Below are 134,948 nucleotides of genomic sequence, written 5' to 3'. Positions count from 1 at the left end.
AACCGAAAAATTAACAACAACAAAAAAACAAATGACCTCAAAAAAATGAATCTTCCAACTTGACCATGTGGTACAATTTCTTGAGTAAAACTTTTCCCTCGTTATTATTTTAGTTTTTTTGTTGCTTTGGGATTTAAATGGAAATAGATAGAGTTCGGGTGTGTGTCTGTGTGTTTTTTCTTCACATTCTGCTATTCAATTTTGATTGGGATAAATAATCTGTGTGGAACATATTTTATTGATATCTCTACTGATTTATATCATCCAGTGTCTTCTGTGTGACCGAATGTCGTGTAGTGTGTCCAGAGTAGCAAAGAGCGATGCGAATATTGAAAGAGAGCGAAAAGAGCACGTATTTATCTCTCTTTCTCTGTGTATTTATTATGGTGAGATATTTTCGCAGTTTTATTTATGATCAAAAATTTCCTTTTCGTTCAGTAGTGTGATTGTGTATTGAATTTGTGGCCCGGTGCTTCTATCGTATCAGAATAGTGGAAAAACCGTGACACGACTGTGCGTCCCCGAGAACAATAAATATTTTTGCAATAAATTTTTTAATCTTGTCCATTTGATCGGCAAATAGTGTTTTTTACGACATTTTTGCGCGCCTTTTGTATCATCGCCAAACATCGTCGCACTGTATTCTAAGTAAATGGGAATGTCATGCTGTCGTACAAATTTCGGTAGTGTTTTGACTTTATTTACTTTATTTTTGTCGGTTTTTTATGCGTTTTTTTGCACATATTTCTTTGTAACGTTGTTTGTGTGTCGAACTTCCGCAGTGTTTTTTTTTTCTCTTTGAGGGGGACTTTCGACGACAATAAAAAAAAACCTAAAAGACACAACGTTATATCTCTACGTATTGGCTGCAATAAATTCAAAACGATACAATACACTAATCACTTCAAATTGCGGAACTAATATATTTTTCTGGTCATTTTGCAGGCAGGATAGACGGCGATAGCCATTATTTAGATAAAAAAAAAGAGGAAAAAGAATCAATGGCTTTCAAAATCAATGAAGTAGAGCGCCATTTAAACATTTAACCTCATTTTCGAGTTAAGCCGAAATTCCATCAATTTCTTGGCCAACATCTTCGTTTGAGACATACAATGTAAACATATTGAAAAAAAATGTACGGTCATTGGGTTGGTCATTTTAACTTTCTTTGATGAATATATAATGTTTTTTTACTTCTTTAGTTTACGCGTTGAATGAGGGAAGGAAATCCGATTAAAAATTCCATTTCTCGCATGATATGAAATGGAAAGGACGAATAAAATGATGAAAGAAAGAAAAAAAATCATCGCAAATCTTTTTCAATGTCTGTTGCATTAATAAAATGCACGTCGAGCAATATATAGATTGAAATGTTTTATGTGCACTTTCTTCGTCACACAGATGTCCGCGTACACAGCAGCATCACCTATTTAAACCACTCTCGGGCGGTGGTTGTGTGATAGTATGTGCATAATATACGCACACTGTTTTGTGCATATGGTGATATCGCATATTATTTATTTTATGAGGTGCCGTTTTCATACAACATTTTTACGCATGAACATGAACCAATGGCCATTAGATACAAATCGTTATGTGCACACGTTTTATCTGTCGATCGTAGCGGGCCGATGATATTTTTTTTGTTCATCGCCTTTTTTATCAATTTCGGTGCTGTGTGTTTTTTTATTATTATCTTTCATGTCTTGACCGGCCGTTTGTTTTCCTTTCAAGCGTGCATATGATATGTATTAAACACTAAATTTTTTTGTTCGCATATTGGGTAACATATTCCTTTTATGTTTATAATATGTAAAACAAAAATTTTCTTCTTGTGGCTCTCCTTTTGTTTGCGGTCAATTCAATGCAACCGAAAACGATAAACCAAAACGAGAAATGAAAATGCGTGCACATGTAATTGCGTCATATATACACGATTTGTGTAACACAAACACAGTCACAAATAGGCCAATAATATCATAGGAAAACAAGATTAGAATAATATTGAGTCCATAAATGACGAATCAAAATTATCCGCACATAATTTAAATCAATTTACTACGAAAACGAATAAAAAAAAACCAACTCAGATGTCGTAAATTATCGACTTGTTGACGTGATTTATTCGATAAAGGCGATTTTATAGTGCGTCGAGCCACATAGAATGTTAGTTTTAAACAAAAAAAATGCGTTAAAATAATCAAAACAAAGAGTACGCTGGAATTAGATAAGAAAGTTGTATAAATGGACATTCAGAAATCGATATGCATGACATACAATGAAAACAATTGCTTTCCCTTTTCCCGTTTGAATCATTGATCGACAATGTGCGACGGCTCGCAATGAAAGAGAGCAGCAGCAACAACAACAAAAAAAAAATCACATATACACACAACGGCAATTGATTCGAGATAGTATAGTCGAGAGAAAGGAATTCGCTTACATATGCAACGTTAGCGGTTTACGGGTTTTTAGTCTGATTTGTCTGCTATTGATTTGTCCGACATGAAAATTTTCTGGTGGTGTTTTGTCTGTACGTTGTGCGGGTGAATTTCTATAAGTTTGTGTGTACGCTTGCTTGCCGTTCTTCTTCTTCTTCTTTTTTTTTAACATCGTCGATAATGCAAAGATCAGCAGCTAAATGAGAGAGTGCTGAAGAATACACTTTTATTCATAGCCATTTAACTTGGTCGCTTTTCTCTATACGCTTTTAGCAATGCGAAAACTGTTACACATCACACCCGATGAAAGTTCAAGGTTTTCGGTAAAAATTATGCCATCAACGCAAAATACGTAAAAGAGAACAAGACGAGAGAGAAGCGAAAGAAAAAAATCGAAATTATGGCAATAGAAATGCACCTAAGTTGTTCTAGTTTTCAATCGTTGCATCGACTAAAAGTAAAAGTTTGATGATTACTGCGTTAATTTGAAGGTTTTTTTTGTTCATGTTTTGTAATTTGTTTTCTCTTTATCTGTTCAAGTGAAGCAGGAAGTCGAATTCAATCAGAGATTTTTGTCACATTCATCAATAAAGTACCTTCGAAAAGAGCCAAACAAACCTCGAATAAAATAGATTCTCTTCTGCTTTTATTAGCACAAATATGTTTAGTTGAAATTGAGAAATAGACGAGAAAAAACAATAAATTGATGCTGAGAATGAGAGACAACAATAACAAAAAACGTAACATTTACATCATTTGAATTTACGACAGCGCGATGTGTGTTCGATTATACACAATTGGCTGGAGGCGTGGCAAACAACCTTTGCTTGCACTTGAGAGTTCGACGACAGGTACGCCGTTCCGATACATATTCTACATACACACATATACATCGCCGCCAATATACCCCATACACATTCGAATATTGGTGTGTCCAATGAAAACATATATCCGAATGAATTTGTGGAAGCGTATAGCTCTCTCCATTGTATTCGTGTGGAAGTGGAAATATCATTGAATATGTTTTTTTACGGTGAGCTTGCCTCTGTGCTGCTGCTGCTGCTTCTTGTGCAATGTTTACACAATTTTAAGTGATTCTGCGCGGTTGTTCACATATTTATGCTCCGGAATCCACGGACAATTTTTGGTCTCATTGTGTTTTTGTTCCCTTCAATTTTTGGCCCAGCTTTTGCTGAAAAAATGAACATTTAAACAACTAGAGAAAATATGAAAATATGGATATGATCGGATCTAATAACATGCTTGTTTATTTTTCGTCTCTAATTAAAAGTTTCATTGCACAAAATTTTCTATATATCTAATTCACATGCTTTTCTCATATATGCTTGCTTGTCTCGTTATGTGAACATTTAGTTTTCGGAATCAGACACTAGAATATCACATATCAATGTTGATACAATGAAAAATAGATAATTTTTTTAACTTCACATGTGAATTTAACAAACAAATCCAGTAATTCGATGTGATTTACATTTTTTTCTTTTTTAGCCAATGGTTTAAGGTAAATCTAGATAAATTCCTTTCGAAAATCTTTTTTTTTTATGTTCGTCGACATGGGAAGCGGCAGTACTTTTCCATTTATGACGTTTTTGAAATGAAAAAAAAAAAAACTTTAGTGTCTTAAGCTTTAATTCAGAGGTTTGGTTGAAATGAAAATAATGGTCTCGAAAAAAAAGCCAAGTGCGTTTGTTACGAATTGTTTATTCATGAATTCAAGGTAAAACGTGTTGGTTCTCAGTACATTTTACGCACAACAGAAAGATATTATGTTCGGTCTTTGTACGCAAAAAAAAAACATGAATGTTTGGTTCAACTTTCATGACGATTTCGCCGTCAAGTAGGCGATTTCCGGTCTTTTACTCGCTGAATAAGCATTTAACATAAACATTTCCAGTTAAGAATACGAAGAAAACAAAAACAGAATCGCTGAAATCGAGAAGTGTGTAAAAATGGTTTAACACTCGTATATCAGTAATATAATAAACATTATTTTCTTTATTTCCATCCAGGAAAAGGAGGGTTTTTTTGGCGGTTTTATAATTTCAAAATTTGCTTTTGGTAACAAGCAATTATTGGTTAACACAACCGTGCCCGTCAAACATTTTCATACGTTTAGCATGCTTCTTTAGGTGTTATGACGTTGTTGCTCTTCAATTTCTAAACTTTCCCGCATCAAATCCGTTATTATTCTTCGAATTTTTTAAAAAATGAAAAAAATGAATGCTCCCAAATTAAAAATTAAGTTGAAGAGCCAAAATTAATACCACATTTGGATTTTACCGATTTTCAATTCTTGATATTTTTGTGTTTGTTTACAGACGAATCGGTTGGCAACGCGTGCTGTGCGCACTTTATCTAATTACACGGGTATCAAAATGAAGCACGGAAATGATTAGTTCCGCGTGAGGAGTGCGTGTGGCTTCAAATCAATGCGTTGTCTATTTAAACGAGTATTCACAATGCAAAAATGTTGGGCTCTGCCAATTTGATTTATTATTCGAACCGTGCTTCAGTTTTCATGCATGAACTGCCTCCACCACTGTATTATATTCAAATAAATGTAACCCCTTTTTCATGCTTAAAAACTCCATTGCATTACCAGCATTACGTTACGCAGTGGCGCATCACATGCTTGCTGAATATTTCGATCTAGTTTCTTTTTTTTTCAATTTTTTTTTGACGAAAAAATGAAGCATGAAAATCTATAATAAATTCAAAATGCGCCATGCTAAAGTTCAAAAGAGCGAATCCGAAGCGGACGCAAAATAAAACTTATGAAACAATATCAGTGCACCTTTTGTTGTTGCTCTTTCGATTGACAAAGTTTTCGTTCACACACAGAATCAGATTTATGGGAAAAATTTTCTCGCCTTTAATTCGTCGCTTACTGAGTCCCGTTTCACATTTCTATCGAATCAAGTGTCGGTACGACAAACTTATTTTCAAACTTTAAATCGAAGTATATACAATGCTATAATATAAATTAGTTGTGTGTAGTTTATTTGGAAGAACGTGGGAGACAGTGCAAATTGAAAAGCAGTTGACGCAGAGGTCCCCTTCGAAAATACGAATTCATAAGCCAAAATGATTTATTAACGATTGCTACCACAATTATTCCACTGTTTTTATAACAATTTTCTTTCGTTAGTCGAACCACGTTGAAAAGATGCATGGCTGAAGATGTTTGGTGGGTCTCTTTTCTTGAAGATGGTTTAACTTTTGGACAATTAATCGCTTGATTTGAAAACAGATTTTCTCGTATAATATGTGATTGTCGAAAAGATGTTTTGCACAAAGATTTGTAAACCTAATACCGATTTGCAGATATGAGAATGTATCAATCAAATTACAGAAAATATATGTGGTGCGAAAAAAAAAAATCGAAAGGATTTTTCTCTCCCTCGAAAATTTATTAAGTTGCACATAGAATCTATTGGCAATAAACCAGGTGGTTGATATCATGGAAAAATCGCATTTCATAAAGTCACGTACCAGGACAGCAAACCTTCGCCGATGAGAGAATTGTGATTACACTTATTATTATTATCGCTGGTGAATCTTCATCGCACCCTCATTTTCACTGACGTACACTGAGCAGCACAAAGCGTAGTGCCTGTAAATAACGAACAAAGTGAAAAGCGAAAAAATAGAAGAAAAAACCCAACGAACGAAAGAAGAAAGCAGGAGATGACAAAAAATTACATTTGATGATGATAATACTAAAATGTGAAAATAAAGTAAATATTTCGTTCACGGCCGTTTCTCATCGCAAACAGTAGCAAAAGAGACAGAGGCGAGAAACAAAAAAAAATAAACGATGCACGAAGGAGCGAATCGTGCATGTGTGAGACATGGTAGCGATTCCAACACTTGAAGACACCAAAAAATGTGTGAATCTGTCTCATTGTCTCCTGTTTTTTTATGTGGATTGTTGTCAGTTGGTGATGGCACTAAAGCGATAAAGACATTTAACTCATCACTATAACGAGTTCCAATTTATTGGATTACATCAATGACACGCACACACACACACACATACACGCACGTTGTCATTTCCAATATCAATTCGATAGTGCATTATGGAAATCTAGTTGGGTTCAATTCGGCTTGTTTTTTTGTCATGTTCCAATCTACTTTTTCTCTCTGCGTATTTTCTTTTATTTACCTACGAGAGTTGCATAACAACATAAAAAGTAGAGAGTAGCCCAAACAATAGATTGATGGACTCGATGACACTAATAAAATTGCCGAATGCTGGACAAATCAACGAGATCCAAACCCAATGCGGCATTAAGGAAGATAGAAAAAAAAAACGAAGAGCTAGGGAAAAAAATTTATGTCAATTCCCAATCAATATAAATAAGGTATCGGTGGATTTCACAATAAAACTAAACGGACGAATCGAAACAGGGGGTTCTATTGACATTGACACGTTATTTCAGCGTTGCTAATAATAATAAGCTAGATTTTATAAATAACATGTTGTAGTATGAATTGTTCGGGGCTAATTTGATGAAAATCATAGTGAAAATGTGTGTAAATTGGTCGATGCACAACAAACACACTAACTCAATCAATTTGAGCTTCGTGTTCAATCAAAATAAAGATCTCGACTTTGTGGCCAAAGTGAGAAAAAAATTCTATTAATTATGCAGGCAAAAAAGACTGAAAACCAAATTCATTCATGCAAATGCATTGACGGTCTAAATCGTAGAGAAAAATGTAATAAAACCAAGTACGTGATTCAAGTATGCGGTTAAAAATTTACTAAGCACTCGAAATATCCTCTTGTGGTTCCGTTAATCGATGTATGTGTGCTGAGCGACAAGCAGTAAGACATCCAAAACAAATGGTATGCATCACTTTTTCCGAACGAATGAATGGCTCTGTATAGGCGAGAAAGAGAATTGAAAGTTGAGAGAAAACAATAGAGGCAGCGAAGAAGCGTGCAAGAGTGATAAAGTGTAAGAGAGAAAGAACGTGTGCAAAAAAAGTCAATAGAGACGCATAGAGATAAGAGATTAGACGGCGCAAGAGACAGCGGGTTACAAAACAGATAAAATGACAATTTTCTATAGAATAACTTGGCATTGTTGACGCAATTCAGTCTCAAGCATTTTATTTTAATATGCATTTTGTATTTGAACAATGGCCTAAAATCGTTGTACATAAAATCATGCAAAACCTGAATTGAACAATCCCAACTCGTATTTACTTTGCACAACATTACAATGTAAATAAGTTCATCATAATTTTGGATTATCCGTAAGAATCAAGTCTCATTCAAATGAATTTATTGTTTATTTGCTCATTTGATTTGAATTCAGCATACAATGTTTGCCGTACATTAACAATGAACATACTACCGATATGTTCAACACACGAATGAACGTCCGCATCGGGCCACACTGAGTTTCGTATACGGAACGACCGATTCATTCACTTCATATGTCAACTGTCAAAACGGAGCGCATGTCATATAATTACACAACTTAATATTGAAGTTACCAATGCGTATTTTCTCGCATTGAAAAACATACGAATAACTATTTGTGCAAAATAGTTTAGTTTTCCCTTTTAAATTTTATAAAATTGTTTCATTCGTGGTAAGCATTTTTCATCAAGTGTGCTGTGCAACCAATGTGAAATCATATGATTTGTTGAATATTAAAAAGCAATGTTATCTAGTTGAAAAAGCATGCATGAATGTACCAAAGTGAAGAATCGAGATTTTGCGAATGAAAAAAATATATGATAGAATCTATAAAAAGTTACATGTCGTCATTTGACATTGATGCGAATGCATCTAGAACATTTTCGAAATTTTTATTTATTGATCTGTTTGTTCTTTTAATTCGTTTCGTTTTGCAGTTAGATTTAGTTTGGTTCCTTGTAACCTATACGTACACATACACACACATTCACAGAACGATGGAAGAATACGCACGTGAACCTTGTCCGTATCGTATTGTCGATGATTGTGGTGGTGCATTTGCTATGGGCTGTATTGGCGGTGGTGTATTTCAAGCGATAAAAGGTTTTCGAAATGCTCCATCTGGATTCAGCAGAAGAATGGTTAGTTACATCTATATATAAATAAAATGAATGAATAAATTGTGACCAAAATAGAGTGCTAACAAATGTATACTATATGTTATGTAGCTTGGCAGTTTGCTTGCAGTAAAACATCGATCGCCGATTATTGCTGGAAATTTTGCGGTGTGGGGTGGTATGTTCAGTACAATAGATTGCACATTAGTTCATTTCCGAAAAAAAGAAGACCCATGGAATTCGATAATCAGCGGTGCTGCTACAGGAGGCATACTGGCTGCACGAAACGGTACGTAAATCTTCTTATAAGAATATTTTCGTAGTGGAATTTTGCTCTGATTTTAATTTATTCGCATGTGCAGGTGTACCGGCAATGGCAGGCAGTGCACTTATCGGAGGTGTTCTATTAGCTTTAATCGAAGGTGTTGGCATTTTGTTTACACGATTGTCGGCCGACCAATTCAGAAATCCATTACCACCAACAGAAGATCCATCCGTTTTGGGTGATGCTACCCAAAACAATAACAACAGTAATTCAGCTGGTTCATTTTTCGGGCTCGGTCAGTCAACACAATATCAATAATAAATTTCACAAAGTTTTTAGACATCATAAACAAATTGTATTGTTGTTCAAACAAATCAACAATTGTACATTTACTTTAATAAATCAGAAAGAAAAAACCGTTAGAAAATTGTTGCAAACAGACAAAAAAAAGTAAACATGAATGTGTCAGTGTTTTATTTCTTGCGTAGAAAATTTATCAGATAAGTGAATAACCGTTGTGGCAAACTTCCAACGAAATTTCAAATGATGACTTGGCTAATTACCATTTTTATCACTCTATTCACTGAGCGAACATAGACAAAAGTGTACTAAAGATTCTATTGAAATCGAGAGTGAATTGCAATCACCCAATGTGCTTGATGATTCACTGATGTGGACGATCTAGTGAAAGAGATACACCAAACCAACGAAAAAGAACTAAAAGAAATATTCGAACTTTGTTTATTAATTCATTATCCAAATTAGTGGTTCCCAACTCAGTCAGGAGTCGAGGTTTTTATTTTATAAATGATAAAGTTTCTGTTGCAATTCTGATGCTTGTGAACAGTGTTAATAAATCAAAATATATGTCAAACATATTCTAACGCTCTAAAAGTCACTGATGTCAAAATGACAATATGATTTATTGCAATTTTAGGTCGTTGTTTTAAAAAAATAATTTGGTACCGCTTGTTTTTGCCGAAAAGTCGTCGATATCTCCTCTTTTAGTTGTTTCTTAAGCATCCTCGACAGCCCGTGTGGAAAAAAGTGACTGGCTGAATGAATAGCTGCAATCAACTGAGAATGATTTTTTTTAACTAAAACAGTCTACCCAGTCGTCTATTTTTCTGATTTTAAACAGTCGACTAATTTGGAACATTAGAGAGCAATAATCAACTGTGATTGAAGTTAATTTGAGTTATATTTTTCTCTTCTGCAATCGATTTACAAATCAAGCAAATCAACTTTCTGATTTCAATTTCAGTTGGCTTAAGTCAAAAACATCCCAAATTAGTTAATTGACTAGTCAGTCAGTAATTTTGCACACGGGAGTGTATATATTAATCTAAATATCGATACATTTAACTGTTCTGCCTTCATTTGAATAAGTTTGATTTTCTTTCCAATCCAAAATCTTGTTTTCTCGTTTTCCGCACAAAACGTTAAATTTTTGAAGTTCTTCGCGGACTACCAGTTGGGAATCACTGATCTAAATGAAGTCTCAATCTCTTCAAATATCGCGATTGCATCCAAAAATGATTCAATAGGCGCTTAACTTTTACTAAAACTTTTCTCATTTATGACTTGCAGATTGATAATATTTCCAGTCGACCAATTTCAAAGTTGAAGAACTTGATGAAGTAACGAACAGCACTTAGAATATTGCATTTATGAAAATTAAGTACGTTTGTATAAAAATGTTATAAGTATTCGATTGGGGCCGCTTGCTTACAATAAAAGAACGTTCCTAATATTAAGCTTTACTCCACAAACTTTGTTTATTTAATTATCAAATTCAAGCAACATTCATTGCGGTATCATAATTCAATGCGTACAAAGTTTTGGCAAAAGTTTTCATCTCATTTGTGACTGGCAAATTTATTAATCTTTCAAGTCGACTGATTACAACGCTGAAGAGTTAAATATATGTAAACTACTTGGATTATATATCGCATTTCAAAATCAACGAATTTTTTCTTTGCATGAAAAATGATAATGGCGTTTAGAAAATAGAAATGAATAAATTGATATTAAAAAAGGGTGTATCAAATAAACCGTGATGCTTTTTTTCTCTCTGAGCATTACCGGTCTATCTGAAAACCTATTAGAAATTGCAAGCAGGCAAGACTGTCCTCAGCCGCTTCCACGAATGGTCGGTATCTCGTGCCGTTGTTTTGAATTACGTAATTATTTAAAAGGGTACGTATATGAGATGATGTTTCATGGAGTGCAAAAAATAAAATAAAAGGATTTGTCGCAATGTTTTTGTATTGTTTTTTTTTTTTCAACTCAATATCACTTTGCATGCAACCCAATACAGAATCTTATCTAGCCATTGGTCATGTTAAATGGATCGGAATGCAAAAATGTGCACATCATCACAAAAAAAAAGAGAACGAGTTAATCTCAAAAATTGATATTTCAAACGTGTTTCAGTTTGTTTATTTTTATTTATTTTTTTTTTTGTCTTTTGATGTTATGTGTGAACAGCCTCTGGAGTCCATTCTAATGGGATGGCCAACAATAGTGTACAGCGAAGAATATTGTTTAGCAAATGACTTATGCAATGAGATATTATGTGCAATCGATGACTATCGTGTTCGGTACAATGTTTGTTACTCATTTTTTTTTAGATGAAATTACGGCAGATGTGCAATATGGCTTTTTGTGATTTCAGCAGAAATGGAAACTATTTTGCTGCTTTTGACTCCGAAGTCTACGACCGAGCGTACATAGTGTATGGAATATGTAAAACATTCGAAAGGTAAATCAAAAGCATGCGAAACAAGAAAAAGAAATCATATTGTAATATTATAAATCGTGCCAAACACAGCACATTTTCAGAGAGTTTGCATGGATTCAAGTTTCGATATGGATTGAATTCATTTTAACACCTTGCTTTTCGATTGAATGCGATTGAAATTTCACTATTGCTTCGCTCATGTTACATTAAAAATGAACTCTTTTTTTTTCAAATCTATTTTCAATGTGAATGAATGAATACATTTCTTTTTCGATGTTTGATTTTTTCGAAAATTATTTTTCAGTTTTCGAAAAACAAAAAACAAAATTGGTTTATTTTCTCAAAACATTGTGTGACAATCTGTAGTTCGGTGGTAAGTTTGTTTGAGGGGTTTTTATGCAATAACAATGAATTGTCGTAAATCATCGAACATGCAACCGATTTGTTCTTGTTTCACCCTCTTTTTGTACGACGAATCGGTCCCTAGTTGACTGCGGAAATTGAGTCACCCTCAAATTTGTACGCAGTAAATCGCACACTGATAACCGTTGTTCATAGCGATGCACTCACTTGTATGGGGTATGATTGCTCCGATTCTGCCTGTGTATTTTAAAGTTTACAACTTTCGAAATCAAGTCGACATCCAGTAGATTATATCTGATTTGATTTGAATCTTTGGGAATCCATTCACATAACATCACGTACGTTGTCAGTTTCATCGCATATTAAACTGTTCTATTATTGTCCTGTTGATAGTTTAAGCACTTAATGATACATCTCATTGAATATCATATTACAAAAACTCAAATTGGGGATAAGAGATATCATAAATAATTTTTTAAAGCATTCACAATTGATGCAGTAACAGTAGATGTTTGCCATTTTATTTTTCGTACATCAAACGCCTTCAAATTTATGAGCAATTTGGAGAGTTTTTACACTGACGGGTGCTTGTTAAAATCCGAACTTTAGAGTGTGTCCATTTTCCGTACAAGAACTATTCACACATGACCTAACATAATACGCTAAGAAACAAACACGTGCCAATTTAACTCGCCTGCTTTTTTGTAGATGTTTTTTTTTTTTTTTTGAAAAATGGATGTTTGATTGTCACATATATGATCGCGACACCAAAGATGTCTATACATTTAATCGTACACGTTCTATGTTTCTCTGCATGAATGGCATGTCGCTGACACATTTTTCACCTCCCATTTCAAATTAGAGTTGCCGTTTTTTTCTCTCTGGTGTTACGTTTTTTCTAAAACAAAGGCAATCATTGTGTCAAGCATATGCTTGATTGCATGACATAAACTGTGTTAAGAAGGAAATGAATCGCACAATTACATTTTTCAAACCATGACGAATTTTTCTAGTGGAATTGGTTTCGATGCCATACAATCGACCAAAGAAAACTTTGATGTTTTGGCGTAGACGTAAAATTAAGATGTCCATATAATAATGGTAGTCGCAATTCGAGACCATTATATTGAAATAAAGAATGGAAATCGAGGCGACTGTGTGGTGATAACAAAAACTGGTCGAATGAAATCAATGCGTACGGGACGGGGGGCAAACGCCATAAAATTACACGCATCGCATCATGACTTTTATCAAATAATATAGACTTTCTTTTATTTTCTCAATTTGACCACCAAATTCGATTTCATTTGCCTTTGAAACGGTTACAAATTTTCTTCGATCCAGTGCTTTCTGGTTCGTTTGTGTGTCATTTAAATGTTTTTTTTTTCTTCTTTCGTTTGTTCGATGGTGGTTCTCTTGAGCGATTCCCATTTATTTGATTTGATTTGGTGGTGGACGGCATCGTCAACGTTGATGATAATGACATTATTGTACGTTCGATTTCCGTGCATAAAAATAGATTTCATTGTTCGCCATCGAGGGATGAATCTGAATCTGTCTTTCGGCCAAACTATGTTGGCGTCTCGTGTGAGAGGTAAAATAAGTAAATAACCATAAAATATCCCTAGTGAATTCGAATTTTTTCCTCTTTACTTTCTCTTTCTCTCTATTTAAAAAAAATAGAGACGACATAAATTGTCGTCGTAGTCAATACGATTTAATGCAGTGGCATTTCTCAATAGTATGCATCGAGCGTGCGGTTCACAGTGTATGTATGCACAAATCGAGTCGATTAAGATGCGAATGATGTGATAAAGCGAACATTTGTTGGCTTGAGAAAAGGAAGGAAAAATTAGTATAATAGATGTATCACGTTACGTTTTATTATTATTGTATTATACTAGAGTAAACGATCCTGGAGTAAATTCGTATGTAGTGAGATATACCGTGTGCATCACAATGCCTCTGGCATAAACACATTGCTTGCCTCGTGCGTACCAATGTGAATACCGATAAATTATGATGTGTCGCGCACACTCATTAACAAAACGGTAATGTGACAGTATCGATATCGTCACAACACACCAAGAAAATTACACGTGCCAAGTGAATGAATTGCATTCGTTCATAGACCATTTTCATTCATTGGCCATACCACACTGGCCGATCTCATTACAATTAATTGTAATCGCTATTATGTTTATTTATTATTCGAATGAATAAAGAAAAATTTATGGATATCCATTACGGTTTTATCACGCGGGTATAAATATTTTTGCAAAATTCATTCCATAGAGAGGTGTCGAATATGACCATCTTCGTCAAAGATCACAAAGTCGTTTAACTTGAAAGTGAACAAAAAAAAAACATATTTCCTTTGAAAATTCTTTGGCTGGTTTTGTATCAAGTTTATCATGGTGGTGGAGAGCTCGAAGAAGCGAGAAAAGTAATCCAATAAACACATCGCATTATCTGACCACACAGACCGACATCTTTTTGTTTGAATAACATCAGTACAAATTCGTAATGCAAACTGTCGGGATTACACGCCACACAGTACTTGATGCCGAACACAAAGTATATAAAATCAACGTGCTGATATTCACGGTTGACCACATTACAGAGATAGGGATAGATACAGTATGTGCCCACATCAACGATGGTCCGACTTGTTAACTTTGTTCACACATTTTATTTATTATGCAGATTAGATCCGTTTTATGCTATTTGAAGTTTACGATGCTCCCTTTTTTTATCTTCACTCATATGGTTTTGTAACATCGTTTGAATAGATATCGGATTTCGAAAATGTACACGTTCTAGAGAATATTGCGGTCAGTAATTCACTTTGTATGCATTGAACAATCTGGAATATTTTGCAACAAATGATATGCTGTCTTTCAAAACAAAGAACATTTCAAGTACAAATGCAAAGGAAATTAGAACATGAAATTCACAGCAGTTACTATAGATATTTCAAAAGAAAAATCTTCTCTCGCAAATAATATCCCAATACCCTTTTAATAGCTCTCATACGAAAATGTTTGAAAGAAGTATGTAACAGCGATTAAAAAATACATTTTTATTTCTTTGTTTCGTTTATCGTTCATTTTTACGAATGAAAGTCATGACTGAAAGACTTTTGTTTACTGATTGAATTTCGCATTTTTTTTTTTTGGGAAGGCCAATTCAAAGGCGAAACATTCAAATTTATAGAAGAATGCGAAAAAATGCCATAGAAAAATGTAACTTGAAATAAAAATGATTATATTATTAAAACGAAATATGGGCGCATGCCATTTGAACGGCGACACCAACAACATTTCCCATAAATTTTCAAATTAAATGCCTGTCAAAAATGAATTTTAATTTGGATTGCGTCTGAAAATACTGATTTACGTTCGTACAAAGCAGCCAAACGTCTTATGAACCCGTACGCGAGCCTTCCCATTACAAAGTAATATCATAAGCTTGGCAATCGACGAGCACCAACGAAAAAAAAAATCTCTCTCGCTAAAATCATAACATTATTATTAAGTACAAAATAATCACTTTGGAATTTTGGGTGAAATAAAAAGAGGGAAGTGTTTTCTGGTGTTGGTTGGTGTTTTATTTATGCAAAGGCGAATTTCATCGCTTAGAAAAGAAGCTTGGAAGAAAGTCGTAGAATCGCGGTGTCATCTACTTAACACATAAATAATTTATGCAACAAATCGTTTAAATTAAGTATGAAATGGAAAATAAAGGTTTTTATCTTTAAGTTACACTGTACTCCAACAACCAATTTAATTAATACCACGCGGATTTGCGGTGGAATACAGGCTCATTTAATTCTTAAATTCACGGACGGTAAAATGTCCAGAAAATTGTAAGCATCAATGAATGTTTCAAATCACCGTAGATTGCTGTGTGTTTTCTTAGATTTTAGATTAGAATGAGAATATAGCAGTCATTACTGATGGCATTCTTGACTTTAAATGAATGAACATTTGATTCAGGTTGCAAAAATTGTGCTCATTGTATCAACTTACCATCAAGCGGAGCCAAATGAATTCCAGATTAAGCCTTTGTTTTTACTATTCATTCATTAATCTATGATGGGAAAACATGTTCAGTGGGGTTTGTGCGCGTTTGCAAATATTTTTCAACTTCATCTCTTCTCCGCTCCCTTCGCAGCAAAATGCTGCCGAAAAGTTTTATTTACTCAATTATGATGGCAAGTAATTGTTGCCTAATTGTTGCTGAACTCAACAAATAAATCGAAAGTAAAACATCTGATTGTACAAAAGTCCATGTTTATTTCCACAACAAAACCATTTAATTACAATCTAACATAAATATTAGCAATCATTATTTTATTTTCCTGTACGAATTTTTGTTTATAAACTTTATTATCGCAATTCAGTGAGGTGGCTTTGCTGTTTACCAATTATCCCTCAACAAGCTTATAGAGAGAGAGAAAGATGAGGGGAGAGAGAACGAGATATTCTCAGAGGTAAACAATTTTCACACGGTGCACACTGCACACTGTTTTAAGATTTAATAAACAGTTCAAGAAGAAGGATTTAAGTAAATGTTTGAAAAACGTAACAACAATGTTTTTTGTGAAGATTGCCTATTCACCCGAAAAAGGTCAGCAGATTTAAATAAATGGCTGCATTTAATTTGTAAAATAGATATGTCACTTGACTTATGCGATAAGGTGGAATGTCGTCAAATTGAATTAAATATCACACACCTTATTCACCGTTGGCCAAAGAAGTTTGTCTAATTTATTTTAAATGCGAATTTATGGTGACTTTTGATCTTATAAGAAACCTGAATGAGATACTAAGTGTTCAAATGTCAACCCTTTCCGTAGCAAAACTGTTGATGCATGTAAACGTTTTAATATGTTGGTTACTTGACGCGCTTAATCCAGACCGTTAGTTGTGCATTAACGACTCACTTATTTCCCACAAGAAGCGACGAAGTAACAAGAAAACAATGTGACAAAAGTCGATGTCATACTTGTAGAGATAGAAACTATGTTTTAGTTTCTGGTTTCCACTAGATGCTATTCGTCTGCTTGCGTTCAATATTGGGTAGTTTGTTTCGATTTCGTTGATCGCATCCAATTTGTTTTGTTGAACATTATTTTTGTGAAATAAATTGTAACCGATAAAAAGCAACAACGGTAACATCTCAATCTGCAGCGAATAATACAAATTGTTTGGCAATACGTTGTTGTTTCTATTTCTTCTTCTGCAACGAGCCACTTTTCTTCCTGTCGATTCTAATTTTTTTTTTCGTCTTCTGTATGTTCGTGCTTCAGATTGAACGAATATACTGAGAGCAGATTGTTCGGCCATATACGCGCGCATATCGCCCGAAACGAAGATTTAATAGAGTCACAATGTATGGGATCCGCCTTTATTCAGTTTACTCCTATTTATGTTGAACAATTTTACTATGCCATTCGTAAAAGTAATAAAAAAAATCTACCCTTATCCAGTAGCAATGGTAATGCTGGCTGGCGCTTACACTGCTGTGGTGTGGCGCATATCAATGTATATCTCTCTATTCGATATTGTTCAATCCTATCGATAATCAAACCAATTCACGTCGATATTCCATTGAAATTGCATTCATCGCATCTTGTTGTCTCAACGAATATTACCACTGCTCTATCTCCATAAGGCGCATCATTTCATCGTGTAACCAATTTGTTCGAAATTCGTGTAACTATTAAAATGAAGCATCGAAAACAGTGCGCTCCTTCTTCCATGTGTGCCGCACCGTTCAATGCACAAACAATAAATTCTTAAGAATTTATTCAGCGCAATCGGAAATGCCGAAATGTTAAAACGATCGATATAACAAAATAATCTAAAGCCAGAGGACACACACACACACGAGAGAAAAAAATCGATTCCACCATTTTTATACATTGATTCATTCTGATTTTCGATGAGCATAAAACTGGTGAACATGTTCAAAACAATAGAAAGGTTTATGGCCGTTGAAAAACGGGAAGAGTGAACAATAAAAGTACACACGATATTGTAATCGATAAAAACGACGAATAAATGTAGACAAAACTTTTTTGTTCGCTCTTAATTTTTATGTGTGTCGCGTCACAACGATACTGATAAAATAACACGCCACATAATTGGCGTGTTTAATTCCCAGTGAACGAAACTATAAAACTCACATTTTCGGCAGCTTGTTTATTTAACGCAATTCGATCGAATATTGATAAATGTTCTGCTTAAGTTTTGTTTTTATCAGTTTTCGATTCGGTTGGGACATCGTAAATCTGTGTCTCTGCATTCTCTAAACAGAGACAAGGGAGTTTCGATATCCGTTGACAAAATAAAAAGACTTCATTAAACACATGCAAAATATCGATGTGATTCGCATTCAAGCGCAAAACAAATACATCACACACACGGCGAATATATGATGCTTCGATTGCTCTGTAATTGAATCAAAACCTATGAACAAATGAGATCAATATCCCTGAATTGGGAAAATCATCCGAATCATGTTGAGCAGAAGTAAAAAAAAAATCAAATGCACAGCAACAATCATCAGCCACCATTGATGTGAGTTTCATTGCAAAAATTGTGATGGGTGCGTATATTGTTGTGAAACCACATGCATTTCGATTTTATTTACAAATTCACTTCAAATCACCGACATCGAATTGCTCAACTCGCATTTAATGAACCGCCACCACAGTCAGCAAACCAGCATCACATCACGAACTTCAAATACCAAAACGAAATTATATATAAAGGGCAACAATCACTTTAGAACCATTTAACCATCAATTCAATCCTATTTATTTTCACGTGTTTACCATTTGATGCTGCCAACATCGTTTATAACATGTGAAAAACGCTTTTGAATTGGGAAGCATTACCTATTTATTTTCATTCTTTTATGAAGCAAGTCATTTAGGCTTGAATGAATTCGCGCGCGATGTACTTTCATATTTTGCAGAGATGGTCCGCGGTACAATTCCTAGCTATTCTAGAAACAAACACAAAAATTGCAAAAAAAAACCAAACACACAAATTTTATTTCATTTTTCACAATGCACAGAAATCTTTAATTTATTTTCGTGTAATTATTGTCATACATGTAATTTAATCAAAAAAATTGTTCGGCTTAACTTTTGCTTGGTACGACTTTCTGAAAACAATTAGAAGCAAGATTCATTACGAACCTTTCATTTTTAATAAAAAAATTAAACTTACTTCTTCGTAGATGACTTGCATGAAAGTGCGGCATCTTGAACAATGAAAATAATATGGATGTCCAAATCGAGTTGTTATGATTCTTTGCTTGCAATTGGGACACTGGTGGACTCGATTCAATCCCCAGCAAACCTTGGATTTTTTTTCTTCTGGATGTTCCATGATTTCTCGTAAAATTTTAGTTGAAAGATTATCAGATCTTGATGAATTTTGTGACGTATAGTCAAATGTTCGTTTTGATGCAAAGTCTTTCGAAGTTGAAGAATGACTGAACAAATTGGAAATTGACATCAATTGTCAATGGTGGAAAATCATACTTATCGCATAATCAGCAAGACGTTTGTTTATTGCAGAGGAACCTCTTTATTAAATTATTTTAAAATTGGAACAGATGGTGATAAAGTCTTGCACACGTGCAAGTTACAATTTATATCTTGAAACAACATCAAATTTGTATATCTACAATTGTTTTCATTTTGCATACATTTTAATTGACAAAAATAAATATTCTTGAAGAAAAAACCCTGCAAAACGTTTGAATGAAATGTAATGATTTTTGCCAATATTTTGCGTTTAATCAACTTTGTGTTTTGTATCGTTTCGGAATGATGTATATTCTTGTATTTTTTCTTTAAATGTTTTATTGCGCTGAACTTCACATTTTGACGATAAAATTGATATGGGTGGTTTCCGCCAATTTTATTTTCGATTTTATGCACATTTTTTTTAGAAGTGACCTTGGAATTCTCCTGTGACCCCTCCTTTTCAGACCATTACTGTAAATTAAATTGAAATTTTATTTAACACTCTCAGCAAAAACAGATGAGAAAATCAAAAGTAATCAGAGCAAAATCGCATCGAATTTGTATTGATAGTTTGAGTTTTGAAGTGAAAATCCAAAAAAATTACAAATTATGGCATTTGCCAAAAAAATATCAGAGAGAAATGAAATCCGACAAGCATTTGCATTTTAATCCGATTACTTTAGATTTTTCTCTATCTATAAGAGTAGATAAATGATTTTGAATAAAAATTGTGCTTACACGTGAAACATTGATTTTCATTAACTTGTTGCAATATGCGCAGTGCACTCTTGCAATAAGATCATCTTGTTGCAGTATATTCACCATAATCACAATCTAAGCAACTATAGAGCACACAGTAATAGCAGTCTGGTTCTACCATGATTTCTTGTACAGTCGATCAGCGTAACTGGTGTTGATCAATCAAATAAATTTTGATGTTTTTTGATGGTATGAACTTTACTTTAAAGAGTGATGAAATATATAATGAACGTTCATATTTATAACATAGATAAAATGTGAATTTTCAATTTATTGGTGCATTTTGTATCATCAGCATTGTTTATTGCCAAGAAAATTTATATAAATCATGTGTATAAACAATGGTTGATGAAGCAATTGTAATACGCAAAATTAAATGATAAATTCATCGCGAAAGAACGCTGGACAATATTTCAATGAAGTATAATCACCCTTTTGAATTTTGGCTTGTGAAATACTTATATATTTTACATACATAGGCTCTGAATACTTTAAGTTTGTCTAAGCGCACATAATATGAATAAATAAAACTTCTTTCTTTTTCCAAATGCACAGAATTATTTAATTTAAGATCTTAGCTTTAGTTTTCTGGTACATTTTATTTGATGCAATTTATGCTCTAACAAATGGTAAAATAAAATCAATTCCATTCCATTAGGTATGGGGCTGTTGTTCTATAATAATGTTTCTGCAATTAAAATTGAATGTATATTTTACTTGATTGTTAATTTTTTGCAATTTTTAAAATTCTTATGTTACCTCTGAGGAATGGATTTTCATAATATTACCGCATTCGTTACAATATTCTCTGTCAACCAAATCATCTTGGTCATCACCGGGTACGAAAATTTTACATTCCAAACACCAATATTGTGTGGAGTAATAGTAGTCTTGTCCCATGATTGCTCGCAAGGCACTGTCGACAGCCAGATCATATCACTTTGCCGGTAGTCATTAAGTAGTGATGACAAATGTAAATGGAATAGAGAGGTTTAAAATGTATATTTCCGCTTTTTTAATGCGTATGACATTGTTTACCGTCCAGAAAATCCAATTAAAATATTTTGAAAAATGAATACGATAATAAAACGAAGCAATACCTCAAACAATTTACAAAATACAATCAGTCTTTGTAAACATTGCTAAATTGTAGTCGGTGATTGACAAAATCAAATGATAAACATTTCAAAGTAGAAATTCTTTAAAAAATATATAGAAAAATGCTGTGAAATCAAAATAGTGATTATTTCGAATGGAAATAATATATTTGGACCTCTAATTTTGCTGAATATAATGGCATCGATTAAATTTTGTTTATAAGAATCAAAGATTTACATAAATATTAATGTTCAATATGAAAAAAATAACGAAAAACAGGCACAAACTATTCAATGTTTATATTGAATTCAATACGATTAAAATATTTGATACATTGTAATGTGTTCGCCCAACTCTGTAACTTGCTTCGTTTGCATCAATCATATATGAATGCATTACATAGACATGTTCAGACAGTAAACTGGATCTGAATATGTTAAAAAATGAGACACTATGACAAATGTAAAATGCATGAACGATGCAGATGATTACAAAACAATTGAATGTTAAAGATTGTCACCGATATAATTTACAATGTTGTCTTGCATACTGAAATGTAAGTGCGTTGATGCTGATTTTGTAAATGTGTGAAATGAATAGCAGGTACGCTTCTCTTTCATGTTGCACGACACAAAATGCGAGGGTGATAAGACGGTTGCTGTCGGCGAAAATAAACGTTTGAATTGAAATCGAAGCGCATCACTGGCACTACGTCACAGTAAATACATTGAATACTTGATACAAATTCACCCTGACGAACGCACCATGAATAACAATAAACATTATAATAGACACGTTTATAAATTTGCATCGCCCCTCTTGCCATTGAATTAAATAACAGTCATCGGCAATTGGTTTTCCCCATTCATGAAATCTGTATGCGGTTTTTTGGCTTAATTCAATGACGATTATATTCATTCAAATAATGTGCTAACAAAATGCCACAATCAAAAATGAACCAGAAGTCAATTTCTGGTTTAACTTTAATGGACTTTTAATTTGTTGGAGAGTTAATTTAAATGATTTATTTAACTGGAAACGGAACACGAAAGTGATGGGCCAAACGTTTCATCAAATGATTATTTTCGTTTTGTTATTGGAACTCGGTTCACAAGGCTGGAGCTTCTTGTTTTAAAATTGAACGAACAAATGTGTATGTGTTTAACAAAGAGATTCCGTTCAGAATATCAACCGCTCAGAAGGATAAGACACGAATAGATGTTTTTCAAGAGCATCTCCGCTCATGCTCGAACATTTTTTCACACAGAACCAAACTGTTGTCTATTTTATCAAAAGTGTTGATCGAGAGTTCTTTTACGGTTATAAAATGAAGCATCATTTACCGGCTTCTAGGGTGTGTATGTGTGCCTTTTTTGCTTAAATCGATTGCATAGTGAAAATGTGTTTCATATATTATAAATGAATCTGCTCTATCTCATTCCATGTGAAAATCAGAATTTTTTTTAATTAACTGAATTCATTTTAAAATACTTTTAATCAGAAACCGTACATTTTCATTCATTATTTATTTTAATTGGTGTTCTTTTTGCTGTTGTGTTGTGATGAATAACAAAAAAGAATGTTTCCGAGCAAATATTTGGCATAATCATCGGTCTGATGCATCTCCATAAACAATTGAAAACTAAACAAATATGCTTTTGACTCATTTGCATAACATGCTACCGTTACAATGTACACGCGCACTACGGCACATCAAATTGAGGATATACACACAATTTCCGCATGGGAAAAACGGTACTTTATTTCGAAAATATTAAAATTACAAACTAATTTGCATTTTAATTTGTTGTAAACATGAGCCAAAAATCGCATATTTTGTGGAAGCGACCTGTTTAAACAAAATCAAGCGTGATGGTCATCATCGTGTTTCGGACACTAGCTTATCTTATTTGATACAAAAGATATTTATACATAAACCGATTTTAGCAAATGGCTTAAAACTATTTTACTACTAAAATCACGTTTTATGAATATGCTTCAGTTTCTCATTCAAAAATCTTCAAGACTATATGGAAAGTTGTTAATAAAAATATATATTCGATGCTTCATATATTTAGTTTATTTTCGAGATGGCGCCTTTTATCTCAAAATGAACATGTTCCTGTTCAGAGAGTTCACAAACAACTTGCCCTATTGCAACAATAGATAACCTACTGTCTGTTTGAATAATATTACAATAACATTTCATTTTTTTTTTCTCTTTTACAAGCACAGTTTTCTTTCTTCTATTATTTTCTTGGTTAGTTTAAATCCGATGTGCTATCAAAATATTAAATCTGGATTAAACCCTCTTGTGACTGAAACAATATTTTTGCCATTTGTGGAAAAACTATTTTTCAGATATCGATGTGAAGTGCGGAGAACACAATAATTCAGTTATGTTCTAGTTAAAGAAATGATTTTTTTTTGCTGTATAAATGTTGCCTCAACTACAGTATCGTATAGCACAGTGAAAAATAGTAACACTAGATCAATTTCTAGTTCATGTTCTTTGGAACATTGATTAAGTAGCAATACAGACGACAAAAGTGAGATGTAACCACTTTATCATTCGTGGCACGTAAAGTCTGCTTCAACGCTGTCTATTCGGTACTTCAATGATTTCTCTGTACTTGCCCTTTGGCTTTTCACTTTTTCACCATCTACTGCATGAAATGTTAAACCACATTCGAAATGATTCGTGTAATTTGTGCTGGTGGAAAATTGTGACGCCTTAGTTTACAATTGAGTAGCTGAGAATGAAAATGTTTTACGGAATCTGACCTTCTGCCATCGCTCATTTGAAAATTTTAGCTGGCGTAAACAGGTGACCATTTCCATTCTCAGCCATACAATTTATGACACTAAAGTAACTATGCACATTGAGTTGCGAGAGTAATAATCAGTAGATAGATTGTACAAATAGTCAGACAAGTATTCGAAAACGTTAATTTGATATATTATGAGAAACAGTCATAATTTGATTTAGAAGATGATGGTGATTCAAAGACAACTTTTTGATGATTCAATCGCACAAAAAATTGCATCTTCATTTGGAAGAAGTGGAAATTAAAACGTACACTATTTTGACAAACAAAAATTAAAAGTAAAGGAGTTTTCATTGCAAATGGTTTATTTTCATAAATTTTCTCAAAATTCCATTCGAAACGGAAAAACGTGAAAAAAAACACTTATGATTAAACTTGCTGCCACGAACCACTTTAATTTAATGTTGTCTTCCTTCTTCATGTTGGTTTATGTTGTTGGAGCGTCTTCTTCCTAATATAATTGAAGTAATATTCAAAATAGTATTAATATAATTGGACATTACAAAATAAGTATTATTTTTATAATATTTATTGTTTTTTTTTTTATTTGAATTTTTATAATGAAGAATGATCGGCATGAATAAAATAATTTTATTAAAATTAAATAACTCACCAACACTAGTTCACGTTCCATTTCATTTCCACATAATTGGCATTCCATCTTATTCAAATTGTATACCAATGTGTGAACGTTTCTACAATGTTTACATTTGAATTTTATCATAAAGTTCATTTTGAAGTGATATGTGAACCGAACGCTGATAAAATTTGAATTTTAATTTTTCAAACGAAGTCTATAGAGTATAGACTGATATAGATGTCACTTCTTTAAATTTGCCGATAATCCAATATTCAAAAAGTGAATGAATACAATGAGTAACGAGTTGTTAGTTTTTGTTCTGGAGCCTTAACTTCATGATAAATGTAACATTTATTGACGAAAAATATTTTGTATACAATGAAGTGATTATTGAATTAAAACGAAACAGTTTCGACAAACACTGCACATTTGCGAGATAACAAATTGTTATTAACAATCAAATATATTTTTTACAAAATTGTACAGAGAAAAGCAAACAAAAATTAATCAAAACATTTATACATAAATAATGACTTTCACAAATCAGAGTCATCAAATATCAAATTTTGACATGAGCAATATCTTTCCAGGATCATTATTCCTTGAAAAAATATGGTTTGAAATAGCCATCAATGGCTAAAGTAAATGATTCATTGTGATGAAAAATCTCAATATATGTATTTATTTTGTAAAACTGATTTTTTTGCCGTTAAAATTATAAAAATGACGTTTTTAATCATATCTATCACAGTATTAAGATAAAGAATTATTATTAATTATTAAGAGAAAGAGATTATTGTAATTATTGTGGTGCTAAAGAATTCTTTTCAGAAAGTGTAATTTAATTGACAATAAAAAGATTCATTATTAAACAATGATGGACAATCTCATCAAAATCGTTCTAGTTAAACATTTTTGTGAAATATCACTGTAATAATCAAGTGATTACCCACAATGAAAATTATTAAGATAATTTCCTTAAACAACATTGTATAATGTGTATCTCACACAATCAAACGCATGATGCGTTACGCATCCTCAATTTTAAAAAATAAAATCGTTCTAAATTTATTTTCTTCGTATGTTTTAACAACAAATATAATAACAAATAAACAATTTATCTACGATAAAAAAGCATTTTCATATATATAAAAAAAGGTTGTATAAAATGACAAGAAAACTTGTCCATTCAATGCAAAAATATAAAAAACGAAACATTTGCAACGTAAAATGAATTGTTTAGTTGCTATTCGTCAATTCGGTATGTTTCAGCGATATTGCTTTTTAAATATATCATATCTATATGTACAATTTTATAGTTTTGGTTTGGTTTTCGACTGTGGACAAATGTGATTGTCGGGTAAATTCACATTATGCCAAATAGCAAAGTTTTGCAACGATTTTAATTCGAGTCTGTGCAGATTTTTCGCTGTTTCTCGACATTCGTCACATGTTTTATCTGCATATTGTTCCAAATTATGTTCCGTAGCTTCTAAATTGGGATTCTTTGGATAGAAATCGTCACCAGGATAGCAATGAATGATACCGTCTTTTGTGTGATAGTGCATTGGAAATATTAACGTTGTGGGCGCATTCATGCCTCGTTCCTTGGCAAACGGTATAACTTTATCAATGTCCGGTTCGTTGTTCAAACGAGACGATTCATACATTTGAGGCGGTGGCAACCAATTTTCACCAGATTTATTGCTGTCGAGAAGTTCCTTTGGTGTTAACCACTGCAATTGAACATAATACATTTGATTAAATAAATACAAACACATATTTTTTTTAAAAGGCAGTAATTTACCAACGATCGCTGCACCTCGTCATTTGTCACTTGAATATTGGGTTGATCAGTAACACCGACCACGTAGAAAACCGTTTCAAATCTACAAGAACAAAATTTTTGCATTAAGGATACACAGAAAACCAAAAATGAAAAACCAAAAATGAAAGTTCAAAAAATTAAAAAAAATGGAAAAAATACGGGAGAACAAAATTGGACAGGCCTATTCAGCACAGAATTATAGATTAAGAATGCTGACTTTTAGTTTCTTTCTCGTATTTTATATTGCAAAATACAATAATGGGCCATTATTAATGGCCTATTGTCATCTGTGTTTTTTTTACAATTACCGTTTCTGTCTTTTAAACGTTGGTGTCAACCAGCATGACCATTCGTGTAAGCTCCATAAATCAGGCACTACATTTAATTCTTCACACAATCTCATAAAATTTGACGCATCTTTGTATACCTGAGATATACACAAAAATATAAATTTTATTAATAATTAATAATCAAAGCCTTATTTTGTTGAATGACACCGAAATCTACCTGTTTTTGCCAAAAATCAACATCAAAATTATTTTTTAAATTCGAAAATAAATTCGAATCTTTCAGTTGCTCCTTATTTTTACAAAGTAGTACACCAAGCTCTTCAAATGTCTCGCGAATGGCGGTGATTCGTAATGATATATCGCTATAAAATGATTTAAACCATAAACAGATAATTTAAAAACAAGTATTTGTAAATTGTATAACTTACCGACTGATTGTATTGCCGCCATCATGATTAAAAATGAACGACCGATTTGAGCATGTTTTGATAATTGACTTGAATTTTGAATCGTCAATTCCGAATTTACGATAGAATTTCAGCCAGTCTTCAACTTGGTCAGAGTTTTCGGTAACACCGCCTGTTGAAATGACAATAACATTAAAAACATTTTCAAAAAATATCACGTCATCAAGCCTGACAACACATTTAATTACCTGGAAAGGTGAATGCGCCCGGATACGATGCCTTTGATGGTCGTTCTAATACAAGCACCTTCATCGAAATCAATTAAAATCAATTTATATTTATTATTTCGACATTTATGTGCGTATTTCGGTATAAATTACATACTTTATAATTGAAATTATTTATTTTAGCAGCCTCTGCATTTTTACCCAATATAATCAAACTCGATGAATGTTTCCAGAGTTGTTTCAATGACTGTGACATTCTTCAAACGAGACGGCGCTAAATTTATTCAATGAAAATCGTATTATCACAACACTTTTTGATTTGGAATGAGGAATTGCAGTCATAACTGGACATATACTAGCTTTGTATATACTTTGATCCGTGCTGTTTTGACAGATAGATAAGCATTCATTTCAGTTTGACACAAGTTGTGAATTGGAACCGTTGTAAGGTTTTTCCATAAATGGTTCGTGCTATTTTGGTCTCTTTGTATTTTCAATAGATTTATTTGCTTCATTTCAAAATTACAAGCGCGAAAATCAATTTTCAATTTTCAATGTAAAAATTTTAAATAAATTAACAAAATCGAATGATTATCATTGTAACAAGTGAGGGCCTGACAACAGTCGAATTGAGCGCGTTCAATGGAAACATAAAGCTTATTGGAATGTCGTGAATGACAGCCGAAAACGAATTCAGGCGGTTTTTTCATTTCGCACAAAAGTCATAACAAAAAAAACTTCGTGGTTCGGCTATTGCCGATGAAGTTTTTATCTATCACATTGAGCAGAACGGAACGTAAAGTGAAACAAATCGCATAAGCACAGTTCAAAAACGCCAGTCACCCAATGCAGACGTCTTTTTTCGTCGAACCAACATTCAATCGGCTGCCCTCAAATTAACTAGCAAATATTGAAAATTTGGTGTTTTTGATTCAAATTACTTCGAAACTTACGAAAAGTTTAATTTAAATTATAGTTGATCATTGGTCATAAACAATTAAATAAATTTGTTTTTTCAAAAAGTTTGTTAAACATTTGATTCAGTTAAAAATACGGTTGATTTTTTGTTTGATTTGTATCAGCCAGCGGTCTGGTTGTCGTCGTTAGTTCGAACGTTTTTTCCTCTCTAAATTATACATTTAAGTGGAAATTGAAATTCTAATAGCGAATATTTTTTTATACATATATACAAGTGAACGCACAATAACGACTAACTAAGCAGAGACAATGGCAGCGGCTACCAGTGTAGTGGTATTAGATCGTGGCAATAATACAACCTGTACTGTAAATTTGCACGGTAAGTAAAAAAAAACACGATTTTTTTCGTATATTTGCATAAATACACACATTCACTGCGATTCGTATTCAAATTCATTTGTTGGCGCGTCTGACAACTTCCGATCTATGGGCACATCGAACATAGTTCGAGAGTTGTATTTGCTGCGGTCGTTTCTTTGCTTCTTTGCTGCTCGAAATTCTACTCAAATTCATTTTTCGCCATACAAAGTAATTTTTATTATTTAAATTCAAATAAATAACACCGCATAAAATAGTCACGCGCGCAAGTAATACATGATGTATAGTAAGTGTCTGTCTGTCTGTCTTTACCATTTATACACATTGGCACCCAGTCGTTGTGTGCTTGCACAATATATATCGCAAAATTGCACTAATAATAATCGATGTGTGCATTAAATGAAAGGAAAATCCAAATAAACATATTTACTGCACATAGGACCTATGCTGAAAAACTTTATGTGGAGACATAGAGATGGAGAGAGAGAGACGTCGAGAAAGAGAGACATTTGTCGATTTCAATTTCGCAAAATACAATGTTTTCTATTTGCACTACATTTTCATTTCAATAAGCATTTACTTTAATGACACAACCAGTGCGATAGATAAACATGACAAAATATAACATACGTATATATAGAAATGATTGAAGCTTGTGGCAACGAGCAAAAAAAAGTTGTATACGATATTATATGCAAACGCAATTGATGTATGATACGCTGGCTGTGGATACATGTACTCGCGCCGACAGTACCAAAAAAAATGTGTGTATTTTTTGGCGTATTTCTGTTGACGGGCGCACAAGTGGAGTTGTTGCGTTCTCTCTATTTGGTGGCAACCACAGCGGCAGCAACACCAACAACAGCAGCAGCAACAACGATGACTATGTATGCGATTCTTGTTCATATTTAAATTGTACTCGTCAACTGTAATGACACTGCCGGTTTTTTTTCACGATTAGATTTATCTATGTGCAAAAAAGCGGTTGTCGACGACAACGATAAATGCGAACTCATACATTGTATTTTTGCGAATGGTGAAGGTTTTTGACTGGCATATTATATAGTGTGTGTTTTTTTCTCATTTTTTTTGGTTCGTTTCGCATAGACACATACTAACAATTCTTTGGTGCTCGATTATGAAGATTTTTCGACTAATAATATTTAAGATATTGTTGCGTTCGATTTTATTCGTTTGTTCAGTGCTTCTTTTTGTCTGCCTCTTTGGTTCCCGCTTCCACTTAAGCCAATGGTTAGCGGTAACCTTAATGAAACTCCGGTCAATGTCAAACAAATTATCAACTAACAAGAACCGCAACAACAAAAATGAAACAAAGCTGAACAACAACAACAAAAAATCGCAATCACCAACCATCGGAATGATTAAATTGATATTTTGGTGTTCTATCATCCGAATATATGCGTCAATTCATGCCATTTCAATAACTCAACGATGGCTGCTATTGGATTGAAAAACTTAAATTACATGTTGAATAATAGCACTTGCACATTAATCTCCAAACCTGTTCAGAATTGGTAATTCAAGCAAAAAAAATAATAATATTCTCATTGTTTGTTATCAATTCAAATTGTGTGCTTATTCGACTATCGTAAAATTCACTTGTTTATACGCGCAAGAGATTTTAAGCGACACATTATATTCAATGCGTATGTTTTTTGTTTTGGTTTCATCAAGTGATCTTTTTATTTGGGTCATATTGATACGCTCAATTGTTTGTTTATTGAACCGCAATAAAAGGCAAACTTTTCGCTATCAAATCGACGTACACATCTTTGCTATGAACAATGTTAACCCTTATGCTCTATTATCGAATCATCCAGAGTGATTTATAGCCAATTATTGGACAAATCATCACATGAACATTGAACAATGCCAACAAATCGAATGATAAGTAACGATTCCCTAACAAATTCCCAACAAAATGATCAAATTTTTAACAACCACCGTCAAATGCATTTTGAGTGATAAATATTCAAATGATCAAATGATGAAAAAAAAACAGCTAAAACTGGTTGGAATTAATCGCAAAAAAAATTATATTTCGTATCTATCTTTCACAATTCCTTTTTGATATTCACTGGTATTTATCCCATGGTGATGAGTCGGTCATCTCTATTGGCAAAAAAGACATTGAATAATTAGTGTATTCAGAAATTAGCATGGAAAGGAAAGCATTATTAGATAGATTAAATATTAAATTGATACTCATTTATTATACCGACCATTCCTTTTACACAGCCAGTGTACTGCCTCATTAAAATCGTTAAAATATATTCAACGTTATTTTTAGAATAAAGTGTCTACTTTAATCATTCATTATCGATCCGAGAAATAGTTGAAATTTTCTATTGAAGCTCGGATTTATAATCGGGTTATTATCATTGATTTCAATATGTTTCCAATGAAAGAATTATTCATTTGTTATCATTCCATTTTTTTTTTGCTTTTGGTTTCTTATCGCCATTGGACCCTTACGGTTCATGATAATTTTTCTCATGGATTGGACATGGAATATAATGAAATTGCTTTCTAATCCGATTTCTATACATATTCATATACTACAACAAAATGTTAATGACTTTATTGAGAATAACGAAAGAAAAAAACCACACAGAGATACTAAGATCCACCGCCTCTGTCGATTTGCCATCGAGGGGTCAAGAAAAAAAAATGGATTTTAAATCGATAAGTCGCCAGCAAAATACTGTTGCTTCATTTTTTTCGTGCAGACGAAATCAGTTTTTTGTGACATTTTGCTCTTTGACAAAACGATTTACGCATGTACAAACCGACGGACCATTTGAACTGATTTATCAGTTCGATTGATATGCGCCAGTATAGACTAATGAGTAGAAGATTGTTTTGTTTTTGAGTCGAAGAGGACAAAAGCGGACAAAAGTTCCAACTATATTTGTGATTAACAAAAAAGACAAATGTTTAGAATAACAAACAAAAAGAATGTAGAAAATGATGGAAAATAATAACTTTTAAAAACAAATTTATTCTAATTACAGGAGCCACGGTTGTTTCATGGCGTGTCAATAACCAAGAACAATTATTCGTGAGGTAAGTACTGTGTGATGGAAAAAAGTGTATATGTACAAAAACAATAATCATTTGAAGGTGGTCTTCAAACCAACAAAGCATACACAACCACACAAGCGTTTGTCAGGTCAATCACTCATTTAGTTCGTCTGTATAATGTTTCGAAAAAGAGACATTTTCTGGTAGCACACACCAAACGAGCACAAAATCATCTAAATGGGAAAGAGAAGTTAAAAGCATGTCAGAATATCGAAAATTGAATTGATGACCACATTTGCCCATGATTTTTCCCGCATGCAGAATAATATACAATATTGAAATTCCGTTCCATTACTTTGTTGCTTTAGCTGTGTCATATAATATTATATGATGCTATTTCAAGTTAAGTGCGCGCGCGAAATGTGTATATGTTTTTTCGTTGCTCTCTTCAAGTTGGCTACCACTTTTTCTTTCGATATATTTTTATCATTGTTTCATCATCAGTACAAGCAGTAGCAGTTTAGTTTTCTTATTGGAATTCTGGTTTCTTGTGCTATAGCCATTTGTACTCATGTGTTTGCTACGTTTGCCCGTTGGTTTTTTTTTTTCTTTCTTCGTTCACTTCTTCTCTCTACGTCGTTTGTTTGGTTCACTCTCTTCGTCTGTGTATAAATATCGTTCACTTGTGTTTCTCGTCTCATTTTCATCGTGCCACTTCTTCTCCGCTGGCCGTTTTGATGAACCACTTTTTCAACGTGAACCATTTTCCATGGATAAAAACTTGGCGCTACTTGAATGAAGATGTGTGTGCAAGCGTTTTTGTGCATGTGCTTTGCACACGATAACTTTGTATAATACGGCAATAGCATTTTCTTCGTTTTGTCGACGACTGTGTAGAAGTGTAAGGCAAAAGAAGCATCACCAAATACAACAACGACAACGGCGATGCTTCGGCAAAGGAAACTTTTTACCATTCAATTGTTGTTCGTACAACGTCGATTCAGAAAAACACTCTTTCGCCTGCTCTCTCTCTCTCTCTTTCTCACCCGCTCGCTCGCTGTATAATTACGGTTTTAGTATTGGTGTAGACGGGCAAGAAATGCGCTTTATTATATATTCGATTTGTATATTTCAAGATGAGAATATACATTTTATACGTACAATGTGTACAAATGTACATCTATCAATATCTCGGCTACGAATTGCTTCAACATTTTTTTTTCATTTCGCTTTTCTTTTTTCGTTGTTTTTCTTACAAAATCATTAAGCACGTATCGAAAAACTCATCCAATGCAGATAGCCAGTTGTATCGCTGTCATTTGCTGCTGACTGTTGTTGGTGAGTTCCCTTTTTTCACTCTATCGCCAACGAAATTAAAGGAAATGACTTTATTTTTCGTATCAATCTAAATCGAACGATTCGATGGATGTCGTGTGATTTTCCGAACATTTTCCATAACGAATTTTGCTCCCGAACAGCATACAGGGTGTCTCATATAAAAGGGTCGGCCAGGGTGGGAATTTCGCAAAAATCTTTAGTTGATCGATGAGTATGTTGGAGATGAAAAATAGAACATTTCTATCTGACCAGAATTTTGAATTTTTTCTGTTTTTTGAGGGGGAATTTTTTCCAAATCGATCAAAAATAAGTTCGAATATCTATCTATGGTTGCAATGTGTTCTATGGATCTCTCTCTCTATCTCTCTACGAGATGAACAATTTCAAACGATTTGAAGATCAATCGGAATGCAGGGAGAAGTGGTAGCGGTCATGAGCATTAATCCTTTTCTTCTTTTTTTTTCAAAATTGCGAGACGGAAACAAATTTTGTTGGTTGTTTTGTTCTATCGTGTTTTTCAAGTCCATTTCTACAAGATAAAACAGTTTTTAGACCATATCATTTCAATTCATTTTAGCATACAGGATCCCATAGAAAAATTCAAAGAAACTGTGTCAAAAATTGATTGTATCTCAAAACTTACGTCAGATTCTGTTTTCTCGTGCCAGAAAATGCCCCATCACACATTTCAAACTTTGATTTACGTCTCTAGAAGAATTACACTCCGGGAAAAAAAATTGATGAGCGAAAAAAGGTTTCAAAAAAAAGCGAGGGTTTCTAAAAAAAAATTTTTTGGGACGGGTCCCTATAGGAACCTTTGTCATTATCTATGTTCAATTTTCATATTTCGGGAAATATATTTCGGGAAATCGTGCGGCTACCGATTCGATAATTGTTTTCGATACTAATTTTCGCCTCAATTTTAATAACGCTTCAAATGTTCATTCCTTTTTACCACATTTTGTAGACGTTTTTTTTTTCACAAGGAGTATTTTCGCTGTAAATTACCCAAATAGAATGAAAAAGAAGCATATGGAAAGATTCTGTACAAGCGCTTTTCGTCACTTTTTTCACGGAATGCCGCACGAAGTGCAGGTAGCAACAATGACTCAAAATTGATTTTGATGACAAAGAAGAAAAAAACGATTGAATTATAATTGTTGAAGAATGTTCAGACGAGTGATGATAAATATGTAATGCAACCGGTCTCCAAATACACACATATACATGCATACATTCGAACGGTGTTGATTTTTAGCGTGAATAGCAATTCAAAGAGTTCCTTTCTAATGATTTTTTTTTCTCGCTTTGTTTCGTTCTCAATCAGTTATGTATATATAACTGGCATCCACATTGCCACAGTGTTGCTATACTTTTCGTCAAATTATCGAAATTGCTGACATTTTTCTTGCGCTTGATTTTGAAATGGAACATATTTGGCTGTGTGTGTATGTTTTTTTTTTTTGTTCACTTTGCAATTCAATATAAATTCCATCGGCACGATGCTATGCCGGTGTCGCGCGAGATTTTTCTTTTCAACCATTCCTTCTTGCCCATTCTTTGCCACCGAAATTGTAAGAAGTAAAAAAGTTTTCGTTTTTTAATTTAAAATTAACGAATCGACATATTTTTGTTTTGACTTCTCTTAGCAAACCGAAAACCAGAAGACAAAAAAATACCACGTGAAGTCAAACTTTTTTCTTGTTTTCTTCATATTTTTCTGCACGCATCTTTAATATTCCAGAAGAAAAAAAACAAAACAGCACACTGACCGTCTATGGAAAATTGGTTAATTTGCGATTTTGTTTTGACTGTTGATTTCAACGAATCTTCAGTTTATGTTTCCAACTGAAAATTTTGCGGTACAGCTTCCAAAAAAACGGCGTACAATTCTCTCGCAAAGTCAAAATTGTACAATTATAAACTTTGTTTTCTTTATAAAAAACCGCAAAAGGAAAACTGAGAGCAAATGTGAATATCAAAAGTCTTGCTCAAGTGAGGAAGAAATAGCGCGAAACGGAGACAAAAAAGGTAGAGAAAAAACCGAAACAACCAAAAACTTTCGACTGCATAAAAGATAAGGAGATCACATTTTATTATTATTTTTCGAATGAGTTTTTCGAATAGCGCAAAGAAAGAGTGAGAAGAGAATAGGTGGAAGGAGTAGCGTATTATTCAGCATTCTGTTGCTGCATGCATTAAAACATTCAACGAACATAGTACATTATTTTCATTCTGTCTCTGCATCCAGCATAGAAAAGTGATTCATTGTAGAGTTTTTTTTGTTGTGTGTATATTTAAAACGTCCACCAGCGTTTTCTTTTAGCGCACCCAATGTACGTTTCTTTTTAAACAGAAACTTTAATAAATTACATTTTTTTTTCTCCGTTAATTTTTTTGTTCGAGGATTTTTTTTTAATTTCTGTGTATGTGACCAAGTATATAACAACATCAGTTCTTGTTCAATAACTCTGTGCACTCAATGTATACCTATTTCCATAGTAACTCTCTTTCTCTTTTTCACTCTTGCTAAACGCACAGATTCGATGGAGAGAGAATATTTTTTTTACTGTGCTTCAAAAAGCCACCCATAAAAAGCAAATTTACTCTTTTGATGGAGAACGAAAAAAAATGCAGAAAAAAGTATTAAATTTGGTTTGTTCGTCTTTTTAATGATTTGTGTGCTTTCATCGCGGATATAGATATTTTTTTATTTTCATTTGTACAATTTTAGAACGCAATGCGCCACACAATGAGTGTAGCAATACCACATCACTTTTCATATTGCGTATCAAATGAACGAAGAAAAACTATGCTTATAATATTATATAACATGGAAAAGAAACACAAAACTCGGAAGCAATTTTGATGGACAGACAAATGTTGATCATATCGTCCGACGGTGTATCGAATTGGTGGCATATCAAGAAAGTTCTAAATATGATATTCCAAGTTGATAATAAAGAAAATGACTGGATATAACAGAGAACAAAACTTACACAGTGACCTCGTATCATATGCTCAAATCATTTTGGTCTCAATTCGGTTGTTGAGATATTTGAACACATGAAAGTATGAGCATTCAAATTGATTTCAGACAACTAATTTATCCAAATCCATTTTATACATTGAATCGGTTTCAGTGTTGCCTTTCTATTGATCGTACGCAGCATCATTAATGTCGTAGTTTTTTCTATCTCTTCTTTCCACTTTAATTGAAATAAATGAGAACTTTTTTTTTTCTACGGACACAATTTCGGCGTTTTTTTCGGTGCTCAGTTTTCGTTTCGTTTTGTACAAATATTCCACCGCAAAGCAAACAACAGATTATTCAAAATTCGGTATAATTTTTGCAGTTGAATTGAAATCCATTTCGTTGGATCTCATTTCTCGAGCAGGGCTTTATTTCAATATTCACGCATTGAAACATATGTGAGTAGCGCATGACAGGTTCATTCTTCGATGATAAAAAAGCAGATCATTTGCAGAATATAGAAAAAAAGATAGAGCGAGAAATGAAATTAAATACGCATCAATGCAATGGGAAAATAATTAATCATTCGAATCTAAACGATTTACTACCACCATCATCAAACATCATTCAATCTCAAGGCATAATTACTATTCCAATAAATTATCATTCAAATCCATTCTAATCGCTTGTTTTCAGTAAACGTGGCGAATTTCTTGTTAATTTATAAATCACAAAATGTTATTCCAAAATTGCCAATCGAATTCTAAATGTTGAATTATGAAGAAAGAAGAGTTAAGAGATGATAGCGATAATCGAGTCTTCGATTTAAACGTGTTTAAACGTCTCAATAATAAAAAAAATGATGTTGTTGTGATTGAAATGTGAAAAAGACAAAATAAACAAACAATTTTAAGAATCGTCGATCAAACTTGGGCTAATTTTCCATCCACTTGATGTGTTTTCCACTTGTTTTTATGAATAAGCCGGTACAGCATCGGTGCTTATGTCATTATTTATCCGAAGAGCGGCATGCACGTAATGGATTTTGTGTTTATGCTATCGTGTACTTATTCGCATAGAAAAGAATCGAAATGGCAATAAAGACAACGACCACAGTGGCAACAACAGCAACAGCAGCGACGATGTCGGCATCACTATAGAGTCCATATGATATGTCGCGATTGTGCTACATGCACATTACATAAAATACGAAAACAAAAACGATATTCCGCAGTCCTTCTCTCTTTCGCTCACTCTCTCTGTGTGTGATGTGTTGCAAATCATTTCGTTTTCGCTTCGTTCAAAACCCATTCGCTTTATCGATCTATGACAACAGTACAACAAACTCTAAACCATGCACAACACACGACTGAATCATGTACATAAAGAGCGAATGCAATTTTCTGTTGTTGTTCATTCCATTATGTACAACGACATATCAACCGAACATGTTTTACAGTGCAAAACGCGCGCGTTTCACTTGGCTCGCGTCGATTTCTGGAGTTTGCGCTAGTATTTTGTGTATTTTTGGTTTTGATGAATGGAAACCACGTGCATAAAAACTATTTGCAATCGGTTGCGTTTGTATGTATTACATAGATACCAAACACACACATACGAATAAAAATGGCTGTCGGCCATCAGCCTAGTTTTTCATCATTCATTACGATTGCATATGAAAGAAACTAAACCATTAATATTGCTACCGAACGCCAATGTATACCATCGCGTATTTTGTATAATATAACATATAGATAAATGGTAGCACCGTTGCCGTTGGACGCATTTGCCATTATACAAGACGTACGTAGACAATGAAAATGTGCCGGCGGCAAAACTTCGAGAAGGAAACAAATACATACAATAAACAACAACAAATAACATATATATGTATATACGACAACGAAATGAACGATAGAACCGAACGAACGATGCACAACGAAATGAGTTGATAGTTTTTATTTCGGTCTTCATTTCATTTGTATATGTTTTGCGTTAGATTTCGCCCGAGAGTCACTTGTGTCTCTTTGTGGAAAAACGCGCTTTTTCTCCCATTCTCTCACTTTTTCGATTCGCAATTTATATTCTATTCCGTATATTCCATGGATGCTGACAACGATTTCGTTCGATTCGTACTTTTTCTTTATTCGAATTTTCAGCGTTCGTTTCACGTGTGCTTTTTTTATCGCGTTCCATTTGAAAACTATGCTCTGTTTTTATATTATAAAGAATTTTTTTTGTTTAATTTTTTTTTGCTCGCTAGCGCTTTTCAAGCTTTACATTCTCGTTGGGTGACTCTGTTATGCTCCGCTTTCAATGTAAATATCCAATGCTTACAAAGTTTGTGTTGAACTTCTTTCTTTCTCTCTCTCTCTCTCTTTTTCTCACTGCCAAATGTTAAACCATCATTGTTGCCGTGCATTGATTTTTTTGTGTGCGCTTCCTTTCTTTGGTCGACGGCATGCTACGACAACAAATTTCTATATTCTGTATGTAGTATGTTCAAATTTTTTTTGTCTTTGGCCAAAAATATCGTGTATTTATTCATTGTGTGTGCGTGTTGTACGATTTTTTCTTCTTCTCTTGTCGTCCAACTGCACGTTTTATACAAGTATGTGATCGCTTAAGTCTTGTGTTTACAATCGCAAAAAACGGATGATTTCTATATTCCATTCTATTGAATGCACTTACTCCATATTCCTGTATTGTGCGAAATTCTCGACAAATAAATATATGTGGCATACACAATGCTGCCTTTTCATATTGAATCAAATGCAAACGTACTTTTGACACGGAACATTAAGCGATGGTTACAAAAAAAAACTTTTATTCATGCTATGTTTTGATGTCGCTTTTTTCGTTGGCTCTCTCTATCTCTCGCTCGCTCGTTCTCTTGCTTGGTGCACGTATGTTTTGTGCCCGGCATTGCAAATGGCTTATTATACGTTCTTCAGACAAAGACCATAACAAACTAAGAATGTTTTGTTTACTCCCCATTCCACTGCCATTTTTAATATCCAGACCTTTTTTTCGCGTCTCGTTGCAACAACTGCAGCACACAACTTTTTTCCTAACTTGTTCATAATCAAATTTCTTTCATCCTCGTTCTTCTCTGTTTCTGTCTCTGTTGCACCAAACTTTTCCTTCTCAAAAATACTTTTCTCATCTGTGTATTTTGTTAAATAATTTTTCATCGTGAAACAAGAAATGATTCTCTTAAGCATATCGAGTTCAATGAAATTGATGATTCTTTTTTTGGCATTTTTACAATTTCTTTGTGTCTGGTCAGTTACATCGATTTTTTTTTGTTCCAACTCCAATTATTCACTCTAAACATCAATTTTCTATTTTAACATCAATTTTTGTTTGTCTCTTTTGCAGCAAATTAGCTGTTTTTGATGGTAAAAAAGCAATTCGTGGCGGGATTCCGTTTGTTTTTCGTAAGTACAATTCGATTATTCTTTTTGCCTTGAATAAACAATGTCGAGTTATTCAAATATTATTTCGTTAATGTCTATAGCACAATTTGGACCGAGCAGTTTTGGGCCACAACATGGATTTGCACGCATCTCTCGATGGACGTTGGAACGAGCACCCGAAAGACTTCACAATGGTGATATTGAAGCGCTTTTTTCACTCATGGACAGCGAATTCACAAGGTCAATGTGGAATTTTCCGTAAGTAATACTATTACGTTTGAAAAATGATTTAAAGATTTAACACCCTTTTTCGTTTCACAGATTTAGAATAACTTATCGATTAATTTTGCGTGAAAAAGAATTACATTTCCACATTGGTGTGTTCAATCCAAGCAAAGATGTTACATTTTCGTTCAATTTGTTATTGCACACATATTTGAAAGTGCCAGATGTTCGTCGATGCCAAATTACCGGTTTGCATGGATGCACATTCATTGATAAGGTACAAACAATAAATGATAGGATGATGAGAGTAAAAAGGGCAATAAGTGAGGTTAGAACGATACGCAAATTTGAACCTTATTGTTGAACCAAATTCGAGTAACATTCTAACCTTACTTGCCACATTTTTACTCTGAGCCTTCAAATATCTAACTACTTCTATACAAATATCAATTCATCAAAAATTGTCGTAATTTTTAGACTCGTGATGGTCCAATTTATCAAGAAGGCAGAGATGTTGTCACAGTCAATGAATGGACTGATCGAATTTATCAGCACACACCGCAAGAGCATATTATCACAAATGTTGTATCAGGCAGAAAAATGAAGTTGCAGAAATACAATTTCCCCGACACAGGTACACACATACAATCGGCCATCCAATTTTAATGATTTAAAATCGGTCTGATCATATTGATTTTTTTTCTTCGTTTTTTTACAGTTGTGTGGAATCCATGGTCGGATCAGGCACGTGAAATCGGTGATTTGGGTGATGATGAATATCCAAATATGCTTTGTGTTGAAGCTGGTCATGTATCGACTCCAGTAATTCTATTACCAGGTACATTTATCGAAAATTAAATGCAACAACGTTCAAATAAATTTTATTTTTTATATCGATCTATTTTCAATATCGTTTCAGGCACTGCTTTTGAAGCGAGTCAAATTCTTCAGGTATATATATTATCCGTAATCTGTCTGGCGTTTTGTTGCCCACCCCAATTGTTAATGAAACCATTGAAAGTACGGCTTTACGGTTTCATACATATGCGGGTGTTTTTTCTTATCATCTCTTTTGTTCATCAAAAATTATACATTTTCTTTTCGTTGTTTTGTACCTGAATATGTTTTGTTTTGTTCTTTTTTTTCTGTTTGTGTGTATTTTTATGTTGATTATTTGTTTCTGTTGATTATCAATAAAAAAAAGCTGGCAAATTTAATCAAACACAAAAAAACCAAACACAGGTAATGTGAGTAGAAGCTATTGGGACGGCATCATCGGCGCGGAAACGTAATAAAAAGAATAAAAAACTTCTATCAGCGTTAGCCGTGGCGGCGGCTGCTGCAGCAGCAGCTGGCGTGTCATCCCAATCATCAACACAACCATCGCAATCAAATTCAACGGCGTCCAGCCAAAACATTGAACAAAGCACAATGGCATCAACGGTAAATGCATCGACAAGCGGTTCGTCGGGAGCAACACCAAATTCACCACCTCCACCACCACTATCGCTATGGCAAATGCCAAACATTTTTTGGAACAATTTCCCAAAAAAGAATACCAACTGTGTCGATCCATGTCAACAGCAATCATCAACCAATCGAATGTAAATGATGCCACACATTTATATACACACACACGTACACATACCGCGCACACGCTCAAACTACAAATTACAACTATTCCATTAGAAATTATGATGCATTTCCAATTCTAATTAAAAACGAAACTATAAATTGAAGTCAAAATTTTGTGGCTTCCGTTCTATTGAAGTGTTAGTTGTGGATTCATTCCAATAGAGTTAATCACAATCTGATCGATTCAGATTCATTATTTTGGTGCTTATTAAAAAAAAAACATGTAATAATTTGAGAATCGGTGATTGACTTGATTAAATATGTAAATATTATGTCTCTTGAGATGAATGTCTAATGCACAAATACTGGCTACATTTTATATTTCTTATTATTATTATTAGTTTTTATCTCGTCGAAGATATCAAACAAATACACTTTATAATTGTATACGAAATATATAATTGTAAAATAGATACAGAAACAGATAGATGTAAACGTAATGAATAAATAATTTCAATTTAATAGTTATATTTAGTTGATTTTCATAGAAATACTTGATTAGATGATTATTTTATGTAAAGAAAACCAACAACAACAACAATTGAATGCAATGGATTCCATAATTTATGTCCCTTGGTTGTGATATATAAACTATTTAAACATTTTCTTTGTCATTTAACGTATGTGGCTGATGCGATTCAACATGATAGCCCGCATTTGTTTGAATTTTGTGTTCTGGAATTAACGGTGCCGATATTAGATTGAAAACAATTTTCATTCGAATTTTTACACCTTTTGCATTACACCTTCAACGGAATCGCGATTGTTTATCGTAAACATTCATAAAAAAATAAAATAATATGATACCTTTAGATAATACGAGGAGTCAACTATGATATAATAGCATGTAAAAAAAAGAGTATAATCTAATTCTACTTGGAATATGGATATATTTGCCACATTCTCAAAATATCTCTTGTATACGAATTAATTGTAATTGTAATTATCATCAACGGATCGAAAATAAACACTTATATACATACTATTATAATGTTTACCAATTGTTTCTTTAAACTTTACAAGAGAAAGAACTTATAGACTTTATATGAAATCTACACACACGGCATATATTCAGTCGATGAAATACAAATGATAATGTAAAATTGATATTGTCAATAAACTTTATTCCCAATTAGACAACTTTATTGACTGAAGATTTTCTCTTAAATTATTTATTTACAAAAAAAAAAAACGATTCGAATTATACACGCAAAAATGTAAGTCTTATTAATTTGTGGTTAATTTTTTAAAAATTAAAAATTTGAATCATATTTTGAAGTTAAGTAAAACGGCAGCATATCGTCGTCAAAACATAAAGACTATAAATCCAAATACAAACTATGCTTAATTGTTGCAAAGGTTCTGCATGTGCATTCATTGGGGTCAAATCTGGGCCGGTTTCATGTGGTATTGTTTTTAAATCTGGACAGAGATGTGATTTATCATGGCTACGTCCACTTTTGGCCTGACACAATATGTCTCTTTTGCACTCAGTATCACATTCGGGTCGAAATGGTGATTGTTTCCAATAATTTCTGTAGGCACAAATAAACAAAATAATCGATTCATTGTTTAAAACTACGGACATTAAGAGTGAGACGAAGGATGACAAAATTCGTGTGTTGAACACTTTTATTAATGAACAAGCGAATAGAGGGGATTTCAATACCTGAAGTACAAATCAAATAAGTCATCATCATTTTCCATTCGTTTGATAAGACCATCCCAATCGATCGGTCGTAGCCCTTTCATCGAATATGCATGTTTTGCTGAATAAGATTTTCGCCAAATTGGATTATTGAGAATATTGGCCTCTTCTAAATCCAAAATCCACGTTTCATGGTCGACAACCATTCGAGTTGTATCATTGTGATCACCATCAATATAATAAATTCGATAACCGGGATTCAGATCCCAGTAACTAGTCAGCGATGGACCGACGTATGCAATATTTGTTGCACGACCTGTGTGCAAATTTTATTTGAAAAAAGAAAAAAAAATATTAATTAAAGGCCGGAAAATTAGAAATTATGGGTAAAATAAAGAACGACGATTACTTAAGTTTTTTGGGTCATAAAATACTTCAAACTCGTCAAAATGTGTGTGTCCAAAAAATTGAGCAGCAACAGTATTCTCGAATCGTGCTATAATGTCATAATAATTGTGAGACCATATTCTCAAGCAGTCTTGATTGCCTGGTGGAATGTGCCCGATTATATGCACTTTCTCATTGGCATTTTCGGCCGATTGCAGTTCATTTATGAGCCATTCTAATTCTTCGGACGGATCTTTTGACTCCGTGAGCAGCCAAAAGTTCAAATTGGAACAAACATTCATATTTAACGAGATTATTCGAAGACCATGTCGTACTAATGTTGAATAAAACGCTCCTTTTCGCAACGTTCGTGAGGTATTTATTGATAACCAACGACTCCACAGTGTATCGATATCGTTATAAAATAAAGATATCGAACTATCTTGATTTGATGTTGGAAAACTGAAAAACTAACGATTAAAAATTCAATAATTATTGAAAAAATGCAGTCGCTTACAAATTGGCTGGTGCTCGTTCATGATTGCCGATTGCTGGGAAAACTTTTATTCCTGGCAGTTTTTCGGATACCAATATGATAGTTTCTTCGATGACATTCATTAATTCTACGTTTGTTTGAATCCACACGTCATGTGGCACGACATCTCCCGTCCAAATTACGTAATCAATATCCTGTAAGTAATATTAGAGTATTGACATTTGCGAGATCATGGTTCATTTCTATAAATAGGTTTACCTTATGTGTTTCCATAATGTGATTCAAAAAATGTTCGATAGTTCGTGTTGGTAAATCACATCTATAATCGCCCCATTTCCCTGCGGCGGAATAAGTTGAATTTGCTTGGCCGTCGGTTTCACGGCAACACAACGGCTCATTGCAGGCTGCATTAGAACCTTCTAAATACAGTGGATCCATATGTGTGTCGGAGATATGCAAAACTTTTAGTTTTGGTGCATTTTCTTTTGGCAATGGAATTTCCCTAACTTTTGGCTTTGGCAATGTTTTAAGTGAAACATTCCATGTATGTCTCTCATTTACAACACTTTCTTCACACATATCATCCAGAATAAAATAGCACACTTCAGATGAGGTCATATTCACTATTTTAGCCAGCCGTATAATCTCTTGGCCGAATAAACGGATGCCTAATTCACAAACATTCGGCGTTTGAATTTTTAAAGTGATGCATAATTTAATTCCAATTGTTAAAATTCGCTCATCACTCTCGCCGGCCTTTAAATAACGATTAAGCAATGCCACACCTGAAATATGTATGGATTCAATATTAGTTTATTTGATAAAATTACTCGGCTCTGCTTTTACCCCATTTGCAACTTTCACAGTAGTTACTCAATATGTCCGACGTATTGGACATCAAATCAACGTCATCTGATCCACCCAGCAAATATAGACCGTTAGTAACAGAAATGTTACTTCCTTTCAAAACAAATATTATAACAACTATTTTTAGCAGACACTTCATTATATTTTCAAATATTTATTATTTATGTTCACAGAGTTTGTTACTTCTATTCGGATGAAACTGATTTAATTTTTGTATTTGAAAATCTTCGTTTAAATATCGCTTCCGATTCGGGAAATTGCCACGATAATTACAGTGATTGTCCTTGTGATTAAATTTAATCGACACAAATCACGTATGAATAATTATTTTCAACTTAATTCAATATGACGAACAACGAATAGTGATGTTCAAAAAATTTCCATTCGCAAATGTAATATTGTGAAAAATTTCCAGTCTTAAAAGTTGTTGTTTTTATTGAAACCATGATCGATATGATACGCTTTGTGTAAACATGCACATCCTATTTTTAATTTCATCAATTATTTTCTGTAATACAAACAAATAGTACTATAAATAGAATATACCTCAAATAATCAATTTATATAAATGTTTAGTTAATTTTTATTTATCAGATTTATTTAATTTTTGTTTATTTCCGTTTTGTTTAAAAATTCTAACCAAGGAATTTGGATCGATCATACGGAGAACCTCAATTATCATCGAATGCGCCATTTAAAAGTCAATCACTAAATTATGCAACATTAATAAAATAACGAACAACTCAGCAAACTTTTAACTTAAAAATACAAAAAACTCTTTAGAAACAACAAAGTTCTTTTTTATCAGTAAAAATTTGTAAAATGATGAAAAAAAGAAAAAAATTATATATGATAAAACATTATATTGAAAAAAGCATTCCAACCAAATGCGAGCTCAAACTAAATAAAATGTCTTACGTCCGTAAGATGAACTTTTCCGCACTGTGATCCACGACATGCATTTATTATATATCGTTTGATGTAAAATTTAATTCACGAGAAAATTAAAAAAACGGTGACCGATTAAACTTTTACAACAAATGTGTGGCTCCAAACTAAATTCATTTTAAACTTATTTAGTATTATGTGGACGTCAAATAATTTCCATTAAAATTGTGCAGGATAGAAACCACCTGAAAAAAATATTAATAATACTTATGGGTATCTTAGTAAAAAAAAGAAGATTCAACGAATTCGTTTATTAAAAATTTCTTTATTATTCATCTTCAACTTGGCATAGCATAACAAATTGAATGAAACTCTTATTTTCATTAAATTCAGTTTTGGAAATGGAAAGACAAATTATAAATCTTATGGGTTTGTCTCTCAGATTAGCTATGAATTAGTATACTCCATATTGGTCACAAATTATTACAATAAACTGTTTTAAACTTTTCCGTTTTAAATCACACTTTATCGATTATATTAATATGCGCCTTAAACGAATGCTATAGATTTTTCTTTTCTTTCCTTTTTACTTAAACTTATTAACTAAAATGATCAGTATTAGAGAACAAGAAAAATAAATGATGTAAGCTCTCAATTCCAATGTGAGAATGTTGAAACTGCTTCATACATAAAGTAAACTATTTGATTGCAAATTGAATGAAAAGAATGTCTCTTGAACATTTAATCGATTTTGACTGCTCCGTAAATTTTACGAATGAAACTATATGCGGCAAAGAATCCAATTGATCCAGTTAGCAGCCAGAATGTGAGAACCATCAAACCTATAAAAGTAACATCAGAATTGATTAGAATTGAGTGAAAGTGAATAAACAAATCAATTTAATTACCCGTATAGCCCAAATAGAGTAGAGTCGGTATGAATTCTGTAATCGATAACTTTGTGAAGAAGTAAAATATGCTATACACAAAAATATAGACAGCTGATCCACCGGACACCATGAATGATCGCCACCACCACCGATAATCCTGCAATAAAAACACACGTTAGATAAGTAAAGTTCATATTTGTTCAGTGAAAACCAGTAATATAATACATATACATCAGGAGGAGGAACGGTGGGGAGGAAAGTGAGAAAGAGGAGAGCGCTAAAGAGGGAAAGTATTTTTTGGTGAAAAAAACTATCTTTTTTCATAAAAATTTCTTTTTTGGATAAAAACATGTTTCTCTTTTCTTAAAGAGGTGATCCTCTACAGCGATCTCTTCCTCCTCACCATTCCTACTTCTCAGAGGAACAATCCATGATGTTTTCAGACATCTTGAATCGAATACAATCTCTGGTAAAAACGTACCTCTCCACATAGCTGGAAATACGTCATAACGATAGAAATTTGGCCACAGCTCACTACCAAAATGCAAAACACCAAGAAAAGGAATCCAAACAGATAGTAGAATTGATTTTGCCAAATGGCGGTGAATACAAAGAACAATTCAATGAATACGGCTCCAAATGGTAAAATTCCAGCCATCATCACACTGAAATCAAATGAAATAACACGAACATTTGGAAAAACACTTCTAAACCATGCATTTGCGTAGTTCATTGACAACTTACCAAAGCGGTAGACTCATGTACCATTGTTGTGTCGGCACTTGCCGTGGAATCATATTTGTTCGAACTGGATGTTGATACGGATGTTTACGATAGCCAAAATAGTAGCCCAAATACACTAATGGCACCGAAATTCCGAACCATAAACACAACAACGAAATCATTGTACTAAATGGAACGGCGCCGCTTGAATGCTTGTCCCAAATGAAAAAGTTCAAGAAAAAGCACGTTCCGAATACAATTCCTGGATATAGTGTTGCTGTTAAAAATGCTCCCCGCTTCCATTCACGGCCCTTCATTATGAAAATCATTTCAAGATTAGTTTCTTTACTTCTGAGCACCTTATTTTCTGTTTCAATGTTACCTTCATTGTTTTATACAAACGAGCAGAAAAGTAACCAGCGATTAAGCCCATAATTACGTACAAAAAGATGCCCGATGTCATCAAAGCGCCGCGTGATGCTGGTGACAACATGCCCAACATAGCAACAACTGAACATACAAGAAAGACATGATTTTTTTCGTATCATTTGATAGAGAGATCAAGTAACAAAATACTCACAGATCGTAATCAGTGCCATGAAAAATATTTGAATACCACTTCCAACAACGGCGGCAAACAATCTCGGATGTTTGGGTGGTCGAAATACATCGCCATGAACTAATTTCCAACCGGTTTCTTCCAATGTGTCTTCGTAATTGTCATCAGTATTATACCGTGCGATGTCTCGACGCAATGTTCTGATCATAATCATCGTTAGAATTCCAGACAAGAAAAATACCACGACCAACGAATTGATGATGCTAAACCAGTGAATTTGTACATCGCTCATGGCCAAATATGTATCCCAACGTGATGCCCAGCTCACAGCTGACTCCTTCCATTCCACCGAATATGTGAAATATAGTTGATTGTTTGCATCCGGAACCACCTAAATTATATTCAATTCATGAATGTACTTTCTCGCATCATTTGTTACTTGAATTCTTACAATTTGTGGCTTTGATGTGTCTGGAAAATTGCATGTATCGCCTTCGAATTTAATATCACTCACTGAAACCGACATTGGCTCCACCTCGAATCCAACTACTCGATACTTATCTCTGTGAACATAACGGAAATCGTAAAATTTTTATGATATGTTCTGGAATATAAATTTAGATAAGAGCTTACTTTGTGTGCATGTGATAGGACAATATGAATTTCAAATGATTGTTTATGTATGTGTTGTCCTTTACAACTTGACCAAGACGATAGCCGTGTTCGAATTGTAGTTCTTTTGTTTCCGGATTAAACACTCGCGTCGCAACTGGCAAATTATCAACCAATCTTAAGAAAATCAATCGAAAAAAACATATTTGTTATAGTTCATCTGTGACATGTATCTCCGACACCAAATTTAAACAACTTACAAATGCACATAGTATTCATGATGGATGCGTTCGGACACTTTGCTCGATTGTTCATTGTTCCAATTCAATGGTTGATCTTTTCGATTGCAGAGTAATTTACAATTTATATTTTCGGCCATTCGTACTTCATACGGTGTGTTTACAATTCGATCGCCACGCAATACTTCACCCAAATTCTCCGATTTGTAAATAATCGTACCATTTTTCGGTAAGCAAAAATGTAACGAGTAATATTCATATGGCAGCTGTGTTCGTGTGCTGGTCATTTTAACTGCTTTCACCATAATCGGTTGACCCTTGACAAATTCAACCGGAGCAACGCCCGGAACATAAAATGTAAGCACCTTATTTACATTTTGACAAATGCAAAACAACGACAATAGGATTAACTGGAATAAAAATGAGAAAATTTAGCACAAAATTCACCGTTTCATTTAATATTGACACATCAATATGCACAATCTGTGCAAATACACATCATTAATTGGCTACGTAAATGCTTAAGATTCGTTTGTCTTTCATATACTCACCTTAAACTGCATGATTTATTTGTTCTTATGCACTACAATCTAATTTTCAACTATATGTTACAATCAGATTTTAAGAACGCTTCTTAAACCTTGAAAAATTATACATTTATTGCGGATGTTGATTCATTTTTGCGCTCGAAATGTACATCTATACCCTTTTTTTGTCTACGACGACGAACAAGATTTCTTCGTATATTGTTTTACGTTGACGTTTCTACTGATACTGTGATTCAACAGAAAATAGACAGATGTTTCATGGTATTGAATGTATGCGTGACATATTGTCAATGTGCTAGTTCATGAATCTCTCACCGAATGCGATTCAAATAAATGGCGGCGCATTCAAAATTTCGTTTAGTCGATTCTGTATTAAATAACCTCATTACAAAAATAAAAGGCAAGTAGGTTATTCCATTGAATCTATCAACTGTTTATTTAAGAAAATTATTCTAATAACAATTAAATCAAATTTTAATCTGCTGCATGTATTTGACAGTTCAGAGCAAATACGAACATTCGGTATAACTTCGACGAGATTTTTTTTTCAAAAATGACTGTATATACAACTGGTATAATAATAAAAACTGGATCGATTCTTTTTAATAATTAAACTGATTTAGCCGCGGGCATTTAACCCGTGTGTGCCCTTCCTGTTTGCAATTTCCACATTTACGTTTCCGTGCTGTAAAAATTGAAATTGTTTAAGCATACTAAGTATTGAGAACAGCTGTAAAACCTTGAAAGTCGTACCTTGAGCTTGGCCTTGACCAGTTCCACCTTGATTTCGTGTAACATTGCTGGTTGACGTGCTTGCGCCTCCAGAACCAAATCGTTGTCCTGCGAATGATGTGTTTTGTGGTGATGCATCTGCCCATTCGAAAAAGTTACAGGCCGGTTGCTTTGGGCATTTGTAAAACTGTCGACCTTTATTCGGACCATCTTTTTTCACTGTCAATCTGTGGAATAAAATCATTAATTTTTAATCGAAACGTTGAAAACTCCTTTTTTCAGCTGCTGTTCACAGTATCTGGTTAACATCGATTGGCGCCGTCTTGGCCATTAGTTTATTTCCAGTCCGGTGAATGACTACCGTGAGCAGCAGTTACTGGGTAATCTAATCTTAAAGATTTGAAGACACCTTGAGCTCTCACAAAAATAATACTTACGATATTGCCGGTTGATTGCATCCTGAGCACTTAACATTTCCTGGACTTCTGAATGTCTGATTTTGTTGTGGATTAGGCAACGGCGGTCTATTGCTTGGCGGTTGATTATTTTGTGGTTGTGCATAAGTACTTGGGTTTGTTGGTGTTGTTCGATTTATTTGACTTCGATTTGCTGGATTTGGTTCTCCTCGAAGACTTGACGGATTTATATCTAATATAACACGTAAACTGCTGTCGCATAAAATACAACTTTTATACGATCGATCGTTGTCATCAATGAGTGATGGATTGAGCATGGCCAACATATTATTACTCTTAAATTTTATCACAATTTGTTTGTTGCCATTTCTGCATTTGTTGCATTCATTGTTTTCGATTTTAATTTCCTTAATCACATCGGCCAGCCATATGACATGAGTACATTCCGGTTTGCCCATACAAGTGAAGAAAAATCCATTGTTGTCTTTCTTTGCTCTCAAGCACATGTAGTACTTATTACATTTTGGACACTTGAAAATTGGCTCAATGGTTGGCACCGACATATTTGCAGCTGGTGCTGCTTGAGGCACTGCTTGTAATCTTTGATTTTAAAACATTCAGATAAAACATCGTTTTAATCTTCTTTTGTTTCTTTCGAATTTCTTACCTGTTTGCTAGTGAAGCATCAATCGCTTCTATTCTGTCTGTTATTACGCGATATGCTTCTTTGTATTTCTCAATTTGTTCTCGCAGCACTTCGTCTGGTCTACGGTGACCGGTACAAATACTTTTCAAATCTCTTTCAAGTCCTGCTCTTAATTCAGGATAAGCCAGTGGCAATTCAACTGAGTCATATCCTTCAACCAAACCCATTCCGAGAGTACCCGGTACCAAGTAACCATTTTCAATTTCTCCAATATAACCTGTGGAAAAAGAATCAAATTGGTGACGAATCAGTAATTGAGGCTATTGCAGTCCATTGTGCAACATTGCCAAATCATTTCAAAGAATTACCTCTTGTTTTAATGGTATTAATGTGTTCAGCGTGTGTGGCATCTGTTCCAATTCCGTTTTTGTCCATAAGCGCAATCAAGTCAGCTTCAGTAAGTAGGTTCGGTGGCGATGTGGAACCTTCCGGCATCGATAGTTCGGTCGGTTCGAATGTGTTGCCCACCTGATAGTTATGAATCTCTTTCGAATTCCACTTTTCATAAATATACACATCCAAATAGTTTCTCTCATGAATGCAGAGACCAGTTGCTGTAAACTATAAAGCAAAACCGCACTTAGTAATCAAATTATGACTGATGTATTTGTGCTTCAATTAACCTGTTCGTTTGCAATGACTGCTTTTACTGTCGTTTCAGAACCAGTTGCATCTCTACTCACACAGGCCAAAAAATGACGGCAAATTAATTCGTATACGCGTTTCTCATTGCCCTGCAAATCTAAAGTTGGATGATTATAAAGAAAAAATCTTCATAAAACATGTCAAACTACATGCCTGTCGCCAATTTCAGTGGATGAATCGGTGGATGCGCTTGATCCGATTTTTTGCCATTTCGAGGATTTGGACTCCAATCAATTACTCTCTGTGCAAAATTGCCCCAATCTGGATGATTTAAATGATTATTTACCAGTTTTCTGTAATGTAAAATGTCATTTGGTGAAGTTTTTGAATCTCCAAAAAATCACAATGTACTTACTTAAGATCAATGTCACCGGAAAACATATTCGTTTCAGTTCTTGGATAGCTGATGATACCATTACTGTATAGCTTTTCAGCTATTGTCATCGTTTCCTTGGCGCTCAGTTTTAGTTTTCGGGATCCAAGCTTTTCCAATTCAATTGTATCCATCGCTTGAGGTCGCCATTTATTTTTCGGTTTTTGTGTTACTTCCACCACTTTGGCGGTGGGTCCACTTTGACATATCATCAAAAATGCTTCACAACTGTTTTTATCAAATAATCGATGTCGATCCCAGTTGTATTCCACTGTTAAGTCGTTCAATGTGTGCGTTACTGAAAACAAAAATCAATTTAGATTAGAATTCAGTAAGCAATTAGAAAAAGATGGACTGTGGCAGTGAAAAAAGCGTCGAATATTTTAAAATGAATATCATCTCATACATTTTAGCTTCCAAAATGATCGCGGTATGAATTTTTCGATGTCGTTGAAGCGGCGTGCCACAAATCCCAATGTTGGTATTTGACAGCTGCCGTATGAAACGAGCCTTTTTTCAATTATAGCTGGAAAAACGCGTTGATATCGTAAAGTTTGAAACCGTGTAAATGCCGCTCCAATTCTCAAGTCAAGCTCTGTTCGAACGTCGACAGCTTGACTTTGTCGAATATCAGGCTCGCACACATTGTTCAATGCACGATATATAGCGGCCGATGTGATCTCCGAAAATCGAGCCCGAAACACTTTGATATTTGGTTTGACTGCTCTGCATGTGTCAATGATTTCAAAACCAATATTTTCTCCTTCTCGATCGCAATCCGTCCACACAATCAAGCCGTGACAACTTCGAATCTACAAATAAATTTTTTATTTGAATGAAATGATCAATTTAGTAATAGATCTTAATCTTACCTCACGTTCTAACGTCTTTTGGATTTTTACATAATTTTCTGGACACAATTTGACGACGGGGGCATCAAACAAGCTGATCGGATCACATGATTGCCATTGTTTGTATACATCGATGAAATCGTATGATAGTAAATGACCAGATACGGATGTCATCACCATGTCTGTCTGGGCTCCCTTGAAATTCACTTGAAATGAATAGAGTTTGTTGAATGGCGATAAACCTTCTGTGCGTCTTGAATTGCCATTTGACAGAAGTGCAGCAATCGACTTTGCCGCATCATTTTTCTCAGCAACATTCAAATATTTCATTATTGCTCCCGATGTTTTACAATAATTTCGCACATTCACAAATGATTTGTCACATTTCACACTTAATTGATTATAACGAACGATGATATTCCAGCGTAACATAGAAATAATATGCGATCAACAGATTGTTTGTAAACACATATTTATAGTGACGTTGAAATTTTGAGGTTATGTGCACCAAACCAACTGTCAAATTCCTTGCCGCTATTGTGAATTACCCAAGTAGCACTACAAAAAGGAAAATTACAAAGTAAAAGACCGCCAGTCACAAGAATGCAAAAATATACTATTTATGAAAACTAGATCTATATAAATCGGATTTATTTTATCAAAATCGATACATTGAACTGGATTAAATTACCTCTGTTCCAACGAAAACCATAACAAATTTAAAAAAAAAGCGGAAACAAAGTTGAACGATCTGCAAATGATTATTTGTTTTCTCTCTTGACCACACAAATAGAATTTCATGAATGAGCATGACTCTGTGGTTGTTTACGTTGTCTAGCTAAATCTTGTCCAGCTAAACAAAAAAAACTGAATTGGAAACAGAAACAATGTCTGTTTTCAAAGGGAAAACTAGCTTTTTGATAAATAAAGTGAGAAAGAAAAAAAACTGTGTGGAAATATTATTCATGTTTGAAGGATTTCTAAAATATGCGAATTTCCTCTTCCGAATAACAAATATGTTTGACTTTGTTTGTTTGTTTGTTATTTTTTAAAAGTTAATTTCTTTGCATCACACCATTTTATCAAACCGTTCGCTTGAAATATTTTGTATGCTGCATGTTTTTGCTGCACCTCAATAATTCAATCATGATTTCCGCGCGCACAAACTGCTAGATGCGATTGATGTTTGCGTCAATCACAATCTAAACAGTGAAAACAAAAATTCAAAATGAAACCGAACATGTAAATTAAGGTGGCCCACAAAAGAATAAGTATTTAATTTTCAACATTCCAGGCTGCTTTTATTATGTTCGGGGCTTAAAAACACGATATGGATCTTTACTTTGTTCAATTGGAAAACCCAGGCGCTACAAACCCATTCGGTAAATTCCTCGACGGGCCATTTTGGAAGCACAATCGCTTCGTCGACACTCTCTTTTAAAACGTTTAGTTCATTTATGTTCATTGAAGCGACAGGATGGCAGTTCTCAAGTTAGGTAATTGCTATTGAATTTATTTGAGTTATTTTAATTGAGTGTTGACAGAGTTATAGATCTATCGAAATCGAGCCACATTTTATCAATCGAAAAGTGTTTTATTTTGTTGATTTATTGCATGTGTGTAACGGCATTTATCTGTTATTTTTCAACTCCCAATAAAAACTTTTACTTCGGTCAAGTCGTTCATTAAGTCCAACTGTAATTTGAACTTGAACGAAAATTTTTGCAATATTTGCTTAACAATACAGACATTTGACTTTGTTGTGAGTGTGTGTGCGGTCTATTGTTCCAGTACATGACTAATAAATCAAGTGCCAATTAGATTTATATGATCAAAAGCAATATAATTGTGCAGCAATATCAGTGGCGCTTGTTTTTGCCTGATAGTAAAAGTTTACGTGTTTCGTTTAGCTGCGGCGCTCGAGACGTTTTAGGCTCGGTTTGAAATGAAAATCGTTCAATTTACAATGTATCACTTTCAGGCCTCGCATACATTTGTTGATTATACTGTGTTAAGAAATGAAAATTGATATTGACCAAGCACTGAACACAGGCACTGAATTATTTAATCGAGAAAACATGTGAAAAAACCGCGAAACAATTGAGCAATTGTCAAAATATTTGGCACTTGAGCAATACAATTTTTTCCGAAAAGTCCGAAACATCACGAAGTAGAATACCGGAGTTCACTGACTCTTCTCTCTTTCTCTGTCGTTCATACATTTTCTTCATTTCATACATAACAATTCTGCTACTATGTGCATAACATTGTACAAGTGACAAATAACACTTTGGAATCGCTTATAAATTCAATCGCAACATTTAAAACAAATGCATCCCGTTTAGATGCTACAGTACGGATAAAGTACGATTCAATGAATGTTTATTGACGAACATTAGTTTGGAAAAAAAAATGGCGAACGCTTCCACATATATATTGAAACAGCCACACGAGGGGTCATTATCAATTTCATAGTATAAAATAGCGTCTCAGAGATGATTGCATTAATTGATATTTTTATGTTTACAAAAAAAAATGTTAAGCCGACTCAGGGCTTTGTAATTGCAATGCAATGCAAGCAAAAAATATTTTTTGTCATTCACTCAATTAAACCATAAAAAAAATGAGAATAAATGGTGAATTAGCAAACAAACTCAAACAACAAAAAAACACACAAAGGCAAAGTCGGATTTTTTCCAACACTCACAATTCTAACGAACAAAATAATATATTCGCTTGATTTTGATGAAAAGTCTATCGAATTTGATTTCTTACAAACACAAAATTACTTATAACATTTACTTTTCGTAAATAAAAAACACTTTTCACACAATATGAAAAACGTTTTAACCAAAGAAAAAATAAAATAAACGAAGCTATACGACGTTTTTCGACTGTGAATTTCTCTCTATCTGGCGATTTGTTGATTCGTTTCGTCGATATTATTCGTACACAGTCTCAAGAAATTGAACGCACACAAGCATACCAATGGTACCATACAGCTCGCACATGATACATGTATATATTTTCGTACAGAAAATGAATGTTATTAGCGGCCAATTGCTTTATGGCGGAATTTGAAACAAGGGTTAAGAATGAATGTACAATTTTTCCAAATATTTGGTTGAGATATGTCAACAGAAAGCCAACAAACACAGATATACATGTACATCATCGAAAATATTCAATCGAATAGTACTGGATACAAATTAAAAACTTTATTTGGTAACGCCAAAGACAAGTTTGAAAATTTGGATAAGTCTGTCATATATTCGGTTTTATGTTCGGATTGTGAAGAAAATTACACGGATCAATGTAACAGAGCGGTTTGTATTAGATACGGTGAACATTATAAACCTATACAATTTCGTGAAATTGGCAAATCAACAGCAGCCGATCATTTTATTAATAATGGACATAAATTAGCGGGTTTTAGACTCCTAAAACACGTACAAAACCAAAGATATTTGAATGCCACCGAAAACTTTAACATTTATAAGATAAGTGCAAACAGTATGAATATTCAAAATACACAGGTTCAATCAACTCTATTCGAACTAACAGCTGACTTGAAAACAGCTGATATTTTTTAAATGAAATCCTATTGCATGTATGACATCAAATATAAAATCACATGAAATATCCATGGCGAGCTATAATTGTAAAAGCGAGTATTTTCTTTATTTTTGCATTTTCAAACTTAGTAGACAATTGACATTGTTTTTTCAAAAAGTAAATCAGTTTCATTGTTAGCCTGTTACTCATCACGGTTGCTCGAAAACGTTTGCGTAATGCAAATAATTTCTAATAAAGCATAAATTTATTTACATCAGAATAAGTAGAAGATATACTTTCGTTTCATTTAATTATTTTTTTAAGAGTTAATTTCTTTGCACCACACCATCTTATTATTGCATTGCAATGAATCGAATTTGAACGAGATGATTAAATCATCACACACCTTGTAATTTTTTTATTTTTTAGTATTTATCATTGAAATAATAATGGTCCTTGGAGAATGTTAGTCTCCAGAAAGCATGGAATTCCGAATAATAATGGATAACTTTGAACAAGTTAATACTAAACTTGACGCAGTGCTGAAAAACCAAATAATTTTGAGCACCACTATAAAAGAGATGAAAAAACCCTAGAATTCATTCGAGCAAATATAAGGAACACCTTAATAAGCGTAAATATTTATTTATTTATTTAAATTTGATTTTATTAAAATAATTTTTTTTAGGTTATTGCCAGAACGAAGCAGCTCAGGCAAATTGTGGATCAGAAAGAAGGTAAACAGATCAAAGTAGAGTATTGATAGGATTATTTGATTGCTCTAAGGCTTTTTTGTTGAATTTCTCCAGAATTTAACAGTATTAATTAAATAATTTTTCGTTTGTATAGGACCTGCCCACCACGCTGAGCATTACGAATCACAACCTCACTTCGCTCCCCCAAACTATGCACCACAACAGCAATATCCACCTCAAGCAAGCTATAGCCAACAATTACGTCAGCCCTTCGACCAGTGACACCTGCTTATTCATTATAGTTTTCAAAGCCACCCCCCCCTCCCCTTCTGTCTGCCCAGCTATGATTGAGTCTTTTTCATTTCTTATCTTATAGCCAGCGCCAATGGAAATAAATCAGCTTTCTTGAAAAAAATTAAAATATTTGTGAAAAATAAAAATTACGTACGTAAAGTACATATTTTTTCTCATGCAAACGTTCATTTTTTATTTCTTTACCAGTACCAGTCTAGGATTAGAGAAAAAAAAATCAAATTTCACACACCACTTCAAAATGAACTTTATGGTATTGTTGAATTGTCCACACCAATCAATTTGAAATACAATGGAAATTGAGCAAGTAGTGGCGACTTATTTAATTTTGTTCATGCCGATCATTTGTATCACACATGATAAAAAATGACGGCAAATTAATTCACATGCGCGAGCCCGAAACACTTTGATATTTGGCTTGACCGCTCTGCATGTGTCAATGATTTCAAAACCAATATTTTCTCCTTCTCGATCGCAATCCATCCACACAATCAAGCCGTGACAACTTCGAATCTACAATTACATTTTTTTATTTGATTGATTTGTCACATTTCACACTAAATTGATTAAAACGAACGATGATATTCCAGCGTAACATCGAATAATATGAATGAAAACCAAATGAGTTTATTTTTTTTAAATAATATATATGTCTTTCTGTATTTCGTCTAAATGTTTTGCAATATAGCAAGATTAAATACAATTTGCCAAACAAACCACTGCTTCGATTAAGTTGTTTTTTTATTATTCTGTTTTTTTTTTATTATTTTATTTATTTAGAAAAATAGCTTCAAATAAAATGCAGGAATTTATCATAAAATATTACGACCTGAAGCAATTCGAGTACTTTAAGCTCTAATGTATTTTTTATTAATTTTTTTTAGTTCATTCGAAACATACACTGACTATAATTTCATGTTTTTCTTTGTTATAAAAAGTGTTTCGATTTTTTTTAAAAGAACGAATACTTACACTCTCATATTCGTTTTTTAAGAATTGATTATGTTATGTACTTTTAATTGACAGCAAATTTTAGAAATAGTTTCTTGTTGTTGTATTTTTTTGGTCAATCCATCCATTGGATTATATTTTCAATCAGTCAGATTGGTTATAAAGATTTGATTAATTTATACTAAATTTTTAACATTACATTGATATCACAAAGAGTCGAAAATTGAATTTAACAAAAATTAAACTTTCTTACTTGAATGCATTTCGTGACAACTCTGCGTCTCATCATCAGCATCACGACTGAAACGCTGGTGATGAGACGCAGAGTTGTCTCGAAATACATTCAAGTAAGAAAGTTTAATTTTTATTAAATTCAATTTTCGACTCTTTGTGATATCAATTTAATGTTAAAAATTTAGTATAAATTAATGTTACTGGATATCACGCCGTTCAACTAAAAACATTTTATTTAATAAAGATTTGATGTTGTACTCATTCCATTGTGTGGTCCCATTCGCATTTCATCAATAATTTCATTCTAAAAATCGGTTACCAATTTAAGTATTTTTAGTTTTGGATCTTTTTGTATAGAAAATTAGCACTATTGTTTAATTCGGTTCCTCTCTATTTTTTTTGCAAATACATTAATTTGAAACTTTTGTGGATTTTCAATCTAAAAAGTCTTAAAAAAATATCAGAGGGAGGAACAAGCCTAGTACCAGCTTATTTTCAGAATGGATTAGGCATTGACATTGTACTGAGATATTTTAAACCAGCTGAAATATCTTACTTGGTTAAGTTCAGCTGCTATTCGCATGAGACTGAGCGAAATGAAAGAGAGTAATATGTGGTTTATTCTAGCCCCCTCTAATTCCCAAATCTATAAAATTCAAATTACTTGAATATTTTCCGATTAAATCTCGATTTAGAACTCCCCTTTCATTTCGTTCAGTCTCTTCCGAATATCAGAAAAGCTCACTCCAAAAGAGACTTCAACAAGCCCACTTCATCTATTACTAGTACTCTCCGAAATTGCGTGTGAAATTTATTGTAACATTTGTAAAATGGTTTCATTTTTTCAAATGTGTTTTAGCAATTCTGGCTTTGTTGCTCAACTCGAATTATAGTATTTACAAAATTAACATTTATTGTATTTATATTTTAATTAATTTCACAGCCATATTTGATAATAAATGTTTTCTTTATCATCCGCGCCCACAAAACGTCTTGACTAATTCATTGTTATTATTGTTATCTTACACAATATTATGTCTTTTAAATCATGGCCCAAATACAAAAATGTTCATTTTTCTCACAAAATAAGTTCGTATTTGTAAATATATATATATAGATTTGTTTATAAAGTCTGTGTTGTTTTATGCTCTTGTTATTTTTCTTTTTGATTCCCTAATTAGTATTCTATTTAATTTGTATTTCAAATCATTGGGACTGTATTGATTTAAAAATTGTTTAACTATTTCGTTGAAACTGCATTTTGTAAAGGCCACATAATTCATTGGTTTGCACCTCCTTCAGTTAGAACAAGTCAAATTCGTGCAGTTTTAGGGCACCTGCATAATACACTCACGGATACAATGGTATCAAATGTTTTCGACTAATTTTGCCAGAATTGTAGTTAAATATTTTTACTGAAAATTTTCTTTCTTTTTCACAATGTAATAATACTTTTTTTTTTCACAACAAATAACATTTCAAAACAAAAAAAAATTCACAATTTTTAACTACAGATTTATACACGATTAAACTTTTAAATGTTGCGTCGTTGGGAGATATGCATTTTGGCAAGTTTTGGATTACATCTTCTATCTCTCTCTATCTCTTGCTCTCTCTTTTTATCTCTATTCGGATGAAAATGTGTCTCGTTGATGTGCTGCATTTCAAAATTTCCAATACTTTTGACTTTAGTTTGGGAAATGAGCGTTGTTCTGTGATATGTAACCAGATTACTGTTACTTATCCAATTGTTGAGATAATCTGTTGCTTCGGAGTATGCTCAACGGCTCTGAAAACGGTTGAAGTTGTGTTAAGTTTCATTTCACAAGGACAGTGATCACAATGAAAATCTTACCTGTATATAGACGATGCTGATGTTGAGCGTGACCATGTCACCAACAAGTCAGAGTTTACTTGTGTGTCTGTTCGACTTTGTAATACTTCTCGGTCAATGTCATCGGGCCAGAACATTGTACGTGTGACTTGTACCAAAAAACTGTGAAAAAATTTATAGAAAATTAAGTCTCGTGGTTTTTCTTTTCAATTCCATGAAATGCCATTAAAATCGTTTCTTACTTGGGAAGCACACCAATTACGACAGTCAAGAAAATTATAAGCCAATGAACTGGCGACTTCAAGCACATAAATATCACATAATACGTTGATGGTATGCCTAAACAAGTGACGCACAGCGAATTGTATGTCATCGCAAACGCATAATATGAAGCTAAACTGACAACTATCGATGCCACATGAAGTATTGTCTATAAAAATGATGAAATTAGATTAGATCGAAATTTTTATTATTATTTTTTTTTTTTAATTATCCTTACCCATGATCGAATTCCAATGGCACAGTGAACTAACATTGTGTACAAACACGATGTGGTCATTGTCGTTCCAAACTCCCAAATATCAACATCGGAACCAGCGTATGCTCCTTCGGCCACAAAGAAAATGACTAAACTTTGATACACCGCATCCAACATGACAAGCCAAAAAGATATTGGTTTATACGCTAGACCTAAGCGACTCTGTAATTTTTTGCTTCATTAGTATTTTACAATTATTTTGTTTCACCATTTACTTACATATTTGTACAGATATGGTTTTGAAAAGAGTAAATCTTCTGGTATTGTTTTATCATACACCCCAATCACAAGTGGTGGTAATGCCGTAAAGACTAGGTTAAACAACATCAAATACATTTGATCGATCATCACTTGTGCCGAAAAACCACAGTACATTTGATACCAAAATGCAAGAAAAACGAACGCCTATTTTGAATTAAAAAAAAAAACATAAAAATGTACTTTTTATGATGGTCACAGACTACTTGTGTCTTGATGGAATGACACTGCTGGAAACCATTCCGATTCGTATGCAACATTGCTCGCCCATTGATTTTGAATATATAACATACTCTCTGACAAAGAGTTTGAACTTTGAAGAGGAGTTGTTCGGTCGTGACCTTAACTTTTTGTTGAAATCAATGGTAGAGTGAGGCCGCATGTAAATTGAAAAAGCAGTCTCCTGCAGCGTTGTTACAACAAGGAAAACAATTCTCTAATGTAAATACAGCGATGTTGAACCCTGAACCTACCGCATTTTTGTAGAAGAAATACAAAATCATACGAGCCAAACGATCATATGACCAAAATCCGTGTATGAGTAAAAGTTTCTCCAAAAATTTAAATCTTGACATTGTAAAATCGGATGCCATGACAGCTTGCATGCCCTCGTGTCCCGAAATGCCAACGCCTACGTCAGCCATTTGAATCATTGAGACATCGTTTGCTCCATCTCCAATTGCCAATGTACTAATGTTCATCTCTTCCTTCACCACTTTCACAAGGTACGCTTTTTGCAGTGGAGTCGAACGGCAACACAATACGCAGGCACAATGTTGACACAACGTAAGAAATGGTCTAGTTAAATTCGATCTGTTGTTTTGAAAAATTAAATTAAAACGAATGAGTTTTGTTTCAATTACCATAAAAAATACAGTGATTTACCTTGGATCCAACAAATAGGTTAATGTCTTGCCATCGACGACAAGAGCCCGTTGTCTATTTGCCGGCCTTGAACTGGAGCTAATTTCTTGTTTTCCTATTTCATTTAAATAAAATCGAATGGAATTCTCGGCCGAATCTCTTGATCTTGCCATCAGCCTGAAATAGAAATTTCGTCAATAATTAAAACTAGAGCAAAACTAAAGCAACTCAATCAGAATGGTGTTTGATTAAAGAATCGAGTAATTTTCAACTTTTTGTATCTGGGCGTTGTTTGAATTGCAAATTTTTTTCTTTTTAAAATAGAAACAAAAATGACCCCAAAACATATGTTATGCCTTGTAATTACCTCAATAATTCCATGTTTGGTTGGAAAAGTTTTGCTGAATAAGCAATGTTAATGGCTGTTTCAGGTTTGTCACCGGTCAATACCCAAATCGCAATACCTGAATGCAAACATTATTATTCGAGAGTTTTTATTATGGTTTTTATCTTCTATTGAATTCAAAGTGCTTACCAGCTTTGCGAAGTGAGATAATTGTTTCTGGTACACCATCTTGCAATCGGTCCTCTATGCCAGTCGCACCAAGCAGTGTGAGATTTTTCTCAAGTAATAAAAATGATTCACGAATTCGTTTTTCACGATTGTGTTCCATGGATAGTTCAATTTCCTTGTGCTTTGCCGCCCATTCGGCAAATTCTTGTGTCTTCAAATGCCGCTTTGCCATTACTAAAACCCGAAGACCTTGTTTTGCATATAAATCCAAATGCTGTTGAGTTTTCTCTCTTAATTCGGCTTCGAATTGATCACTTTTGATGGGTGCCAGAGCTGGCATGACTGATGTATCGGCACCTTTTGTATATAGTATTATATCTTGTGTTCCCGTTTGTCGTACGACCACCGACATCGATTTTCGATTCGAATCAAATGGCAGTATTTTAAGTACTTCGAACTCAATTTGACCACGACCGACCGCATTCACCAATATATGACTTGGTGTACGACTTATCAAACACATGTCATAACTAAAAGCCGCATTCACTAGCGCCAATTCATCGGGACTTTCAGCTTTATAGAAAAAATGAAACAAGCAAATATTAAATCAATTTATTTGATTTGGAAAAGAAAAAAATGTCGAATAAAATCTACCTTCATAGATTGGGCGTCCATCTGAGATCGAAATTTCTGGTGTTGTTGCCGGTTTTCTAAGAAATAAATTACTATTCATATTAATATACATTATTAATTATATCAAAATTGTCACATTGTCAAAGTTTTAAGTGAAGCCACAACTTGTTTAGCTATCAAATGGCATAAATTAATGTCGACGGTGACACATAAAAATGGCATTCGTTCTACTTACCGCTTAGCAATCTTGTTATTCAAAATAGATGAGATTATTGATTTCGCTTTGGATCCACGCAAAAAATCATTGTTGCTCGCTTTGAATTTCATCGGTGGACTATCTGAAGTGGGCGTTGATTCGGTTGAACTATTTATCGGTGACAAAGATGGCACATGATTTTGTTTTACGCTCAGTGAATTCGGTGGTGACGTTAACGTACGAGATTCGGGTGAATTGATGGTTTTATCGTGCATTATTCTAAGGTTATATTGATCTGATGGTAAAAAGTGATAAACATTGGATTTTTTTCGTCCCATAACAGCTCTGTCAAAAAATTCGAAAAAACTTTAAAAAATACCTTTTGCAATTCCGTTGCTTCCATTATTTTGTCCTGATTTGGATTTACTTTTTGGCGTTTCAATCATACCTAAGGGAGATTCACAAAACGAAAATACAATTAATTTAAAATAATCAACAAATAACCGAAAAAGAATCAATAAGATATTTTTCAATCATACCACTTGCGTTCATATTATCGTGATGTGGCACAGCACTCACAATGACCGTATTACAAATGGATAAAACTAGGAAAAATTCTTGAATTCGTTGTGCTTGTTTTGTGTACGTATCACTAAAATATGCAGCAACCATGTCTTCTGTTAATTGTGGATTGATCATAATTGGTGGTGCTGGTGCGCCTGGTTTCATATAGGCTTTCTCCAATTCGGATGGTGTGTGATTATAATCGGCACCATTAACCGTGCATTTCCGAAAGAGCATTTTATTTTCGGTGAGCGTGCCCGTTTTATCCGAAAATATATGTTTTACTTGTCCCAATTCCTCTGTAATATTCATTGCCCGACATTCGGTGCGTTTATTTGTTTGAATATCATACAAATCCGAATTATTGTGTATGTGATAGACTTGTAGAATTTTGCACAGTTCAATGGTAACATATAATGACAAGGGGATCATAATTTGCAAAATGATGACATAAGTCCAAAATGTGAAGAACGCTTCACCGTTAGCATTCACTTCAAACGGCAAAAATAGAATGGATTTTCCAACGAACGGCGCTAACCATACTCGACAACCAATGGCACCAATAATACACATAACCAACAGAATTACAACGCACCTACGAAAAGAAATCAAATGAATAAAATTCGTATCCTCATCAAACGCTGCTGGCGCATTTTTGACACAAGCAATCACACATACCAAATCACATCGTAATTCATTTGTTGCTCCAGCTGAGATCGCTTGTAACGTGGCCCACTGTTATTCAGCATTGCTTTTGTTTCATGGCCCGCATACACAACGATTCCTTCGACAAAATCCGTATTCTGTAAAGTAAGGAATTAGTTGATTAGAAATGGATGTATGTGTGGAGGCGTCAAGATGTTATCAATATCAAGATTTAAATGCCATCTTACTTTAAGTCTACTCTCTCGTAACAGTAAATTTTCAGTGGATACTGGAACACGTTCACCAGTTGGATGTATCAATGCGCCATTAAATTTGAAAATTTTCGTTGTTGGCAAATCGACTTCAACACGACTAGTGAATTTACTCGGTGTAAATAATTGTTGTTTATCGATAAAACCACGCACAACTTCACGTAGTTTCAAATTTGTTTCACCATCCAAATCACAGGTATCTATGTAGCATACACCATGCGGATTGCTCGTTCGCAGCAATAGGATATCGGCAGGAACTGTTTCATTATTTGATAAATGCACGATGTCACCCACGCTTACATTTCGCCACATCACCTTTTTATACCGTTCGAACGCTCTGCAAAAGAATATATAAGCAAAGGCAATTTAGATATAACAAAATATGCTTAAAATCGAAAGTTAATATTCTAATTTGACCAAATCATGCAAACAAATTAAACCATAATATCCGTCAATCGATTTGAAATTGTTTTGTTGGTCTATCTATAAAATGCGGCACGTGTTTCTATCTTACAGACGAAAAGTCTCGATTAGATTTTAATCAGAGCATGTTCAACTGAAATCGCATTGACCGCATTGCATGGTAATTTTATTGTATGTACACAATATGAAGCACAGAAATTGCATACTTTACGATAATTACGGGATCGAACGCCAATAATTTTGTCCAATTGTTTAACTGTAATTTAGACGAAATGATTCGTGTGCGCTTTTAAACTCCTTTCTGCGTACAAAAAGGAATTCCTTACGAATATTCGATTGAACAAAAAACATCATGTTGCATGATTAAGGTTACGTTCAATGAAAGAATTGTTTACATCGTTGGGCGTCGAATGCATTCATAAAAAATGTAAATCAAGAACTTTTCTACAATTCTCAAGAATAGAGCCATCAACTTGAAGTAATACGAAAAGTGTTGGACTGCTGGTACAACAAACCACAAACGATTGTTTAAAATACAAACCACATTTTGAACTTCAGAATTTTAGTTCAACAGAGACACAATAATGTAAGAGATATCCATGTGTTAACCAATTTTTTAATATGTGAATCGGTTGGTAATCGGCACGAAACAAAATTTCATATGCTGAATATTAAGTGGTCTCATTTCAGTTTAAAACGACATTTTACCGCTTTCATATGATCCATCATTTCATTTATATATATATTTTTAAACGCAATATTCAAATTCATGAACCGGTAAATCAACGAACAACAGGAATTTTTGTAATGAGTTCAACGCTGAGTTCAACATTGTCTCGTTAGTTTTTAAAACAGCTGTTCATTGTATGTTCAACGATAATGTATTTAAAGATACGAGGACAATTTCACGCAAAGCATTTTACACGCAATCAATGTATCGTTTACAGCAATAGAATTTGCTTTAGAGGCGGCGATTGACTGGAAAATATTCCATTTCAAAATTAAATCAAAAAAGAAAATTTGTCTGATAAAAGAAGAGAAAAATTGTGAGAAAATCGTCTCAAACTGACTAAAAGTCATTAAATATCCAGAAGATAAGAACTCTATCTCAAACCGTATGGTTTTATGTGTGAAATGTTGTTGTACATTTTCATTAAATATTTTCGTAAACTTAAACGAAGCTATTGATTTTGTGTAAATTCAAAATAACCAAACATTTTGAGAATGTTAAATATTTTAAGCATTAATTACTCCGTCCGTCGCCTGATAGTATGTTATTATTTTGAAATTCTCATGCAAAGTTTTGTCGTTTGAAAATTGAAAGGCAATAATCTTGAGCTGCCTTGGTGTGCATAAATTATCATAATTCCGTAGTTAAAGCCGTACAACCAGCAACAAGGAATGCGTTGATATAATGTATTAAAATTTATTGAAATGCAAACACTTCAGGGGTGTACACCAATGAACTTAGTGGCCTGAATAAACTGCCAATATTTCTTGAAGGAAAAATGAAAGACTTAATATATTAAGTCACAAAATGAAACGTCTTTGGTGTGAAAAAGTTTACCATCTGTTTGCCACAATTAAAACGGACAATTTTCATTTTATTACATTTCTTTCTCTCTCTCCCTCTCTCTCTCTCTGTCTGTCGTTTAAATGAGTTTTGTTCATCGTTACTTGAACTAACAATATAACAAGCAATTGGAATATTTCATTAGAATCATAAAATTGCTTATATCACATACAGAAAATTTATCATGTTAACGACAAACCATACGAATATATTAACGGGTTGCGTCAAGAGAATTATAATCTTTTTTTCACCCATTTTGTGCGGTTTCTTCTTATTTATAATCAGTAACATTCTGTGTTATTTTTTTATGTTTCTTTCATAAAAATGAAACGCAGTAGTTACGCTGTTATTGCATAAGCATATTTTGAACCGGATTTAGGTATATAACATTTCATTTAGAACAAAATCATCAATAATAAATAAAAAACAATTTATGAAACGTGATCGATTTTTTTGAAATGCTTCAAAAATGCACGTTGTTATGCATTTTTAACCATACAAAAAAAAGTCCTGTAATTTACGGGACGTAGTGTTTGCATTTTTTATTCGATGGCCGGAAAAAAATTGATTTCATTCAGACCATTCTAGACCAATCATTTGAAATGTCTATGAGAAAACATTGTAACGAGAGATGTATAACGGAATTTCTAATTACCATTCTGGCGAAGAATAAAAATACACACAGACGGCAATTTACTCTAATTAAAACCGCAATGGGAAACACAATCGCGAAGAAAATCAATTTCGTTTGTCCTCTCAATATTGTATCAAATGGAATACGTTTGAGTGACACCATTGTGTCATTCATCTTTGATGTGGTGTTGTCACTGCGTAAACAATTTACTAGTCGATCGTTTGATATCTAGGTATGGTTGTGAAAATGATGGAAATATTGTCCAAATTAACACACGTCATATGTGTATTTGTTACTTGTCAGGCCTATTTCCACTTTAATAAATTGATATATGTCTTGTTGAACATATGCTTTTCATTCGTTTCACTCTCTCTATCTCTATGTCTCTGTATGTTTCATGGTCTATGTGGTCATTTGTTTCACGTAGATTTTTCGTTTTTTCGTTAATTGATAACGAATTGAAGGAATTCAGATCGTAAAATATTCATAGGACAAACACGGACGATGCGATGAAATTGTTGGTGCAATATAGTGCCATAACTCATTTTGCTATTTTGTTTTGCCTCTATTTTCCAAAATACGTTTTTTTTTCTATTGAAGAGAAACTGATTGCAATGCTTGTTGTTGAATTATTTATTCATGCCTCTGTGACATCACACATATGCTACCTACAAAATACATAAATGTATGTGTGTGAAACTGTACATGGGTGATTTGAGATTGTTGATACAACTATATCGTTGTAACCTTGACCATTTTAATATAAATGGATAAACAACAATATCCGCATATTACTACGGTGTGTGTACATGGACAGAATGTACCAATTGAAATCACCAATGGTTGCACTCGTCACACATTGACCACAAATAATTGAAATTTTCTTTTCGCTCGACTTGCCAAGCCACGGGTCATTACGTGCCATGATAATGACTTCGTAACAGAAGAATAAAATGCACATAGCCGTTCGGTGACTTGAATGATAGATGCGATAGAGAGGCAAGTTCAATAATTCTCAGTGGCTGTAAAGTCAATGTTAAAAACCTTTAACTGACACCGATAAACGTTTAGAAATTCTGTAAAAGAGCTATTTTATCGCATACCGCGGCTGTATTTAAGTAAAGTTGCCATTATCTTCAATGGGAACGTGATTCTTAAGTAAAAACAACATTTTACCGATAGGAAGAAGCATTTATTTGTTAAGATGATTCAACGTTAGAAATGTTGTCATCTCTCCCGTACCAGACAAGATTTATATGCAGAATTAATTAAAGTGCTGCTACTTTGACAAATTCCACATATATGGTATTATGCATGGTCTAACATTAAAAGCAAAGAAAAATAAATTAAGATTCACGCACCATTTCTAATTGGATTGTCTTAAAAGACTTTCGGTTCGTGGGAGTCATGCAAATATGTACAAGAGCGATATTCATGTTAAATGGAATCATTTGGTGAGATTATTATCCAAAAATAGAGTCAATTTAAAGCTAGACAATTTTATGCAAAACCAAATTTGATGAGGGTGCGACCGCGGTTTAAATTGATCAAATGTTGCCGTACTTCCAATTTAAACAATGGGAAATTGAATAAACCATTTAATTATTCGACATACAAAAATGTTATGGCTTTTTGCAGAGGTCAATTAAACGCATCTATTCCCAAAAATTCAATTTCATTTGCACCCACACACCTAATATCCAAGTAAATCGCTCATTTATCACGAAATTTGTGAAACAAACAGAAAAAAAACCACTTGAACCCAATTTCGATGTGATATATCTACGAAAAAAAAAGAAATCATTTATTCGATACAATAAAACAACAAAATTGGTGGTGGTTTCGTTTTATTAAACCATGCACGGCACACCAAATGAATGGCGTTATCGTGATTGACTATGTTAATTACCCTTGGCAAAAACCTTTATGAATTTCAGTGTAAAGTGTCAACAAAATAGAATCGTGTAATAATGCTCAAAGTCATGAATATCGTGCAGTTCGTCGCTCTTTATGTTGTATTGTTTTAATACTCTAATAGCAGAGTGTAGGTTTTTTTTCGTTTATTTTTCGCTCTCTTGACGATTGACACAAATTCGCACACAAAGTCATCGTATCTGAGTCATGTTTCATCATACACAATTCAATCGGTTGTTATTTGGATCACATGCAGATATAAATTGTTTCGATTCATGCGATACAAATAAATAAGCCCAACAAATGCAAATCGAACGCTCCTTACAAATGAGGGAAAATCAAGCATGGAGAGAGAGAGAGAATGAAAAGTGAAATTTCAGCGCTTGTGATATCATCGGGGGTGTATAGAAAATGAAAGCGTATGATAACAAGGAAATGTTCAATTCAAGTAGGTTCACACAACGCAATTCAAATGTAATCAAGCAATCGAAAATTGAGTTTTTGGCTTTTCGAAAAAAAGGTCGATAGAATCATAATTTTTTTTTCTCTCAGCAATTGATCGCATGCATTGTTGATATTGGACTTTGACCATGAACTAAAACTTCTAGCAAATTCTATTGGTTCGACCATTAATTTGTGACCATATGTGTGATTGCAAAGCACGCATTCGAATGGGCGCATTTTGTGGTATGCCAATAACAATTGATTTGTCGTTTTCTTTCCTTCTCCCGTGTGTTCCACGCTTTCATGCAATGTCAGATTGAAATCAAAAATCGAAATCACAAACATTTCATTTTGTTCAGCTGTGCCGTCAGAGTTGAGGTAGAGAGGAAAGACACGAACAAAAAAACAGCGACCTTAATAAATATTTTAGTGTTGAGCCCGCAACACTGGTTAAAGAAATAGTCAGAGAGAAAACAAACTGGCGAAAAAAAATTGGATTGTTCATGGATTACATACTCCCACCATATATATATGTTTATAACATGTGTTCGCACGCTAGCCGTAACGTAAACAAACTCAAAACGCCGTTAATTCGATATCCAACGACTCAGAATGTAATATAAAAACAAATGATTGGGCGTATTTCAAGTTTTGTTCCATTCGCCACTCTATCCTGCTCCGTCCTGATGAGGTATTTAATTTCTGTTTCTGACCATCATAAAATCAAGTCTAGCTACCGATTTTCAATGAAATTTAGTTAAATAAAACCTTTCGACAAGTCTCATCAGAATCTAATCGGCCGGTTGCGATAAGAGAAGAAAGCTCGGAATGATCGAAAACATTATCAGCGTACGTCACTTTTGACAAACATTTATCATGCTATTCTTGGAATCATTTTTAACGAGAAATGAAATTCCTTTTTATCGCAAATATTCTATAAATGGAGTGCTATGACAATAACAAAAAATCCATAATATTTTACGATTGCAAATAAATGACCGCATTTTTCCAAGACATTTTCTATTCTTGATTCATTCTTATCACGTCAAGCGATTCGTGATGATTTTCAAATATTGAGGACATTTACAAGGAATTTTTTTTACTCACGTAATTACGGAAAAACCACAATGAAATGATATAGATATATAAAAGAAAAATTCGCTTGACAATCGTTTCATTGCGTTTCATGGTAACTTAATATACATTTTGGGCATATATCTTTGATTTGGATTGGAATTTCGTTATTCATAAAATGGCCGCTTTATCATTCGGTCAAATCAATTTGTTCTGTCTCTCACACACATTGGTTTAGAAATTGTATGGAGTTAAATGGCCAATTCCGATATGCTGAATTGCTTCTAATAAGCTTCATTGTACAACAAATTAATCGATTATTTATTTGCATTCATTTTCGTTCTGTGAACGTTGTTGTGTATCTAGTTAATGTACTATTTTCTTCTTTATTGAATGCTACATTGTAAAAACAAACGAATGGCTAATAAATTTTAGATAGCCTTACATTTTCTCGTAGCAGTGTCTCATGCTTTATCAAGCCAAAGAGTCATTTAACTATGCAGTAAACATTTTATATTTGCACTTGATTCCGCAACAACTACGCGTGTTGCGAAAGAGACTGAACGCAAAAGACCGAATGAGATACAGAGAAAGAAGGATAAATAGATAGACACGAGAGGCCATGAATTGATGGATTCGCAATTGAAACTAGAAATATGAATTGAAATTGTAGCAACAATTGATGAAATAAACCGTCGTATGATTTGAATTGGCACCGATTCTTGTGACTTGCTTACGCACTACTGAAACGAAAAATAAATGTGTCTTTCATTTAAAAAGTGCCAATATGTCACTAGCTAACTGAAGGTCGAATCGGTTTGCGGACATAACGAAACTAAATAAATCGATACAATACACTCTGTGTTCGGATCGGTATCGTATCGAAAATAGACTGTTTCCGTCTTTCAGCATATTTCATTTGCAATTGTTATATTTATGTTATTCGAAAACGTTTAAATGACGTCGAAAACGAACGAAAAAAATGCCAATAATCGTTGAACATATAATAATAAGACCAAATTAATGCCAACTACAATTGATAATGGCACTAAATTTCGCGTCACATATTTAGAATGTTCGAAATGTCGTTAGACAACAATCGTTTGCCAACAATCACGTGTTTTTCGCAAAAAACAAATTGGTTGCCAGAAAGTTGCGACCATTAATAGATTGATTATACATTTTTGTACTGTTCAGAAACAATGTTGTGTCCATCGTAGTACGAATGTCATCCAAGCCCGAACGAATTATACTTCATTGTGTTCAGTGAAGAAAATATAGTTTACTGCTAATTGAAAATGCAGTAATTTTTCGTCTTTTCTCCCCATTCAGTTCCGTTCACTTGAAATATTTTGTATGATGCATGTTTTTGCTGCACCTCAATAATTCAGTCATGATTTCCTCGCGCACAAATTGCTCGGTGCGATTGATGTTTGCGTCAATCAAAATCTAAACAGTGAAGAACAAAAATTCAAAATGAAACCGCACACACAGACCCAATTTCCGAACATGTAAATTCACTTAAACGTATCATAAGCGTGGAGCACACAGTCTGCACATTATAAATGCATTTCTACAAATCATTAATTTTGTCCGTCTGCATCCGTTTCAGATAATCAGTTCGAAATCATTCAATGAAACCGTTTTTTTTTTTCATTTTCTTCATGGTAATTTAGCAACGAAGGTAGATTTCCGCCACATTAGTACTATATCGATGGCGAACAAGTCAAAACCTACCGCAAACATTCAAATGAAACGACACAAAGAGAAAGACTAAAGAAAACGTTACGGTTAACTTATTGAAAGTTTGCTTGCACCATAAATTGACACACAAATTCAACACGATTTTACGTCATTCGACCAATCAATACTCGGGTTTGAATGGATTTTTGTTTTCTTTGTTCATGTCAGATTTGCACAAAGTATAAATACGTTGCGGCACGCTTATTTCTTTCTCTCTTAATGTGAGTCAAAAAACATCGGATGACTAAGTGCAAATAACATTTAAAAAAAGTATACGTGTTAATAACCATGCAAAAGAAGTAAAAATGATGAAAAACTTTCAAATATTTGGCACTTTGTTTTTATCACATCAACATATGGTGTGACTTGCATGTGCTTCAAGTTAAGTCAATAACTAAGAACATCTGCACCCACAGAGAGAGACTCACAAACACATATATTAACAAATACATCATTACTTTATTTCTTTGATTCAATTTCGCATGAAGTTTCAACACTTTCGCATGGGGTCACAGCCGGAAATCTTTTTGTGGGTTAATAAAAAGAAAAAATCCCATTTATGACAATTTAGATTACGTTAATTTTTATTTTCTGGAATATTGTATTGCGATTGTTGCGTTTGAAACTAGCACAATAGTACAGTTTGTATGGCATATCACACTTTAGTGAGTCATTTGTACGGATCAAACTGGCCATGACGCATTAAATGCAATTCCAAGTGAAATTATTACAAAGCACACGAAAAATAGCCGAACGATAACATTTCGCACCGCATTGTTAATAATTGTTGGCTTACTCTATTTTCCTCTCTCTCTCTCTCTCTCTCTCTCTCTCTCTCTCTCTCTCTCTCTCTCTCTCTCTAGTTCTCTTCCCTTCACTCTCATCACTCTTTGTCGCGCAAAAGAGAAATAATTTGAATTTTAAAATTATGAATGGGTAACATGTTGCACGCGAATACCTTAGGATAACGTAAATATTCAAATTATTATCCAACTTCATCGTGAACACACAATAATAGATGTGTTCGGTGCTAAAGTGCATTAATGCCTTAAAATAAACATTAAGATATAAAAAAAACCCGTTAAAACTACATCATGGTTTACAAATGTGGCTGAAATTTAATGGTAAATAATTATGCTAGTGTTTCGACCATTAACGCCACAAAGCATTTCGGTGATGTGTGTAGAAACTGTATAAAGTTAATCTAAAACAGTTGCGATTAAGCGATCAAAGCGAAGACGAATGAAAAAAAATATATAGTTCAACGGTTTTAATTGTGAATTTGGTTGTGTGTAGTTTGCGGTTCTTTTTAATGATCAACGTTTGTATGCGTCATATTCACTTTTGAATTTTTGTATATTTAAACAATTTCTGTCATTTTTTGTTGTGCCAACATCAAGCTGAATAATCTGATGTGATTGTGGCAATGATTGTTGGTTTGATTTTTATTCTTTGTTTTTGGCATAAAAATTGATGAGTTTTGCGCTGCATGATGTAATTACCGAAGAATATTTTAGCATGTGGTATCTAATTAGTGTGAACTACCTCGGAAAATAAGACGTCAAAAAATTAATAAAATCTCATTTAAAGCGCTACTTGAAATAGAAATATTACATACTATTTCGCTGATAAAGTGGCATTGTGTTGAAAGACAATTTATCAAATGTGTATTGTTAAAAATTCAACAGAGTCATCCCATTGTTTTCCCTTGTATTTAACACACATATACAATTGTCGGCCACACTGAAACTGAACAACTGTTGGGGAAGTTGAATATACTTTTTCCAAGGTGCTTTACGATTATTTTTCACAAAATATTTTGATAAAAAAAAACATTTTTGATCAAAAACAAATGTACAGAGGAAATTGCATTGCCGCGACCAAGTTTAATCTAAACGCCGAAAACAATTTAAAACTCAAAACATCAAAGTTTATGATCCTTGCAAGCGGATGTGATCAATTCAAAATGAGAAACCCAAACACAAACATTAAAATGATTTACATTGAAAATTGTGCTTGAACTCGATTTTGAATTACAACATTGGATGCTGCTTCAAATTGACTACAAAATACCACACACAGCACACAGTTTTAAATCATTTCTTGTATTTCTTTATTTGGCGTTCATAGCAGTACAATGGAAAAGATCACGTTCGATTCGAAATAAATGTGTGAATACGCACACACTACCGCTATCGATCAAGCGTACGCGGAATTCGCCTCTTTTTTTCGTGCAAAATAACCATCTCACATTCGCTTGAATTTGCTGATGTGTATATATCGATCGGTAGAAGACGGAGGGAAAAAAACAATATTACGGTATTGCGAGAGCCGATGAAACGAAGTTCAACGTAACAAAAGACCGTCTATATCGCCGAAGCGCCGCCGGTTTCTACACAAAACCATCGTTTTGTGAGCGATTTTTTTCATGCTACTTTTTGCTCTGTTTGTACATAACGATCGAGAGAAGAAAGGAACTGAAGGGAAAAAAACTGGAAAACCTTCAGTTTTAAAATGAATATACTACCGTCACTGCATGGAGAATAGGTATTGGTAAATGTAATTGAATTCTTCACAATTTTCATTCCTAATGAAATTAAAAGTTTGCGGTGAATTTGCGTCTCTCTCTCGGCAAACATACGTAATCAATTTGAATTTAGCACAAAAACAAAACAATTCACACAGACACAAACTAATTGACAATGTCTTCGACATCAACTGATTCGCTTTAAACATAAACGAAAAAAAAAACAAATTTTTCAATTTATTGCAAACGATTTGTGTTTTAAGGTTAGCAAATTTAGCTTCGGTTTGCACATTTTTGTTCAAAACACAAATACATTACACAAAATTTACTGATGTGTTGGTGAATTAAATGGAATTATTGAAATTGTACACATTTATCCAGAATTAGTTTGGCGTAATTGTTATTTCTCCAGTAGCGACAATAAAAAAATCAAATTTTTTTAAATAACTTAATTGCAACAGTATCTTTCGATAAATATCGATTTGGCCTTTGAAACAAAACGATATTCATATCAAATCAATCGACGCATCGTATGTGTAGTACATTGTGCTGTATGTCTTAAAGCAGAAAACAAATATGCCAATCAATTCTCGTCTTGAAAATATATTATTTAATTTTTTATGATGCTATTTCATATATAGTTGGTTGGACTTCGGTCAAAAACTCGTTTCCCATACACATAAACATTATCATTGAATGTTGCGCTATTGAGCATGTATTAATGGACTTGAGAGAAGAACCACTTAACAAATCTGTGGTAAAGTTGCCACAGCACGACAAATGCGATCGATTATTATTTCTTTTGACTGAATCTGAGTTGACTTGATACTGAAAACATGTATCGAGACTATATGACCCGTTTTCATTGCTTATGATAAATCACGCGATTGCATGACTTCATAAGCAGTTTGTAGCCCACCCTCCACGTATGTAGATACAAATTCGTTGTTCACTTTACATCATTTAGGCGGCATTCTCTCTTTAATAATAACAAGAAATGATTATGTCATAAAAGGCTTACATTAGCCAAATTATAACATGAGCTGCTATACACAGAAAGAGAAACTGTAATTGTTGATTGAAATATGGAAACAAACTTGAACTTGTTCTACTTAAATTGTGTCTCTTGGTCGTTCATTGTCGGTTTTTCGGAATATGGTTTTTGTTGGAGTGTTTTTCTATGACACTTGATTTGCTCAAAAAGTGTTCCGGATGAATTGCTTCCTATTTTATTTAATAATATATTTCAGTTAAAATGGGAAGAAAATGAACATTTAAATAGAAACGGTACCGAAGGGATCAATATTTGTTTAAAATCAAGGAAATGCTTAAGTGCACAGTTTACCTTCGATTTCGGATAAATGGTGCAGAAGGTAGTTTACACCATTTATTGATATATGCTACACAACGATAGCCTTTGTCGTTGTTGCGTGCACACTTATAAGTATTCCACATCCATTTCTCTTTTATTCATGGAGCATGTGAAAAAATATGCATATGCTTAATTCGTGCTGCGGTCGTTTATTTTATTTAATCACGTGGCCATTTATTTTATTTAATCATGACTATTGCATATTTAAAAAATAAACTGGTAGCACGACAATTGTGCAAATCAAATGAGGTGATATCATATTGCGGTTTATATTCGTGGCGAGCATGCAATGGATCGTCACCGCCTTATTCATTTTCATCCGACCATTCGACTCTCTGCTCCACTAAAAGAAATGCCTCAATTGTCAATGTAGGTCAGCACCGCTAAACATTTCACTTCATTCAATTTTTTATGCCGAATCAGTGTCAGACTTTATCGAAAGGATTACTTCCATACACGGAATGTCACTAATTTCGATAAAATACAGCAAAAATGTAAACATTCCAATTAAAACATCATTTTGTTCAAAATGTTCAAAATAGAAACGGTTAAAACCTCATTAATATCTTACTTTCGTCGAATGGTATTGTGTTCAATAAGTCCAAAGTGCTTTCATCATTATTCGATTATATGACTCACTTTATTGAGTACTCTAAACTTTATCGATTTCCATTCATAAGTGAATCAGATATTAAAATCAAGTCGTGTTATCTTATCTAAACGTATTTATATGATTTCGTCGAAAGTCTACACAATCGTATCAATATTGCAAAATCACAGTAAATAAAGTGTTTAACATGATTGAAGTATTGATAATTATTCATGGATTTCTATTCCGTACGGTATTCCTCGGTGTTCAAGACGTGAATTTCCTTTGATTCTGATCACAAATAGAAAGTGATTATTTTAAGTTTATATTTAATGCATTGAATTAACTGTCAATGCATGATTGGATTACTTAATTCATTATTTATGGAAAAATGACTTTAATTATGGCTGGAATGAAAACCATGCATGATTACAAATCAGATATCTCCATTAAATAAATTAGCGACAATTTTGTTTTTCTCCAAAATTGTTCACAACTGTCTGCTATTGACCGTGTATGAGAGTTGAGAGGACATATGCATGAATTTGAATGGCAAATGGGGGGAAAGAATATATAACAAGGATCAATCAACAAATGTAAATTTTGGTGTGTATGCCGATATTTTACCAACAACAAAAAAATGTATCGTAAGTTAATCGAAAGATATGTCGACGGGTTATTTTATTCTATTGTTCAGAATGTTCACATTGAAAAGGCCACAAAAATAACGTGACTTTTCAACGTGTGTATGAGAAAGGTTAGTAAAGTTTGTTTGTTTTTTTTTGTCTGAAACAAAAACATGAGACATCCATTTAATTAAATATATTAACGATCGTGTGAAATGAGATGGTATTTTATTTTGATATATCGGACTTCTACCTTTGTTAAAAAATAAAAAAAAATCCACATCGGTTGTTTTTTACCACATAAAATATGTTCTTATCTCGATTCGTAAGCAATTTCTGAGTAAATTGAGTTGATTTGTAGGACTTTCGACGAAATAAAAACCACGTTGAATGTGACACCGATATAAGGTTCTTAACTTTTAGGGCGCGTGCATGCGAATTCATTTTATTTATTGTCATTTTTATTTTCGTACATTTCTCTTTTGCTCTGATTTTTCACGAAATTGAATCATATTAATATCGATGTTGTGCGACTACCTTGAATTGGTTTGATTTTTTCAAGGACATACACGATCTTATCTGTATATGCGGCATTTGTGTTACTCAATTTCATGTGTATGGGTGCACACTTTCATTGTCTGTCATTCAGTGTATTTGTCACATACGCTCACTTTTTTCCAGCTGTTTTTTCCTTCTCGAACGGCTTTCGGCTAGCTTGACTAATTTCATATTAATAAACGACATGGAGACTCACAAACTGAAAATGAGCATATGTCACCTAAGTGGATTTGTCATTTTTCTATAGGCAGTATGGTGCACCTGGAAGTAAAATTTCTTTGGCTAATAAAGAAATTACATTTCCATTTACTAAATGGGAAATTTTTATTACAAATTTCCTGTAAATTTACCTCATTCTGTGGCGACGTTTAAAGTGGGTTATATACCGTATTTTGCGTTTTATTTTTCTCAATTTTTGTTCGTTATTTTTATGGCATTTCCGAGCTCATTCAATGAAAATTACGCACAAGCAATAAAAACGCGGCGAATAACCTGCCACGTAAATAGACAAACAAAATGTTTCACGAAAAATCACCGACGATGTTCCAAAGTTGAATAAAAAACAAAACAAAAATAATGACATGATGACAATAAATGGATCTTTAAATGACAAAAGGCCTATTATTTTCAACATTTCAAATGAATAAACTTCGTGAGAAGTGTTTCAGGGAATTTTTGTTGTGTCTGTTGTTGTCTTGTTAAGATTTGTGTCAGCCAGTGTCGACGTAATAATTTTCGACATTTCATGTGATCATATAATGCCAACTTGTTTCAATGGCATTGCATTGCGACACAATTGTAATTCATATATTCTAGAATATATTCATGTGAATTTGTACGATATATATGACCGTTGCCATTTTTTTTCATTTCATCATAGAACACAAATTCTTTCTAATGGAAACCAATTCAGTAGCATTAGCATTCAAAATGTGAAATATAAGTAATATTTCTGTATTATTTATTGGTTGACGTAAGCATTCGAGTGTATTTGAAGTGTTTTGAAATCAATTTGAAGAAATTAAATGTATGGTTGTAGAGGCGTTCATGGATTTTACACAAGTTAAGAGGCCATATATCGAATTTCTCCCCCTTTCGTTTGTTTTGTTTTGAAGCGTGGGATATATAGTCGCCGTGATTAAATTAGATGTATGCATAAACTGCAAAATAAATTACGATTTGTGATGATGGTGATAGGAAGATTAAAGTCAAGTAATCTAATTCGTAGGTGTTTAATGCATCAATTAGTATCTTCTTCGTTTCTTGGAATTTATAAATATCGATAAGGTTACATGCTTTAATTATCTAACTAAATATAGATATTCTAATTTTCCATAGTTACGATTAACAATGAATGCGAGCTAGCGGATGTCCAAATATAGAAAAAAAAACTTCTTTCACTTACCCATTGTAAACACGGCACGTTGAATTATTAATTCGTTTATCAGATGCACGTCGTCGTCGGTCTTCGAATAAGTCTTTGATCGCCGTTACGCCAAGCACAAATAAAACCGGTATCAATGAAATTTCTTTGCCAAATGCGTCAATGAACCAATTCAAAACAACAATAAATATAAAATACAAATTTGCAACACGATGAAATTGTTCTAAAAGATTTTTCGGCAAAAACGACAACAGAGTATATTTGGTGGTTCTTATTTTATTTTGAACATATCGTCCATTTGGATGATCACGTTTCGGTGTTTTACTTGGCACAGTGTGATTTGGTACAACAATTCGGTAGCCACGATCGTCAAATTTACTATTTCGTCGACCGAGAAAGTATCGCTTCCAAAATGGTGGTATTTCCGATTGACGTAATGTATATATCGATTCACTTCTGGATGCTTGCCGTGAATGGCTCATCGAATGGGCTGATGTGGCCGCTAAATCACGATGCGGTTGCTCTTCTTTGTGTGTTGGTGGTAGAATAAAATCGGTTTTTGAACCGGCTCGATTGTGGCCGGAACGTGGTGTTGGTACGGGCGCTTCATCGGATATTTGACCATGTGATAGAGCTCGTTGATGGCCTTTCATTGCTGATTTTAACGGACGTCCAGCTGAACCGGCATTCGAACTGGCCGAACCACCATGGCTGATTGATCTTGCATGACCACGATTCATCATCATCATATCATTCATTCGGCCAACCGATGGATTTGCAGAATTCGATGGTACCGCCATGCCACCCAATAATTTATACGTTCGTTCCGGTTGCAGTTGTTCATCTTGCGATTGTACGGGAAGCGTCATCTTTTGACAGCTCTCACCAAATGTTTCGTACGATATTCATTAAAATCTTACGAACAAATATTGTCGAATAAACTTCGTGTGTGTTGGAGAAATTCTTTGCTTTTCAAAAGAATTCTCGACAACTTTTCTATTGATTCGTTCAATCAAATTAAATCATATGTATGGATGTGGTGTTGCGTGTGAATCGTCATCAACTGACCGACTACGATGTCAGAACGATTCACACGGATTTTTATGTATTGGCTTGATTTCGGATGAATCCAATATTATCAATGAAGTAAATGAAACGAACACATTGCATTAGCAAGTCAAACGAACATTATCAATTTTCATTTTTTTTCCCTGTTTTTATGAATCACTATTTAACCGTTTTGTTTTCTTTAGAATTTTTTGTGTCTTCTTCTCATTTCATATTTAAATCACTCGGATCACTGAAAGAGCATCCTTATCGTTCGTCGTTTTTAAACTTTTTCCTTTGAAATTTATCACTTTTAGAATAACGAGTCTCTTTTTTGTCGAATTAACTATGAATCACGGATAATTTATTTGCCATGATTCAATTTTCCACTAATTTTGTTTGTTTCTTCCAATTTGGGCCTGATTCTGCGAATAGAAAAAAAAAAACGAAAGAAATAGTAAATTAATGTTTTTTTGACAATATTTTGATGGGTTCTTCGAATGAAAAAAATCACTACAATCTTATTTCCGCTTTTGATTCAACAAGATTATTTTTACTATGCATGATCGAGCAGGCGATGCTATTCGTTGTAATTGAAACGTCAACATTTATTAGAAATAAACCGTGAAATCAATACACACGCGTTTTTTTAAAAAGCAAAAATGCGACAGGGAAAAAAACACGACAAAATGATCTCAAATGAAGTGTTTAATATATCGTACATCTCACATCAGAAGTTATGTAATCATTTATTGGAATGAAACCATCTTTTAATAGACAAACAGTGTTTAATCATGTGAATCAAGCAATAAGATTGGATAAACACCCATTTCATTTGGCGATTGTTTAATAATGATGACTTTGAAATTGAAATAGATGATTTTCAAGTGTTTCGCATCATAATTTATTCTTTATACTTTTTGTTTAGCAAGATTTTTCCTCCTTTTGGAATGTTTTTGTTTTTTTTTACATTTGTCCAGCTGTGGCGAATTACATGTGATTGACGTCAATTATCCGTGGACACCTAATCTCTGTGATTAAATGCATTTGGATTGAATTTAATCGCTTTAGTATCAAATCACTTTACAAATCAGATATTCAGTCATTTTGACAGCATCACGAGCGGTGAAATGTTTTCTATAACAAAAGAAAACTCATTTCATCGCTTGATTTACTGATACGTGTCCGAGTTGAAATTGAATACCCTCCGATCTGTACTGGGAAATGATTCAACTGAAGCCGTTTAAAATCCACATATTTCCCTTTTCGATTCAAAGAAGATTGTGTAATGCAACAGAAATAAAACATGAAACACACATGAGAATGAGTCTAGAAAGTAACAACAGATTTCTTGTTTTGGTCACATCTAACTCGTTGTTTAGCTGTAAATATTCTCTTTTTATTCATATGTGACCAGAAAGTATACCATGAAAACTTGAAATGATGCGTTTCAAATATCACAACGGTTTCGTAACACCAAAGAAATCTTATAGTGGAGCGTGCAATAATATCGATATTTATAAATCGATTTCTTGGAAGTTGAATAATTTTTTTGCTCTCCGGTTTTTTTTTGTTCTTCACGCCAGCTCACGACTTGAGGTGTTAGATGAGTTAGCTTGATTCAATTACTTGACTGTTTTTAAAGTATGTGCAATAATTTATTGTTCGTAGAAAGTTGACATTCCAGCTCACCTCAAAAAAAAAATTGAAATGAAATTTATGGCATGGAAGTGGAAAAGTAAACGTCTTCTACAAAAACTTGAAATAAGTTTTGTTGGAAATGAAAGCATTGAAAATCCACTGAATTAGATACAAAAAAACACACTTAATAAATTAGTGTAATATTTTTGGTTGCAACTTTTTCAATCGGTTGCTATTTATAAGAAGCAAATGCCAAAAGGTCGTATAAACAAACAAACAAAGAAACGATTTATCGTCAAATCGACGGAATGATGAATAAATTTCGGTCGAAAAGACCGTCATCTACAGCATTACTTGGACGAATGGTCATAAAACGGTGCGGTTAGATGGAGAAACCGGGACAGAATGACATATTAAAATGGCAACGTGAGGCGAGCGATATTTGGTGTCTTGTTTGTGATATTTGTGTATGCGTTTAATTCGACGAAAGGCTTGCTATGACGCGATGACGTTGATTTCATTTTTGAAAGCTTCTAAGCGACAATCACGCAAAAAAAATTAAACTCGAAATCTAAACAAACGTGCCAACAATTTTTTTTTGTTGGATCGTTCACACTTTCATTTCGTTTGTTCTGCGCAATGGCAAAAATATTTTTTCAATAAGCGAATCGAGCAAATTGTGTGATCAACAACTGACACCGATTAATATTAGAATATTCAAATGATATGAAATTCATACTGTCAATGATATATGTACATTGTACACATTAGATATCGCCATTGAAGTAATGATGATGTAAAGCTGGCTGGCTGTTGTTATCACTATCATGTGAGGCAAATCTTTTGCGCTCGGAAGATAAAACTTTGATTAAAATATTCAACAGATATGGGGAATTCAAGCAACGAATACAAAACGTGTCACATTGTGCTCATCAGTGGATGTTTTTAAATGTATTTAAGCGATTTTCATTGTCGCACAGTCGAATGTGTGTGTGTCTCTCTCTCTGCTAACTTAATTAAATTTTTGTTTACGTGTACGAATCGACACCGAAAAATAGACACTCGTGTATGACGCGTGGTGGTGATGATGGTGGTGATAATACTTCTGTGTCGCATTCATACATTCAATCATTTGATTGTGCATATATTTGCGCTCGAAATGACAATTTTATTCAATGTGATTCCGTCTAAAATGCGAAAAACGGTTGAGCGCATACATTCATGATGAAATTCTATTCAGAGAAAATGAAAAACTAATTCATTTAGATTTTTTTTTTCTTGTGTATAGTATGCATATTTTGCAAGTTTTTAAGCCGATCTGTGTATTGTAAATTTTATGTGACTTTTCAGTATTTGACGTGGCGTTGAAGGAGAGGTTCTATTTTCATTCCATTTACGGGTACCTTTTTTTGCAGAAAACATTTTGTTGTACAACTATAACGTATGGCTATGATGCTACAAATTAATGTTTGATTTAATGCTGGTAACGGTATAATCACTTTATTTGATCCAGTAATGTTTTATTGGCTTAAACGATAATTTTATGTCATGAATTTTGTTCAGCTGCCAACAGTTGGACAAAATAGCTGTCATAAAACGATTACTGTATTGATTGAAATATGTAGAAATGATAAGAACATCGTGAATAGCATGTATTTGATCACAGTATTGTTATTATTATTGAAGTATATATCACTAAATGATGGGCCACCTTTACCATTCATTAACATGCGTTTGTTTACATTCCGGAATGAAACAACTGCATATCTCGTCATCTCTTATTTGATGCGATCACGTTACGTTATTTTCCTTCATTTTATTTCTCACAAAACAATGAATAAATACAGAAAACAGAATTGGCTTTGTTTTTTTTTTTTCGAGGGCAACTTTATAATAATGAAGAAGACAAAGAGAAAATGAGGTGTTCGTTGTTGATTTAGTCGACAAATGTTGAATGGTATAAAAAAATGGCAGAATGGAGTAGAAAGAAACAAGCTAATAATAATAAGCACAAAAAAGGCGGTTGAGATAAATCTTATACACTGCATAATAGACATTCATGTAGCGGAAACTTTTTTTCTTCTTCTTTCTCCGTCTCAAAGTTGCGCTCATTTAAGTATAGACATTTCCATACGCATATTAGATTAAAGCCATTTGATGATTTCAATTCATTTAAATAATTTGGACATTTCATTGAAAATGTTGGTGTGCGGCGGGTTAATCCAGTGCAATGCATATTGTATGCTAAAATAAATTGTGAAATTAAAGTCATCAACACTTTCATCGCGCAAAACAAAAACAAGAGTATTGTGCCGCATGCGAACCTACTTTAAATTTCAATAATTTTTTTTTTGTTTTTATTCGAAGCATTGTATTCAATTTTGTGATGTGTGCAAAACGTACGTGCGTGTATTATTCATCAATGTCTTCGATAAAATGTGAAATGTATTCTCAAGTCATTGAGAGTTAACAATTTCTTCTTTTCTCTTTCCAAATTTCATTTGCTACACGTTTGGCAATCGTATTGAAGACTCATTTTCAAACTCACATCTTTTTCAGCCCCGTTCATTCAGCTCCTTAGATATTTATTTATAAAATTAAATTTTTCTTTTTCAGACTCTTGTCACTGGGCACTCTTTTATTTTATTTTATTTTATTTTATTTTATTTCCTATCTTTCTCGTCAAAGCACGTGAAATTGATATAATACATGTATAAATATCCAAAAATGTTGATCTCTCTCTTTCTTTTAAACACTTTCTTAGCTCTTGGATTATATAGAATTGTTTTTGATTTTCACTATCGCGATCGTTGCACTAATTCAAAATAGAATTTAATTAAATTATTGTACATCTTTTTCCTCCACATTACATTGACCACAAAATTCTTTTGAATGCGATTCTTATTTACTTTTCAAGCAGTTGCGTTTGTTTCGATGCACGAGAATACAATATACAAACTCAAGATGGAATTCAACGGACAAAAACGACAGAAAATAATAATAATAATAAAAAAAAACAATAACAAATATGTATAATTTATAAATTGAAACTAAAACACTGATACACACTTTGAATGCAATAACAAGGTTGATTGAAATGTTTTGTATCTTAAAGACATTTAGATGAAGTGGAGAGATGGCAACGTGCGAAACATAAGAAACATTCAGCGATGCAACCTTTACGATTCAAGCTCACAAATACAACTGATTGCAATACATTTTTTTTTCGGTATATTTTACTCTATCCTCACTTCTTTCGATTCTCGTCTGAATATACCATTTGTTCATTCTATCCCATTTTAGCCGCTCGCAACGGCTACACACATGCACGCACACATTTAAATGGTTTACAGTAAAATTCAATTGCCAAACATGTCACATACATTTGTATTAACATGGAAACCCGTCGCTATGTGTACACGTACCTATTCGTTTTAGGACAGCGAATTCGAAATTGTAACAAATCAACTGTCAAATATACGATTTTCGCCTCATTTCCATTGTCCCAACACACACACATCGAACATCGTCGAGCATCGAGGGAGGTGTGCAATCGCACTTTTAACACACTAAAATAAGATTTTAAGTCATGTTTTTGACAAAAGAATGATGAGTTTTTGTGTAGAAATGAAATTTCCACATATTTTCTTTGATTTAAACATTTTTTGAGGAATTGATGGAGAAATAAAATCAAAATTGATATAAATGGCCTCCCTGTCCCAAAGCTGCTTTTAATGTGTATGTCATTGAATATACGCATCTCAAATGCGAATAATACGACAGCAGCCGATCCGAAGCAGCCAACAAACCATTGCGATTATTCCACTGAGAAAGTCAATTTTTTTCCAATCAATCTTGAAGACAGCGCTCTCGATTTTTTTTTCTTCTTTCACATTTCGTCACCTAGATTATTCAGTTTTGTGCATAAACGTCGATCTGGTCGAATAAATTAGCGCAAAAATAAAAAAAAATTATCGTGTGTTTATCGATTACTTTTTTTCGTCAATTAGTGTTTGGAATTTTTTTTCACGCAGCTCATTGTGGTTGAATAAATTCCAAATTTACCTCGTTCAATCCGCATTTTACCCAAGTGTAGATACAAGTTTTTTTTAATCTCTCTCTCTGTATTTTTTAAAGCGTTAGAACGCGAAATAAAAAAAACATGGATGAAGAATACGATGCAATTGTGTTGGGTACAGGCTTGAAAGAATGTATTCTGAGTGGTATGTTGTCAGTTTCGGGTAAAAAAGTGTTGCACATCGACCGTAATAAGTATTATGGTGGTGAGACAGCATCGATTACACCGCTTGAAGATTTATTTGCGCGTTTCAATCAAACCGAACAATTCAACGAGAAATTTGGCCGTGGCCGTGATTGGAATGTCGATTTAATTCCAAAGCTATTGATGGCAAATGGCTTATTAGTGAAATTGCTAATACATACGGGCGTGACCCGTTATTTAGAATTTAAATCGATCGAAGGGAGCTATGTGTACAAAGGTGGAAAAATCGCCAAAGTTCCTGTCGATCAAAGAGAGGCTTTGGCCAGCGACTTGATGGGTAAGTTAAATTCATTTTACAGTTCAAGCCATTTTTTTCACTCATATTCTTTGCTTTGCGCACAGTGCGAGCAAACAAAATAGAACAGACAAAAAGCATTTAAATATGGATAGTGTGTCATCGGAAGAAAGACGAAAAAAAAAGAATGAAATGAGAAAGTTGATTTAGAAGAAATATAAAATTGTAAACGGATCGTTGTGAAACAAAGAAAAATGGAAAACGAAGAAAAAAGAAAGATTTTTTTTCTCTCCTAATATACGAATCAAAGAAATGAAAATAATTCGAGTGAAACACACTGACATCAATAATTACAATTTATATTCACTTGTTTCGGTGGCAAAAAACTTTATCGCTGCGAACAATTTGACAGAAGAGGATGACATGAGCGAACGAATCAATAAGATAGAAAGAGTCAACCAACTTGATAACTTTGGATGCATGTATTGGTTTTTGATTGTATGGAAAGCGTTTCGCACACATAGCGTACGTGACACAACCAATAGCTGAAACTCTCAACACTATCCATTGTATGTGTGCGCATCTCTGCATGTGTGTGTGTTTATGTTGATTGAGGCGAATAAAAAAAGTTGGACAGACCATTTTTTTTCGCTTGAATTTTAAAGTTGCCAATCGAATTTAATGTGTTAGCGTTAATGTTTCGTGTTTAACACTGACATGACGCACGTCAATTAGATTTTCAAGCAAAATGTCAATTATGCATGAGCAAAACTAAATAATGTTGACGAACGTTTTTCGTTTTCTTCTTCTTTTCTCTTGCGATAGGTATGTTTGAGAAGCGTCGCTTCCGTAATTTCTTGATCTACATTCAAGATTTTAAAGAGGATGATCCAAAAACGTGGAAAGACTTTGATCCAAATACTGCGAACGCTCAAGCGCTCTACGACAAATTCGGTTTGGATAAGAATACTCAAGACTTTACTGGGCACGCATTGGGTTTATACCGTGATGACAACTACTTGAATGATAAAGCGCTCATTACAATTAAGCGCATCAAGTTGTATTCGGATTCATTGGCACGATATGGAAAATCGCCATATTTGTATCCGATGTACGGTTTGGGCGAATTACCACAAGGTTTTGCACGTTTGTCGGCTATCTACGGTGGCACCTACATGTTGGACAAACCGGTCGATGAAATTGTGTTCGGCGATGATGGCAAGGTAGTTGGCGTTCGTTCCGGCGAAGAGATTGCTAAGTGCAAACAAGTGTACTGTGATCCAAGCTACATTCCAGAGAAAGTAAGTAATTCATCATCGCAAATTACGCGTTTAAAATCCATTTCACAACAAATTATTGTCATGTGTGTCTATTTCATTAGGTTCGTAAAACAGGTCAAGTGATTCGTTGCATTTGTCTGTTGGATCATCCGGTTACCAATACAAAGGATGCATTGTCAACACAAATCATTATTCCGCAAAAGCAAGTTGGACGTCAATCCGACATTTATGTCATGGTGACCAGTTATACGCATCAAGTTGCCTCCAAGGTATCTTTTTTTCTTCTCGCTATGCTCTGTAAACGATTTGTTCATACTAAATTGTACATTAAATTCAGGGATGGTTCATCGGAATGGTGTCGACAACAGTTGAAACTGATAATCCAGAAGCTGAAATTGCACCAGGGCTGGCATTATTGGCACCAATTGCCCATAAGTTCGTATCAATCACGGACTATGTCGAACCAATCGACAAAGGTTTGGAATCGCAGGTCTTCATTAGTGAATCGTATGATGCTACTACTCATTTTGAGACCACTTGCTTAGATGTCGTCGACATTTTCAAACGTGGTACCGGCGAAGAATTCGATTTCTCCAAAATCAAGCACGAATTGGGTGACGAAGAACAATAAAGTGTCACACACATGTACACCAGACATACAATATTTCATTACCAGTAAAAAAAAAGAAAGAATGAAGATGTTTTTTTTTCTCCAATCGATGAAAGCAAATTAAACTTAAAACAAAAAAAAAACTAATAAGATCATCCAATTAGATTGAACAATATCTTAAAATTTAAAACGCGTATTGCTTGCAACACCACGCATATTGATCGACATTAAAAATGAGAATTTTTTTTTGGCAAATTCAGACACATTATATACATATTAAAAATTTACACACATGTTTCCTAAAGAAAACAATCTTTTTAAAAGAGTAAAAAACCAGTGGAATATATAGTTTCTATAAGGAATTAAATAATAATTAAGAACATCATCGATAAAATGAATATAGAAAAAAGCATAATTCAAAAAAATGTAGTTCTAATGGGCTTGGTTTTCATTGTATTTTTTGTTCCTTTTCTCGGTTTCAATATTCTATTTTTGTTTTATGTAATCTTTTTGGAAATTTCTATTCTCCATCGAACTTTGTTTCCCTTATATAAAGATTCCTCACTTTAATAAAAAAGTTTCCAACAAGTTATATATGTTTTGTGATCGAAATTCCTAAGAATTTAGTATTAACGAAAAAAAATTCCTTACTAAGAGTGAATATTTAATATGGCTCAAATTTAACAAATTCATTTCATTTTTCTTTGTGCACCGCAAACAATAATAATTTATATCAAAATGATTACTATTTAAAAAAAATGAAACCATACAAAGAAATTCTGAACATCGACACCGGACACAATACTCTTCTTTTGCTTTCGCACTTTTTTGCAAACTTAGAGTATTGCGTCTGTCTTTGTTTTTTTTCCTTTTTATCAAGCAAGTGCTATGAGTTTTTTGTTTGGGATAAAATCTTACTTTAATAATATCAGTAAACGAGAAAAGTTTGCGCTTAAATTGGCAATATTTTCTTTTAATGGAAATAAAAAAAGAACACAATAAATATGCAGACATTACCTCCAATTGGTTTTTGTTTTATTCAACCCTTTTTTTTTTTCTTATTATACCACACTATTTGACTTAAGTATCATTCTAATTTGATTGACATACATACTCGTATAATCCTCAATATGCTGCACTATTATCTCTTATATCCAACTCCTCTTTACCAAGTGGTTTACAATCAAAGTATATTAGAATTTTAATACGAAATTTCGATAGAAAATGTGCATTTTAATGACATGGCTTAACATTTTTACTGATGATCATCACACATGAATATATATATATGTTTTTTTTAAGAGTCAAATCATCCAAATTGAATGTTGTGCAAATTATTATGTTAAACCAACGAAGAATGAACAGAACTGAAAATAATCTAACCAAAATAACCATATAATTTACACAACACATGCAGACCTTTTTCAAGAGTTCAAATTACAAAAACAACTGACTATTATACCATTTATAATATTATTATTTAAGAAAACAAACAGAACAAATATCTATAATGTAATGTGCTATAGCTCTGCTTGTTAAAATTGAATACATCCATTCAATTTTGTGAAACTGGATTTTTTGCAACACAGACATGGAAATAAAATTACGATAAAAAAAAATCGTGTTGGATGGAACATCGATCTTATTTCTTTTTAATTTTGGTTTTCATTTTCTTCAGTACTTCGATGGCCTTTAGTCGGTTACTCTCCATAATCTCTTTGTCTTTTTCGCGTTGTGGTATTGGTTCATTGTTGTCTGGAAGTATGATTTTCTTTGTACCATTGACGGCTGAAGTACTTGGTTTCGCATCGCTGTTGATGTGTTGCTGCTCTGCAATCGTGTCGGTCGCCATTTTTCGCTTACGTCCAGGCTTGCCTTTTGATTTATTAGTTGTGTCTTTGTCATTTTTTGCAGCCGTTTTCTTTGTTGGTTTCTTTTTCGGTTTCTTCTCTGGCACAACACCAACACCATCATCATTATCATCATCAATTACTATAGGTGCTTCTGGATCCATTTGGTTCAATGCTGTTCGAACCCGTTTGCTTACTTTTAGATCCGTTCGTGATGTAATGCCGGTGATTTTGAAGTAGTTTTGAATTGATTGTTGTGATCGCTTCTCGCTCAGACGTTTCATCACCGGTAATATAATGTCATCTGTTCGAGATTTCGTCCAGCCAAAAGTTTTTTTCGCATATTCGCGAAGACTCTCCAATTCAGGATGGCCCCAAGTAAATTTCTCCCGATTTTCGTCCACAGTTGGATATAAATATGCCTCCACAACCTATTTGAAATTATAAATTTGAATATTCATGTGGAAAATGAATAATGATGAACAACAAGTACTCACCCGAATATTTGGAAAATCTTCGGTCAATTTAATATTCTTTAATTTTTTCCGTAGTGCATTCGCTTTATAGCCATGTGCCTTGTTTTGCCACCAATCTCGAAATTTGCGTAGACTGGATATGATTGAAACGACGTTCGTTGTTTCACCTTCCTTTTCGGGTGTGGCAGGAAAAAAAGAAAGAACCTCCAAAGCAGTAACTGCACCTACGCCATGAATGCCTTGTGTATAATCGCTGCCAACTAAAAAGGAGAGCTGAATCAACTTGTGCCTGTCCAAATGGAATAATCGATGGATATTCTCTGATTTGTACTCGAGTACATGCTTATTTTGATCGAAAAAGTTCTTGTACACAGTTTTTCCACCAAATAACCAGATATCACTATCATCGGTAATGGTTCCTTCAGTTAGTTCGATTTCGTTCAAATATGCGCACTGCGCTTCTGCCTCCATGGGTGCAACGATATACGGTACACCGAATAATCTCAACAGATCCATACATTCCATGCTCATTTGTTCGGTAATCGATACACCTAAACGGTCTTTTTTATTTCGTTCTGCCACCAAATCACGGCGCTCTTGATTCAATTGCTCCGCAATATCTTCAAGCTCTTCTTTTGATTTTTTTTCACGCAAAACACCAGCTGCCATTTCCACTGAATCTTTTTCAGCGACAGATTGTGATGATGGTGATGGTAGACATTCAAAGGCATCCGCAAGAGATTTTACCGCTTTTGATGGACTAGCAGAGGAGATGTCATCGTTTTTTGCACTAGCTGGCGATTTCTTCTTTGAACTGGGCGGTGTCTTTTTTACGAAAAATGGTTGAGGTATCTTCGTTGGTGTTGTCATCTCATTGGATGCGTCTTCTATTTTATCCTGTTTTAATTTGTCCAAAAATGAAGTTTCTTTGCTGGTCCCCGCTGTTTCAGATCGATTGGATTTTGTTCCGAGCAAATCATCCAAACTTAGCTGTGTGACGGTTGATTTTTTAACATTCAATTCATTCAAAATACTCTGCATTTTTGAATCGGATGAGTTTTTATCCGAATTCGATACCATTTTTGTCTCGGCCGATTCAAACGATTTTTCTTTTGGCTCTTTTGATCTTTCATCATTTTGAACAGCTTTTTGTGGACTGTCGTCAATTTTTATGACAGTTTCCATCACAATTTTACACTTCTCCTCCTTTGATTTTACATCTGATTTTGTCTCTGTTTCTGTGAAAATGTCAGCAAATATATCATCGTCTTCAATTTCACAAATATCGGCAGGATTTATGGTGACCTCAATTTTTGAACCAGTCGTCTCCTCGACCGACTTAGAATCAAATGGAATTTCATTCATGAGAAACGGTGGTGGTAACGGACGCTTAGCTCTTGCCAAAAATGCTTGATCAACTTCAAAATCTATTTCGGGAACATCGATAAAATCGGAATCGGCACCACTTGACACATTGGCTTCATCATCTGAACTCTCCGATATGTCAATCACTTTCTCTTTCTCAACGCTTAGCATTTGCGATATTTCTTTTGCTTGAAAGGTTGATGTTGATGGAGCATTTCTATCTATTTTACCAATGAGAATGCTGTCATCGTTGAATCTGAAATTCGAAATCATATTAAGATTATCTTTGGCCATCATTTGAAAAAGGAAAAAAAAATATAATTACTTGAACTCTTGTGTAGCATTCAAACTTTCGTCAATTTTCACCAAATCGGAAACTTCTTCATCGTTCATGCCACCATATTCGACCATATAGTGTCTTGCCAATGAGTTGGCGGCCGATCCAAGTGCTTTTCGTTGTTCAACTGTCAATCGAACTGTATCACATTCACTCGTTGTGTTGGCATCGCCAAGTGGATCCTCGCCGCCCAAGGACATTTGAATTGCTCTTTGCAAATCAAAATCTTCGTCGGTCATATCTTCACTCTTGACCATTGGTGTCACTTCATTTTCGTCTGGCTCTTCTTCAATTACATTCAATTGTTCTTGTTTGACCTTTTCATCGGCTTCTTTTTTCATTGCCTTAGTAATATCACGAACATGCAAAAATCGAATGTGTTCATTTGAAGCCACTCGTTCGGTTGCAATGTCTGGATCAACGACACCTTCTTCTGATAATAAATTCTCAAGTTCAGCCATCGACAAACCTTTGCCGCCCATTTCTTTTTCCGCTTCTTCCAATTCGACCTGTACTTGTCGTCTTTTTAGCAATCGTTTCATTTGAAAACTACTAAATGATTGACTTTCAGCTGGCAACTCATGCAATCGCCCCCATGAAGATTGTTTACGCATTTCTTTAATATCGGATAAAATCTCATGGCGAATATCGGCCGGTAGACTTTGAAAGTGTGAACTTTTTACATCAATTGCTTGTAGATTGCTACTGTAATATACGCGTTGTTTATCATCGAATGAACTATCGCTTTCACTGATATCTGTGATGGAATCGTCTTTGACAAGGTCTTCTTGAATCGGTGGCAATTTGAACATGTCATTATCATCATTTTCATTGACTTTTTGTACCGATTTTCGTGGTGAAACCAAAGCCGATGTCGATGGTCCCAATGCTTGTTGCACAACTTTTTCCTTTGCCAATGCTTCCAATAGCAATTGTTGCAGTTTATCCGCTTCATTTTGATATTTATTCTTGTTACGCGCACGTTTAGCCTGAAAACAAGTGTTTTTTATTTATTTTTTAAAATAATAGAATAAATTGTTGCCACTTACAATTGTTTCCCGTTTCAATGGTGGCACACCACCATCAAACACAAACACTGGCCTAATTCGATAATACAACAATTTACAAAGACGATGGAATAAACCAAGTAGATGGGCATTTGGTAGGGTTGCTCCATTTGAATCTTGAAACCCTTTGACTACCTGATGCAACCATATCGATATATCTGCAAAGAAAATGCGACAATAAATTTCGTATCATTGTGAAATGTTTACCTAATTTCAACAATACATTTATGACACTAACCGACGGCTAACACTTTATTTTCCAATGTGTCAACAGGTACCGGTTTTCCACTTTGGTCAATCAGTTTCCATAACCCAGTGACCCCCATAATTCAGGTAATAAATCGAAAAATCGAAAAAAACTAATTATACCATGCTCATTTGACGAATCGTTTGTTGTTTAGCGCGAACAGTAATTAGATAATGACAGTTCCCGTACACACTCTCACACTCTCTCACACAGTGAACGCTGTCCGGCGAATTGAGTGAAATGTCATATGGTGTCAGTTAAGCAAGCCAATCATTGTGTTTTAGATGTTCGTAAATAAACAAACAAATTCGAAAAAAGACACATAATTTTCTGAACAAATTCTGAAATCAAAGTTCTGTTCCAAAAAACATTTTTTTATATAATTGATAGTTCGAAAAAGAACATAAAGTACGAAAAATTGGTGAAAAAAAAACAATGGCAAAAGTAAAGACTTCATCGCCGAAAAAGAGAGGTATATAACAATGTGTTCTTGTACAGTGAAAAAAATGCATATTTTCGGCATAAATTAGCTTCAAATGTGAATAATTTCAATAAATAATTATTATCTAACAATTCAGGTCGTGCAGCGAATAAAACGGCGACGGGGGATGATGCATCAACAACAGAGCAAACAAGCAAATCGAAAGCATCGAAAAAAATTCCATTGCAAACGAGAGCTGTCAATAGCCACAACAATGATATTGATTCAGACATTAGTAGTTCAGAAAAACCAACACGAAAAACAAATAAGAGAGCCTCGTCGTCATCGTCAACGATTTCGAAAATAAGCCAAAAATCCAAAGCAACAAATTCGAAATGGCGTCCGGTAAGTAAAAATAAGTTGTTTTTTAGGTTTCTTGAAAAAAAAGTATACTATGATGATTCCACTTGTGCTAAAATCCAGTTGGTTGAAATAACAAATAAATTGGATAAAATGATTAACAATCGATTTGTTTATGTTTTAGACAAAGTTAAAAGACATTGATTGGTTGAAAGGACTGCTACAAATGGACGTGACATCAAAGTGGAAAAGACAGCAATCACAAATGGGCGTTGGTAAGATATTCAATCTCATTCATTTTGCTTTGAATCATAATCACTCATATTTCCGTTTTTTTTTTTTGTTGACAGAGGTGCGTTACCCAAGTTCGTTGTCATTGCGAATAGAAGATGGAATACAGTACGTGACATATCCATGGAACAATGGAAAATGTTCTGGATATGTGAAAGTCGTAAGGGATTGCGAGAAATTACCCAAAGTACCGACTTCGTCAATGGTATGATACACCTTTGAGTTCAGAATAAAAATGAACTAAATTTTGGATCAGCTATCATTATAAATTTTCTCCTATTTTCGTATTGCAGAAATTAACAGTTCTATTGGGCAAAATCGATCTAATTACTGGAAAGGATAGTACGCCGTACAAAGCGGGAACGGTCATCTCGATACCAAAAGGTAAGACTGAGCATGAAATACCGTCGAAAATCCTATGCAACATTTCTGATTCAACTGTTTATTTTTCTATTTGCAGGAGTGAAATACGGACTTCGGAATAATTATAAAGATACGTGTTTTATTCGATTTCAAACAATGGCTACGAATGAATAAAATGCCAATTTTAACAAATAAACAGTTTTGATATTAAAATATAAAGTGAAGCAAACTGTTTTAAGGTAATGCCATTACAATTGATTTGTAAACAAAAAACACAGATATGCATAAGATAATGGTTCATTTTTTTTTTAAATCCAGTTGATAATGGTTCTTTTTTTAATATTCGCCCATCATGCAATTGTCTTGTTGTGATCTTGTTTGTGGCAATAAAACCTGCTTGGCGAAATGATCTAATATAGAAAACAAAATAACAAACTTAATTCTGTTTGAAATGTTAATTTGGGCCATATTGTTTGCTTAAATGTAATTGATATTCATCATCATTAAATGTTATATCTTAATGAATTACGTGTATGAATTGCCATAATGCATTCATTTAGTTTGTAATTAGTGTATATGCATCAAAAGTGGATTGTCAACAAAACGACGGTTAGCAAATTCGCCGCTATATTCGCTGCAAGCATTTCCAATTTCGTCATGACATTTATGAATTCGCTTGCTAATGACAACTCTAATATTTTTCATCTGTACGTTTTTATCTTTATTTTGATTTGGATGAATTAAAAAAAAAAAATGAGAGAAAACTGAACGTTAGTGTTACTTTTAAATTTAGTGTAATAGTTTTTATGTGTGAATCTAGGGAAAGAGAATGAAAATAAATGAATTAAATAAAATAACATTTTAAATGGAATCATGTTTGATTTATCCAATATTCAAAAGAGAGGCGATAACAATGTTTTGAAGTTCTTTGAAACGGCCGATTCACTGCACGTCTATTCATATGCTGATCTACACCGAGATTCAATCAAAGTATTGAAAATTCTTGAAGAATATGTAGGAAACACGGCCAATCAAACAAAATTAAATGAACAACATTTCAACGTTGGAATTCTGCTGCCAGTTCATTCGCCGGCTATTCTGCCAATTATCGTTGGGTAGTGACTTCATTTTATTTATATTAATTGAAGAAGAAAAATAAATACTTTTTCAATATTATTCACGTTTAATTATAGTCTATAGATATAGTGCTATATTATAGTTGTAAAAATATTATTCTATAAGATTTTTATATGCGAACCAATCCCTGCCATTGGGATAAGAATTTCATCTTTGATTGTGCCAGTAATGATGGTTAGTCTACTTGTGTAATTGTGAGGTTGATATTTGACTCGATATTCAAACATTTCCAATAACCGGTGAATTCAAAACAAACACATTTTCAAAATATATTTTTGAAATACATGAATTCAATTCCGATCATCTTCGCGAATTATTGGATGAGTGGCCAACTTAATCATAATCAGAATAACAACAATGTTATGACGTTCGGCCAGAAAAGCTGCAATGCATCAAAGCCGGTTAACGTTTATCACCACCAAAACTCAATATCAAACGAAAACGATGCAAATTGAACGATATCAATGAACAAAACGATATTAGTTTGATGATTGTACCAACCAAAATAAATGAAAAAACGGCGATTGCTTGGAAGAAATATTCGAATGGATGATATTATATAGATTTGTTATATGCCACTTAATCTTGCACCTAACATACAATACCTCAAATTGCTAAAAAAATCCAACTTTTTCCATTTCTTATCCATTTATCGAAAACTAAAATTCATAAACATATCATCTACTTTACATTTCCCAAAAAATAAACGAAATTTTTATTCAATATCATTTTACAATTTTTCTGCGAATAACGAACGCATACGAATGAACGAACAAAAATGTAATAGCTCTGATCCTTTGCAACTATTTTTTAGAATTGAAAATGCTGGATGTGCAAGTTGTTTCCTTGATTCCACCGAAAATTGGACAAACCTTAAAAAGAGACTGATTGACCTTGAGACGAACATAATCCTCTGCGATTTGCAATACTTGAATAAATTGAACATTGAAGAAGAACAAATCATCTCGAGACTAACGATATTCAATACAAATTGTGGACTGATTCATTTCAAAGATTTACAATGCATTCCAAAGACATTGTCAAACCGTCACTATGATAAGACGATGTCATCGCAAATCCTATTTTATGCCACCACCTCTGGCTCATGTGGACAAGTTAAATCGATTGGCGTGACTTATAAATGTTTTATGCCAAATATCACAAGTCTCGGGTAAGTAAGATTGAAACAATGACAATTTCTCACGGAAATTGATATTTTTCTATTGATTTGTCAGGAAAATTTATCGTGTAACTGGAGACGACGTAATATTTGTTACATCGCCGCCAACTTTTGATCCGTTCATGGTTGACATTTGTTTGGCATTGCATTATGGTGCCTCGTTAATTATGGCAACAAATAGTTTGAGATGTGACGTTGGACAATTGTTGGACGTACTGTTTCCAATTGAGAAAAATTCAGAAGTAACAATAATGCAAACGACACCGTCACTCTTCATGCGTTGGTCATCTAGTGAAATAGCCGACCGAATATTTTCGTCGAATTCTCAATTACGAATTCTCGCCTTTGGCGGTGAACGGATACCGGAAACCAATCAAATGAAGAATTGGATCGATTGGGAAAATAATAATGTGCTTCGAATTTTTAATTTGTATGGTTTGACTGAGATGTCATGTTGGGCGTGTGTCTATGAAATTACAAAAGAGGATATTCGATCAAATCGAAGAATTCCAATTGGTAACTCAATCGATGCGAACACAACCATTGACATTAATGCCGACGGCGAACTATTATTAAAATCTTCAGTTCGCAAATGTTTTCAGCCACAAATAAGTGATGCTCAAGTAATTGACGATAGCTTTGAATTCACATTACGCACGGGGGATTTGGTTGAGGCGGATGATTATGATGCATCACGTTTGTATTTTACATCTCGTTTAAATTCCGTAATCAAATTATATGGCAATAAAATCAATTTATGCGACATCGAAATACGCACAAAAACTGTATTTGGAGTTGAAGAAGCTGTATGCATACACAACGAGGAACGAAATTCAATCGAACTTTTTGTCAAAATTGAAGAGACAGCCGATGATATTGATATTAAACAACGAATAGTAAAAACACTCCAAGCGATTGGTGCACATGTCAAAATTTACTGCGTTTCACATTTTCCACTAACAACACACGGAAAAATTAGCAAAAAATGCCTGTTGAATACTGTTGTACATACAAATGGCAAACAATTGAGATTTGAACCCATTCACTTTATATTACAAAATATAATTAATGAATGTCTTGGTACGAAAATTGCATTTTCAGAAGTTTTCGTTGATTCAACGGAATCGCATAAGAAACTCAAGACCGAGATAGATTCATCTTTCATTCAGTTGGGTGGCACTTCTTTGAAAGCAATTCAAATTGTACATGAATTTGAACGTGAAATTTCCCACACAATTCCACAAGTCTTAGCAATGCTTATGGACGACAGTATTTCAATACGTGAAATTCTGTCACATTTGATCGATGCGAATTTGGCGAGTGAAAAACTTGGAAAAGTTCACAATGAAATTATTCCGAAAATTGACGAACGCTGGAAAATAGATATGATAAAATGCATCGATGCCACACCAACCGTATGCTTTTTGAATGATATGACCATTGTATCGGTTGGGAGTCATTCGAAATGGTTGTTTAACGTTTCAATAAATGATGGAAAAATCATATCCAAATTGGAGCTACCTGATCGCATCGAGAGCCAAGGGGTACAATCTAATGACTGCATCATTGTTGGATGCTATGATGGACATTTGTATTGTGTTAATATTCAAAGCGGTGCCATAAAATGGAAGTTTGATTCTGGAGCCATGATTAAGTGTCGCGCCCTTTTGATCGATACATTTGTGATTTTCGGCAATTATAATGATTCAAAGAATCTATGGTGTTTGGATATTGAAAATGGAACCAGTGTTTGGTCGTGCCGAATCGGAACCAAAAGTATCTACGCAAATCCAGTGAAGATGAACGATGAAAATTGTCTTGTTTGCAGTTTGGATGGAACAGTTGCTCTGGTCAATATTTTTTCAACAAAAATGCTGTGGACTTTCAATGCAGAAGCACCGGTTTTCTCGACACCGTCGGTATTTCTTCGAAATTCACAACATTCGCAAATTATTTTAGCGGCTGTGAATGGCACCATATACATATTGAACGGTAATGACGGTACGGTAATTTTATGCCATAAAATTGATGGCAACATTTTTTCATCCATTGAATATTTTACAAATACCATCGATAAAACATGCATGAATTTTGTATTTGGATCACAAAATCATTTTTTGTACTGCTTTAAAATCGATTCAAACGGCGTATGCACCGAAGAGTGGAAACATAGAACTACCGCATCTGTTAGATCAACGCCACAATTTATTGAGACACAATTTAATTCGTATATTTGCATTTTCTCGTCCGATGGAATATTCCATGTAATTAACAGTAAAACTGGTGGATTATTTTATAAACGCAAACTTGATGGCGACGTATTTTCAACGCCGGCAATCCATAATCAAAGATTATTCGTTGGCAGTAGAAATAATTTCCTTTATTGCATCGATTTACCTGATTTGTTTTGAAAATTACATTTTTATTCATGTTCCAGAGGAATTGTGATTTTTATTTTTTTCGAACGAAAAGTTTCGAGAAATGTAACCGAAGCATTCAAATTAATTAAACCGATTCGGTTATCTGCAAAGGAAGTTGTATATTGTCTAATCAGAAAAGAAATATGTTATTTAGATTGTAAGCTAAGATTTCATGATCAAATCACATGGAGTGAATTTTTGTTGTTTTACATTTATGTCAAGCATGCATAGATAAATCATTGTTTCAAATAATAGAGAGCAAAAATTGAAGAAACAAAGCCAAATTAAGCAGGACAAAAACGAATAAATTGAAATAATTAGATTTTTCTCACGCAGCATTGAAATTGTTGTTGTCGTTTTATTTGAGTGTTTTTAGTGAAGAAAAAATTCCAGCTGAGAGAGAGAAAAAAAAATATATATGTGAAAATTATAGCCGCATGGCATGAAGCAGAAAAATTGCAAAATAGAACACACCAGAAAAATGGTGAATGTACATGACGTACAAATCAAGGTATGATAGCAATACAATTGAGACTTAAAGTACACCGTACAAATGATAAAATGAAATAAAATGGAAATCAAAAGCACATAGTAATAATAAAGGCATCGCCAAGTGTAGAAAAAAATACACAACAACATCCGAGTTCTCATCATCGAAGCTACATTTATTATTATTACAACCGTACAGTTGGCATTTTATTAAGCCGCATTCATTTAGTTCACTCAAGTTTTATTCTTTTCTTACACTACGGTTATTGTGTGGCTCTGTTGTGTTACAATTATTTCACGAAGTTCCCACACACACATAATCACAAATTTTTTTTAATGTTAATTGTGGGAGATTTTTCAGCCCAAAATTACAAGAAAAAAAGGCAGCGGAAAAGAAATCTCGAAAAAAGAAGAGCAACAACAGTAGTAATCAATCGTTTGTTGATTCTTTGCATGATAACGACAAATTTCGAGCGAAGAAAACGGTTTTTCTACATTCCATTTATCAATGGCTACAACCAATTCGTTTAAATAAGAAAATTCGTGTTAATCAAATAAAATGCCGAGCATCGATTCGCTTCACCAATCGAAAATCCACTTGTAAAAAATGTATATATCGTCAAAACAAAAGCAAAAAATCAAATGCTGATAATGCATCGTAAAATAAACAATCAACAATTTTAAATGACAAAAAAACATCGACATTGACGCTGAATATTGTACGGAAATCCGATTATTTAGAAAGGAAACATGTTCACATAAAATGGGTATTACGGGAGGGCTCTCTATTCTCTCTCGATTTCCATCTCTCTCTCTCTCACTCTCATCTATTTCATTCATATTATAATGCCAAATCCACACGCATCAAATTATTGACTACATAACTACATAAGATTTGAGTCAATTGATGTGTATATTTTTTTTTGCCATCGCTCTCGCTCCTATATGGAAAATCATTTAGAAGAGCCGGAGAATACGCACATAAAATCCATTGTAGATTCTCGCATAAGCCCGGAGAACATTAAATTGTATTGAAGTTGATACGAACAAGCAAAAGTATAGCGGCAGTCACACAATATCAACGGCAACATCAACAACAAAAAATGATCCCATTTCAACGTGAAAACACAACATTTGTCAAAATTCCCACGATTCTCCCACGCCGCTGTCTTTTGCTGTTTTTTTTTTCGCCTCGCTCCCAACGAACTTTGTACTATCTCTGCTATGCTACATGCATTCGTCAAATATTCAAACGTCTGCTGCTGTTGCCATCACACTGCTGCTATTGTTGTTGTTGCTGCTGCTGCGTTCTGAATTAATACATATATATCCATGCGATTGCGTTATACACAGCTCGCTAGAAAATAGATGATGTTGGTTTTGATCTGGTTTCATTTTTGTTGTGTGTTTGCTTTGCTCACATCGAAGAGTCACTGTCTGAACAAATGCATGATGACGGACGGGGCCGTATACGTCGATTTGAGTTCGCACATACAAAACATTGCATCGGTTTTTCAGCATACATGCAACTACCAACTGTATAATAGATACATTAAAGACTCTGTTGACGCCAATTCAGTTTCATTCCTTTACATTTCACGCCGAGTATCACAGTCACCATGCAAAATATCAAAATATGTTGTCGGATTCATAGATATGTTCGAAATTGGAGTCGTTTGAATATTGCTTATTCACATGAAAACAACAATAACATTACAAATATATGCAAGAAGCTACTTGCAAAGTTAATCAACATCATTCATGAATATTCATAAACGTCTACATAGCGAATAGATACAGATCGAATGAATAGAAGATATAGGGCGTACATTTTTCTATACTAGTTTCATTCGCTATTGTTATCATTCACAAAGTTTTGTTTGGTTTTCGGCAAAACTGCATACCGTTAATTTTACCAGAATTAGCCACGAAAAAAGATCATTCAATCGTCTTTAGCTCGGTGTGATTGAAATTAACCTATCATACCACCATTGTGGCATGAATGTATCTTTATTTCATATGTTTGGTGCTTTTTTGGGGGGTAATAAGAAATTCTCATAAAGCAATAAGCCGTCGAAAATTGTCTTACAAGATTTCTTCGTCGGAAGAAATTCGGTTCCCACAGAAACTTTAATTTGTTAACCACTGACCTGTATCGATGTGGCCATTTTTATATGTGATTCAAACAATTCAATTCCGTCAAGAAGTCCATTTAAAATTTAAATTTCTCCGGTCGTTGTCCAAGTACACACATGTGCGTCCCTTCAATCAATTTGTAAGCCAAAGTACGCACTCCATTTAAATGACCATCAAGGTGAAATGAGAACAATTTTTGTTTGTGTTTGTATTCTTTGTTTCGTGTTTTGTTTGGTGTCGCTAAAGTAATTCTTATACGATTCATTGTGTTTCGTGTAAGAAAATCCGTGTCTTCATACATCGTACATCGCCACACACGCATAAATAATTAAGAAACTGGATAAATAAGAAAAAGAAATCATAAGAAAACGGCAGACCCCTTCATTTTTTTTTTCTTTCTTCATCATTTTTTGTTCGTTCTCTCATTCTACGCATTCTTAATGTGTTGTTTGTCTTCTTGAGTATATAAAAAGGATGACACACACACACAACATGTAAACACCATGATTTAAATACGAAATAAAAAAAAATAATAATTTTGTTTCAGTATTTGCGCTTCATTTTTCGTTGTGATGAGTCGAGATTTTTTAGATGGTTGAATACGATAATTGTAATTAACAGTTTGATTGCACCAGTAATTTATAATGATTTTTTACGACTTTTTCTAAAAGCGTGGGAAAAACAAGTCCGATGTTCAAAATTCGTTGTTATCACAAATGCTCTGATAATGTACAAGTTTCTGCTGGATATTTTACGAAAAAGTAAAACGATTTTTACGAATGATTTACAATTTAAGTCTGGTTGTTTCCCAAAACAATCCTTAAACTGAAATGCCGTATACAAGCGATTGAAGTCATTAATAAACAAGTGAAAACAATTACATGAACATCTATTTTCACGATTTCAATAGACTTGTCTGCCCATAAATAAGTAATCATCATCACGTTAATTTTCCACTCCTCGACAGAAAGGGTATATTTAACATTTTGTAAAAGATTTTCACATTCAAAATACCCATGGAATGAAATAAAGACGCAACATAAATAAAGAGAAAAAAATGTTAAGAAAAGTTAAGTGGGAGAGATAGAGAGAGAAAGAACGAGCTCGTCTTTGTAATAGCATCCCAAAAGAAAGTGAAATTTCTCGGTAACGAGTTTAAGCAAAGCATTGTACTCGATACGACAAAATAAATACTTGCGAAAAGCGACATCTGCTATAACCAAGCAGAACGAGATAAAAACACGCATATTTTTGTAAAACAACGTTGATTAATTAACCTTTGACAAAGAAAACAGAAAATGATTTTCAATCAAGTTTTTTTTTTTGTTTTTACTTGCCCATTTTATAAATCGTAAAAGCTTTGTGATTATTTAAAAAAAAACAACAATAAAGTCCAAATGTCATGACCTCGATAGAATCCAATTTGTCTTCATGAAAATAATAAAATAGGCAATAAAATTCTTTCTTTGGAAGTTGATGTTTATTTTGATTTTAATTTTAATTTTAATTTTAATTTTAGTAAGAAGTTTTCGATGCTGTATCGGATCTTCTGTTGAAACCGTTTTGTTATTCCGGCCAGCATATAGGTGACACATTTTTCAATTTATCTATACATAGTTAGTGACTCTGGCGTTGTACTTATAAATACCGTAAACAATAGTACAAATAAGGGCCACCAAAACAAAAATAACTAGTCCCGTAAAGATAGTACCTAGGGGAGAATCACAAAAGAAAAAAATATAATTAATTTAAAATAATCGACAAATTATCGAAAAAGAATCAATAAAAATTATTAAATAATAGAAAGGCAATTTTTAAGTACCCATTGTAAATCCTTCTGAAATTAAAAAAAAGACACAAATTATTAGAGTAAAAACAATATGAAGAAGTCATCAATCGACGTCAAAAAATGAATAGTTTTAACTTACTGGCGACGACGTTGTCTTCCTCATATTGACACGTTACGTTCAATGCTTTCATTCGGTTGATTTCACTAACTAAAACCGTTCTTAATGGTTTAAAGTACTCAAGAATGGCATTTGCCGACAGAGTCGTTTCGCCGGTTATCAATTTCAACGCTTCAGACCAATGTTTACTCGCACCGAGTTTAAGAGCATCACTGTAATCAATATTCGATATTTTATTTGTTTACAAATCGTTAAACATCTAATTGAAATTGACTGCTTACGCAATTTTCCGTCCAGCTTCTTTTGATTGGTAGAAATCACACTGATGCAATGGCACATTCACATTGTTTGAATTGTATTCACCGGCTGCACTGCATAACGCTTTATAAAATGAAAATTCCAGAAGATGTGAAATGAAATAGGAAATATATTTTGAATTGGCTGGCACATGAAATTTTGCACCAGGATCGAAATCATCCTCGGTTCGCGGAACGGGCGATGAGATTTTTTGGTATTTCTCTCGCAATGTCCACCAATGCGAATTCCAACTATCGGACGAAACTTTTTTGCTAAATACATCCCAACGCCATTTATCAATTAGAAAACCGAATGGCAAAAAGGCGACGCGTTGCAATGCTTCCATGTACAAAGCATTTATATTGTTTTCAATTGACTTTGTGTAATTGTTTAGAAGACCAATTTTAACCAAATGCTTCGGATTTGCTACCGACAATGCCATGGTGTCACCGACAGCCTCATGAAAACCGGGATTTGCACTATAAATATCAATTATTATTATTTTTACCTTCATTAAATATAAGAAAGCGAAAAAGTAACCAATTTTACCCCTTACGAAACACCGACGGTTGATCTTTATACTGGATATAGTACTGAATATGACCTGTTTGAAAATTATGGATAGTTATTCAAAATCAACAGTCAACAAACATTCCGCAACTCACCCATTTCATGATGAATCGTGATTAGATCTTCTTGATTTATATTTGTGCACATTTTTATGCGAAAATCTTTGCCATCGCAAAAATCCCAGGCAGAAGCTATCAGAAAATAGAAGAAAAAAAACATTTATTTGTATCAATTTTATTTTTCTCAGTTAACAAATGATATTTAACGTTAAAAATCTTAATAACACATACCATGACACTGAATTGTACGATTCGTTGGTTTTTCAATAATCGATTCACCGGTGTATGACATTTCGTTCGTTGGCAGGCCAAGGCTCATATAAAACTCATTGGATATTTCAAACATTTTGCGTGCATTGTATTTGAGTGCTTGTAATTTTGCCGTTACGTCATTCGATGATCCGTTTGCGAACGGTTTTGTTTCTTCAAACAAATATTCCCAGCTCTACAACGAATACAGAATATGTTTTTAATGTTACTAAATCCCATTAACTTTTAAATTTGACATGTGAAAAACGATAAAAACTTCTTCAACTGTTTTAAGTGTATTGCATTATTATTATTGACTTAGCCCATTTAATTTCAAAAATTCTATTCAAATAAATAGTAATAATTGAAACAAAGGTTGACGTAGAGAGTACAGTGAGAAAAGTGACAAAAACATTGTTGTATTTATTGTAATTTTGTCGCTTTTCTCATACTACTAACGTAAAGACACTTTATGATTTTGCTTAGTTTGAATGCACTCCCTGAGGATGACACTTAAAACAAATCTGGTTTTATTTCAAATTTATTAAAGTCTTTCAAATTCTGTCACATATTTAAAAAATCAACAACAACAAAATAATGTTCAGATAATAATACCTGTGCCCACATATTGCCCAACAAATGAGCTGGTATGTTTTCGCTAGTGCAATCAAATTTATCACCTGTTGTAATCACCAAAATAATTAATAAAAACTATGATATTGTTCCTCATTTAGATGTACATCTCTTAATCTGTATGAAAACCTTACCATAAATTGTCCACAATTTATATCGCATATACGTGTGTAATTCGAGATAGAGCGGTTCCACTTGTTTCCATAAATCATCCAAATGTTCTTCAAATTGCGGATCTTCAAATTCGTTTTTCCAATATTCGGCGGCGTCCTTAAGACCGATACGCAAGTAATTGTATATGACGTAAGTAATAAATATGACGCACAAATGGTAAATGCAAATGTTAAATTGCATTAGAATTTTTTTATCTTTACCTTAAATCCGTTTCCAGTACCAACTTTGTTCATTAATTCGACATAATCCTCGTATTTATCTCTGATTTTTCGCCCTGTTGCATCGCGCCATTGTACCCATAAATACTTCAATTCATCAACATCTCTCGATTTTCCCAGGCGCGTTTGAATATCTGGATCGAGAGTTAGACGCTCTGTAGTGTCACAGTTTTGTTTATTGTACGGACAAACGGTGGCTGAATTGTATACATTTGACATTTGAGTGATTATGTTTGTCAGCTACATCAGAAACAGAAAAAAAGTTCTCAATCTCGTTTTTTTCTCAAAAAATAATAATTAACAATTGATATTTAAACATTTTAACAATGCATACCATATTTAAGTCAGTTTCGTTTAAGATTGCTTCTCCCAAATTTTTATGAAAGCGCAATTGTCTTCGTATCGATTCATCTTTATAATCAGCTTCATTGGCATATTTCCAGTGGGAATTGTACCAATCCTTAACAAATTTTGCACGTTCTGCCACAGCTTTTATCTGTAAATAATATAAAAATGTTTTTTTTATATAGTAACACATCATCATGTCAAAACAACCAATGTATTATAGTAATCTATTCGAAATGGGCTCTTCCTGTTATAGATAGTTCTCGGTAAATTTCTAGCAACGGTTATCTATGTTGAATTAATTGTTTTTGTAGAAAAAAAGATCAACTAAACGAGTTCAGTACCGCGCACATCCATTTTGGCACTATAAGAAAATCTTCTTTAATTTTTTTTGTTGAAAACCAAACGCATATACCGTACTTTGAATGATACCATCGATGCAAAAATAAAAATGTTGTGCGCAATTAAATCTTCTTCACTTTTCGTTTCTTTTTTGCGCAAATTTGCGTGCACACAGCTTATTTTTAATTGGCGTGTAAAACAGTGATGCAAAACAAAATGCGTGATACAAATACGCAATAATCAATTTATCGACGAATCATCCCATACATGTACACAGGTACACTGGTTGGCTGGTTGGTTGCATAATTCGTTTTTATACTTGGAATTGTATGCAACATAACCAAAACTCCTATGTCAAATGTGCACTTCCCATTTTGAATAACACTTGATGTAGCCTGCAAAAAAATATTTCTGGTCTCTACGACTAATTGAGTGTGCCAAAGCGTACGCTACATGCCCATAATTCCGACATAGACTTTATTTTTGTTCAGATAAGAAAGTTGGCTTGTTAAAAATATGGAAATTAGTTACATAAAATAAAAATAAAACCACAATCTTTCTTGTACATCGTTGATTTTTGCGAATTTAAGTTTCAATATTTTTCAATGTATGAACAAAAACAACGTAACACCAAAGGGAGCACACTTTTCTGTGCGAAAAGTCGGTTTCAATGTCACTGCTTCAAAAAACCGTTACAATGCCATACTGCATAGTCACAAAGTATCACGTCCGTTATTTATTTGGTTCCAGTTGATACATTTCTTCGCATACAGAAAGTATCGCATTACAATGTACACGAAACATATGCCCTTTGACAACAACAACGCACAGTGTCTATCATAAATTTATCAGAATTTTCAATCAACGAACCTAGCTACTTTTAATTTATTGACATTTGAAATGACTATCGAAACGATGGATTATTAAAGTAGATCTTACCTTTATTTCTTCCTTGGTTTTGTTTCCCACATCAGTCGCAACATTCCAAGAAGCGATAACAGCACGATTACATACATTCATTGACATGGCATCGTAATGTTTTAATAACTGTTCAAGTTCTGTTTCGGTAATATTCTGTGGCGCATCGCCCACTTCTGCACCGGGTGCATCGTTTAACGGAGTTTCATCGGTTGAATCGAAAAATATAGTCGACATCCTGTCATCATCACTTTGTGCAATTGTACTTGTGACCATAAACATGGTCAAGAATAGCAAAAACCACCATATCGATTTCAGCATTTTGATCTGAAATAGACAAAAATTATTTGCGTTTTGAATAATCATCAATGTTAAATCGATGTTTTCTGTATGATGGTTAACGGTATCTCAATCAAAACGACAAGTTGCCGCTCTGTCTACGGATCTGATACCGGTACTTGGGTACCTTTGGGAGAATTCCATTCGTTCTGGTTGAAAATTGTAATCATTAATTGGGATCATGGCATATTCAACCATCACTGAACGAACTAAACGGTTCTCCTTTTCATTTTATTTTGTCAGATACATGTTACTCAAATCATGTGATAATGAAAAGTAATTACCTTTACTTGATCAGGTTGCCAGTTGTCATTAAGATTTAATAAAATTTACTTAAAACAAATATTAGCACACTGAACAAAAAAATCAGTAATTTACAACACTTATTGTTCAATCAATTAAAAGTAATTATTTAAAAACGATTTACAAAACAGAACACCCAAAATCAAAGTGTAGTCAAATTGCGCACAACCGACTAGCTAGACAACCATATTTGCATTACAGTACTTTGAAATCTTTTTTTTTTCACAAGTAGCTCGGTATGTAGACCGATTCGCATAATAAATTTAATAGACCACAAAGCAAAATAATCAGTGAGAAATACAAAAGTGAAAAATAGCATTTACATTGGCATTCGATCTATACATTTTATCAGTGTGCAGTATTGTAACGTCTATGTATGTGCAAACAGCTCGAAACATTGTCAAACTGAAGAGAGAAACCGAACACCGAATCTTTGATTTGCATTTATACATTGTACTTGTATACAAATACGGACGCACTTTTTCACTCTCACTCTTTGTCTCATTTGCTCGCTCATTTTTTATCTCGATTGTTTGGAGAAATGTGAGATACTCGAAAAACACAAAAATTAAGATTCTCATCACAGCTGCCAGAGAGTCAACGAAATACAGAAACATACACTTTAAACGTGTGCCTGTCTGTGTGTACTTGTGGTAATCAATTTTATGGTGTTGAATAAATGTTTATTTTGAACATCTTTATTATATATTTCACAAGCGTGTGATGTGGATAAACGTTTCGTTCGCTTTTGAAATGAAAAAAAAAGATAATTTTTTGAATTGTTTCGCTTCACATCGATGAGGTGATGACTAGGGGAAAATGACTCGTTGTAAGTTCATAAGTTCGTCTAAGTTTTACGTAAGTTCCTATAGATTACTAGTAAGTTTTTCAACGTCAATTGAAAAACGCAGAATGTTGGAAATGGTAATAAATGTTAGTCATGTCGAATCAGATAGAAAATAATTTGTATCGGAGCCACGAAAGTGAGGTTATGTCAAACAATTCATTTTTTATTAATTTAATATTTTTGAATATTGTGCAGTTAATCTCACGAAACTACCGGAAACTACAAAACAAAACAAACAATTTTTATTTTTTTAAATGTAAAAAATGAAAATATTTTTATTTCTACTGTTTTAATAATTATTTAATCGGTTTATTACGATTGTGACACAAAAGTGAGGTTATGTCAACCGATTCATTTTTATTGATTTAATATTTTTGAATATTGTGGACAGAAAACCTCACAAAATTAAAAAAAAAACAAAAGATTTTTTATTTTCAAAAATGTAAAAAATTAAAATCTATTTATTTCTACTGTTTTATTTTAACAGTTTAACGCAGTTTAATCGATTCATTATGATTTTGCCAAACCGTGACGGCCATATTGTCACAAACGTCAATTAGTACTCGGAATACGCATTAGAGGTGTTGTTAGCTACGGGCATGATCAGGCTTCGATTTGTATAAATAAGTCGAGACAGTTTTCGGTGAAAAAATACCAAGAAATATAAATTCGTCTAATTAGAAGCTAATTTAGCGTGAATAATTTGAATACATGTACGCTGCAGCGCCACGAGCAGTGGAAGCTAGAGTGACAGTAGATTACGGAGAATGTATACCCTGTATACCGCTCAAAAAATACTACAGAAAAGTAAAAAAAATAAATATTTATTTATTTTTTGAACAAAAATTCATTTTCTTTGCAAAAGAAAAATTAGAATTTAAAATATTCGAAAATATTATTTTATTAATAAAACAAAAAAAAAAATCTAAAAAAAATAATATGAACAACATAACCTCACTTTTCTAGATTTTTTGTTGTTGTTTTTGTTTAAATAAAATTTGCAAACGATACTCGACGTTGTATATATACTGTACTTGCATGTGGAACAACGTGTTCGATTGTTCACTTCTTTTCTTAATGAATTTGTTTATATAAACAATAATTCCGACCAAAAATAGTTCCGATCGGAATTATTTGCTAGAATCCCAACACAGGACAAATGCATATTCGTTCGAAAGGTCTTAATTGGTTCTGCCAAATTGGCAAAAAACCAAAAATTGACCGTTGACCGCACACATAACGGGCATTTTTTCGAAAAATACTGCATATGTTCTCTTGAAAATTTCATCAATTTAAGCCTCAAGTCAAAGATAAAACAATATGCATACCACAGATCACTGAAAAATACCTCTGTTCCTCATCATGAACCATAATTTGTATAAATTTGGTCAAAAAATAACCTAAAAATCCTTTTTTTCATTGTATTTGAAAAATATTCAAATTCATGTGTCTTGAATCTTTAACTTGGAAAATAGCGCTTACAAAACTATTGATATCAAATAAAAAACCTCTATCAAGGTGAAGAACGAGTGACGAAACCAAAATTTAAAACACAAAATTTCTGATATCAATTTTATGACGAAAATAGTTGGTAGATATATTTCTAGGGGATAGACACAATATATTCACTCTATAGAGAATGAATGAATGCCAATGAATTGTCATAATACCTATCTATTTTCAAATACGACAATTACTTACTTATTTAAAGATTACTTGTACTAAAAATGTGAATACCGTGATTACCAAATGTCGAATTGATATCGGTAATAAAGATTTCAAGTTTTTTCCATTTCGTTTTAACATTCACCATTTCGAAATTTATTTTAATTTTTTCTGTTTTCTTTCTGTTATTTTTATCAACATTGTTTTTTCATTTATTAAACCAGTTGAAATAATACATTTAATTGCGTTGAAAAAGTTTTTTTTAATATTTGGAAGATAATATTCATATATGCACATTGTGAGACGTTGCTGAATGCATTGACATTTCGTCTAAAACTGAGAATACCAAAACTACCTTCAATTTCGGTGAATATCTCAAGTAATATTCCATGTGTCTACCCCCTAGATATATTTTCTGTGTACTGTGAATATAAACTTAATATACATTTGTAAATTCGGAACGTTACTTCATTGCATCAGTATGAACTCAAAGTAAAAAGAAGAGAATTTCTGCAACTTTTCGAATATACAAATGTATATTAAGTTTATATTCACAGTACACAGAAAATATATCTACCAACTATTTTCGTCACAAAGTTGATATCAGAAATTTTGTGTTTCAAATGTTGGTTTCGTCACTCGTTCTTCACCTTGATAGAGGTTTTTTATTTGATAGTCTATACCGAGTCTCCGAAAGTTTCATATAAGGTTTCCATGGCTACTAGTGATAACGTCCAAAAATGTTTTGCGCCGATTGAATCGTAAATATCTTAGTAGCGACCACCACTGCCATTGCCATCATTTTATGCACAAATAATATGCTGAAAATAGCGCAAAAATGGCAATAAAAACATGCATAACGATTATGTGCACGAATATCCAAAAATCCATTTGCACCACAAAACGAATTGTGAGTGTGCCATACTCGGAAAAATTTCGGTGCTCATTTAATTTATTACTGTTACGTTGGCACTTTTATTGTGGGAATTGTTTGAATGAAAACAGGTGTTCAGTATAAAATTGTGCGCTGGGTTTTTCTCTCTCTCATTCACAATGTACGGATCTGTATATATAATTTATATAGAGCGCTATATGTGCGTTTTGTGAGTCGTCTTTTGAGCGCGCGCCACACCGAATGAGAGACGCGTCTAGAGTACTTATCTCTCGCACTTCTCTGCACTATATTCGTATATTGGTATACATTAATCCCTTCGTTGTAATGTACGGTTTTTTTATATTCTTTTCTCGTTTGCGTTTTATTCACACTTTTATCCTATTTGGTCCGATTCCATGACAATATCTTGTACGTTGTTTTATTTTATTTTGCTCTCTGTCATTTATTCATTCATTCGTCTCACTTTCCGCCTTTCGACGGTGTTTTCAAGTCTGGCTGGGATGTGTGTATGCGTTTTTATATGCAATTTTTATATTTGGTAGTACTAGCTTTAATTTGCCGAACAGAAAGAGAGATCGAAAAAAAAAACGGTCGACATATACACAACGCATACGGAACCAAATTCAAAAAAACCATCATCATCATCGTCACCATCAACGTTACACATATCCATGTGAGGGGTGCTCTCTCATACACAATACCGAATTCCAAAATGAAACGATACACAAAAAAATTATACAGGCAACAACAACTTCCAAACAATGGGCATCAACGTTGTGTACGATCAACATCCACCGTAATGACACCGCATGTGTATCGTGTGTATGGCAAAGCATACGGTTGTCTCTTTTCAATTGTTTATAGACTCTCGTACATTCCCGCTTGCACGCAACACACATACATCCATGCAACCACATAAATACGTATGTGCGGCAACACAAAACCGACAAAACATACTCGACAAGGGAATCATTCAAACAAAATTCCTTCCAGTCGTATTTCGAACGATGAAGAACGTAGACCGAAACAATTCATTGTTGCATTTGGCGTATTGTTGATAGTAAAATTACGCCAAGTTCTTTATTCTTTCTACAATCTTTTCATTCAATTCAGTTTGTTTGTGTTTTTTTTTTCATTTTCTGTTCCAATTAATTTCGACGACAAAAATTCGGCATTTCATTTTTTTTATATTGTGATGCACAGTGAAATGCATTCAATTTGAGCATTTTTGTTTGTCTGTCAATTTCGTTCATATAATTGTATAAATGCAGATGTTGTTAAAAGTTGTTTTTCGTCGTCTCTTTCTATGCCATTCGAACTGAGTGCTGTGTGTTAAACCTGCACACAACAGAACGAATTGAAGTGAACAGAAAAAAAACCGACCATTCATTGGAAATTTGACAGTTCATTCGCAGCCAAAGCAAAGAGAGAAAGAGAACGAACACTAAAAACATTGTCCGTTGTACATTATTGGAATGAATGTTGTGCTCAACGCGTAAAGAGAGATAAGCACAAAAAGTGAGGTTAGAAAGTAAATATTTTGAGTCTTTTATTGTCAACATAAACAAAAAGAAAGAATTTTAGACATTTCGGACGTGTGCATAAAAGTCACAAGAAAATGCAATTAAATGCACTTAACTAATTGAGAAACATGTATCCGAAAATCAATGGCCGATGTGGACGAAGACAGCTAAATATGATTTGTGATTGATTATTTTCGTGATGGTGAAAGAAACATAAAAAAAATTGAGTTGTTTATTCGTACTTGTTGTGTGCTTTGTATTACATCAAACGAGAGAGGAAGACAGAGTGTGAGACGCTGAGAGTTACTTTGAGAGTTTTCTTTTGGGGAAAAAAATAATCGTGTATTAAAATACACATTAGATAAAAATGCCACATCAGTATGGTTTGCCGGGATTCGCACAATTACCACCGAGCCCACCATCACAGGCTTTACTGCCCCGGATTGGCGGCGGAGCCGTGGTACCGGGTCCCGCTGGAAGCGGATCGATGACAAACACAAATTCCAACTCAATCTTCAGATTACAAGAAGACACGAGATTAACACGAGAAGCTATGGAACGATATATGCGAGACCGTAACGATAAAGTCATAGTTATTTTACATGCAAAGGTAAATCAAAATAGTTTCATTTCAATTTTCATATAAACACCGCTTCATCTCAACTATAGCACTAAAAGAAACAAAGATTAATGAATACTGTGAAATTAGCCACTTTAGCATTTTGCTAAAAGAAATTGTAATAATAAAATCAAATGTCAGCATATTCTTTTTAAATTGACGCTTTAAAATAATTTGTTTGTTGAAGTGAGTTTGTAGAATTTTTTGCTTACTTCAAAATCGAAGTAGCCATTCTCACATACAAAATTCCGAAATTCCCAAATACGAATCAAAATGTTTTCAAAGTCACAAAAAACTTGTGGAAAATCGCCATTGAAAACATGTAATCCAAATAAACCAGCAATTGTACACTTCAATCTGTGTAATTTATCATGTTTACATAAACATGCACTGCTTATCCACCCCGAATGGTTGAACGGATTTAATGCTACGTGTAAAAAATCAATCGAATTCGATAAAAACGTTTACACTCATTTCAATGGAAATACAACCAGATTAAATGGTGTTCATTTTGAGATCAATTATTCACCGTCCAATTTTGTTTCGCCCACAATATCAAGATTATGCATTTACTATCATCCGTTGGCGTCGGTTCAAGTGAAATTACAAAATCAAATTTTTGCTCCAAGTATTTTAAATGCGTCATTTTTCCATAAAAAATTATCATCGCCGATTTCAACGCGGAATATTTTGAGTGTGGCTTGGTTTGGACGTTTTACACAAATATCGTCATCGACCCTCTTTTCGAATGGCCAACCAATTTCGAGTAATTTGTCTTTATTGGCACGACCAACATCAAATTTCGAATGCGGAATCGAATTGAACTGCAATCAAAGTGATGAGAACTGTAATCAAGGTGTTGAAACAATAGCATTACAACCATGTTTAGTGGCGGCATATTCAAATCAAAACACTACATTGGCCGCAACGTTAAAATCATCGAAAATCGATTTATTTTATTTGCATCGATGTACTGATTATTTTACAGCTGGTTCAATGTTCATCTTTAATTTACCAGAGCAAAATGGAATTTGTACGGCAGTTTGCCAATATGCAATTGCACAAAATGCAATTATCCGAGCAAAAATCGCTACAAATGGTTTAATTGGTGGCATTTTCGAATTGAAACTTTGGCATTTCAACATCACAAACAGTATTCTGGCTAACATTTCGACAAATAAACTAATTCATGGCATTAAAATTGGAATTGAACTTTAAAAACAAAAAAATCAAAAAACATTTCTTTCGATTTAATATTGATATTTAAAAGAAAAATGAAGAATCGTTTTTTTTAATTCAAACAAGATGCATTTTTATTAAAATCGATTTTTATTGCAATTACTTAACGACCTTCCGAAGTTTTCTATCATTTTTAATATATCTGTTTTTTTTTGCAGGTGGCACAAAAATCCTATGGAAACGAAAAACGCTTTTTCTGCCCGCCGCCGTGCATTTATTTGTTCGGCAATGGTTGGCGCCATCGACAAGAGGAGATGATTCGAAATGGTGAAACGGAGCAAGGATCTCAACTGTGCGCATTCATTGGTATTGGTAATTCCGATCAGGATATGCAACAATTGGATTTAAATAATGGCAAACAGTATTGTGCAGCGAAAACATTATTCATATCCGATTCGGATAAGCGAAAACATTTTATGCTATCGGTGAAAATGTTTTACGGCAATGGTCACGACATCGGCATGTTTCATTCAAAACGAATTAAAGTCATATCAAAACCATCGAAGAAGAAACAATCATTGAAAAATGCCGATCTATGCATAGCAAGTGGAACAAATGTAGCGCTATTCAATCGGCTTCGTTCACAAACTGTGTCCACACGATATTTACATGTGGAAAATGGACATTTTCATGCGAGCTCAACGCAATGGGGCGCTTTCAAAATTCACTTACTCGACGACAACGAAAGCGAATCGGAAGAGTTTCTTGTAAGTTTTTGAGAGATTTATTTCAAAACCAGAATTTTTTTTTTTAAGAAATTGAAAATTACGATGAATTCGATATTTATTTCTTTTTTGTTGATTCGATATCAGGTGAAGGATGGTTATGTTCATTATGGTGCAACAGTGAAACTAGTCTGTTCGGTAACGGGTATGGCATTACCTCGTTTAATTATAAGAAAAGTCGACAAGCAAATGGCATTGCTCGAAGCCGACGATCCCGTTTCGCAGCTTCATAAATGTGCATTTTATATGAAAGACACGGAACGCATGTATTTGTGTTTGTCACAAGAAAAAATCATTCAATTTCAAGCGACACCGTGTCCAAAAGAGCCAAACAAAGAAATGATTAACGATGGCGCATGCTGGACTATCATATCCACCGATAAAGCTGAATATCAATTCTACGAAGGAATGGGACCCGTACGGTAAGCAAATTATACTTTGATTATTTTTTCATATTCATCGATTCCATTGAATTTTTCATCATTTCATTCGGAATATGTTTATTTAATGCGGTACAGTTATAGGGAATTCATGTGTACGCATTTGTATATGCGAGTGTATTGTTGTCAGCTAGAATTGTCTCAAAATATACATAATCACATTATAATTGCAAAGAATTAAATCCAAGAAATCCATACAAGTTCAAACAAATGACTTTTTCGATTTTAGAAGTTTTTTCCCACAATTTGTTGAAAAAACAACTTTCAAATTGAACTAGAAACCACATCAAAAATCATTTAAATTTAAGTAGATAATTTTAAAGTAACACAAGGTATGGTCGTATATAATTAATGACCAACGTGGCTTTGATATCAGTTTTAAACTGTTCACAACAGCTTTATTGAACTCAATCGAATGGATCGATAGCTACCGCAATGAAAGACTCACTCCACACTCAAACGTGCAACAGTTTCAATGTTCCATTCAAATCGAATCAATACTAGACTGTGGTGGCCTGTCGTCGTTAATTATTCAAGAGAAATTGTGTTGATGATTGATTTTGGTTTTGGTTTTTTAATTTCAGGTCGCCAGTAACTCCTGTGCCAATTGTGAACTCATTGAATTTGAATGGTGGCGGCGATGTTGCGATGCTCGAACTCACTGGTGATAATTTTACACCGCACCTACAGGTTTGGTTTGGTGACGTTGAAGCTGAGACTATGTACAGATGTGCCGAAACTTTGCTGTGCGTTGTACCCGATATTCAAGAATTCCGCGGTGAATGGCTCTGGGTAAGTGCTCTTTTCCTTCACCAAAAACAAAATAATAATAAAACAAATATTTTTCAAAAGAAACCGTTAAAATAGAGGCATCGTCGGCATTATATTCATTCAAATCAATTTTTCAGTTTTATTTAAAAGAAAAAAAAAGAAGATATTTATAGAAAAAAGCACATACACATGCAATATTTCTTTCTTGATTTGATTCCAGTGAAAGAGAGTTATAATATACCGTAATAAAATGGAAATACTAATCAAAATCTCAGCTATTATTTATTCATTCATTTTATTCAAATAACAAGCTAATGTTCGCGCATATACCCATTGTTTTAAAGTATAGAAGAGAAAAAAAAACTTTTTTTTACAGCTACTTGACTCGATCCGACAATTGCGTGCATTCGAAAACGTTTCCTTTAATTAACTTGTGTAATCTAGTTAGAAAATTTGATTTCAACTTTTGCTTGTCTTCTTACTTGGAATCAATTAATTTTTAACAATTTGCTGCAATTAGAAGAATAACCATTAATAACGTTGGCTTTATGGAATATCATTTTTTTTTTTGTTGTTGTTTCAAATCGATAATTCTACTTATCATTTATTTAATTTTGATGTTTCTCGATTCTTTCGATTCAGGTGCGTCAGCCCAAGCAAGTGCCAATTTCGCTCGTTAGAAATGACGGAATAATTTATGCAACCGGATTAACGTTTACGTATACACCGGAGCCAGGACCGCGTCCACAATGTGCGCCGGTTAGTGAATTGGTGCGAGGTCGTACAACAAATAACAGCACCAACAGCAACAACAACAATAATAACACTAGCAATTCAAGCGTCACACAAAATGCGCTGCCATCTATTTCAAATGTAGCGTGGAATTCACATTCCGGCCTATCATAGACTTGAGCTTTATAGAAACAAAAGACATTTGTTTTATATTATTCTTTTCCATTTGCATCGATTATTTTTTTTTTGTTCTTCGCTGATATTCGCGACCAAAAGAGATTCATATTTCCCTTTTTTGCTGTCGACTTTCGGATTAAAATGGTATCTCAAGCAATTTGTTGAATGTATTTTGTGAACATGATGAGTAGGTACGCGCATCACCCTATTTTTTAATTATAAAATTGTAATCTTTTTATTCACAATCACTCGTATTTTTGTTACAAGACACAAAGATGCAACAAATTTACTGAACAAAAAACAACATCAACTAGATTTAATTGTATTATAAAGGCAAATATCATTTTAGATATTGACATATATAGATATTTTCAAGAGCGAGATTCTAATGATTTTTGTTTCTCTGTATTTCATCATTTCTTATTGTATATGTATTCAATCAGTAGATATTTTTTTATTTGTATTTACTCGTATTTAATCTCAAAAAGTCTCAAAACATTTCAAGGAACTTGATAGCTTATGAACAAATTTTTATTCGATCATATTTTATTTTCCTTCACAAATTTTCTCGCATATATATTTTTAGTAGTCACAAACGTCATTGAATTTAATTTAGAAATTTTACAAGATAAAATTGTATTACATCGCGTTAACGACGCAAAACAACGCAAAACGTTTTTTTTTGTTTTCAATTTAGAAACATTTATCGAGACTCAACCGATTCAAGACGTATCAAAAAGAACAATTAAGATTTTTTTTTGTTTCTCTTTACACTTTACTATCATTATTTTGTGTCTGTATGTTCATAATTTGCCGTGTGATCGACTGTCCGTCTGATAGATAAGCCAAATGAATTGTTTTTGGTGCAGTGTCTGGTGGCATTGAACATTTTCAAAACGTTTTCGCAACCATTTTATGAAACGGATGCTGTGATCGCTATCGATTTACCTCGAATCAAACATGTACTTCAGTGCACACATCTCTCTATTTTAACGCATCATTTCGATAACACTCAACAAACATATGAATGTAATCATCTACTTGAATTTACATCGATGAAAGAAAATAACAAATAGAAATACGAATTTTCATGAATTAACTCTCAAAATGTAGAATTTATAATAGCCTTGTGCGACCAAGCGATCACACACACACACACACACACCCACAGCAAATTCGAAATAACTTTCGAAATAAAAAACAACAAAAATATCATAGAACAAAACCAATTGCCAAATTTATTGACAAAGAACGAGATAAATTTTAATCATTTTTATACAGAATGGAAAACTATATATTCTTAAGAAAATGATTTGATTTTAATAGAAATTAAGCATATCAACACCCATTCCTGACTGTAATGATCAAATGATGGAAAGAAAATATTCATTTTTTTTAAGTAAAAATACATGAATTTATAAATCAAAAGCAAAACAAACACCGTAGTCGATTCGTAATCATTTATTTTTCGTCTTTTTTTTTTGTCCGAGTGATACAGAAGAAGCCGCCTTGTCATGTTTTGGGTTGGTTAGTTTGGAGGTTGATCCAAAATATTCATGTGAATGCCAAAACTAACTCTTTCACATCGCAAACGACTTTAATGGTTGGCTGAGTTAAAACTTTGCTCACCGAAGCGGAAAACAAAACAACCAATCAGCCACTGTGATTCAAAAGAAAATCACCTTTTTACCACACTATATTTACTGCTATATTTTTTTATAATAATTCTCTTTTTTATTGTCATTGTATTCTTTGCTGACGAAGCAATGGCAGATACAATTGGATTTTAAGAGCATCGTACCACTAACGCCCCAGTATTGTATTGTCGACACAGATGAATTCGAAACAATGCGATTCGAATAACAATGGGGGGATAAGTAGATTTGGTGCATATTTCTGTATAATAATGAACTGAATTTTCAAATTGTGGGAACACATCGCGAGGAGGATGAATATACCAAATAAAATCTATTTAGCAATTCACACAACAACTTGATTTTCAGTTGGCAAAGAAACAAAAACACAAAACAAACACATTTATAAAAGAATTTCCGGAACTTTCATAATTAATACGGCAAATGATGCCGTTGTCTGCTAACTATTGTATTGGAGTCGTTCACGTTCATTGTTTCAGTAGTTTCATTTGAGATGCTCAAAATTCCGCATTTTCTGTTTACATCAAAATTGCATATCTTTTATTTCTTTTTATTCGACATCGAAATATTTCAAATGCATTTTTGTCATAAAAATTATTCACATTACCTTGATTTGAATTTCTCTTTATTCGTTTCTTCATTTGTATGAAGTTGAAAAAAATCAGTGTTTACTCCGTCTAATAATATCAATTCGATTTCCTTGTATGTAAAATAAAATTGCTTAAATTGGCAAAAATTCATTGGTAAGATTTTTTTTTCATTAATATATAATATTTTTAAACAATTTTTTAGATTTTATTTTGGGTAAACTTTTTAGTCAAAAATAATCAAAATAAAAGGGTATTTTACCATCTGTACAGAAATACAGATGGTAATAGGAACACTAACAAAATTGAACGAAACTTTTGTGTTTGTTAACAAAATGAATCGTTTTAATATTTTAAGATATACAAGTCCTTGTATCACAAGAAAATAACTGATATACAACGCGAGAAGACAAATTTTAAATTGCGTAATGTTATTTTCAACTTGTCATTATTAGTTAAGATAAAACCGAAATTTGAATAGAACTAAATTTGACAATATCTGTTATAATTATTTTTTTCTGTTTTCCGCGAGTTTGATGACAATTTTTCAAATTTGGCTAATAAGAGTCTAAGGTACGTAATTTGAGCCAATATTTCTATTTAAATACAAAATGGAGTGATTTTGGATCATTTTCAAGATGTTTGGGGTCACAGTTAGATAGTTGTAAGAAAAAAGATTGCAATGCACCTGAATCCAACGAATAATTTTTATCAATGAATTTGAATTTTATTTTCCTGAAAATTTCGAGAAAAACATTGATAGCTTTCACGACTTTTCCACATATTTCATTCCCTTTGAAAAGAAAGTTTCATGATTTAAAAATTCTGTTTTAATAGTTTATTTTCAATTCCATAACGACGGAAAGTCAAAGTGTAGCTGATCATTAAAATTACTGGTCATTAGTTGAAATTTAAGCGAGTATATCGTTTAGACACAGTAGCGACAAAAATACCAAACAAATACTTGCCATACGTTATTTTTTGTTATTGTTCTTCTGTGTGTATATACGTGCGTGTGTGTGTTTAACCTTCGTGATTCCTGTCAAAAAAGCACGCAATAACAACGAAAATAAAAATAGTAAACATTGAAATTGTACAAATGTTGTTTATTCAATATACATCTTATACGAAAAAAAAAGTACACGAATTTCGCTCATAACAAAAATAAAATGAGAAAATCACACAGGTTTTCTTAAAAAAATTAGAAAAAAATTTATATCATTTTGAATTAAGAACGTAAATAATGATGGTCATAACCTCAATTTTCTATTGTATACAATTCTTGTCTATTGCGCATTCGTGCATCTATGTTTTGGTTTTGTTGTCGTGACTTCGCTCGTGAGCACAAATGCTAATACTATGACAATATAAACAATAAATGGATGCGATTTGAGTTGAATATGAACAAGTTGTCATACAAGCAATTTGTTTATTTTTGTTTTTGTATTTCACATTTTTCTTATGACCTACATTCGAACTGAAGCGTTATGATGATGGAACGAAAAAAAATATTTATTCGGCAAAAATAATTCGTAATTAAAATTTAAAACGCATTATGCGTAAATTAAACTCGATGAGAAAAAAACCATTTATCGATTTTTTACAAAATCTCTATAAATAAATCATTTGGTAGCCCTAATTCAAAAAAATAAAATTAGGGCTTGTTTTTATATGAAAATTTAATTCACGAAATGATGAACGAAGCTTAGATTTATTTGGCTTTAGCTGCTTTCTTGGCGGCGGTGACTGGTTTCTTAGCTGCAGCCTTCTTCGGTTTTGGTGCTTTTGGTTTCTTCGCTGCTGGTTTACGTGCCTTCTTGATACCTCCAGCTTTCTTGGCAACGGTTGATTTTGCTTTGGCCGATTTCTTGGCAGCTGGCTTCTTTGCACTCGTCTTTTTTACAGCAGCCATCTCGAATTCACTGAATTAACTTCTTAAACGCTTGTTTTCGAAAATTGGACAAAAAATCACTTTGTTTACACAAATACTTCGAACACTGTACAGAGCAGCTGTTCTGGGTATATCAAATCGGACCGTCCCTTTCGGAACGTATCGTAAACAAAATAATTTACTTTAAGCGTCTACTCTATGAAAGTTGATTTGATAATTCATATTTGAATTAAAATTTAATTGAAAAAATTCGAAATTGTTTGGTCGATTTTTGGTTGAAAATTTTGGAAATAAACAAATTTTCAATATTGCAAACTATACCGGAAAAATGTTTTCATTTTCATTGAAAAATTCGAATGAAATGCCGAAAATTCTGAGATTTCTTTGAAAATATTCTTTTTGAAATCAAATTAAATTATGAAAATGCATCATTTATGCAATAAACTCACTTACAATTCAAAGAAGAATAATTCATTTCAATGTTCGTATAGGATTTACCATCGAACATCGAAAATTCGTATAAGAAAAATGCAATCGAATGCGTACGTAGAGCGCATTGTAGTTCTCAGCTATTACTAAAAATACACTACAATTCTCTATGTCGCTTACTAATTTTTATAAAGCTTCGATTCCTTGTCTATTGCGTTTTAAATTGGCATCGCATTAATGAACTTTATCTAATCTTTTTATACCAATTTTTTGCACTGTAAATGGTATTTTTCAATGAAAATTATAATGGAAATAGAAAATCGATGAATGATGCAGTGTTGCCAGGTTTGTTCACCTGATTTTAAATGGTAATGACCTCAATGCAATTACGTCAAACACAGTCATTATGTAATACATTCAAATGAGAATTTTGCATATTAATTCCGTCTCTAGGATATTCGCTAAAGGATAATTGATTTACGTCATTGTTTTCATTCAAAAGTTAAGCATTTCAAACAAATGGGTCATCAATTATTTTTGAGATAGAATTTTATATTTGTAGTTTTTTTTTGGTAGGTTAAAATGAGTATTTTTAATCGCTAAAAAAATCTATACATTTATGCTTTCTTTCATTTTTAATTTTTTTTCAATAAAAATGATTTTCTATTTATAAAATTACAAAAGTGATTCGCGTCGAACAAAGAACTTGATCTAAATTCATTCCAAATTTCTTATCTCTATGCATAAAATCTAACAAAGAAATACCATTGTTTTCAATATGAAACATGATTTACAGTTCATTCAAATATCGCCAAGCGGAAATCTATTCAGTAAAATACAAAACATCTGAAACAGTGAATATCGAACGTGCGTTTGTCCTGTTTCATAATAATTATTGCGTAGATCCCACCTTATGCTGTTTTTGTTATGCGCAAATATACTCATTTATAAACAACATTCTATGAAGTTCCATAGTCCCTTAACACTCAATTAATCATGTATTTATAGCATAAAATTTGTAAATATCATTCACATGTGCGAACATGAATTTTTCATGTCGATCAAACGGTTCGTAAACAATGCTCCAACGATTTTTTTGTTTTGTTGTCTAAAGTATAGTCAATACAAAGAATGTTCAGTATCCACATTTGTGTGTTATTTATATTTGTTATTCTTCTTTGTTTTGCGAATGGCTTGTGTTGTGGGCATTTTGTTTACGTTTTTATGTTTCAGAATATTTCGATAGATGGCGTGCACGTATCTAGGTCATTCCTTGCAAATTCAATTCAATAAACATTCTTCGCCATTTAAAATTATGCATAAAAAAACATATCAGATTTTTCTACTTTTCAGGGTTGTGAATAAAAAAAAACTTTTTTTTTAATTACTTTTTCAGATCTTTAGTCTCTCTATGTCTTTATAGCTGTTCTCTGATTTGGTGTGTTGCATTCGCTTACAATGGGCGTGATTTGCACGATTGATTGGCTTTTGAACGGCGCCATCTATTGAAATAATTCACTTACTAAAATGGAATTTACGATGTAAACAACAACCAAAAAAAATCTCATGGAGATTGAAAAAAATTATATTATAATATATTTCAGTAGAGCAAAAACATCATGTTATGAAACATCCTTTGGTGAAAAAATACAATAAAAACGATTCATTGGGTAATATTTTATGATCTTAAAAAATCAATAGATTTCAAACAGTTTTAATGGAACATTTTGCGATAGAATAATTTGTTGGCATGAACAGCTGATGGTATTTTTCCTCAGTTGAGCACAAATGCGCATTAAATTCTCTTCAGTCCATTCAGCAGATGAAGAATGAAAACAAAGGAAACTACTACGCACATTCAATAAATGCACTGATTCCAAGAGATTTTTATGTATTTTAGTCAATGAAATGAAGATTAACGCCGATGAAACTACAAGTCATGGTTTTATTTTTTTTTGGGCGAAATTTTCTTTTTTATTTTTTTCGAATTATTGTTTAATGACTCTAAAAAAGTTGTGTTTTGCTTTAAATGCAATTTTTTGAACTTTATTTAATAGATAAGAACAAACGGTCTTTCTTATCAGTTTTTGTAGTAACCTATATAGTAGGTGAAAAAATGGTCCGGTTTAATTATGTAATATGATCATTGAATGAATATGTATTAAAAAGGACAGTCAAATGCATGAAATGTAAAAGAGCGGCAATAATAAATTTTGAAATGCGTACTTATCAAATATGTAGAGCGATTTTGACGTATTGATTGCATTTGAATGGGATTGCATTAAGGTCGTTTCTCTATGATGTGTATCGTCCAAACAAACAAGATACATAACCTGGATATACATCTCTTGAAATATTTAGAAATATATTTAAAAAAAAACTTGACAAACTGAGCCAAAGATCAAATAAAGAATATTCAATAATGTCCCAATATTTACACTATCAAAAGAAAGAGTATAAAAAAAGTATGAAGACATACTAGAAGTATGTGAACCGCAAAGAGAAATGTGATTCAATTTTTTAACTACGCCACAAATATTGTATGACTTACGTTTGTGTTCAAATACATTTCCCGGCTGTTTCTTCTGCAATTTCGGATGTAATTTTTGCACAAGCATAAACTTTAATATTTATTCTCTTGAATAAGAGAAAAATCACAAAAATTCTCCCACAATTAACTGATTAAAATTGATTTCAAAAAAAATATTTTCATAAAAATTTCATAAATTTGGACAATTCATTGAATTTATTCGGCGTTAATGTAAATGACAATTCAAAATTGAAGTCATAGATAATGATTTGGTTCTTTTCATGAATTTCAGATGAAAAAAGGGCAAACATTCATTGATTTTTAATGCATAATTTTATTTGGAAAGTAAAGCGAAAAAATCATGTTTCATATAGTCACCGTTCAAAGTCGTCTGTTTTGTACGTTGTTCGTTCCGAAAGGTACGGTCTATTTTGATATACCAACAATAGCTGCTTGGTGCGTTCAAAAGTTATAAACAAAGTGTTTTTTTATTCAAAAGTAATTGTGAAAGGAGAAAAAAAATGGTCGAATCAGGATCAGTTCAAGTTGCTGCCGTTCCAACTGCAGCAAAAATCAAGGCACCAAAAGCGAAGAAGCCAGCATCAAAGCCAAATCATCCGCCAACTTCGCAATTGGTCAACGATGCCATACAGGCGTTGAAAGAACGTAGCGGTTCATCGTTGCAAGCTATCAAAAAGTACATCGCCCTAAACAACAAGGTCGATGCTGATAAATTGTCACCATTTATCAAAAAGTACTTGAAGAAAGGAACAGCAAGTGGTTATTTGGTGCAAACCAAAGGCAAAGGCGCAAGCGGTTCATTCAAATTGTCGGCTGCATCGCTCAAACCAAAAGTCGTAAAGAAGAAGAAGCCCGTGGTAAAGAAGGCTGGAGCTAAAAAGCCAAAAACAACCAAGGCCAAGAAATCCATCAAGGTAAAGGTTGCTTCGAAACAAAAGTCGCGTAAACCAACTGCGAAAAAAGTAAAAGCACCCAAACCGAAGAAAGCTCAAGCTAAAAAACCAGTCACCGCTGCTAAGAAACCAAAGCCAGCAGCCAAGTAAATTCATCCATTCAATACTCAATACCAATGAATGGTATTTACTTCAAATAGCCCCAATTAATTAATTGGGGCACCAAATCGTGACTTATGAAGAATTTTTTTAAAAAATCCACCAAATTTTTATTTGATTTGTTTTTTTCAAAGTTTATTGATTTTTTCAAATTCTTTATAATAAATTATTTATTGGTCCTAAAAAGGACCGTTTTTTTTGTGTTGTTCTTTTGTTGTCCAATTGAAGTTTAGGTTTTTTTCATCGTGTGTTGTGATGATTAAAAGCGTTTAACCTCCGAAACCGTACAAAGTTCGGCCTTGACGTTTCAATGCATACACAACATCCATGGCGGTGACTGTCTTACGTTTGGCGTGTTCGGTGTAGGTGACGGCATCACGGATGACATTTTCCAGAAAAACTTTTAATACACCACGCGTCTCCTCATAAATCAATCCAGAGATACGTTTTACACCACCACGACGGGCCAGACGACGGATGGCTGGCTTTGTAATGCCTTGAATGTTATCGCGCAATACTTTACGATGACGTTTTGCTCCACCTTTTCCTAAACCTTTTCCCCCCTTTCCGCGTCCAGTCATTTTTGCTCGTAGTGTTACTTCAGCTCACAGTGACAATAGAAACAATACTGATTAATGGCACCGATGGTGCACTCTATTTATACGTTTCACTTGAAATGAATTCCCCACCACTAAATTCACGACGCGTCATAGATTTCCCCTCAAAACTGTGTGAAGACGACCAAAACAACGATTGAAGCTTTTTCGTTTTCTTTTTAAACCAAAAATCGATTTCAATTTCAAATAAAAATTAGAACAATCATTTTATATATGGAATTTTCACATATAATATTCAAAATTACACAAAATAATTCACATGGAAATATTCAAAAATACAAGTAAAAGCTATCTTTGACACCATGCCCCTGAATGATGCGAATTTGCATACAATTTAAAGAAAAATCAAAATTGCACATAATGTCGGGTATTTAAATGAAGTTCCTATGAAAATTAATCAAATTTAAAAACATTTTCCATATAGCTTAAGGGGGTCAATAGAAATTTGAATTAATAAATTAGAAAAATTACCATATACTTTCACATCGGTGATTTGACAGACAAACAACTTTATTTTACGTGGCTGGTTCGGTAGGGAACGTACTCGTTTGATATACCAAATGCCCACCCATACAAGCGCAATTTTTCCAATAGACAAATAATATGTCACACACAATCGACTCTTATACATATTCTCCATTTGATAATTGACTTACTTTTTTCTCGGCAAAATCGATATTCGCTCAAATTTTTGAAATAAAAATGATCGTTGAATTTTAACCATTGGAACCATTTATTTCAACGTTTATATGTTTATATAGAATACATACATTTGAATATTAATATTTATACAAAATAATTGTCTGAACTTTGTGGTACAATAATTGATGAATGGATATTATCCGCTAACATTTCACCAACATTTTATTAAAGTCAATTAACCCCAGTAGGAATACATATAATTGAAGAGGCTTAGTCTCTCGGTTCTGGATAGTACTGTGTGATCAATTTACTGAACTCAATTGCGAGTTCAAGTGAACTGGCGCATAGAACACGTCTTGACATTAAATCCAATGGTCCCAAAGAAGGATCCAATACCACACCACCTGCTTCACGGACGATTAGATCTCCTGCTGCTACGTCCCACGCATGAATGCCAAACTCGAAATTAACATCAGCACCACCGAGTGCGACATGAGCCATATTCAGAGCTGCCGATCCCAATGATCGGGTTCTATTGTGAAATTGACATTTTGAAGAGAGTTTTTTATTTTTGGCATGAATGAATTTGCATAAAAATCACCTTACCCATGACATGCTTGTGTAATTTTCCGGAAATTATCAAGCGTGATGTCCAATTTCTTGTCATCACGACTGGTTCCGAATTCAGCCATCACCAATGCTTGTGATAAATCCTTTTTATCGGATACATGAATAGGGTCACCATTGTAAAATGCGCCTTTTCCCCGTCGGGCGGTGAATAATTGCTTGAGAACTGGATTGAAAATGATTGCGATTTCAGCTTGTTTGTTGACCAATAAAGCAATCGATATGCACGAATGCGGAAAACTATGAACAAAATTCAGTGTTCCATCAACTGGGTCTATAATCCACGTTGGACTATCGGTCAATTCACATTTAGCACCTTCACTTGTTGCTTCTTCACCGATGAAACTACATTTTTTTTTTAAGTATCAACATTTAAAAAAAAAACTTTAAGAAAAAAATAGGTTAGCACCATGTGCTTCATACCGATGATGTGGAAATTCGGCAGTCAGTGTATCAATCAACAATTTTTCAACCTCTTGATCGGTTTCGGTGACAAAGTCAATATCGCTCAACTTTTGTTTCACATTTTTACTCTTCCAAAAGCGACTGGCGATCAACTACAACGAAAATTACAATTATTTTCATTCATTAATTGGATTTTTGAATAAATTAATTTAACTTACATCGCCGGCTTTTTGCACAATATCAGACACTACTTGGAAACATTTATCTAAATTCTCTGTTTCAGTGGCCATTGTTTCACGGAATTGATATTGATTGCAAGTCAACAAATAATTAATGCTGCAAAAGATAACCAATTAGATAGCGCCTTTGACTGCCGTGTTAGATATGACGACTGTAGCTCAAATGGATTGTTTTGTTGTTATGAAAAATTTCCACTGATTAAGAAGAGGTAATAGTGAGTCTGCGTTCTATTACAAATCAATGTCAAGCTGTCAAAATAAGTTCTAGAGCTTTTTCAGTCATCAAGTTTGATTCAACGGGTACGCCCATTGAAACAGAGATGGCTCTGAATTTCGAATTATCTTGAGAGCATTGTGTTTGATGAAATACAAATGCGTTTTTATTGACCAAGGTCGTGCATATTTGCATTGAATAAATTTAATCAAAATTATACATAAGTTTTGAAAAATTGCGTAAAAATATATTTTTATATATAAACAATTGTTGATTGTTATGAAAACGATTTAATTGGTTCAAAATTACATGAGGAATGTCGTTTTTATTTCGCTTTTCTGAACTAGTTCATGAAAAGAAAAGTCACCAACATTTACATAGTTTATTCCGTTTCTCTCTCTCTCTCTCCCTCTCTCTCTCTTCATATTATCACTTCCCTGCTACTAACGTTATTTGATATTTAAAAGTGCTCCTTTTTTGTTTATATATCGCTTCATATGTGTTTATTTTCGTGAGTTGCTTCAGCCTGTTCTTTTATGTTGTTTTGCCTCATGCATTCATTTCTTTACACCACTTCGCTTACAAGACACAGGAAAAGATGTGCAGCTAAAAGGACAAACATGATACCAAAGCGTGCGTTCTCTCTCCACTCTCTCTTTCTATCACGCGAAACGAAAGACGAGAACAAAGAACATATGCGACGAACTAACAAAATTGCGAACGGATGAGCAAATTTCGTGAGTGGAACGATATAGAAATTATGCTTTTTTTTCGTAAAAAAAGGAAAGCTTGAGATAAGATCTCGTCTATATTAATGAGTCCTTAATTTTCGTACAATGTCTCTCTTTTGTGTGTTGGTTTTTTTGTGCATTATGTTCTTTTATCTTGTGCTCGCATCATCATTTTTGTCAAATACAGTGTGGGTTTTTTTCTCCAGCTTCTTCTTTCTTTTGTAACATTTTTAATTTCGTCTCATCTATTTTTTTTTTTCTACGCTCCAGTGTGTGTATACTGTTTTATTGAGTATCTTTGAGGACATTCAACAATTTTACCGTTTCGTGAGCTTTTATATGGCGTTTGACGTCTCCGTCGTTTTCCGCTATGCACAAATAACGTTTCCTTTTTTTTATTTTTGAGCTCTTTATTAGCGATACATACAAACATATGTGAATTTTTCGTCTTTGTGCTTCATTTTTGATGCTTTTTGGTGTCGTCCGCATAGAAATGTGGACGTTTTTCAACATCGTTATAAACGGACGAATGGCGTCGCATACATCACGCAACGTCTCAGTATACGTTTCGCGAAAAACTGTTTTGGTGAAGTCACATCATAAATATGTTGTCGACATCTGTGCAATAAGCTATTAGCATGTCTTTATTGAGTCAAAAAAGGAAACAAACTTAGATGGAGAAAGAGAACGCACCTTTTTCGCCATTACAAATATATTTTACTGAATAGCCGTCGTTTAAAGCTTTATATTCGATCTTTTGTGAAAGAAAATCGTAACGATTAACACGATGCGCACGCTTTACGGAGACAAAATCTCGAATCTATCGAAATATGATCCTCAACTTTAATTCATAACACTTAAGAATGTTGACGTGTTTTTGTGACCCAATTCTCTGCATACACTCTTTTCATAATGCGCTCTCGACCATATCGCAACGAATGCGTGGGATAAATACTTCAGAGTTAGTCTTGTTTATTTTATTCTTTTGAAAGATATTAAGACATCATACTCTTAAAACTGAGATTTCATTCATCGCAAAGAAGCTTCATGGTAATTACTGTTGTATCAGTCCTTGCGTGCGTCTTATGTCTCTACACTTGTGCTGTGCTATTCATTCCGTTGTGCGGCTTTATTTTCTTTTTCTTTATCTCTTTCTATTTTGCTTTTCCAATGCTGTCTTTGTTTTCAGTGACGTAAATACAAACATAAGATAATTACAGCATCATGATAGCGACGATATTACTTCAGGTAGTTTATGAAGTTTGCACAAGATTTTCTTGACATTTTTGCGTTGAGAAATAGAATAGAGAAAAAACTAGATGTGTAGAGTGTGTCTTTTGTTTGCTTAGATTCTCCGAATGAAAGAGTTAAATTTTTTTTGGATTTTTTACATCGTTTTCAAAGAGATGCGATGAAATTTCTCATTATCATGTTGTTAAGTATCTATCAATTTGATGAACAGTTTCTGCCTGACACATTTAGCGATAAAAAAATATCACTTACAAAATATGCCGCATCCTTTGTATACAAAGAAACTGGTTAGGATGGGTTTTTGTTTATTCGGGATATTCCATGAATAATAATTGCATTGAAATGAGTAGCTATAAATGTAAAAGAAAAATGAATTGAAAATCTAGCAGACCGATGATAATGATTTGGTCGTTACGTTAGCGTATCAAATGCATTTGGTCATTTTTTACTCTCAGTAGCCCAACCGCATCACATGTAAAAATTAAATATAATTTAATTAATTTCCTCGCGAGAATATAAAAAAAAAAAAAAAACAAAAAAACCGTCGAACAAAAAGATGAACTCAAGCCAAGTGATAAATTTCACATATTTTTTGTTGCAACCAAATAAAAAACATATTTCAACGAAAAGGTATAGAAAAAGAAAAAATTCAGCGATTAAGGTTGTAGTCCAATCGGAATCAACTGCTTCCTCGCATTTGAAATATTAAAATTTTGTGGAAATATAAAAATAAGTTCCATTTTGTTTTTGTTTCATCTCACTTCACCATTAATTAATGGTTGCTAACAAACTGTGTTAGTTTATGGAAAACAACATTTTTTATTTCTTCTTCCTGAAAGAAGAATATGCAGACATGAAAAGAAACGGTTTGATTGCGCAATGAAAAATCTCTCTTTTAGACGAAAAAAGTGCTTGAATGGTAGTCGATAAGGTGAAACAGGTGAAATATCATTGCGTTTGTCATAAAAAAAAATCAGGTGAATGTTCAACATTATTTAAACCATTAATCTCATGAATGAAGAAAAAAAGTTAAACACACAAGAAATGTAGCTGCAATGCTAAACGAATGATAAATGCACTCAAATACGTGATTTTTGCTTGGCAGTGATGCGCTCGCATAATAAAGAAGCGCTGCCCACTTTGGAAAAACGATAGATATAAATTTTGATAACTATCGTTTTTCTTCGTCAGTTTTTATCGTTGACTTGACTTGTCTTGTTTGTTCATTAAACTTTATATTTTTGACATTTTACTTCTGTAATTTTGTGCCTTTGATTTTTTTTTATTTCTCTCTGACCAAGGAAGTAGAAAAGTTTCTCGATGGTTTTTTTTTTATTCTGCGTCTTCTTCGTTTACGTTCTCGTTTTATTTGTTCGACATTTTGTGTGCCTTGTAGAAGTTAAATATGGTTGGTAACGTTGTCAGTTTCACAGGATGATGGTTGCCTTTTTTGTTTGAGAGTATGCATGTATGTGTATGTGTGTTTTTGCCTTTTGAATGTGACAAATATTCCACATCGATTATAAGAACTTTTGGCAGAATATTTTGTCATGTGCTCGTTTTACTTTCCGGTGGCTTCAACAAAATTCAATGTGATGTAATTTTTGCTCATGCTGATAACTAGACGTTCGTTTTATGTCCAGCCACCGAAATACATGCTATATCGTTTCTCTTTTTTGGCTCATTTTGTCTCTGCGTTTCTTTCTCACTCGCTTTCTTCTTTCCATTTTCAATTCTCTATCTTTCTTTCTCTCTCTCGCTTTCAAAAACGAAAAAAACTTATCATCGGTTAGTTGGCTTGTAAAAGGACGATTCAGAATCAGAAGGAGCAAAAGTGTTGTTGTATCTTTACATCTGCTCATTGTACTCAATGTCATCATGATTTGAAAACTTTATCTTGGCTATGCCAAACTCAAAAGAAAATATTGATTTTCAGGCCATTTATTTTTGGGAGCCGCATGCTGCTGCACATTTTGCCATTTGATTAATGTCACACTCTATTACGCCTTGTCACTTCTTCCGTCCGATTCCCAAACATTTATTTGAATTCAGGCAAAACTTATCGAAAAAGTGGGAAAAAAACTTTTTGCACAGACACACACACACGCAAAATGGTCAATGTTGCATATTTATATCAGGAATTTCAAATCATTTGAGTTCACGCAACAAAATTACGCAAAATTTGTAATTCAAAGAAATAAATTGCCAATGCATACAATATACATACAAATGTTGAGTGCTGATGTTGGCAACAATACAAACGATGTACGTATATTTGAGCATATTTCCAATTGGATAGATAACAGCAGCATGAGTTTGTTGATATTATTTAAGCAGTGCCACTTGCTCATCAGAATGGAACAATGTCGCAAAATACACCGGAAATATCTACCGAAAAGCCAATGCATAAGACAAAATTGCGATGAACCTCATGTAATGTGACACATATTGAATACTTTTGCATACGATATCGAATATGTGCTAAACAAATGAATGTTAAAGTCAAAAAGACAACACATTGCATGCACATGATCGAATGTTGACTATACTAATGAACTAAAGGTGTATGACAATTTTTTTTGAATAATTTTAATTTTAAACTTAAACATAAACAAACAGTGTACCGAATTCAATTAAAAAAATTAACGCCTCAACAAGCCAACAACCAAAACGATAACAAGGTGCCCTGTGTACTAATATGTATAGAGAAAAAAAAAGCAAATATGTTGAGCAAAATTGAAAGACTTGATTTCCAACTTTTATGGTCAAAAAACAAGACGAGACTTGTTGAAATACCACCACCAAATGGGCAACAACACATGTGACGTCACGGTAATATTGATACTCGATTTTTTTTTCATTATTTATAAATGTATGTTTTTATATATTGCAAATTGCTTTGTTGCAGCACTTTAATGTGTGTGGTGTTTTTTTTCTCTCTCTCGCTA

At 33.4% G+C, this 134,948-nt stretch overlaps 16 protein-coding genes and 1 long non-coding RNA gene across 25 annotated transcripts; 8 read left to right on the top strand and 9 right to left on the bottom strand.

Annotated features, from left to right (window-relative positions):
- Positions 1 to 7,937: 7,937 nt before the first annotated feature.
- Positions 7,938 to 9,233, top strand: LOC116340952 (mitochondrial import inner membrane translocase subunit Tim17-B). Its single transcript, XM_031767727.1, has 4 exons — positions 7,938 to 8,068; positions 8,334 to 8,537; positions 8,625 to 8,802; positions 8,876 to 9,233. The coding sequence occupies exons 2-4, from the start codon at positions 8,394 to 8,396 to the stop codon at positions 9,094 to 9,096; spliced, it is 543 nt and encodes a 180-aa protein (XP_031623587.1). The 5' UTR covers positions 7,938 to 8,068; positions 8,334 to 8,393; the 3' UTR covers positions 9,097 to 9,233.
- Positions 9,234 to 25,869: 16,636 nt separating this feature from the next.
- LOC116341046 (nucleoside diphosphate-linked moiety X motif 19-like) lies at positions 25,870 to 27,827 on the bottom strand. The gene is made up of 7 exons (XM_031767898.1): positions 27,608 to 27,827; positions 27,472 to 27,529; positions 27,245 to 27,395; positions 27,034 to 27,178; positions 26,835 to 26,953; positions 26,506 to 26,587; positions 25,870 to 26,434 (listed from the first exon to the last, which is right to left on the bottom strand). The coding sequence occupies exons 1-7, from the start codon at positions 27,704 to 27,706 to the stop codon at positions 26,012 to 26,014; spliced, it is 1,077 nt and encodes a 358-aa protein (XP_031623758.1). The 5' UTR covers positions 27,707 to 27,827; the 3' UTR covers positions 25,870 to 26,011.
- A 405-nt stretch (positions 27,828 to 28,232) lies between these two features.
- LOC116341315 (glucose-6-phosphate 1-epimerase) lies at positions 28,233 to 42,377 on the top strand. Of its 2 annotated transcripts, none has more exons than XM_031768290.1 (9): positions 28,233 to 28,747; positions 31,782 to 31,833; positions 39,485 to 39,543; positions 39,624 to 39,780; positions 39,844 to 40,024; positions 40,225 to 40,381; positions 40,466 to 40,585; positions 40,667 to 40,698; positions 40,990 to 42,377. In XM_031768290.1, the coding sequence occupies exons 1-9, from the start codon at positions 28,678 to 28,680 to the stop codon at positions 40,996 to 40,998; spliced, it is 837 nt and encodes a 278-aa protein (XP_031624150.1). In that variant the 5' UTR covers positions 28,233 to 28,677; the 3' UTR covers positions 40,999 to 42,377. The 2 variants fall into 2 exon arrangements, with proteins under 2 accessions (XP_031624150.1, XP_031624149.1); XM_031768289.1 differs by having other exon boundaries at positions 28,236 to 28,747; positions 40,952 to 42,377.
- Positions 42,378 to 42,625: 248 nt separating this feature from the next.
- Positions 42,626 to 44,969, bottom strand: LOC116341359 (sphingomyelin phosphodiesterase-like). Its single transcript, XM_031768367.1, has 6 exons — positions 44,760 to 44,969; positions 44,172 to 44,698; positions 43,935 to 44,107; positions 43,440 to 43,879; positions 43,052 to 43,346; positions 42,626 to 42,917 (listed from the first exon to the last, which is right to left on the bottom strand). The coding sequence occupies exons 1-6, from the start codon at positions 44,917 to 44,919 to the stop codon at positions 42,662 to 42,664; spliced, it is 1,851 nt and encodes a 616-aa protein (XP_031624227.1). The 5' UTR covers positions 44,920 to 44,969; the 3' UTR covers positions 42,626 to 42,661.
- A 1,004-nt stretch (positions 44,970 to 45,973) lies between these two features.
- LOC116341358 (transmembrane 9 superfamily member 4) lies at positions 45,974 to 49,452 on the bottom strand. The gene is made up of 10 exons (XM_031768366.1): positions 49,243 to 49,452; positions 48,713 to 49,101; positions 48,474 to 48,629; positions 48,292 to 48,403; positions 47,862 to 48,231; positions 47,664 to 47,791; positions 47,303 to 47,592; positions 47,040 to 47,223; positions 46,577 to 46,715; positions 45,974 to 46,510 (listed from the first exon to the last, which is right to left on the bottom strand). The coding sequence occupies exons 1-10, from the start codon at positions 49,252 to 49,254 to the stop codon at positions 46,410 to 46,412; spliced, it is 1,881 nt and encodes a 626-aa protein (XP_031624226.1). The 5' UTR covers positions 49,255 to 49,452; the 3' UTR covers positions 45,974 to 46,409.
- A 196-nt stretch (positions 49,453 to 49,648) lies between these two features.
- Positions 49,649 to 58,129, bottom strand: LOC116341357 (DNA topoisomerase 3-alpha). 3 transcript variants are annotated; one of them, XM_031768363.1, is made up of 11 exons: positions 55,765 to 55,837; positions 52,984 to 53,520; positions 52,518 to 52,923; positions 52,094 to 52,409; positions 51,892 to 52,031; positions 51,717 to 51,835; positions 51,402 to 51,654; positions 51,055 to 51,310; positions 50,409 to 50,987; positions 49,993 to 50,198; positions 49,649 to 49,924 (listed from the first exon to the last, which is right to left on the bottom strand). In XM_031768363.1, exons 2-11 carry the CDS (start codon positions 53,392 to 53,394, stop codon positions 49,842 to 49,844), a joined length of 2,769 nt encoding a protein of 922 aa, XP_031624223.1. In that variant the 5' UTR covers positions 53,395 to 53,520; positions 55,765 to 55,837; the 3' UTR covers positions 49,649 to 49,841. The 3 variants fall into 3 exon arrangements, with proteins under 3 accessions (XP_031624223.1, XP_031624222.1, XP_031624224.1); XM_031768362.1 differs by lacking the exon at positions 55,765 to 55,837 and adding an exon at positions 53,654 to 53,847; XM_031768364.1 differs by lacking the exons at positions 52,984 to 53,520; positions 55,765 to 55,837 and adding an exon at positions 57,958 to 58,129 and having other exon boundaries at positions 52,518 to 52,843.
- LOC116341360 lies at positions 57,006 to 57,631 on the top strand. Its single transcript, XR_004201150.1, has 3 exons — positions 57,006 to 57,151; positions 57,206 to 57,254; positions 57,367 to 57,631. It is a non-coding gene; the product is annotated as an uncharacterized LOC116341360 (long non-coding RNA).
- A 1,475-nt stretch (positions 58,130 to 59,604) lies between the features above and the next one.
- LOC116341356 (probable phospholipid-transporting ATPase VD) lies at positions 59,605 to 85,761 on the bottom strand. Of its 4 annotated transcripts, none has more exons than XM_031768359.1 (17): positions 85,646 to 85,761; positions 79,910 to 81,360; positions 65,004 to 65,364; positions 64,789 to 64,913; positions 64,086 to 64,705; positions 63,926 to 63,994; positions 63,586 to 63,841; positions 63,372 to 63,442; positions 62,739 to 63,290; positions 62,571 to 62,667; positions 62,225 to 62,380; positions 61,813 to 62,152; positions 61,301 to 61,486; positions 61,043 to 61,243; positions 60,786 to 60,973; positions 60,565 to 60,705; positions 59,605 to 60,498 (listed from the first exon to the last, which is right to left on the bottom strand). In XM_031768359.1, exons 2-17 carry the CDS (start codon positions 80,755 to 80,757, stop codon positions 60,450 to 60,452), a joined length of 4,260 nt encoding a protein of 1,419 aa, XP_031624219.1. In that variant the 5' UTR covers positions 80,758 to 81,360; positions 85,646 to 85,761; the 3' UTR covers positions 59,605 to 60,449. The 4 variants fall into 4 exon arrangements, with proteins under 4 accessions (XP_031624219.1, XP_031624218.1, XP_031624221.1 ...); XM_031768358.1 differs by lacking the exon at positions 85,646 to 85,761 and adding an exon at positions 85,125 to 85,613; XM_031768361.1 differs by lacking the exon at positions 85,646 to 85,761 and adding an exon at positions 85,125 to 85,612 and having other exon boundaries at positions 63,372 to 63,427.
- Positions 85,762 to 86,369: 608 nt separating this feature from the next.
- Positions 86,370 to 90,006, top strand: LOC116340480 (rab GDP dissociation inhibitor alpha). Its single transcript, XM_031766997.1, has 4 exons — positions 86,370 to 87,135; positions 87,919 to 88,394; positions 88,475 to 88,642; positions 88,711 to 90,006. Exons 1-4 carry the CDS (start codon positions 86,739 to 86,741, stop codon positions 89,002 to 89,004), a joined length of 1,335 nt encoding a protein of 444 aa, XP_031622857.1. The 5' UTR covers positions 86,370 to 86,738; the 3' UTR covers positions 89,005 to 90,006.
- A 431-nt stretch (positions 90,007 to 90,437) lies between these two features.
- Positions 90,438 to 94,483, bottom strand: LOC116340479 (DNA repair protein complementing XP-G cells homolog). The gene is made up of 5 exons (XM_031766996.1): positions 94,317 to 94,483; positions 94,061 to 94,236; positions 93,000 to 94,000; positions 91,331 to 92,930; positions 90,438 to 91,264 (listed from the first exon to the last, which is right to left on the bottom strand). Exons 1-5 carry the CDS (start codon positions 94,402 to 94,404, stop codon positions 90,626 to 90,628), a joined length of 3,504 nt encoding a protein of 1,167 aa, XP_031622856.1. The 5' UTR covers positions 94,405 to 94,483; the 3' UTR covers positions 90,438 to 90,625.
- Positions 94,484 to 94,587: 104 nt separating this feature from the next.
- Positions 94,588 to 96,194, top strand: LOC116341267. The gene is made up of 7 exons (XM_031768225.1): positions 94,588 to 94,797; positions 94,904 to 95,151; positions 95,291 to 95,381; positions 95,457 to 95,602; positions 95,691 to 95,781; positions 95,858 to 95,999; positions 96,079 to 96,194. Exons 1-6 carry the CDS (start codon positions 94,761 to 94,763, stop codon positions 95,932 to 95,934), a joined length of 690 nt encoding a protein of 229 aa, XP_031624085.1. The 5' UTR covers positions 94,588 to 94,760; the 3' UTR covers positions 95,935 to 95,999; positions 96,079 to 96,194.
- Positions 96,195 to 96,604: 410 nt separating this feature from the next.
- On the top strand, positions 96,605 to 100,841 carry LOC116341266 (beta-alanine-activating enzyme). The gene is made up of 3 exons (XM_031768223.1): positions 96,605 to 96,875; positions 97,712 to 98,068; positions 98,133 to 100,841. Exons 1-3 carry the CDS (start codon positions 96,634 to 96,636, stop codon positions 100,486 to 100,488), a joined length of 2,955 nt encoding a protein of 984 aa, XP_031624083.1. The 5' UTR covers positions 96,605 to 96,633; the 3' UTR covers positions 100,489 to 100,841.
- Positions 100,842 to 104,580: 3,739 nt separating this feature from the next.
- Positions 104,581 to 109,719, bottom strand: LOC116341227 (angiotensin-converting enzyme-like). Of its 3 annotated transcripts, none has more exons than XM_031768167.1 (13): positions 109,458 to 109,719; positions 108,856 to 109,161; positions 107,564 to 107,725; positions 107,212 to 107,469; positions 106,972 to 107,107; positions 106,820 to 106,884; positions 106,187 to 106,400; positions 105,992 to 106,087; positions 105,876 to 105,930; positions 105,311 to 105,805; positions 105,051 to 105,241; positions 104,945 to 104,956; positions 104,581 to 104,833 (listed from the first exon to the last, which is right to left on the bottom strand). In XM_031768167.1, the coding sequence occupies exons 2-13, from the start codon at positions 109,153 to 109,155 to the stop codon at positions 104,730 to 104,732; spliced, it is 2,088 nt and encodes a 695-aa protein (XP_031624027.1). In that variant the 5' UTR covers positions 109,156 to 109,161; positions 109,458 to 109,719; the 3' UTR covers positions 104,581 to 104,729. The 3 variants fall into 3 exon arrangements, with proteins under 3 accessions (XP_031624027.1, XP_031624028.1, XP_031624026.1); XM_031768168.1 differs by having other exon boundaries at positions 104,945 to 104,959; positions 105,055 to 105,241; XM_031768166.1 differs by having other exon boundaries at positions 104,945 to 104,959; positions 109,458 to 109,707.
- A 3,698-nt stretch (positions 109,720 to 113,417) lies between these two features.
- On the top strand, positions 113,418 to 120,547 carry LOC116341201 (suppressor of hairless protein). The gene is made up of 5 exons (XM_031768125.1): positions 113,418 to 115,016; positions 116,423 to 116,971; positions 117,077 to 117,411; positions 118,014 to 118,221; positions 118,843 to 120,547. The coding sequence occupies exons 1-5, from the start codon at positions 114,774 to 114,776 to the stop codon at positions 119,104 to 119,106; spliced, it is 1,599 nt and encodes a 532-aa protein (XP_031623985.1). The 5' UTR covers positions 113,418 to 114,773; the 3' UTR covers positions 119,107 to 120,547.
- Positions 120,548 to 126,681: 6,134 nt separating this feature from the next.
- On the top strand, positions 126,682 to 128,611 carry LOC116341010 (histone H1-like). The gene has a single exon (XM_031767833.1). It carries the CDS (start codon positions 126,723 to 126,725, stop codon positions 127,263 to 127,265), a length of 543 nt encoding a protein of 180 aa, XP_031623693.1. The 5' UTR covers positions 126,682 to 126,722; the 3' UTR covers positions 127,266 to 128,611.
- LOC116341011 (histone H4) lies at positions 127,444 to 127,930 on the bottom strand. The gene has a single exon (XM_031767834.1). The coding sequence runs from the start codon at positions 127,853 to 127,855 to the stop codon at positions 127,544 to 127,546; it is 312 nt and encodes a 103-aa protein (XP_031623694.1). The 5' UTR covers positions 127,856 to 127,930; the 3' UTR covers positions 127,444 to 127,543.
- LOC116341009 (inositol monophosphatase 2) lies at positions 128,604 to 129,988 on the bottom strand. The gene is made up of 4 exons (XM_031767832.1): positions 129,784 to 129,988; positions 129,584 to 129,717; positions 129,140 to 129,505; positions 128,604 to 129,065 (listed from the first exon to the last, which is right to left on the bottom strand). Exons 1-4 carry the CDS (start codon positions 129,853 to 129,855, stop codon positions 128,804 to 128,806), a joined length of 834 nt encoding a protein of 277 aa, XP_031623692.1. The 5' UTR covers positions 129,856 to 129,988; the 3' UTR covers positions 128,604 to 128,803.
- Positions 129,989 to 134,948: the final 4,960 nt, after the last annotated feature.

This window comes from Contarinia nasturtii, unplaced genomic scaffold (assembly GCF_009176525.2).
Source record: "Contarinia nasturtii isolate CC-2019 unplaced genomic scaffold, AAFC_CNas_1.1 Cnas_scaffold_695, whole genome shotgun sequence".
Lineage (NCBI taxonomy): Eukaryota > Metazoa > Arthropoda > Insecta > Diptera > Cecidomyiidae > Contarinia > Contarinia nasturtii.
This window is presented reverse-complemented; position numbering and strand designations above follow the sequence as displayed.

What these genes read in the sequence shown, in the direction of transcription:
- LOC116340952 (XM_031767727.1), top strand. Translation starts at nt 8,394, where the DNA reads ATGGAAGAATACGCACGTGAACCTTGTCCGTATCGTATTGTCGATGAT. An exon ending in CTGGATTCAGCAGAAGAATG is followed by an intron (nt 8,538 to 8,624) that starts GTTAGTTACATC and finishes TATGTTATGTAG; the next exon opens with CTTGGCAGTTTGCTTGCAGT. An exon ending in CATACTGGCTGCACGAAACG is followed by an intron (nt 8,803 to 8,875) that starts GTACGTAAATCT and finishes TCGCATGTGCAG; the next exon opens with GTGTACCGGCAATGGCAGGC.
- LOC116341046 (XM_031767898.1), bottom strand. Translation starts at nt 27,706, where the DNA reads ATGTCACAGTCATTGAAACAACTCTGGAAACATTCATCGAGTTTGATT. An exon ending in GGGCGCATTCACCTTTCCAG is followed by an intron (nt 27,396 to 27,471) that starts GTAATTAAATGT and finishes TCATTTCAACAG; the next exon opens with GCGGTGTTACCGAAAACTCT. An exon ending in TTGATTTTTGGCAAAAACAG is followed by an intron (nt 26,954 to 27,033) that starts GTAGATTTCGGT and finishes TGTATATCTCAG; the next exon opens with GTATACAAAGATGCGTCAAA.
- LOC116341315 (XM_031768289.1), top strand. Translation starts at nt 28,678, where the DNA reads ATGGCAGCGGCTACCAGTGTAGTGGTATTAGATCGTGGCAATAATACA. An exon ending in CAAGAACAATTATTCGTGAG is followed by an intron (nt 31,834 to 39,484) that starts GTAAGTACTGTG and finishes TCTCTTTTGCAG; the next exon opens with CAAATTAGCTGTTTTTGATG. An exon ending in CGGGATTCCGTTTGTTTTTC is followed by an intron (nt 39,544 to 39,623) that starts GTAAGTACAATT and finishes TAATGTCTATAG; the next exon opens with CACAATTTGGACCGAGCAGT.
- LOC116341359 (XM_031768367.1), bottom strand. Translation starts at nt 44,919, where the DNA reads ATGAAGTGTCTGCTAAAAATAGTTGTTATAATATTTGTTTTGAAAGGA. An exon ending in GAACGAGCACCAGCCAATTT is followed by an intron (nt 43,880 to 43,934) that starts GTAAGCGACTGC and finishes TTAGTTTTTCAG; the next exon opens with TTTTCCAACATCAAATCAAG. An exon ending in TTATGACCCAAAAAACTTAA is followed by an intron (nt 43,347 to 43,439) that starts GTAATCGTCGTT and finishes ATTTGCACACAG; the next exon opens with GTCGTGCAACAAATATTGCA.
- LOC116341358 (XM_031768366.1), bottom strand. An exon ending in CATGGCACTGATTACGATCT is followed by an intron (nt 47,792 to 47,861) that starts GTGAGTATTTTG and finishes TTGTATGTTCAG; the next exon opens with TTGTTGCTATGTTGGGCATG. An exon ending in TACATGAGTCTACCGCTTTG is followed by an intron (nt 47,224 to 47,302) that starts GTAAGTTGTCAA and finishes ATTTGATTTCAG; the next exon opens with TGTGATGATGGCTGGAATTT.
- LOC116341357 (XM_031768363.1), bottom strand. Translation starts at nt 53,394, where the DNA reads ATGTTACGCTGGAATATCATCGTTCGTTATAATCAATTAAGTGTGAAA. An exon ending in AAAAGACGTTAGAACGTGAG is followed by an intron (nt 52,924 to 52,983) that starts GTAAGATTAAGA and finishes ATTTATTTGTAG; the next exon opens with ATTCGAAGTTGTCACGGCTT. An exon ending in TCCGGTGACATTGATCTTAA is followed by an intron (nt 52,032 to 52,093) that starts GTAAGTACATTG and finishes TTTACATTACAG; the next exon opens with AAAACTGGTAAATAATCATT.
- LOC116341356 (XM_031768359.1), bottom strand. Translation starts at nt 80,757, where the DNA reads ATGACGCTTCCCGTACAATCGCAAGATGAACAACTGCAACCGGAACGA. An exon ending in ATGAATTACGATGTGATTTG is followed by an intron (nt 64,706 to 64,788) that starts GTATGTGTGATT and finishes TTCTTTTCGTAG; the next exon opens with GTGCGTTGTAATTCTGTTGG. An exon ending in CGATAATATGAACGCAAGTG is followed by an intron (nt 63,995 to 64,085) that starts GTATGATTGAAA and finishes AATCTCCCTTAG; the next exon opens with GTATGATTGAAACGCCAAAA.
- LOC116340480 (XM_031766997.1), top strand. Translation starts at nt 86,739, where the DNA reads ATGGATGAAGAATACGATGCAATTGTGTTGGGTACAGGCTTGAAAGAA. An exon ending in TTTGGCCAGCGACTTGATGG is followed by an intron (nt 87,136 to 87,918) that starts GTAAGTTAAATT and finishes CTCTTGCGATAG; the next exon opens with GTATGTTTGAGAAGCGTCGC. An exon ending in CGCATCAAGTTGCCTCCAAG is followed by an intron (nt 88,643 to 88,710) that starts GTATCTTTTTTT and finishes CATTAAATTCAG; the next exon opens with GGATGGTTCATCGGAATGGT.
- LOC116340479 (XM_031766996.1), bottom strand. Translation starts at nt 94,404, where the DNA reads ATGGGGGTCACTGGGTTATGGAAACTGATTGACCAAAGTGGAAAACCG. An exon ending in AAATAAAGTGTTAGCCGTCG is followed by an intron (nt 94,237 to 94,316) that starts GTTAGTGTCATA and finishes TTTTCTTTGCAG; the next exon opens with ATATATCGATATGGTTGCAT. An exon ending in AAGATTTTCCAAATATTCGG is followed by an intron (nt 91,265 to 91,330) that starts GTGAGTACTTGT and finishes AATTTCAAATAG; the next exon opens with GTTGTGGAGGCATATTTATA.
- LOC116341267 (XM_031768225.1), top strand. Translation starts at nt 94,761, where the DNA reads ATGGCAAAAGTAAAGACTTCATCGCCGAAAAAGAGAG. An exon ending in CAAATTCGAAATGGCGTCCG is followed by an intron (nt 95,152 to 95,290) that starts GTAAGTAAAAAT and finishes TTTATGTTTTAG; the next exon opens with ACAAAGTTAAAAGACATTGA. An exon ending in GCAATCACAAATGGGCGTTG is followed by an intron (nt 95,382 to 95,456) that starts GTAAGATATTCA and finishes TTTTGTTGACAG; the next exon opens with AGGTGCGTTACCCAAGTTCG.
- LOC116341266 (XM_031768223.1), top strand. Translation starts at nt 96,634, where the DNA reads ATGTTTGATTTATCCAATATTCAAAAGAGAGGCGATAACAATGTTTTG. An exon ending in ATTCTGCCAATTATCGTTGG is followed by an intron (nt 96,876 to 97,711) that starts GTAGTGACTTCA and finishes ACTATTTTTTAG; the next exon opens with AATTGAAAATGCTGGATGTG. An exon ending in CCAAATATCACAAGTCTCGG is followed by an intron (nt 98,069 to 98,132) that starts GTAAGTAAGATT and finishes TTGATTTGTCAG; the next exon opens with GAAAATTTATCGTGTAACTG.
- LOC116341227 (XM_031768166.1), bottom strand. Translation starts at nt 109,155, where the DNA reads ATGCTGAAATCGATATGGTGGTTTTTGCTATTCTTGACCATGTTTATG. An exon ending in TCGTACAATTCAGTGTCATG is followed by an intron (nt 106,088 to 106,186) that starts GTATGTGTTATT and finishes ATTTTCTGATAG; the next exon opens with CTTCTGCCTGGGATTTTTGC. An exon ending in CCGTCGGTGTTTCGTAAGGG is followed by an intron (nt 105,806 to 105,875) that starts GTAAAATTGGTT and finishes TGATATTTATAG; the next exon opens with TGCAAATCCCGGTTTTCATG.
- LOC116341201 (XM_031768125.1), top strand. Translation starts at nt 114,774, where the DNA reads ATGCCACATCAGTATGGTTTGCCGGGATTCGCACAATTACCACCGAGC. An exon ending in TAGTTATTTTACATGCAAAG is followed by an intron (nt 115,017 to 116,422) that starts GTAAATCAAAAT and finishes TTTTTTTTGCAG; the next exon opens with GTGGCACAAAAATCCTATGG. An exon ending in TCCGCGGTGAATGGCTCTGG is followed by an intron (nt 118,222 to 118,842) that starts GTAAGTGCTCTT and finishes CTTTCGATTCAG; the next exon opens with GTGCGTCAGCCCAAGCAAGT.
- LOC116341010 (XM_031767833.1), top strand. Translation starts at nt 126,723, where the DNA reads ATGGTCGAATCAGGATCAGTTCAAGTTGCTGCCGTTCCAACTGCAGCA.
- LOC116341011 (XM_031767834.1), bottom strand. Translation starts at nt 127,855, where the DNA reads ATGACTGGACGCGGAAAGGGGGGAAAAGGTTTAGGAAAAGGTGGAGCA.
- LOC116341009 (XM_031767832.1), bottom strand. Translation starts at nt 129,855, where the DNA reads ATGGCCACTGAAACAGAGAATTTAGATAAATGTTTCCAAGTAGTGTCT. An exon ending in TTGTGCAAAAAGCCGGCGAT is followed by an intron (nt 129,718 to 129,783) that starts GTAAGTTAAATT and finishes TTTTCGTTGTAG; the next exon opens with TTGATCGCCAGTCGCTTTTG. An exon ending in ATTACACAAGCATGTCATGG is followed by an intron (nt 129,066 to 129,139) that starts GTAAGGTGATTT and finishes ATTTCACAATAG; the next exon opens with AACCCGATCATTGGGATCGG.